This window comes from Genypterus blacodes, unplaced genomic scaffold, assembly GCF_046128005.1.
Source record: "Genypterus blacodes isolate CSIRO-AG114 ecotype Tasmania unplaced genomic scaffold, CSIRO-AGI_Gbla_v1 ptg000193l_1, whole genome shotgun sequence".
NCBI lineage: Eukaryota > Metazoa > Chordata > Actinopteri > Ophidiiformes > Ophidiidae > Genypterus > Genypterus blacodes.
In genome coordinates this window covers 62,501-165,000 of record NW_027466993.1, presented here as the reverse complement: position 1 = coordinate 165,000, position 102,500 = coordinate 62,501, and the positions used below count along the sequence as shown (strand labels likewise).

The 102,500-nt window shown below is 47.3% G+C and overlaps 4 protein-coding genes and 1 long non-coding RNA gene across 7 annotated transcripts in view; 4 read left to right on the top strand and 1 right to left on the bottom strand.

Moving 5' to 3' along the window:
- pdss2 (prenyl (decaprenyl) diphosphate synthase, subunit 2) overlaps nt 1–3,532 on the bottom strand; it is a 19,388-nt gene extending 15,856 nt beyond the window's left edge. The window contains exon 1 of the mRNA XM_076169185.1: nt 3,044–3,532. Within this exon, the coding sequence (XP_076025300.1) occupies nt 3,044–3,291 (248 nt within the window). The 5' untranslated portion in view covers nt 3,292–3,532. The remainder of the gene's footprint in view (nt 1–3,043) is intronic.
- A 4,503-nt stretch (nt 3,533–8,035) lies between these two features.
- Nucleotides 8,036–41,271, top strand: sobpa (sine oculis binding protein homolog (Drosophila) a). The gene is made up of 7 exons (XM_076169188.1): nt 8,036–8,131; nt 18,418–18,538; nt 18,822–19,031; nt 23,132–23,283; nt 24,511–24,534; nt 32,629–32,724; nt 39,172–41,271. The coding sequence occupies exons 1-7, from the start codon at nt 8,036–8,038 to the stop codon at nt 41,269–41,271; spliced, it is 2,799 nt and encodes a 932-aa protein (XP_076025303.1).
- Nucleotides 41,272–49,123: 7,852 nt separating this feature from the next.
- rock2a (rho-associated, coiled-coil containing protein kinase 2a) lies at nt 49,124–76,880 on the top strand. 2 transcript variants are annotated; one of them, XM_076169187.1, is made up of 32 exons: nt 49,124–50,010; nt 61,656–61,737; nt 61,838–61,938; nt 62,138–62,275; nt 62,396–62,656; nt 63,661–63,805; nt 63,896–64,034; nt 64,334–64,425; nt 64,586–64,745; nt 64,866–64,920; nt 65,581–65,669; nt 65,767–65,815; nt 66,195–66,330; nt 67,025–67,116; nt 67,327–67,573; nt 68,116–68,222; nt 68,445–68,604; nt 68,730–68,890; nt 68,987–69,171; nt 69,309–69,378; nt 69,502–69,605; nt 69,705–69,891; nt 69,963–70,056; nt 70,188–70,282; nt 70,396–70,587; nt 70,703–70,871; nt 71,398–71,468; nt 71,566–71,654; nt 71,764–71,842; nt 71,937–72,204; nt 72,438–72,651; nt 75,050–76,880. In XM_076169187.1, the coding sequence occupies exons 1-32, from the start codon at nt 49,912–49,914 to the stop codon at nt 75,051–75,053; spliced, it is 4,134 nt and encodes a 1,377-aa protein (XP_076025302.1). In that variant the 5' UTR covers nt 49,124–49,911; the 3' UTR covers nt 75,054–76,880. The 2 variants fall into 2 exon arrangements, with proteins under 2 accessions (XP_076025302.1, XP_076025301.1); XM_076169186.1 differs by having other exon boundaries at nt 74,145–76,880.
- Nucleotides 76,881–82,178: 5,298 nt separating this feature from the next.
- On the top strand, nt 82,179–84,813 carry LOC143015263 (uncharacterized). The gene is made up of 4 exons (XR_012965412.1): nt 82,179–82,370; nt 82,456–82,578; nt 83,136–83,204; nt 84,690–84,813. It is a non-coding gene; the product is annotated as an uncharacterized LOC143015263 (long non-coding RNA).
- A 1,186-nt stretch (nt 84,814–85,999) lies between these two features.
- Nucleotides 86,000–92,816, top strand: nrde2 (NRDE-2, necessary for RNA interference, domain containing). 2 transcript variants are annotated; one of them, XM_076169189.1, is made up of 19 exons: nt 86,000–86,085; nt 86,585–86,690; nt 86,818–87,009; nt 87,119–87,259; nt 87,374–87,636; nt 87,767–87,993; nt 88,109–88,333; nt 88,417–88,606; nt 88,713–88,846; nt 89,045–89,165; nt 89,328–89,500; nt 89,596–89,767; nt 89,868–90,088; nt 90,303–90,795; nt 90,876–91,207; nt 91,287–91,426; nt 91,520–91,661; nt 91,861–91,932; nt 92,134–92,813. In XM_076169189.1, exons 1-19 carry the CDS (start codon nt 86,010–86,012, stop codon nt 92,257–92,259), a joined length of 3,546 nt encoding a protein of 1,181 aa, XP_076025304.1. In that variant the 5' UTR covers nt 86,000–86,009; the 3' UTR covers nt 92,260–92,813. The 2 variants fall into 2 exon arrangements, with proteins under 2 accessions (XP_076025304.1, XP_076025305.1); XM_076169190.1 differs by lacking the exon at nt 87,119–87,259 and having other exon boundaries at nt 92,134–92,816.
- The last annotated feature ends 9,684 nt before the right edge of the window (nt 92,817–102,500 follow it).

Genomic DNA, 102,500 nt, shown 5'->3' with positions numbered 1-102,500 from the left:
GTATTGATCACGGCTGTAAGATCGGAGATGAGCAGAAATCGGTAGGAAGGATTCTAGTGAAGAGTGGAACTGTGTGGAGCTCTGCCCTTAGTGCAAGTAAAGTTTCTTCTCCTCCTCCTCCTCCTCCTCCTGGGCTGCAGTTCCTTCCCTGTAACTCCAGACTTTGGGGCAAAGTTAGCTGAGCTGCAGTTTTTGAGAATGAAAGGAAAGGAAAAACCGAAACTCAACTCCACGAGGGTCTGCCTGTCTGCTATTGTGGATATTTTTATCTGCCGCGCGTCTAAGGCGGAGACACAGAGGGAAATATGAACCAGCCAACCCAAGCTGACAGAGAGGAGTCAGACTGTCAAGAGGTCTGCTCCCCCCTCCCCTCCCCTCGCCCCTCTCCTCCCCTCTCCACACCCCAGCCTCTTGCTACAACACCCAAATGGATTGTCATATCAGATTTAGGTGTATAGGTTATTACACCCTTGGGCTCCTGTTTCCAACACACCCGTCTGCATGGCGGGGATTGAGTTCGAGGACTCTCTCTTCTCTCGTTCCCTTTCCTCGGTTTCCCAAGTTTCTTTTTAGCAAAACATGAAACAGCTCAGGCAACTCCTCTGATAACGCCCGCGATCATAATTTGGGAGGAGCTCGGCTGGGATCGGCGAGGAGAATCTTACATCCTTCATATTACAAACAGGGAGGGAAAGTGAGATGTGTGAGTGTATTGATGCAGCCTGACTGTGGCCCCATTCAGCACAGGAGTTAAAGTGAGTGTGTGTGTGTGTTTGTGTGTGGGAGGGATCATCAAACGTACTGTCTGTTAATAAAACATAAGGATTTACAGATTAAAGTGGCCGATAACGCCTCTTCAGTCAAACGCTCCAGGAACTCCTCACCTATCTAAATCCATCCATTATTGCCTATTTTCTGCTCCCAAAAGCGGTGAAAACATAAATGCTCTTCAACATTCCGACATTCCCGTGAAGCAGCCCGGAGGCTTCCTCCTTTACATCCCAGTCCCGTCTGAATCCAGACCTGGGTGGTCAATGCTGTTGGGGGAAAGTCTGGATGTGGCTCTGCCTCTTTTCCTATAAGAGTCAGCAGACAGAGACCCAACACAGTAACAGGATCCAGTCCACTGTGGCCCCGCCAGCCGGCGTTACGGAAAGCGATAGCACTTCCATTTATTACTGAAAAATTATTTTTAGTGCAAACCTAAAAAAAAATTGTTTACACCAATGTGACACGTCTCCACTCGCTGTGTTCCCAAACAACCAGCGCAGGAACACAACACAAGCTTTTAAACAACAAGCCACTGAGGTCACTGTCAGCCAATCACAGGGCCTGAGAGCATCCATCCATCGCTCCATCATCTATATGTCATTCATCCATCCCTCCCTCCATCATCCTTCCCCTCCTCTATCATCCATCCCTCCCTCATCCCTCCATCATCCATCCATCCCTCCATCATCTATATCTCATCCACCCCTCCCTCCATCATCCTTCCCTCCCTCTATCATCCATCCCTCCCCATCCATCCATCCATCATCTATGTCATCCCTCCATCTCCCATTCATCCCTCCCTCTATCCATCCACCACTCCCTCCATCATCCATCCCTCATCCATCAATACCTTCATCATCCCTCCCTCCCTCATCCATCCCTCTCTCCCTCACACATCCCTCCCGCCATCATCTATCCCTCATCCATCAATCCCTCCATCATCCATCCCTCCATCAATCCCTCCATCCATCCCCTCTCTGCTCTAGGTGCAGCTACTTCAGCACTTCTTCTTCTTCTGCTGTTGTGATTGAACACACTTTATGAGCCTGTTTCAGCAGGAGCCTGGAGCCTGGAGCCTTAAAAACCCTGGCATGCTTCCTGTTATTACCTCCAGATTTAATGTCACACACTGAAACATCACTGCCGATCCCAGTGAGTTCTGATGTTCACAGCTGGCACCACAATACGATTACAAAACAAACAGCAACAACAAAAGCGGCCGTCTTTAGGCATTAAGTGCAGCCGGGTTGTTTTGGTGTCGGTATCGTCTGACAGGCTCTCTTTGTGGGGTTTTAACTTTCCCATCCAGGAGAGTCGAGGCCTCCAAAGCCCCGTTACCTCGGACAGACATAAGTGTGTGTGTATCTGCTTACACGTCTGTCAAGTCAACCTGCTGCCATCTACGTTTGAGGCAACGCAAATCAAAACCTGTGAGGCAACACTGTGGGCTTCATTGAATAATAGTGTTTGTCAGCTGCCCTTCTCGTCCTTGGCGGAGGCACTTATGGGCTCAAATCCGACCACAGAGTTGAACCAGCACCTCTCTGACACATGACCAGGTTCAGAAACGTAGAGTTTATTGCTGTTTTGTTGCATTGGGTTGCATCATTCTCACAGGTGTGTGTGTGTGTGTGTGTGTGTGTGTGTGTGTTTGTGTGTGTGAGAGTCAGTTTAAAACAACTTTATGAAGCTTTTACAGGCTGTAGAGGAAGGTTCAACCCCGTGAATCCAGCTACACACAACCAGGAGCTGCCACGGGTTCAGACTCCATGCTGAGTGAGTCAGACACAGGGAATCAAACCTGTGACCTTTACAGGCACAACCTTGTTTCACACGTCCATACAGGCGTCTGACAACGCACACACACACACACACACACACACACACACACACACACACACACACCTTGAATGTTCCTCCACAGTTCTAACCACACTTAATGAATCAGTCATTCATTATAAGATCTATATGTTATTAACCCTTTACAGTGAGAGTGAGACAGTGAGGGTGACAGTCGGACAGTGAGAGGGAGACAGTGAGAGGGAGACACAGTGAGACAGTGAGAGTGAGACAGTGAGAGGGAGACACAGTGAGAGGGAGACACAGTGAGACAGTGAGAGGGAGACACAGTGAGACAGTGAGAGTGAGACAGTGTGAGTGGGACAGGTCTTCTGTGTCTGTGTCCTCTGCTGTCGTGAGGGTCGTGTTGTGTGTCGCCTCTCTGGCCCTGAGGCCTTGTGAAGCCTCGGGCTCGGGTGGTGGTTGGTCTCACCTGGCCGTGTTGAGCAGCGGGTGTCTGGTCCCCGCCAGCTTCCTCACGTGCATGGCGACGTTGCTGAGTTCGTCGCTGAGCAAACAGCGCAAACTCATGAAGGATGTTGGATAACCGACTATCTTCTCGGCGTCGGACACCACCTTGGTCCAGTTTGGTGTGGAGGAGCCGGAGAAGAGGCTCAGGTTCCGCCTCCCTCGGCCCGTCAGCGCGGCACCGCAGAGCCGCAGCCGCGTAGCCGCGAACATAGTGTCTGAAGTCTGAAGTCTGTGTTAGTGTCTCTGCACCGACAACATCGCGTCTCTCACCGGCTCCACAGCGCTAACGACGCGGCGTATTCAGCTCTAATCCCACGGAAGCCTACCGGGTCAAAAACATGATCTATTTGCTATCGCGACGACGTCAAACTCCGTTCACAGCGACATTAATCACATATGTTCCATAACACACCAACTGACATTGGAAGTCGCCATACTTTGCAGCGTAATACGTTACGTCGCAAACCTACGTCGCAACAACTGCCGTAAAGTCCCGTCGCGACCTGTGCTACAGAGCGCCTGTGGCCACATTCCATTACAAACACGCGCAGATTTGTCTGGATTTAGTTGTAGGAAAATGAAATAAATGACTAAAATACAACTTCAGACTTGTTTCTAATCTATAACGTCCAGTGACCAATTCGGCTTCAAATTTTCCACCAAGCAGCATTTTTAGCGAGAGAAATTTAACTTTTATCACGGTTCATTGACGCCTCTACCTGTGACTTTGAACCTTTCAACAAATGTCGCTGTTTGATCAGGTTTCCTCACAATTGGAGCTGAAGTTTTTGAGTGATCTTGATCGAACATAACCTTTGCTCTCCAGCGGTTGGTTCTGCAGAGAAACAATCAACCAAGCAGCACTGTAAGTAAATGAAATGTACATTCCTATCTTAGTTGTCCTCTGCTGAGGGATAAAAGCGTCTGCTAAATGACCGTAATGTAATGTAATGTAATGTGAGGGGACAGCATGCCAACATATAAGGTTATTGTTTCCTCTGTATGTCTATTAACACTTTTACACATTCACCAACTACTGCTACTATACACTGTATTGTAATTTCAGTCATTGAATCATTTGTATAATATTATATATATGAAGTCTTAAGTATATTCTATAGCACCTGCTGTACCTATGTTACATTGCAGGAAACCCCATAGTGTTTTCTTATTTATTTAATATTTAATGCAGCTGTTCCACCAAGTTTCATCAGAGCAGGTGCAAACATGATGACTTCATTAATCCTGTGACAAACTAACTGGTAATGTGGTTCAGAACAGGTGAACACCTAAGCTCCTGAAAATGACTTTTTACATCATCGAGTTATAAAGATAATAAGAAATTAATTGGCTTCATTGACAATAATGGCTGTTTCTCTCATGAGGGCCAAAATCAAACATCACTGACCAGCTTTTATGACACAGAGCCTGGCAGGTCTGTGAGCGAGACGTCTTTATACCATTCAGACATCAACAGACATCCCAGGAGTGAGGAGTGAGTTTCTCTCAATGAGTTGATGTGTTACTGAGCCTCTACGCCTCTGTGATATCAACGTCCAGCTGCTTCACATTTGCACTTTTATTTTAGCATTCTCAAAGCCCCAGAGTAAGAGCAGCGCTGAAATGTGCTCTGTTGTGATGTTTGATCATTAATTTTAAGAACGGTGGTTAGGGTTTTATTCCATGGTTAATGAATTGCCAGTGACACTCTGACAGCTATTTGGCAGGAAATCACAGCTTTCCTACAAAGTGAGCTTCCTGTAAATCAAAACTATGCACAGTGAGGATTTACTGAGCTGTGCAGCAAACGTCCCTTAGCTGCCCTGAATAAACATCACGCTTTTATTGCAAATTATTTGAATTCCATCTAATTCATAGACTTGTAATTGCATCGTAAAGATGCATAAGCAGATTCAGACTGACAGTAAAGGAAAAAACAGTATTGGACAAGAAAAAGAGTATAGAGATATTAATCTAATCCAAAATGTGGCACATATAAGGCAGAATGAGAAACCAGAGACTGGAAACCAAGTTGCATGCTAAGAGACAGATGACAGAAGACAGAAGAAGGGACAGACAAAGGTCCATACCAACAGACAGACAGGCAGGCAGGGAAGCCAGAGGAGAGGAACAGGTGAGGGACACTCAGGGCTGACAGCTGCTGGACAGGTGGAGAATCACAGGGTCTGCAACCAATATAAGATGGGTTTTTGTGTGTACTTTAACGTCACCAATGTCCCCGGTTACTCTGTTCACATTAAGAGCAACTTCATGTTTAACTTTCACCAGCGTTACAGATCAATTTACCATCACAAGCTGTTCAATCATTAGATAACTACAGCAAAAACAATCCAGCAAACGTGGAGGAACAGATGAAAGGCCCATCCTAGTGTGTGTGTGTGTGTGTGTGTGTGTGTGTGTGTGTGTGTGTGTGTGTGTGTGTGTGTGTGTGTGTGTGTGTGTGTGTGTGTGTGTGTGTGTGTGCGCGTGTGTGCGTGTGCGTGTGCTGTTTGTAAGTGCTGTTCCACTGCAGTCATCTCCCCCTGACCCTGCATCACGGTTCACAGCTCCTTTCCCTGATTTTTCCAGCTGAAATGGGTGTCACTATGTGGACGCTCTCTCCAGCTTTCCACCTGCCAACTCATTGTAATTCCACAGAAAGTAAGAGGGCAGCTTGCTCATGCAGGTGAAATCATCCCCAAAGCACCAAAACCCATCTGTTAAGGCCTTTAGCTCTGTATCATACATCAGCTGAGACACCGTTTAGAATTTCATGAATGTAGATAAATATATAAATAATTTAACATGATATCTGCATATATATGTCAAAACATTATTATAAGCAATGTGAAGATACAGTAAGTCCATGTTCATAAATATTGTCCTGTCCGATATTATGGGAAAGAGCAGTTTGAGGATTGATTTTCCTATGAGCTGGTGGACTGCAGGCTCCCAGGCTTTAAAAGTGTGAAAAAGTGAAACTGCAGATAATCAGTCTTGGCGGTGGAATGGACAGAATGCATAAATACGGCAGCATGCTGCTCCGACTGCAGCTCTTTCTGTCCTATCAGTTTTTCCGGGAGTCTTGGAACGCACGGCTCACGTTCCTGTGATCCTGGGATGGAATCTAGCTCGCAATGGGACTTTGTTTTTGTTTTGTTTCTCCGGTCAATATTCCATGTGCAATAATTGCAAAATTGCATTGTGGGATCCCAGCAATCAATGGGATACAGAACAGATAATGATGCAATAGTCTGCAGTAGTTGTAAAAAACAAATTAAGTAAAGAACCAGAAGGAAAAGTGAGATGTTTGTCTGGCTGCTCTGTGCATGTTGGTAACTGCACTGTTTTGAAACATCTAGATGAGAATATCAGGTCAATAATGTTTACATAAAGGTTTCTCAGCACTCTGTCATCGTTTATTATGAGGCAAAGCCACATTTTATTCAGCAGGAATACAGGTGAGGCTCTCTCTCTGATGTCTCGGTGTGGGTCTGTACATGCTGTCTCTGTCGTGAGAGAGTCTCACCTCTTTTCTTCTGGCTGCACTTTGAAGTTTCTCAGCTGTCTGATTTATGCACCTGCTCAAGGTCCTCCATTTGGTTTCTTCTTTCAAGAAAAATGCTTTTCATCACAGAGGGTGTTTCTTCATAATGAAGCAATGGGTTTGTCATTGACCTTCTCCAAGTGTGTGTGAGCGGAGCTGCCAGACGTGTGCACTCTGACTCTGGAGTGAGCCGAGGGAGTCTGTAACATGTCTTAATGCTATCCAGTAGCAGGTTCAACCCAGGCCATCAAACTGCTCCATGGACTTCACCTGTCACCACGGTAACACAGCCCACCCAGACCGCAGAACATCATCTCACCACAACAAACAACAAACAACCCCATAGAAGTCACTTTCCTGCATTCTACTATGTTCTGTTGGGTTAACTGTGGGAAATCTCATCGTTCATTATCCTTCCGTGTTAACTTGAATTTGTCGTCAGCCTAACTCCATGTTTACTGTACATGCTACATAGAGGCACTTCTTCATATAGACCAAGCTCACATGTGACGTCTCAAAGGGCTTCACAGGCCCACACAAGGTTCCAGGTCTGTGAAAGAGAAGAAAAGCTCCCAAAAGTACCTTAATGTGTAAGGAGGGAAATGGAGAAAACTATGGAGAGAAGATTCAGACTAACATTCGGTCTCCCTGAACAGCCAGTTGAGCAGAAGGAGCCGTAGGTGGGAACAGAAACAAATTACAAAGAGACAGAAGAGATGCAGTAATACAGGAGTACATAAATAAATACAACACGATATAAACAGTAAACACAGCAGCTCAGGTCCAGTGAGGGGGAGAGAGGGGGAGGGGGGGGCTATGGGGGGATCTATGGCTTCTATCTATCTATTGTGTTTATTTTGCATTGAAAAGCTTGCTGTAATTTGCCCTCCTGTCAGACGCTGCGTGTTCGTGCATTAGTCAGAGATGAAACGAGGACAGACTTTCTGACCGGACCGGACCGAACCGGACCGGACCAGCAGCACCAGCAGGTCCACGCACAGACCGCGGGCACCTGTTTGCTGCTCGCTAAGTGGATGCGCCCGCCGCTGTGATTGCGCTCCGCGGGGAAGCATAAGGAGCCCACCAGCACCTCTGATCACCGGCGCGTCATATCATGTTTCTGCGGACGCCCCTCCCCCTGTCTCGTTTTTTCCCCTCACTCAACCTCTCCTTTGACTCACAGAGGCGGCTCACCACTGGCACACGCACCGTGGAGGATCCGGGCAGGAGATGGCTCCCTCGGCCGTGCACCGCAAGCCCTCGGCGGCGTCGCCAGCAGCGTCACACGGGCCGCTGAGAAGCTGCAAGACCCCCGCCGCCGTCTGGCGACTGTAAACAGCTGCTCCTGCCTCTCACCCCCGCTCCCCTCCGCACCGCAAATATTGACAGAAGTATCAGAGAGAAAACATGGCAGAGATGGAAAAAGAGGGCAGACCTCCGGAAAATAAAAGAAGCAGAAAACCAGCGCACCCGGTGAAAAGGGAAATAAATGAAGAGATGAAGGTAAAGCGGCTCTGAGCCCAGCTGCATGTGATTACGCGTGGTTGGGTTGTGGAAGCATGCGTGTGTGTTTAAGCACGAACCAGCGGACCTAAAGGAAACACTCACCAGATATCGGCTGCGTGATTGGCAAACTTTGATTTATTATTGCGATCGTTTCGTTCGATTTTCATTCGATTTTCTTTTTTCCCACCCAAGTTCTATTGTCACATTCCAGCTGAACGCTCCGGTCTCTGTGCCAGTCTCGCTCCCTGCCAGTGCCGCCTTGCACAATGGCTGCGGCAGCCATTCATCGCCGTACTATTGTACTAGTAAGTTTTAATCAATGAAAAAATAAAGTGCGCGTTCGCGTGGGGCAGTTATGATTTAGTCGTGCGTGTGCGCGCTCACCGGGAGTTAATGGAAAATCCGGTGCGTCCGTGAAGGCGTCAACAGCGCCTCTACTATTACTATTAATACTGTTACACGCACCGCGGCCAGTGTGCATAATGAGTGCAAATCAATGGGGAAACACTCGCCTATCCGCGCTTTCGCTGCGCTTTGCGGCTCCCTGTGGACTGCGTGGGTTTATCTGAGGCGTGTGTGTGCGTGTGTGTGTGCGTGTGTGTGTTTATCTGTGTGTTGCCCAGCTGCCCAGAGGCGTGTGATCCAGATGTGCGTCTGTGAGCTTTTTTTACGCACTCGACAAGAGCACATTGTCTCCCGCGGGTCGCCTGCACGATTCCACAATATTCCAGCACACGTTGTTTCTATCCGTGGTTTTGCTCGGTGCACATTGTGATATATGAGCCTTGAGCTCCGTGGAGAAAGAAAAGTGTCCCTGGTATATGTGTGTGTGTGTGTGTGCGCGTGTGTGTGTGTGTTCGCTTTGTCTGCATGTCTTCATTGTTTGTACACATTTGGCCGGATGGACCGGAGCGTCTCTCTGGATGTGCAGGTGATCCCGCAGAGCATCGCGGTGTGTAAACGCTCATTAGGAGCTCAGACGAGGATTCCGGGTTTGGAGCTCGAGTCCTGAAACAACCCTGGAATAAAAAAAAAAAAAAGCTTTTTGTGTTCAGAGCCCCGCAAAATCCCAGCTGCGTTTATTTGTCATCGCTCTGCTGTGGGACTGTAAAAGTCCACAAATATTCATGAGCTCTTTATTGATACAGTCGAGACGCTTTGCTGCTGGATTCAGCTTTTATTATCTCCATAAAGCAATAATAATAAAAAACAAGGGAACACATTTGCGCGGTAATCCACGTAGAGACATTTTCAATCATATTTGATTAAAAAACAATTTATCTGAAGTCTTTTCATTTGATTGTTCCACACAGACAGACGGAGGAGATTTAGATGAATTCATTCTTAGGTGTGCTTGCTTGGGAACAAATCCCTCTGGAGGAAGGGAAGCCGGTTCAGCCAGGTGCCAGGGCAGAAAATACAAATGAAATATACAATTAAAGGATATATATTTATCTCTTTCTCTCTGTCAGCTCGGTGTAAGCTGTTAGCTGTGAGTCCTGTCGACAGAGAGACGGCTGACAGGGATGCAGGGGGGTGGGAGCAGCAGAGTGGGAGGTGGGGGTCTCATCCCTCCACTGGCTCGGCTGCTGCTGCTGCTGCTGCTGCTGCTGCTGCTCAGACACTGGGATTGTGTTTGGAGGAAATCTGTGATTCCTCCTGAGGTTACTAATTGATTTATTTTCAGTTTGATTGTTAAAACTGGTTGGTTGAAGCCTCATTTGGAGACGGCACGGGAACGGCACGCAGACATTTAACACGAGGAGAGATTTGATTTAGATTTATTATTTTTAACAATGTCTTAAATAGAAAAATTCACCACTTTGACCCCAATTTTTTTATTCCATTAGATCACAAAGTGTGCTTTGATTTTGTCACACTGATTGAATAATTCGGTCATGCCAGGCATCATTTAGAATTGAATAGAAGTTGTTTGGATGTTTAGGTCAGAAATAATCATTTAGTTTGACAGTGACGCGTTGATGAAGATGGAAAACAGAGACTTCAGTCAAACGGCTCTAAATCTGCCCGAGCTGTGTTTGTAACTACACCAGTGCAGCTGTGTGTCGCTCTGATTTAGCTCCTATGTGCTGGATATTTGGCATATTTAGAAATGGAAATCCAAAACTGTATAAACATAAAAACAGTTCAGCTCCTGTGCCTCCGTCCATGTGGTAACAGTGACAGAAGACCTTAAAAGGCAACACAATTTTATTATTATGTCATTACACAACAGCAAATTCCATCTCCCGCACACTGGCACACACACGCACGCACACACACACACACACACACCCCCCGAGTCACTCTCACACTGTCAGAAAGCTGTCAGAACATCTATAGATTTAGTTTGATAGAGATCCTGCTGAAAGAAGGAGCACAGAAAGCAGCAAAGCTTCTCTCTCTCCTTACCTCCATTTCTAATCTGAACATGAAAGTGAGTTATTAGCTGGAATCACTTCTTCAAAAAATACGGATGAATGTTTTTGATATGGCATAAAATCCAAAAAGTGAATAGAAATGCAAAGGAAAATCTGATCCTAATATTATGATCTGTACAACTGTGGTGCAGTTAATGAACATTGTGCCATGGCTGCATGGTGGTAACCATGGTGGTAACCTCCCCCAGAGCAATAAGTGCACTATGGGATGTTTAATGGAGCCATTCTCTGAAGAAATCCCTCAGAAATTCCTATTCCAGGTGTTTAGAACAAGAGGCGACAGAGACAGTTTGTTCTTTAAAATGTCTCTCTGCTCCACTTCTTTGGATCCTGTCATCTCACTCAGACCAGTGCTGGAGGAAAACACACACACACACACACACACACACACACACACACACACACACACACACACACACACACACACACACACACACACACACAGACACAGACACACAATGTGCCCTTGTGAGGGATCATACGCCTCTGAAAAACCAAACAGTCTGACAGTGTTTCCTTCATCTGGCTGCTTAATGTGTGCCACGGTAAAATAAGCCCCGGTGAGTAATCAAGGAGAAGGAGGAGTGGGCACAGGAGAGGCTGGAAAGCAGGGTAAGAAACAGGGGAGAAAGGAATGTATACAGCAATAGGCCGGCTAAGCTCTAAAAACTGTAACCCGAGTGTCTCTGCTGGATCAGATATCAAGGAAAGTAGAGGGAAATGAAAGCAGAGGAGAGGGAGAGACGGGAGAGGGAGAGGAGGAGAGGGAGCAGGCGGGTGAGCGAGCAAGGGAGTGGAAAAGTGGAGAAGGAGCAGGAGGAGGGATTGGCGAAAGGAAACTTGGCGCGTGGATTCGGGAATTTTATCACGGTGTACTGTGACCTGCTCTGGTTTCTGCCCACAAGGTCTCCAGTTCCCAGCATCATCATTACCACAAAACCCTACTGGCCGTGTCTGGGTCTCACTGGAGGGAAACAAGGACGGGGACTGTGTGTGAATCCATCAGTGAACCAGGGTGTCTCCATGTCTTTGCCTTATCTGCTGGGTTATGCTGAAAATATGGGCAGAAAGTGTCACTGAAGGCATCACGGGGTCCATCCCGCTCAGCTTAGTCCACTAGCAGAGGCTCCGCAAAGCCACCATCTCACTTTACAGCTGGTCTGACTGTTGCTTAACAGGTCCAGTATCTCTGCTTGTTACTACAGTGGTCTGTATCTCCACTAATCTGAGGGTCCCGGGTTCATGTGTGTGCCCGATGCCTTTCAGCGGCATGATTGTCTCATAGAAAGAAGGTCGGGGGCCTCAGGTCTTTCTTTCTTGGTTTGCATGTCCTCCTCTTGTTTCTGAGCGTCCTCCGGGTGCTCAGGTTTCAATCCTGGCACCAACAAAAACACATGTTAGAGGTTAATTACTCCTGCCATTGCCCCTGACCAAGGCACCAGGCTGTAAACCTGCAGGTGGGACGCAGACGCTGCAGTGTGGCTGCATGCGGCTCCTCGTCGTCAGGAGGAGTGAAATGCAGAGACGGACACCTTTCTTTGTAATTGTACAGTGACATACAGAGCTTCTTCTTCTTCTTCTATGGTGTATCACCTGGCCCAAGCGGGGCGGTGTCAGAGCTGAAGGGAGGATTAACCTTGATTGTAAATAAGAGCGATGAAGGGCAGCTCGCTCTACATGGAGCCTGTTTGCTCTTCACCACATGCAGCATCTGCTTTGACAGGCTAAATTGTTATTCAAATGAGACGGCATCAGATGTCTTCAGCAGAGGAGACGTCTGGTGCTTTCACAGGGGCCGGAGACGGTTCAAAGACTGGGACGGGACGCATGTCACACAACCGGCAATGTGGCTCCATGCTGGGATTTTTGACGGATCAGAAAAGTGAGTAGATGGAAAGCCAGAGCTAAAATTGTCACGAACCAAACGTCATTTTGTTGTTGTGATTGTGTTGCTAGAGGAAAGGTCAGAAGGTCACCAGGGAACACGACGCACAGTATTTCATTTAAATCGGTCCATTTGTTTGCTGAGGGTTTGTTAAGGGGAGAGATTTTGCCTTAGTGGTGCTGCTGGAATAAAGGCCAGAGATCCGAATCTTCCTCTGGGGACGGAGGGGAAACAGAACACAGAGGAGGAGATTTTTGTATTTTTGTTTTGCTGTGTAGCTTCAGCCTGACAGTGTTCAGCTGACATCTATGCTGCGGGACGAATAAAGACGACAGTAGATCATCCAAACAGCTATACGTCCTGCGTCCCATATATAGTGGCGACATCTGTAGCTGTCACTGTTGCTCCAACGCGTCTCCCTCCAAGCTCACCCGCAGCCAAGTCGGTGCGGCGGCTTTGATGAGCCGCCAGCCGGGATTAGATTCCGCTCTTAATAACACTCCCACTTTCTCAAAGTAGTAGGGTGACACAGAGGACAGGATGGTAGGAAGGAAAGGAGAGGAGAGAGACACAGAGATGCTTCTTTACCTCCGCCATGTGCTTGTTTTACAGCCACTTCCGCTGCGTGACGGTCCAACATTTTGGTTGAAAAGGAGGATTTTCTCAGCTGTGATTGTTTTTTTTCCAGCCCTGTGATTGAGCTGATTGCTGCAGTTGTACTTGCCAGTGGCAGCTCTTTGATTCTGACAGTTTATTGTTCTGAATTATTGTCGCTCATAAAAGACCGACTAAACTGTTTGTAGCTTCTCAGCTTAGACATCCTTTCTGTCAGGTTCTTTTCAGGACGGTGTGGGGGAAGGAGCTCATCTCTGCATGCAGACAGGTCACTGTGACACGCAGAGGCTCCTCTTTACATGACCTGCATCTGAAAGGAGAGGATCAGGGGGGGAAACAGGGAGTTCAGACAGATTCCACACAGAAAGGAAAGGAATCAAACCTGGGACCTCCTTACTGTGGATGCAAGCTTGTGCCGTTTCCATAGGCGACCACACTGAAACCACTTCCTTCATTATCTAGAGGAGGATGAGAGGACATTTGTCTCACTGTGAATAGAATGAAGGCTTCACTGAGCTGCAAATAAGGTTCAGAAACACTCTTGCACCTTCTGATAAAAGGAAACTCCGCCCCCCTACTGGCCTGGGGTTAATATTACACTTGCTTATACTGTGGTGTCACACACAGGGACACACACAGTGGCCGTTTGGAACCTGGAACCCTCAGCCCTGAGTGTATCTTAGAATTTGTTGCCAAAATTGCGAAGCGCTACTGTGCATCATGGGTCTCAAACTGTGCGCCATGGAAGATTCAGAGTCAATTGTTTTCGGTCCAGTGGAAGCCTTCATCAGGCGAATCCACTGTCAGTCACTGGAAACCAGCAGACGGTGTTGACGGTGCTTTGACTTCACCTGTCAGCGGCTTGAATCCTGAATACCTTTGTGCCACTTTTGCCCATTGTCAACACAGCCAGTGATATTTCATAGCACGGATCAATATCTCCTGTCATTCTTGATTAATAATGCCTTCGCAGCATTTAGAGGAAGCCCTTCCACTAAGTGTAGCAATTTCCCTTCTGCACAGAATAGCAGAAACTGTATGAACCAAGCAAAACTGAGACAAAACCGATGGCGGAGCAGCACTACGACTCCGAGATACAAATACAACACATCATGAATTTCTCTCTGAAACGCTTGAGAATTGCGCAAATGTGCTGATGAAGCAAGACAAAATCTGCCTCTGTCACGCCTATACCGTGCCATAGTGTCTCAAATATGCAAAGAGATACTTCTGCCTCAGTCTAAAGTGGAGGAGTGTTTCTGCGTGCGTGGGTTCACTTCTTCTTGTGTTTCTTTTACTATAAAACGACTGTAAGCAATATCCAAACTGTGCATTGTGTTGATGTTCCGTTAATTAAAAGTGGTACCAAGTAATTAAATCGGTGGACCAACCTGTTCTACGCTAGGCTGCGAAAACGTTTGAGGCTCATTGCCAAATGACAACGAGGCCTCATTGTGTGTATGATGAGCTTAGCAAGGCCAGACGCTTGTATCAATGACAGCCATTGAATCCATTCATGCTTCGCGATAGGAATGCTGGAGTAGCTTTTAGAGGCTTCTCCCCGTGTGAAGCACAGGGATCCAACAGGGATCCAACAGGGTCCGTTCAGAGGCCCGACGGAGCGGCTGAGTGACAGGTGTCAGCCGCTAAAGGGAACGTGATGTCGGTGACCTCGTCTGGATGTGAATGACCTGAGAATCCTGATGTTTCTGTGTCATATTAAACGTTCCAGAGGTGTAAGATGGAAAAGCATTAGAGTGTAAACACATCAGGCGTTACCATGGCTGCGCTCTGTTTAAACCTGCTCACCTAACTTGACCCTCTCAGTTTTCATCTCTTTCCAAATATGAACCAAAAAAAAAGTAGCGTCAGCCAAAACCTGTCTGTCCTTTGATGATGACATCATGTGTGGTGTAGTGGAGTGTTTCTGACAGCGAAGGAAAGAGCAATAGAAAGAGCGTACAGTGCTACCAGCGGCTCTATTCTACTCACTTCTATATCTGCACACACTCCACAGAACTACAACACAGAAGCTTATCGCATTTCCTCTAACTTTAAAAGTCTCTGATCCCTTTTGTTGGTGTGATGCATCAGCGGCTGGCCTAGTTGATAAACGTGTGGTGTGTGCGTGTGCGTGTGTGTGTGTGTGTGTGTGTGTGTGGTGTAAAATGTCTAATGAACTGTGACATGCTCTTAGTGTGTTTGCATCAATGATCCGTTTCCTTCATTGATGGGTTGTTGTGTTTAGTAGTGTAGAGTAGTGAAGGAGATAAGAGGATGTGACGTGGCTCAGGTTAGATGAGGTCATCAGCTGAGCCGCGAGCTTCCACACTTTCCCCTCAGCGTCTGTTACTCAGTATGTTTACATCCACTCAGTATTCACAGCATTTGTTCTTACTGCCATTAAAGGCTGAAGCTGCATACATGCATGCAATCAATAATATTCTACTGAGTCCTCTTGATACACACTCGGATTCATGTTTACATGCTGATTTCAATCAAATTCATATGTATGCATTCATTGCCTTAAGCGCGGTATAACAGAACATCTAAAGTGCATGTAAACACGCCGGCTGCGTGCGTGTGAAATGTGTGTTAACGTTTAGCAGTTGAGTCTGCATCTGCCCCGGGGTGTGTATGTGTGTATGTGTGTATGTGCTCGGTGGCTCGGTATCTCTCCAGCACCATCGCGACTCCAACACATCAACAGGAAATCTTTGTAATTGACATTTAACTGCTTGGAGAGCGACTGGCAGCTGCTGCTGCAGTATGATAATGAATTGAATAAAGTGGGGACAGTCAACTGGATGCTGAGCGAAACCCACCAATGGCAAGACAAGGTGGGTGATCACCGTGGCAACTTACAGTACACTGCTCCGTGGCGTGTTTGTCCTTGCGAGGCTGTAATAGGATTGTACAAGCTGCTGTTGTGCTGTAATTGACAGGCTCGGCCCTTACCTAATGCTAGATTAGTCCAAATTTAGTTTTGCAGGGTGAGCCTCATTTTTCACACAGGGCCTCTGTAATTGCTCCAGTGTGAGCCGGTCAAATTGGTTAAAACTGTAATTCATTGTAATCTTTTAGCTTTAAAGGCAACTAAATGTCAAAGCATTTAGCATAGTTTAGGGTTCAGTGACGAGACGCGGCTGCAGAGGAGAGGTGTGTCTGTGATGGAGGCCGTGTGCGTTCAGGAGGAGGGTTTTGTGTTACAGAGGCGCAGAAGGAAAATACGTATATGTTTCATTTAGACATAGACAGCCACTTCAAGTGCAGAACTTCAGGCTTTTGCTGCCTTGCTCTAAGGCACGTTGGCAGTATAGCTAGTGTAATAGCATCGAGCCACCTGGTTTCCACTCTGTTACCCGGGAGGTGGAGTCCCATTACTGAGCTGGATGGTTTGTCGGAGCACAGCGACCCCGTCACCTCGTCTGGGTGTGTTGGTACACTGCAGACCCACCGCCATGTTTACATTGAATTTGGGGCCATTTGGGGCACAGATGTGTTCACTGAGGGGCGACTTTGAGACTTTTGCTTCTGCCAAAGGACAGAAAAGCATCAAGACTGAAAAAACTACATGAATGCATTTTGGGTGTTCCTTCTGTTTGACCGCAAAAATACAGGAGGAGGAAAAAGAGATCACGAGGTCACGACGAATCAGAGTGAACAGAACCGCAGCAGTATTAAAATGAAATGAAACAACTTTAGCTTTGCGCTCATTCATTAGTTTTGCACGTATTTCAGAGTTCAATGAGATCCTGCATCGCACGATTATGGATTATAGGAGGACCTCGTAACCCAACAGCACATTGCTCATAGGCACTGGGATAAAGGCTCTCTCTCTTTCTCTCTCTCTCTCTCTCTCTCCCTCTCCCTCTCCCTCTCCCTCTCGCTCTCCCTCTCCCGTGTCTTTACTGCATTGCCGTAATTAGGCCTGTGACTGGGGTCTGGGCTCATTCATATCTTGAACAATAACTAGTAAAGATTAATTTCAGGCCCCTTGACGACAGCTGTGACACAATAAATAACTATAACCTTGGCACATTCTCGGGCGCCCGTCCAGCTCCGACTCCCCCCCTCTAAACACACACACACACACGCACTTTCTCCCCTCTAAGTTTTGCTCCCTGTGTGATTTTGGACCAGACATGCAGTAAAAACATCAATAGTGGCATCAGTCAGATCCTTGTCTGTGCTGTTATGGCATCTTTACTGTATTGTGTTAACTTCCCCATGCTGCATGTGCTGAGATAGAGGTTCCTGCTGGCTTTGTTACCCTGAGATAAGATCCTCCTCTTTATTGTGCTGTGATAAGGGCTGCGAGTTGGGCTGGATGCACTGGAGCTTTCTGACAGGATTTAGCCCCAATTAGATTGTTCTGAACTTTTGAAGAGGACCTGGGAGAGAAACACACATCCTACTGTGTGTGTGTGTGTGTGTGTCTGTGTGAATGAACGTCCATGGGGCAGCGAGTGGAGTTCTCTGCAGATCACAAAGCAAATGTTACTTTCTTTAGCTACATTTAGATGTAATACCTGTCAGTTAAACCCATGTTAACTTATTGATGACCTCACTTAGGAGGGGGATTTGATCTCAGAGTTTCTCCCTTTGTCATTTTCCACTGCAGTATTTGGGATAGAGAGACTCACAACCTCAACCTGTGGATGTTACTGTGTGTGTGTGTGTGTGTGTGTGTAGTTCAAGACAAGTAGTTCACACTTGGCCTAGAGTGTGAACGTCTGCACAACCCTAAAGGCCTCAAAAAGCTTCTTCAGACGGGTGGAGACCCTTTCCCCCAGGCAAGGAGGTGATTGGCTGCCTGTGGCGAGGTGTGAACTGTGTGAAGGGCTGATGTGAGACGTGAGCTGAACTGAAGATGTGTACTTTGAGATCCATTCCAACAGTTTGTGGTTGTGTAGCGATTACAAAAATCACACAGAGGACACATGAGTAAACATGTGATGAAGAGCACGGCGTTCTTAAGCAGAAGGTCCAGCTGCCCTGAAGGACGACGGCTCCATTTGTCCTTGGTTGGATTCGTTTGGACAGATTTGAATGATTCCCAACAATCAGCAATTGCACTTGGATGCAGACCAAAACCAATTCTGAACCAACACCTGTGTAATCTGTCACGCTGAAGGGTTAACAGGAAGTCGCCTGCACCCTCAATTACCCAGAACAAATCAGACTCATGCTGTTTGTAATATATGGAGCGTATCAAATGCATTCACAGGGGGAGGTTCAGCCTCTTCCTCATGACTGTGACCTGTGACCTGTTGTTTAGGACTGAATGAGTTGTTTGTATCGTTTCCTGTTTTCCTGAGCAGTCGTTGTTTGTGTTTCAGAGTTTTGCAGAGAACACCATGAACGAGCTGCTGGGCTGGTACGGCTACGACAAGGTGGAGCTCAGAGACTCGGACAACCTGGAGATCGGGGAGACGCCGCAGCACATCTCTGTTCTCAAAGGTACGGAGCTGTAACATGACCTGTCACCTGCAGCTAATTCACAGTGCAGCATGTGAGAGACAGACAGGCTCAGTGCATGACTGTGTGTGCTGGAGTCACTCGGACGAGGTCGTTGAACTTTTTACACTGCTGGTGATCAGTCAGATACTTTTCTCTCGTCTTTATGACATCTTGTGTTTCTGCAGGAATCCACCGCCGCCGCCGCCGCCGCCGCCGCCGCCGCCGCCGCCGCAGCCTATCAGCTGCTCAGTAACACTTTCTCACTCCGTTTCTTCCCATCTAGAAAACTCGTTGCCAAAAATCCCAGCATCAACAGAAAGCATGGAAGGCTCCCCGGATCGAGCCAACAGCTCCCAGTCCATGCCAGCCTCCAGGAACGGCCTCGCCGAGCCGTCCACCACGCCCTCCACATCCACCCCCGGCAACAAGGAACACGGCAACCTGCCCATCATCGTCCCCATGATCCCCCCGCCGCTGATCAAGCCTCCTGCAGGTGAGCGCTGGAAGGAGCATTTACAGATTCAAAACATCCAAAGATGTCCTTGACAAAACCAAACAAAACCCCGACTCACCGCTCTGCCAAACCTCAGCTGTTGTGAGCTCATTGGTTTGTGTGTTTTGCATATGGCTGCAGTTTAAATTGCCAAAATGATGAAGGTCATTTTCAGCAGTGATTTATTCAGTCCAGCGCTGATTGCTCATGTTTGTGCTGAAATATTCGAGCACACAGACACACATTTTGTAATTTGGTCAATCAGGATAAGCGGCTCAAATACATTTAGACCGTTCTTGAGGCTGAAACTTTATAAGAAATGCAGAACTTAAGCCTGAAATAAAAGATGCAATGCAGAAACTTAGTGAGAGCCTTCAGATCAGGTGGCTAATGAGCAGATACCTGCTGTACACCTTGTGTCCCTCCACCTGCCCGAGTGTCAGCGGAGCCCCGCCGTCTCTCTGAGGAGACGTCCACGTGTCCCTGCCCAGACACGGGGCTTCATTATCCCCTGCGTCTGCTGCGGCACAGGAGGTCGGTGCGCTCCGGCGGAGGGAGCGAGCAGGCGAGCGAGCTGCCTTGGCATCGCCCGAGAGGAGTCCCCACTGGCCCTGCCTAGGCGGGGAAACAGATGGTGTGGTCCCACTACAAGCCCCACGCCAACCCACCACCCGGCTGACACCCCCCCCTCCTCCCCCCGCCGGCTCGCATCCCCCTCTCTCCCGCTGAATTATTCATGCACGCCGCAAAATCCGACAAAGGACCTTTTGAGGTGCAGGTACGGCAGATGATGGCGGCGTTTAGCATGGAAGCTGCATAATTACGGGAGTGTTTTCCTCTCATGCAGATGTGAGTGTTTTGAGTTTGGAGCGCGTAATGAGGTGCCAGGATGTGGCAGAGCAACAACAACTCTGCAGGAGAATGTGTGGTGATATTGTGAAAGATGTCATGATTCCCGTGTTGGCCCGCGATCCCTATTGGTTACACTGATGTTACATACAAGCAGCGAGCCGAGCGGAGCGGAGCGGCGGGCCTGGCTAAACATTTACTCTGGGTTATTAAAAAACACTCCAGACGGTGAGACACAAAAACAGGAGGAGAGACTACAGGAATGAGAGCGAGCGGCAGAGAGATAAAATATGCATGTTGGCTGGGCCGTGCTGCCTTTAGGCCCCCGGAGAGTTCTTCTTTTAATTGTGATTTAATCTTTACTTAAATCTGATGGCCCCCGGATCCATTAAGCTTAACAAGAGGTGAAAAGCCTGGCCGCCACGCGATAAGGAGGTGAGCGGGGGTGAAAGACTAATGGGCCTGCGTTTTCTCACCCTCACACCCCCGTCGTCATAATGTGATAATTGGGAGATACTGGGGGGGGAAACCGGGAAGGATCTCGCTCACGGTGAACCGGAGCTGCACTAAAAGCCAGACAGTCGCACTTCAGCACGGCGGCGATGTTTGAAAGTCGCCCAAGGTCCCGTCAAATCAGTCGCTGCCAATAAATTACCGGCCGTGCAGTAACTCTGCCGCCGGTCGCTTGTTAAGTCAAGATTTCATTATTAATAGGACTAAATTATCTCTCTTCTTCTAAGCAAAACTTATTAAAAATGTTTGATTCACAGGATGCACTGACACACACACACACACACACATTCATTAATAACCTGGTGAACTCTTCCTCTTCATATTTAAGACACAAACCTCCACCTGTTTGTAACTTTGCCTTTTTTTTCACGTTAACACTTAATTCATTAATAACTCAGATCCATCTGTGATCATGTGATCTGCCTGCAGCATGAGTTTGAGTTTTGAGATTTGAAGCATTCAGGCGTCATTGTTTATAAAATTACAGGGTCAAAAAAACATTATTTAAAAAACTCCTTCCAGTCAGACATTAATAAAGCACACAGAATAATAATAATAATAATAATTGTTATTATTATTATATTATGTGAGCAATGTTGTTTAGCCAAAAACTTTGTATATTATTAAATTTATATATATTTTTTTCTTAATTGAATTATGTAAATATATATACATTTCTTCCAAGCAAGAGCTACCACTGTCATTAGTTTCTAGTTGGTTTCCAACTTACCTAACAAATCCATGTTGTTTCCTCCCACATTTAACAAACAACTTCATTTTTCAAAGCTGTCAAAATCCTCTAATGCTGGTTTGACCTCAGATCTTGTGTTTTACATATTTAAGAATATACTGCAAAGCTCCACACTGCACTGTAACACACACAGGAAACTACACACAAAAAATGAAATATTTGTCCCCAAACAGCCACAGGAGGATCAAACTGTGGCTCCACAGGTTTTGTTTCCTCCTCCACATTAGATAAGTTATGCAGCTTGTCAAAAGTAGATATATATAGCTTAGAAATGTCTTCCCAACATGTCACTCAGCAAACACACTGACAATTTGTTTCACTTTCTTTGTGCCTCTGCTGCAGTGAACACACACACACACACACACACACACACACACACACACACACACACACACACACACACACACACACACACACACACACACAGTCACACACACACAGTCACACACGCACACACACACACTCACACACACACACACACTCACACACACACACACACACAGTCACAGCTGGACATCAGCCTGTCTCCCATAGCATCCACAGCATGAACACTCTCTCAGTGCATCCTGGTGTCCAGGTTGGGATCTGACACGGAATCTTTCACATCCGCGGCTCACCTCTTCCTCCTGCTCTCACTCCAGGCGGGACTTCATGGTGAAGCCGGTGGCGGCGGTGGCGGCGGCGGTTTCTGTGGCTTGAGTTGTAGCGGCACAGCGGCTGGGCTGAATCACTGGAGTTAATGCCTCCGGGCCCTTTCCTTCTAGTTGTTGCGTGCTTATTTATGTACTTTCCAAAGGACTTGCACTTATAATTGAATAGGTATCGGTTGTCGTCCCTAAGCATATTTAGTCAGTAATCTGAATCTGAAACACTTTAATTCTGTGTACAAGGACCGCACATGTACTTGAATCAGTCTGGGTGGCACCGGCTTACAAAGCAAAACCACATTTGGGCCGAAAAATGGGCCAAGATACACAATATACACACATACACACACATGATACACACATACATACACACACATGATACACACATACACACACATGATACACACATACACACACATGATACACCCATACATACACACACATGATACACACATACATACACACACATGATACACACATACACACACATGATACACACATACATACACACACATGATACACACATACATACACACACGATACACACATACACACACATGATACACACATACACACACATGATACACCCATACAGTACACACACATGATGCACAAATACACACACATGATACACACACATACACACATGATACACACATACACACACATGATACACACATACAGTACACACACATGATACACACATACACACACATGATACACACATGATACACACATATAGACACATACACACACATGATACACACATACACACACATGATACACACATGATACACACATATACACACATACACACATGATACACGCATACACACACATGATACACACAACCATACACATGATGCACACATACACACACGATACACACATACACACACAAACATATACACATACACACACATGATACACACATATACACACATGATACACACATACACACACACAATACACACACTCACACACAAACATATACACATACACACACACGATACAGAGATACACACATTAGGATTTCTGTGGCTTTAATAAAGAGTCAGTGACCTGAAGCTGCCTGTTTTCACCCAGTGTGCACATCAGTTTGCATGTTAAATCATTGTGGAGGTCTTAAAATGAAAATGTGTATGAAACTTCAAACTTATAATGCATGAAACTTGAAACGTACTAAGAAAACAAGTCTTGATCCACAACGGAGCCATAAACACAAACATGAATAATCCTTTACGCCCTTTCAGATGTTAGTCTTTGACATTTTCATGGCACTAAATTACAAACGGAGCCGTCTTGTAAATGTCAGCGTCTCTGGCTCTTTCCCCCTCCAGATGAAGACTCATCCAACGTGCAGATCATGTGCGCCTGGTGCCAGAAGGTCGGAGTCAAGCGCTACTCCCTGAGCATGGGGAGCGAGCTGAAGAGCTTCTGCAGCGAGAAGTGCTTCGCCGCCTGCCGCAGAGCCTATTTCAAGAGAAACAAGGTAAAGATCCTCTCAGCAACGCAGGCCCGGCGTCGCACTTGCATGATGAATCGCCTGACAAACAAATGTGGCACCATTTTGGAGGTCCAGAAGAAAACTAGAGTTTGCCATCAGTCTCTGTCAGCCAAAATGTAAATTGAAATTAAAGTTTCATCGGCTAAATTCAAGTGCATTCAAGCTCTGAACCCCTGGTAGGATAGAGACTGACTGGGACCCCTAAACCTGAACATCCACCACACTGACAACAAAACCTCTTCATCTACTGTGAAATCTCCCTAACAAATCTATTTCCTGTTTCCAGTTCTTCACGGGATCCTCTGAGGTGATGACACATGACACATACTTGATTTTTCATACATTTGAATTAGCTGAACGTTAAGAAGCCCTTTCAGACTCAGCACAGGTTTAGGAAAGGTGTCGCTGCTTTGTGACCTTTTTGTTTCTGCCGGGTAACGAGCAGAAACACTTAACGTTACACTTCACTAACCCTGAGCTCCCATCCTGCACTGGGTAGAAGGCAAGATACCAACAAAACAAATGAGGGCAGCGGTGTCAGCTCTCATTGATCACGTATATAAAAGAGAGATACCACCGCAATTTCCCCAATAACTTCACGTCCTGTTGTTGCCATGGCGCCGTTTGTTCCTCCCTTTTGAATAGGTCAGATGCTGATCCTGACTCTGGGCATTCTTGTTTACGTTATGAAGGCAAAATCCAACATAATTCTCCAAATCCCTTTGTGATATTCTAAAAGAGCGCTCAACACCAGACGAGAGCCGCTCAGGGGGGTCAAACCTCAGGCTGAGGTCGTCTGCAAAGGAACACTTTTGTTCATACAGAAAACAAATTCAAACCTCCAGCATGGCTGCCACCAACACTGCCCCCGTCACCCTGCTCCTCCTATCATCACATCCTAACAGCCTCTCCGCTGTGAGCACACACACACGCGCACACACACGCACACACACACTCTCCTGCTTTGTTACACTAAATTCTGTCTCAGGACTTCAAACAACTTAAACTCCTTTCTCAGGTTTTGCCCTGAATATAAATTGCATAATAACTCCATCTAGAAGCCATTAGCAGTAAATCAGGGCTTTTAGCAGCCAAACACCTTTATGCAATCACCTTGTGTCACCATGATCAATAAGAGGGAAGGCTGCTGTTATTAAAGTTGTCATTATGTTCTCATTAGTTAAACAGTTTCCTTTTCCTTTCGTACCCAAGCTTGGATATGTAAGGAATTACGCTGTGAGTATGGTTATGTTTTACTCTCCTGTTCGTCTGTCCCAACATAATCACTCCTTAGCCAGAATGACAAAGCGGTGCACATGCAGTTTGTCTGTTAGTGATATGATCCACTTTCCTTTGTTTACTGACACTGTTATTGACCCCACAGCATGAATCTGAACCCCCTGTCTCCTTTACTGTCCTGTTGCTCATAGTATGTTTTTCATTCTCTACTTTAACATTGTAGATGCTTCTTCTTCTTCTTCTTCTTCTTCTACTTCTTCTTCTGCTCGTGTGCTCGCTGTGCTTAATAATGAAACGGTGACGTGTGGCGTTGCAGCGATGACAGGGAGTCTCTGACATGTCCAAACCTCGCGGGAGAAGCAGTTTCAAGGGGATGCTGAGCGTCATATCCACTTTTGATCTGATCTCATTTTGATCTCCAGGCGCCACAGGGGAGTCAGAAAAGTAGAAAAAAAGGGTGTGTGACATTTCTCTCAGGCCTCATCTGCGCCCGTGTCCACCCGGCCGCTACAATACGATCTCCAGAGAAGTCTGAACGCGTTTAAACAGAGCGTGTAAATGGAGAAAGACACCGTGATTCTTATTTCAAAGCATTTTCATCGCCCGCAGTGAAGCAAAAGCCTGAACGTCTTCATGACGGCTTCCATCAAATCACCTTATAAAAGCAAAATACATCACATATAACCGTTTAATCTCTTCAATCAACCTATTAATGATCAATGTAGACAACTGAAATGATCATTGTGTTCCTGGGCGATGACTTTATTCAGCCACAAGTAATCTGTAGCTGGATTGCAGAGTAAGTCACGAAAACACATTGAGTCGCTCTCTTTATAAACTTTAGCTGCTGTGTGAAAATAAAAGACCCCGTAAGTCCCGTCTGACATTTACACAGGCAGGTAAAGATGGAGGTATTCTCCTCCTGTTCTGTCTAAACGAATGAGAGCACGTTCATGGTGGCTGCTGGACTCTGAGTGTTCTTAACAACGCTTGTGTTCGTCTGAAAACTAAGAATATATTTTCATAAATCCTGTTACTTTGAAGCATCTTTGCTGCCCCGTATTCAAACTTTTGCTCTTTGGCTTTATTAAAGATGAATGAGTTGGGAGTGAATGCAGCAGCTTGGCTCCATCTGCACCCCGGCTGAAAGCTTCTGTTTGGAAACGCAGCTCCTCCTCCTATTTTAAGCTGTAATGAGGACACATCGGGTTATGCTTTTCCTTATTTTGCATCGTTTTTTAGAGGGTAAAATATAGTTCAGTGTGTGAGTCAAAGTTGCCAAATTTGAGGTTGACGCCAAGAGAAAGTCATTCAGGAAACAAACATCAGGCCTGAGAGCTTCAGTTTGATTGGTCCTGTACTTTGTGTTTGACTCACCCAGGCATGTAGACTAATATATATATACATATAGAGAGAGGGAGAGAGAGAGAGAGAGAGAGAGAGAGCTGATAGATGTGTCTGTTTTGGTGGCTCATAGTTTAAAGTTGAGTGTGGATGCTGTCAATCTTTCCTGTTCCATTTGTATCCTAATGAAGGTTTGGGATTAATGGGCATTTAAAGCATGTAGAACTTTAAAGTGAGACTCAGTGATTTTTTGGAAAACATTTACATCCAAACGATGATATTTAAGAGCTATTTGGCGTTCACACCGCAGGTCCGTAGGCCTTTGAATGTGCAAAGATAGACGTTATGAACGCCTCAACAAAAGCTAAATGTATCTTCTGAATTCCCAAATAGAACTTTGTTATACTATAATGATGTTAACACATTGTAAAATCAATTTTCTTTGGGTACTATTGTTCCTTACAACGCCCTGCTCGTCTCCACAACGTCCTGGCAGCTGCTTCAGTTTTATCACTTGAAGGTTTCAGCACCCTAATCCAATCTAAGAATGAGTTTAGATGGCAGCCGCCACAATCTGCAGACGGGCGCGATGTCACGTAAGAAAGCATATATTTTACATGCATCATCCCGTTAAGCCATCGCACGCTCCACGCTCCCCTTCGCCTATCAGCAGAATGATGAAACATCACAAAGCTCTGTAAGCTGAACACAGGAAAGGCCTGCCGCTGTGCCAGGGCGGCTCAGATTCTATATTTTGTCTGGCTCTTGCACATTCATGCAGACCATTTGTGTAAGCGATACCCACATGTTTCTTTTCTCATGCACCCACAAGGTTGGCCACAACAACGCCGCCCCGGGCCCTCGTTTCTCTCCATGTCGAAAAAAAAAAAAATATTGTCATGGCTGAAAAAGTATCTTGTGTCTGTGTGTGCGTCTGTGTGTGTGTGTGTGTGTGTATGCGTGCTGGATAGGGGGCCGGTGGGGGGTGCAGGGGTGGGCAAAGGCTCGGGCATTATGTTGCATGAAATATCTTCAGCTGCCTCATCCAGGAAACCTGATCCCCTCCTAGGGTGACTGTGGCTTTGAGTTTGGGTGGGAGGGGAGAGGGGGAGGGGGTCTGAGTAGTTTCTCACATCTCTGCATAACTTTGCATTATGTAGTGTGTGTGTGTGTGTGTGTGTGTGTGTGTGTGTGTGCGTGCGCAAAGATAATTGATAGTTTTCCTGGGCCTAATGACTTCTTTGCCTGTTTACTGTACGGCTGAGGCTTGTGGTGGATTAGTTTGTATGGAAGGTGTCGCTTCCTCGCTTCCTCGCTTCCTTCTCTGCTCCCCGCTACTCAATTATTCTGTCTGTCACCTCGCTGTGCTGCTCTGCACGCTCTCGTCCGTCTGACCGTCCGCTATTGATTCGCACACGCTGCTTTGCTTTTTGTTTTTGCAACGCACCTCATCTCGCTGCCTCTCCTGACACACACACACACACACACACGCAGGATTCACACACACTCACTGCAGCTTCCATGAGACCTGGGGCCAGTTCCTCTGGGGATTAAAGGAATTTGCATGGGAATAAATGGAGTGAGTGTGATTTTGGGTTAAGCTACAGGCTGATCAAGCTGCTCCAGTGTCATACCTCTACACACACACATACACACACTCTCTTATTGGACGTAGTGTTGAGATGAACTTGGGCAATTAGCAGTGATGAATGACTCTGTGTGGTCGTGAAAGATGAAGAGGGAAATGTTTGAGGAAAGATTCCACACAGCAGTCAGGGTTCATTTCCCCTCTTCAGTCGCACACTCTAACAATATTGATGACAGGTTGTTTGGTCCAAAATGCTGCATGCAGGCGTATTTGCTGCAGCATCAGTCGCGGTGAGCTGCTGTTGGCTGTTGCAGCAGCAGAAGGAATCTGCTTGATCCTGTGGTTTCATTTGAGTTTAGGACTTCTTGAAGTCGATTTAGTCAGAGAATACAGAGGATTTGCAGATCAAACGCAGCCAGTAAGAGAACTTAATGCTGAGGGAGAAGCTGGTAACTCCTGTTCATTGAGTTCTCTGTTATCCACAAATTCACCCGACAGAAGGAGGAAGACAAGGATCGACTTATTTCGAGAAAGTTTGAGAGTGTAGAATGTCTAAAATACGTCTTTAAGATCGTCACAAAAATCTAATTTGGCTAATTCCAGAAGGTTCTTGTTGAATAGAATATTTAGAGAATTATCTGATGAAAATTATTACAAAAACTGGGGGAAAGAGAAAATGAAAAAAAAAAAATTCAAATCAAAATTGGAAAAAAAGAAATAAAAGTCCAAAAAGAAAAGCTTAATTGAGTGCAAATGAGAATGGCACATTGCCTTTATTCTCCAGAGAGCAGCAGAGCAGCAGAGCAGCAGAGCTCCATCATGAGCTGCAGGGATGAAGCTCTCCAAAATCTGCAACAAAATACATCAAATTGCACAATTCTCTTTTATTGATGATAAATAAATATCTTCATAACACTCCAAATCTAAATTTCACACTTATGGACTATGAATCTCTCGCCGCCCTGCACAGTAGAGCCCTCAGTGTGCAGCGTAAAGATGGCAGCAGGAGGCTCCGGCGTGTTTTACAGGTTGTTCCTGCTGCAGTGTGGAGCTTTTTGTTCACTTCCCTCTGGAGACCCTCGCTCCTCCATCAGCGTCTTTCCCCGGGAGCTCCCTCCAGGCGCGAGGGGGCAGAGTGCCGCTTCATGTCAGCCCAGAAATGTCACATCACCTCAAACACACACACACACACACACAGCCCTGTGGTTGCCTTCCTGCTCCTGACACACTCCTCAATTCACTTTGCATCTACGCTGGCTGCCAAGGAAAGCGCACGTGCAAGATGAATACGAGCGAAGTGTGTGTGTGTGTGTGTGTGTGTGTGTGTGTGTGTGTGTGCGTGCGTGTGTGTGTGTGTGCGTGTGTGTGTCTGCGTGTGTGTGTGTGTCTGCGTGTGTGTGTAGGCTGCTGCCCGTGGAAGTTGTGTGTGCACGGTGTGTAACGTTGGTACATCTTGCGTCTGGGGCTGAGCGCTGGTTGGAGCCTTGAGGTTCTGCCTGACACGGCTCCGGGGCACAGAGAGGAAGGTGATTATCTCATAGCTGCCAGCCATTGCAGCTGAAATAAAGACAAAAGTAACCCGCACCAACTGGTTGTTACAACCCTGAAGTGGAGCCATGCACGGCAGCACACTCGCTGCCTTTGTGTCATTTTTAAAAATTGTTGTTGCGATCAACGACACTGGCAGGAAGACGAGCAGTAAAGAATGCGTTTGGCTGATTTAACAGATTGGAGGTCAGCTGATGAACCCCCAGAGCCCGACAGCCTGAAATATACAGGAAAAGTAGATACACGTGATTAAGGGGACTGCCAGGTTGCCAGGCTGTCCACTGGGTGGCGCTGTCACGGTGGTGTAACACACAGAGCTTCACTGCAGGCTGGAAGGCCGGTGAGCAGCACAGCGCTGCTATAACTTTACAAATAAAGGCTGGATTTGCACAGAAATGGACATTAAATCACAAAACACCTAAAGGAAACATTCTGACAAATTTGAGGCGTCTCAAATGCCTCAAATTGAGGTTTTTCTAGATCCTGAACCAAACGATGTATTACATCTAATTGGGACTGCCAGAATGAGCTCAGTAGAACAAGAAATACTGTGTGTGTGGACGGTGTAAAAGTAATACTGTTCCAAAGTATCTGTAACCTTTCCTGTCTGTAACATTTGCCAAGTGCTACAGCGCCACACAGTGGACAGTCTGGGCTAGGAATGTGATTTCAGAGCATGGATGCCTGGAAGTCCCATTTATCAGTGATGTTTTTCTGTTTATAGTGATCATGTTATGTTTGCGACCCATCAGGCTAAAGTGGTTAATGACATTCCATAACATGAAAGACGGAGAGCATCTTGTCTCTGTACGATTGTCTTCCTGTGTCTTCATCTGAGGATCTGGCACTGAGCGCAGACGTGCTAGCTTGTGTTTGCGTTTAGATCTTGAGAAGCCCGTCGATCAGCATCTTTCTTTGGGACGTGGCAGCTCTGTTGGCAGGTGATGGGCACACACACCTGGGCGTGTATCCGTGCCCAGATGGAGCAGCAGCACAGTGGCAGCTGGTGTGCTTTTCCCTCAGGATAGTGGAGTCACTAGTGGGGCGACCAACAACCTATGCTGCTATTCCATCTATCCATCCATCTATCCATCCATCTATCTATCTATCTATCTATCTATCTATCTATCTATCTATCTATCTATCTATCTATCTATCTATCTATCTATCTATCTATCTATCTATCTATCTATCTATCTATCTATCTATCTTTACTCTGTCTGCTGTCTGTCTGTCTGTCTGCCTGTCTGTCTGTGGTTGCCCGTGTCCCTCACGCCTCGTTCACAGTGCCAACACCTCATTAGTACAATATGTAAATGAACTGGCGCAGGGCCAGAGGGTCAGAACACAAACTGGAGACAGAATAATGGCACTTCTTTGTGTGTGTGTGTGTGTGTGTGTGTGTGTGTGTGTGTGTGTGTGTGTGTGTGTGTGTGTGCGTGTTTGCGCTTGTGTGTGTGTGTGTGTTGACATGCCTGCCACAAATCCATGTGTGGGTTTATGTGTGTGTGCTTGCCTGTCTTAGACTGTGTCCTTGTCTGTCTTCATGTTGAGAAGTGCTGGCGTGTGTGTGTGTGTGTGTGTGTGTGTGTATGTGTGTGAGAGAGATTGAAGGAAGATTACAGCAATGAATCAGCCTGCACCGACTCCTTCAGTTGGTGCATTGACACCCAGAGAGTCCAGCTTCTAAATAACCGTGACCCCATTTTGCTTCCTCCCAATGTTTTGTGACAAAGTAAAAAATCTGCAGTATTTCATTTCTAGTTTGACATTCATGGAAGAAAGGAAGGAAACTAAAACTAACACACAATGTAAAAATACACATAACTGTCATCATCATTAGAAGCTCTAAAGATTCAATCTGAGGGAGATCGGCTGAGTCTGACCTGCAGCTGCAGCCTGAAGACCATCAGCAATCAAAGCACAGCACTACCCTCAATCACAAACTGAAATTGGGAATGTTGCTGGTAAAATGAAATTCCAATCTGACTTATAACAATGATCCAGAATGAGATCTGAGGCATCATCACACACTAACACACACTTCATGTTCTTAGTGTTGTGTTTAGAGCAGAGAGTTCTTCTTGCTACACCTCCTGGTTTGGAGGTGAAACCATATGATCACACTGAAGTACTGGGCCTTATGTCACCAGGATACAAAACTAAAAAACTCCACTCTGTTACAGGAAAATATGTATTAAATAATCAGATTTAAAAAGAATGCTGAGCTCCGTTCTCTTGGCTGACTGAGCTCCTGTGCCGTATCCATCCGCCTACCCGGTGTGTAAAGTTACCCAGGCACTCGTTTCACCTCGGGGCAGATGAACTTGGCACTGGAGTGCAGCTCTGCCACTGAGGGAGCCAGAGGGCTGTAAACACTCTGACAGACGTGTGTTCTTCTTCTTCATCCTTCAACACATTTGTTTAATTCTGCGACGCCACTCAAAATCCTGTTCTTTGGACGAACCTTTCCACTTGTATTGGCTCCCAGTCTGTTCATGGGTCAAACTTGGAGGAACCCAAAAGCCTTAAATACAGATGACATAACAGGTAGTGAATGTAGCAGAATCTCCTGTTTAGCATAGAACTTGATCCTTGCGTTGCTTCGTCCCTCGTAGTCTTGATGTTTCCTCCTTGTTTGGCTCCCATTTTGCGTCCCTCTATCATTAACGTGTGCGTCACCTTGGATAGAAGCACTGCCAGATGAAGAGATGTAAATATAATGATCTGCTGTTGGCTGCAGTGGCGAGGAGCCTTTCTGATAGATCAACCATTTTCTACTCCAGTGGCTTTTCACCACAGTTTTTGCAGGAATTGTTCTTGTTTCTGCAAGTGTTTCCTGCCAACAGGTAAATTGCTCCCCCATGTGTTAAAGAACAGCAAGAGAGGAATAATACACACCACACACTGTCGGAACGTTCTGGACTGGAAACATTTTTTATCTGCAGTTAATCAGCAATCAATTTTAGGGGGGATGTCAGGTTCTAAAGCTGAGAGCTGCAGTCTGCTTTGTGTGCAGCGACGACAATGAGCACAACCAACAGACACATAAGCCTCAAAACAATAAGAACAGAGACTAAACCTACATTTCCTTTTCATGCAGCATGGATGTTCCCTCTAGCTGATTCATGTTCATTCAAAATGAACAAACACTGTAGAGTAAGACCTAATATGAACAGAGACCAGGGTTGTATCTGACTGGGTAACATATTCCTCATGTTCTGTCCTCTATACACTGATGTACTAATACAAAATAATAAGAATGTACTTGTGTTAGTTTAGTTTGATATTAATTTAAATCTGTTTTCTCTCCAATCTGCGGCTCACTGAATGAACACACTGCTATTGTACTTGGCAGCACTTTGAATCTTTGTGCTAAACACCATGCAGACTCTTTGGCAACACACACCTGCATGCATACACACACACACACACACACACTGGTGCTGTGGCAGATCTCTGCTGATTGGATGCATGTTCACCCACTCCACCGTCACCTTTTTCTTTTCATCATTCTCAATGTTGTTTTCATTCCTGAGTTTCCTTGTTGCCTCTGTTTACTTGTTTATTTTGTCCATTCGTAAAAAGAAGCCATTATTTCTCCCCCCCAGGCGAGAGACGACGATGGCCTCGGTGGGAAATTACCCCAGCACAGCTTTACTCAGGACACGCCCAGGCTTGTCTTCAAGACAAACAGCGATGTGCTTGTAAGGACCATAACCATTTAACACCAGATAGAGTTTAAGCTTGATGGCTGCTGCACAAATATGTTTTGATGTTGTTGTTCACTGTTAACAATGTATCATTTTCTAGTCATTTCTTTTTTTAAGTGTCCCTGGAAGGTTCATTATTGGGCATTAATGTCCACATCAAACATGAGACATCAGCCCAGAAATAATGAGAACGTAATAATAAGACCAAACAGCTCTCATTGTCTACTTGTTTTTAAGACGCTTCTACACAAAGTTTGTTTACTGTTAAGTTTCATGTATAATAATTTGTTTTGTCATTGTTATTCTGCATCATAGTCACTGGTTTGGGCTCCAGTCACTTACAGACACATGCAAACTAATCCAGTATATAGGTGAGTGTGTGTAGAGTATGGCACATTCAGAAGGGTGTGTGTCAGGTTTACATAGTGTTCAGATTATTGATTTATGAATCAAATTAATTCCCTGTAGTGTTTTTTTATCTCTCATGTCTCCATAATCTCACACACTTTGTTTACATGCACACAATAATCAGTAGTCATAACTATTCATTATTTATTAGAACTATTTTAATTATCTTTGTGGACACCAGATTATAATCTTACAGCCATAATTTATTTTTAAACCATGGCCACGTTTAAAGTGATGTATTTTAAGTATTCAGTCATTTCTGCTCTCCTGTGGAGTTGATGGTTGAAATTTACATCCATGTGCACTTCACACAGACGTGTCTCTGACATTTACCTGCCGGAGTAATTCAATGTATTATTGCATAATCTAAGCCTAGATATAAAATGAAGCCAATTGTGCTCTAATAATTATTATTATGGTGTAAGAATGCCAGGGAGAATGTTGTTCTGACACATTAAATAGGCTTCAATTTATTTGACATTAGAGTTTAGTGTCAATGTAAAGGACAGATGCTGTTTTTAAAGAGACATGAATAGTTAAATTCCTTAAAATGTGTAATCCTGCCGTGTGTGTGGGCTTCAAACAGATGCCACAGCAAATTAGTTTTGTCAGTGTGTTAATATTGAAACCAGAGCGAGGAATAGGTCTTAATATAACTCCCACACATCATGAGAGCCTTTATTATTTACTCATTTTCATGCAAATCTTATTTTTCCTCATTTCATGTTGTCATTATTTCATTGTTTTAATTAGGAGTCGGGTTGAAAATGACTCCACAGTGCCCCCTACAGGCACACTGACACTCTTATGGCTCAGGGCTCCACAAGAGAACCCCCCCACCCCCCCCATAGGCACCAGGATGTTCTCCCATGGTGGATCTGAGCGTAAATCTCCGTCTCTGTCATCATTCTCACAGCTCAGTGTGTGTGTTAGTGTGTGTGTGTGTGTGTGGAGTTGAACTGGCCGAGTCTGAATGGCCCCTGAGTGACACGTCTGTGATGACTGATGGTGATGGTGAATGTGAGAGAGAAGCCTCAGAGTGAGCCAAGTTCTCTTCTTCTTTGACATTTATCTCCGCTGCAAACTCCTAACATTCAGATTACATTGAATCATTTTGCAAGCAGGTGCAGACGTGTGCCAGTAAGAAACAGTGGAGAGAATAAAGGAGAGACATTAGGTGCTTCTGGGGAGCTACTCTACCTATGTGCTTTCTCCAATGTTCCCTCAAAGTTCCCTGCCTGCTTCCCCGCTGCACTTCCAGCACCATGAAGCTTGTGTAAATCAGATGAAGTGATTGTTGAGCACCAGTGAAGAATATGAATAAGGCCCCCATGTGCCAGGTTCCCCGCTGTGAAATTAAGGAAAGATTGAAAAAAAAAGCTCCTGCATGTTTTCCTTTTTACCAAGCCAGTTAATTACAACCATCACAAAAATGAGGCCACTGTAACCTGATCCCCTGGTGAATCATAGTAATGCAGTGTACACGCTTACAGATGGGCTGTTAGGCATTGCCAAAGTTTAATTTTCTAGTCTAAACTCTAAGCTTTTATTTTCTCATTGGAGGGGAAGAGGCGTTGGCAGCGTCTTGCTTGTATATCAACCACAGTGTATCTGCTTGCTGTTTGGGATGTGTTTCCACGTTAGGGGTGGAGTGTGGGTGGTGAATTATGAAGAAAGTATATTTTCTCTGCGGATTGTTGTGAGTGTGAGACCACTTGGAACAAAAATGGCCAGAAACCAAAAACCAAAAGAGCGTCTTTCTTCAAAACACCTGGTCGATTTTCCCCGGCTTTAATCTCCATGTTTTGCACGGTGTGATTATGTCAGCAATCTGAGAAGTGTCTAAAGAATCCCGTATCTGCCTTAACAGTGAGGATATACAAGAGTGTCTGTCCCTTTATGCACTATCGCTGCTTAAACCTCTTCATTCTTAAACACCTCTTCAGCCACTGCAGCCTCTGGAGAAGCCGCTCAGTCTCCGCAGCGTCTTAACCTCTCCAGCTTCTTAACCCTCTGAAGCCTCTTCCTCTTCACCGTCTAAATCCCCCTCATCCTCTGTTGTCTCTTCAGCATCTGCAACCTCTTCACGCATTCTGGTTGACGGTCCAACCCCTCCTCAGCTTCGCCTTCCTCTTTTTGTCTGACCTATAAACTTCTGCAAGAATTGATTGCAATGCTCCAATTTCTTCTCACCTAATGTTAATTTTAAGGCAATTATGTCCCAAAAATAAGAATGTTATCTTGGGATTAAAGTGACACTCCAGCGATTTTACTAAATATAATGAATTCAGGGAAATTACACCCAAACTAGGTCACTGACATTGGTTGAAGCATTTTTGTAGATGTTTGGCGTTCACTCATCAGGTCCCTAATAGACCTGTAGTCTGTAGAATGGACCCGTATGGAGCCATAGAGCACGACACAGGGAACATCTCAGCAGACAGTGGAGATCAAGCAGTGAGAAGGACAGCAGGGCCAACTGGAGACTTTTTAAAAACAGAGTGACTTGTTTCTCTGTTTAGTTGTCAGTCTCAGTTAAATGAAGACATACCAAACAATCCTCAGCTTGAAGGTTCCAGATTTATCCCTGTGGGTCCTCTGACAACAATATGATGTATTCTATTTGATGGTGACTGCCAGTAGGAGCTTTGGTGAACAAAAAACATGTGAACATAAAAGCTGTGTTTTCCCCCTCTGGGCTTAAGTGGATTTAAAGTGTAAAGATGTAAAGTGAGTCACACAAAGGGTTAAACTGCACCACCAATGTCAGTGTGTTGACCACAATGAGAAAAAATGAGCGTAATTACCTTCAACTGCAAACATCTGTGTGCAGCGGAGGGAGAGAGAGAGGGGGAGGGAGAGGGAGGGAGAGAGAGAGGCGGGGTGGAGGGAGGGAGGGAGAGAGAGAGAGGGAGGGAGGGGGAGGGAGAGAGAGAGGGAGGGAGAGAGAGAGAGCGAGAGATGGAGAGAAAGAGGGAGGGAGAGATTGAAAGAAGGAGAGAAAGAGGGAGGGAGAGAGCAAGAGGGAGTGAGAGAGAGAGAGATGGAGAGAAAGAGGGAGGGAGAGATTGAAAGAAGGAGAGAAAGAGGGAGTGAGAGAGAGTTAGAGGGAGTGAGAGATGGAGAGAAAGAGAGAGGGAGTAAGAGATGGAGAGAAAGAGGGAGGGAGAGAGAGAGAGAGAGAGAGAGAGAGAGGAAGAACAACTCCATTAGCGTAATGTGCAGTAGAATTTCACTCACAGTGCAGAAAGTCGTTAAGTGCTCTCATCTGTCTTTCTGAGTTGGGGAAATTTTCAGCACATTTATTATTTAAAATATCCTGGACGGCCATTATCCAGCAGGCCAGCGCTCCCACTCTGACTCAGTCATGCTTCATTGGATTAGCCACGACTAAATGGGCAGTTAAAAAGCGAAGAATCCAAGTCTCTGACATCCTGGCGTACGCCTGCACAACGCCGTTTAACCCCGCAGCCGCTGAGCCACACACACACACACACACACACACACACACACACACACACACTCAGAGGAGGAGATGTGTGTCGGCTGCTGCTGGAGTCTCTCACCGTCTCCGGCTGCAGGGACAGATTGTCTCCATGTTATTTTCAGACGTTTCTCATGAGTTGTCCTGTTCATGATTCTGACTGAGTTAAATGCAGAAATACATCTTCTGAATCTAAATCAGTTTGACTTTGTGTGTTTGTAGAAATCGATGGTAACTGGAGAATTTATTTGCATGATAAACTTGTAGTTCAAATGTAAATAACATTCCTGATCCAGTGCACAACTTATCTACAGTTAAGCTTCGGTATAAACCTCCTTCAGTCTGCAGGCGGCCTTGATGTGGTTTAGATCCACAGATTTCTCTTGGATGATGACAGGATGATCCTCGTCTCCTCTGAAGTCTGAGTCCCATATGGAGCACAGGTCCTCTCTGCTGTCAGCCTGTTGCATGTAAAAGACTACAGAAGCTGAGAGAGGACATGACATCATTCTCTTATTGTGTTCTCAAGGAAACCAAGACAATCAAAAGATAAAGATCAGCAGATATAATTACAATTAGTTAGAATGATGAAGAACAGCAGATTAGCACCAGCAGGAGAGCAGGAGGACAGAATCGTATTGATTAGGGTGTCACATTTCTCCTCAATCAAGGCCTGACGCAGGCTGAAACAGCTTTATGCCTCGCTACAGAAAATAAATGCGTTGGTGTGCGTCACCTAAGAAGGAGTCTCCTCCAGACCTCAGGACAAACCTTCACCTATCTAGAGAACAATTTCAAATGTATCCAAAATGAATCCTCCTCCTCCTCAGACCATGAGGTGTAAATCACAGCGTTGGCAGAGGACTGGATGTTCTCCACCTGTGTGTTCTGCATTCATTCAGAACCTGAAGTGACCGAACAGCAAAGGCAAGTCTACTGTCTGTGACGCTGCCAGACATGATCGGGCCAAATGACCCTGTGTTGCTATGCAGTGTGTGTAAGAGTTTATCTACCTTCCGGTTGCATCCCTCAACTTATTAACATTCAGCAGGGGGGCTTAAGGGTCTGTGTGATGGATGGATGTCGTTGAGGGGTCTGACACCTGATTAATGCCTTAATTATCTCCAGCGAGGACCTGCCACTCCTCCCAGAGCTGACAGAGTGAGCTGTGTGTGGCCTGACGAGTAACGTTGTGTTCAGGGCTCGCCCACTGCTATCTGCTCCACCAGGGTCACATTCATTTTCTTACCAAAGAAAAATCTGCACTTTGTGCCGAGAAGGTGTAGAACTTTGATGGATTTGTCCAGGAGGACGTTTTGGGTTCTCTGCTTCTGCAGTGAGCAGGAAAAAGCTGAGCCTCCCTGCATAGTGCACACACACACACACACACACACACACACACACACACACACACACACACACACACACACACGTACGTGATTCCATAGCTTGACTGAGCTCAAAGCACAACAAAGTAAAAGGTAATATGGTATTAAATGATTGTCTCTGACCACACAATCCAAATCAGATTGAGTTAAACACATTGTTACTGATATCTGGTGTCAAACATGAGTGGGTGTTAAAATTAAAAGAGCATTTTCGAAATGCTCCAAAAATCAAATTAACTCTTAACAAACACTAAATGATTGTTTTATGTTCAAGCATCTGTGAACATTCAGAATAGAAATGAAGAATGGGAATGGATGTGTGCATGATGTGGTGACACTCAGACATATGCATATACATAGGTTCATACAATCATGTAGCACACAGCAGGTTAGAGCTCTCAGGTGTTACTAGGCGTTACTGTTTGGCTCTTATTTGAACAAAGTGACCCAGTTTGTGTTGCTGCTGCTCTGTGTGACACTGCAGAGGACGGCCCGACCCGTGTGCAAACACTTAAAGGTGAAGAGCTGCTTTTGAAATTAATCAACAATTGCAGCAGGGATTTTCATAAGCACTTCATAACCCGTGATCACTATTTGGGTTGTGGACAAACATGCAAAATTCTTGAATTTTAAACTTTTTGCACGACGTGATTCTTTGCCTACGAGCATCACACACACACATTCTGACTCACACATTAAGTGACTTTATTGTCAGAAGTGTCACACAAGCTGTGAGAGTCCATTAGAGCACAAACCTCTTTGTCTCCTCTCCTGTTTGGATATATGTTGGTCTGTTAAAGATCTGATCTAGCAGCTCTGTGTTGGTGACAGAAAGTTAAGAGAAGTTGTTGGACAAAGCCACTTAGCAGCACGGAGCCTTCATGTGCACAATCAATTTAGAAACACTCACGTTCAATACATTCATCAAACACTCAGTGTGTGCATTTCTACTGAATTCAAAGTGAAGTGTCTTTCTCTTGATAGAAACAGTGAAGATGAGGTTATGAGCTCTGATTACTCCAGCTGGTTTGGAAGATGACCTTCTGCTTGCCTGACTACTTTAAAGGAGATTGTGTTCATCTCATTAAGATCAAATTAGACGTCTTTTGTATGCGGTGTGAGAGGTGCTGATGTGCTGTGTTTGTGTGTTCTTTGTTGCAGGTGTGTGACTGGTGCAAACACATTCGCCACACTAAGGAGTACCTGGACTTTGGTGCTGGTGAGAGGAGGCTGCAGTTCTGCAGTGCCAAATGTTTGAACCAATATAAGATGGACATTTTCTATAAGGAGACGCAGGCTGCCCTGCCTGGAGGACTGTGTAACCCAGGACACGGAGCTGCTGGGGAGGGGAAGCTGGAGTGCGGTGGAGGGGTCCAGCTGCTCACTCCTGAATCCTGGGGAACACCATTGACAGACCTCCGGCGTAAAGCTCCCTCACCTGGTGGACCGGCTATGGCTCCTTCCACCTCCTCTGCCACATCTCCCTCAGAAGCTGCTGCGGTGTGCTCCCCGTCCTCTTCCTCCTCAGCTAAAATTCCTACACCCAGACCCCACGAGAGCCCCACGCTCCCCCCTCCGCCTATGTCCTCCATGCATCCACCTCTGGGGGTCCCACCCGGCAGCCCTCCCATGGTAATGACACCCCGGGGACCCATGCCTCTTCCCCTCTTCATGGAGCATCAAATGATGCATCAAATGCGGCCACCATTTCTCCGCCCCTCTGCCCACGCACCGGGGCCCAATAGCCCCCTGTCAAACCCCATGATCCCTGGCATCGGTCCACCACCGCCCCCAAGAACCCACGGTCCAGCTTCCGGTCCCATGCACAGGCCCATGATGTCTCCACATGTCCACCCCTCGTCTAATCCCAACCCTGGCATGATGCCCCCCCACCATGGCATTCCCATGCCAGGCCTGCCCCCTTTTCCACCAGTCAATATGATGCACAATGGACCCATGCCCATGCCCTCAATGATGAACTTTGGCATGCCATCCTTGGCCCCCCTGGTCCCCCCTCCAACTCTCTTGGTCCCTTACCCTGTAATTGTTCCACTCCCAGTTCCCATTCCTATCCCGATACCGATTCCCTTCAGCCCCAAGACTTTCCGGGACCGGCCAGAGAGCAGCGGTCCTGTCCCCAGTACTCCTGAGTCCTCAGAGGCATCAGTTTCTGGGACCCACTCTCCAGGCTCCTCTAGAGGAGATGGAGGGGAACACAAATTAGGGCCTGGTGGCTCGGGTTCTCTCTCTCCTGCACACTCTGGACACTCTGGACACTCTGGACATTCTGGACACTCTGGATCAGAGAGAAGCAGAGCAGCAGTAGTGGACTTAACTGTGAAGACAGAAGACACTTCAGGGAGTCTGTGTCTCTCCAGTGGCACAGGACTGATGGAAGGGGTGATTGATCTGACCGTGGGCCAGCGCTCATGCCAACAGCAGGTCATTCACCGCATGTTCCCTGCGGTCCAGGTCAAAGTAGAGGCCGAGGCTGACTCAAGATCTCCACCAGCTGCAGGGCTGGGGAGGGAAGGGAAAGACAGCTGGGACGGGAGGGAAGGGGTCTTCTCACAGAGCCACAGTGCCAAGGAGCTGGAGGGACACACACACCCACACACACTGGAATCACCTGGCCCACAATCCAGCAAGGACAGCTTGTCTTGCAGTGTCGATCCTCCACCAATCCAGCCAAATTCTTGTATCTCCACCCTCCCCAATCTTCCCTTCCAACCCCAGCCCACACCCAGCACGGCACGGACCCAGGCGCACTGTCTGCCCCCGCTCCAAACCGGCCCCGCCGCCCCGTGTAATGTCATAGTCAACGGCACGGGATGGCCCTCACTTCTCCCTCCCGCCTTTGAGTCTTGCAGCGACCGAAGAGGAGACGGCATCGCAGGAGAAAGAGAAGGAGAAGACCAACAGCCAGCCAATGGCGAGCTGGAGCAGGAGGCGTTGAAGGAGAACAGCTGCTCCGTGGGAGAATGGGAAGCGGGGAATCGGGGATCAGCACAAGAAATAGTGGATGAATTGGACGGTAAGACAGATCCAGACTCCAGCTTAGAGGAGGGCGAGCATGCCTATGCTCTGCCCATCCTGTCTACTGGAGGCTGTGTGGTCATCCAGCCTGTGCCAAAGCCCGGCGCTGAGAAGACGGCCATCCTGTCCTGCTCCATCAGCGCACCTCTGTCAGCTGCCGGGAGCCCCGAGCTGGAGCCGCCGCTGAAGAGGAGGTGCCTGCGTATCCGCAATCAAAACAAATGAGGTGGGTTCCTCCTACTACTGTAGTGAATGCACTGATTCATTCAGGGATGTTTGGTAATTCTTGGTTCCATTTTGATGTTTCAAATATCTCTGTGCTCAGCATGTTGACAGACACTGGAGGTATCAAAATGTCACGCAGGGAACAACTGAAAGGAAACGATGAGCAGAGAGGGAGGACAGTGGAATAAGAGTTAGTGTGATATCCAAGTTAGAGAGCTGATCTCCACGGTAACGGGACAAAGTTTAAGTGTTCCCGCAGTCAGAATGACGAAGAATGTTTCCTTAACATTCCCGCTGTGGTAATGTTAAAGAAATGCACGTCACCTCCGCAGCAATGGAGGCGAAGCATTATCACAGTGGGGGTGAGACAGCCTGTCTGACACATCCCTAACACGCTTGTTTCTCACATCAGATAGAGGGATTTGTGTCATATTAACCACAAATTTGAGTTTTAAATATTGAAGTTCAGCTCTCTGATCCTCACAGCAGGATGTATGAGGCGCTTCATCCTAATGGCTCAGCTGGCAGACAAACAAAAGTGTGAGTGTGTGTTTGGTTTAAGGGGCACAGCGTTACTGCAGCTCTGAGATGGAGAGATCACCTAAGGACCCTCGCTCCAGCTTCCAGTCCCCCCCTGTAGCCGCATGTCCACCCCTGGCACCATGCCTCTTACCCTGGCCTCCTCATGCCAGACCCGCCCCCTTTGGCCACCGGTCAATATGATGTCCAATGGACTCCCCAGTGAGGAAACATGGCACGCTCATCCTGGAGCCTGCTGGTACCAAGTCCAACTCTCCTGCTCCCGTATCCTGTCAACACCAAATCCCTTCAGCATCCAGGGTCCAGCAGATACCTGTCCCCACTGATCCAGAGTCAAACCCTGTCACTCCAGTCCACCAGCCCCCCCTAAAGACCCCACAAGCAAACATGCAAACTCCACAGAGCCGCCGTGACGTCACCGGGAGAGGCGTGTTTACACAGATGAACACAGCTTTGATGCTCTGTCACACACATGCATTCATTTGTTTCCGCACTTCTTGTCTGATGTTGTGTTTGTCTTTGTTCTGTGTGTAGCTGGAGCAGGTTTACAGTCACACACACACCTATTTCTCCACAGTAACACACCAGTTTACCCATTTTATAACAAACTGGAGTGTGTTTCTCTCCTCACCATTTTTTTAACTTCTCATAATGAAATGATGTAATTGTTAATGAATTTAAATCGTATTCAAGAGTATCAATTGAAGACCAATTCAAATGGTGGTAATATGAGGTGAGTGGTCTTAAATTGGAGTAATAAATAAAGAGGCGGGATGTAAATGAGGCCAGAGGCAGCGTTAGACCAGCCAGCAGCTCAATGGAATCCAAAACATCCCTGTGTGTCACAAGTTACATTTTATATTGTGAATTAAATTCGGCGGACAAAGCTGTGGGCATTTTTCCGGCTGAAAATTGGGAACTACTTTTCTCAAACTACCCAAATTACAAAGACAATGCAGATGACAGCAGGTGACGTCTACGAGGCAGCAGCTGCATCATTTCCACATTTCAACACTCACTTTGTCTTGCGGTGATAATTCCTCCTGCTGAAGGAGCGTGCTGTTGCGTAATGTCTCCTACACACACGTTTCCACCTCTCACACAGTGTGTCGGTGTCTCACAACAGCGTTCATTGTGTCTTCCTGCTTTGATTGTTCTGATTGGTGATATTTCTGTAGTCTTGTTTTAGGGGGTGAGTGAATTTGTTTTCCTTTAAAAACCCAAACTGCAACACCAGGCTGCCTCCCTGTTTGGTTGCTCTCAGTCTGACTCCTCTCCGGCTTTCTTTCACAGATGGATGCTCTGAGGACGCCGTGCCATCACCGACTCTCACTCGTCCACCCCCCCCTCCCCCTCCCCCCTCTCTCCCTACAGCGCCCCTCGCACACGTGCACACTGTTCTCGTCCTCACCCATCGTCCAGTCTACCAGCACCACAAACCGCCTTTGACGACTGATGAGAGTCCAGCTGAACGTGTGGACCTGTAAGATAAGCGAGCGGACAGGACTCCTTTTATCTGTGTGACAGACGCTCGTGGAGTGAATTCCTTCAGGCTCCATGTCGAGGCCCGCAGGATGGCTTCACCTCTTGAACTGCAGATGTACCTGGAACAGTTGGACTTCACCCCCGCTGCTTTTCTCCTCATTTACACACTCTCAGCCCACACTGCCCCCTTGTACCTTATCCCCCCCCCCCCTCCCTATGAAAGAAAGTGCTCTCTGTTTTGTCTGTTGCTTTGGAATGCACTGTATCGAGTCCAATATTCAAAGCTGCTGCTGGGAGATTGGCGATGGAGCCCCAGAGAGGGACACCCATCCCTCAAAATGCTCCTGATCCCATCTAACCCAGGGCCACACACACAACTTCAGTCCAGAGTCCAGGTAGCTTTGACCGCAGACACACAGGTGGCGGCACAGACCAATCTCTAATCTCGGCCTTTGCTGGTGGATGGCGGATAAAAAGAGGCCTAACCCAAATGAATCCAGTTATAGGATGAATACTTAATGGGATGAGAGTGGTAGTAGCTGCAGATCAGTCCTGGGACATAAAGTTCACTTCAGTTGTGGTTAGAATTTCCTCCTGCAGAATCATAATTCAGAAATTAGGACAAAATGTTTGAGCATCACCAGCAAACGACGCTGTGTGTGTGTGTGTGTGTGTGTGTGTGGGTGGAATCACACACAATCTCTGGATTTTCTACCGCATCACATTCAGTTTGCCCCTAAATTTCACCCAATAGAGATACACAGATATATTGTTACAGCCGTGCGTGTCAGAGTTGTTATGATAATCACTTCTACTATTGACATTCTCCACACCCAAGGGAACGCCATCTGTGAATTTAAACAACGAGCCCTGCTAACAACAATACCGCGTCTAATACATTCTGATCCCCTGCTGTTTGAGGGCTTTTCAGGGCTTATTGCACCTCCGAAAAGAACCGCCACCACACGGCAGCGGGGAAACTCTGCCAGCCTGCAATGGGTACTGACTACCGCCGGCTAGTATTTAATCTTTTTGTAGAATGCATTAGCAGCGAAGCTCCTGTTAAGGGGTAGGTTGAAGTGTCAGCGGTGAATGTAGAGAGGGCAGAGGGAAGCCGACCCCGTTATAAATGACTGTTAAGAGACCTGGGGGAAGTCAAGAAAACAATTAAGCTACAGAAGAACCCAAGCTAAAGGGATTTGAGGGGAAATATTAGGATCTTTGTCATTGTTTTCCTAATTTTTTACAGTGTAACATAGTAGTTAGAGAAGCAGGACGCTGTGAAACATGAGGTTGACACCGCAGAGATTCATCCAATTAGTCAAACTCACCGGTGCTGAAGTGGCTTTGTTCCCTGATTGGTCCTTTGCTTCTGTGGTGTGTTGACATCAGCATGTAACACAGAGTGAGAGAGCTCAGGCCTGACTCTGCTGGCCAATCAGAGCAGAGCAGGCGCCTGTTTTCACTCAGTGTGGAGGACCTTTTATGTGCAAGATGTTTTAACGTTCAACCAAAACGTTTCTTCACTTCTGATAATGTGAGTGTTGATTCTGCTCATTCTTTGATCTAATAATCTATTGCGATTGGACTTCTTATACATATTGCTACTCCAGTGTGCACAGCGGTGCTGCAGAAAGGGACTCTAGAATTGAAATCAAAGTATTCTGTCCCCTTTAAGACATTTGATTGAGCTTATCTCTAAACCCCGCTATGGCTTCTCTTGAGTATTTGCCAGGTTGGTATTTATTTTGATCCGATGGTTTTCCAGTGTTGTCATTGATTCTACGCCGTGCTCCACATACACACAGTCCACTTTGACTTGATCCAGTATCTAAGGCTTTAAGCCACCAAACAGAGCCAGCATTTACTTTACACCCCTATGGAGGAGGAAGAAGATTTTTACCCACACGAGACAAGGTATGAATCATATGCCAAAGGTTTATGGTGCGTCACAAAACAAAACATGTGGCCCGCTTCTCTGTGCAGACGGGATTTTAAAGTGGAGATCTGAGCGATTAATTCCTAGCTGCCAAAATAACGAGCACTTACTTGATGTGAGGAAGGGAAGAAGGCCAGAGAGGAAGCCGTGTTCCTCCTCTGTTGTCCCTCCTGTTTCATTCCAGCGCGGTTACACTGCTCACAAGCTGAAACACTAGTCTGCATCCAAAGGTCAATTCGGGACATTTCAATTCAGCGACTCTCAATCAAAAGGTTAAATTCCCCCCCTCTCTCCCTCCCCGAGTCACTGTTCTTGGTGTAACCTTTGTTTCATGTTATTTATCATTTTTCCTTAGTGAGTCATGGTAATGTTCATGCCACACACACACACACACACACACGTTTCTACCTTTTGTCTGCACGTGTGTGTGTGTGTGAGTGTGTGTTAGGCAGGTGCAAGCAGAGAGCCCAGTGGAGATTAAACAGCGTTGAGTTGGAAGAAGCAGGGTGCAACCCTATCTGTGGCCTGTTAGTCAGGCATTTAGGCTTTAGCTTGCCACTTGCCAAGGCTCAGCTTTGGTGTCACTTTAAGCATTTCCTCCCCCCCCTTCTTTGCTGTCCAAGCAAACACGGTGAAAACCTTCTTTCAAATCAAGTCTTTTCCCCTCTTACCTGCCGCATACATGAATATCATACACACAAGGCTTCTAAATGTATTTTTAGACGTGGAAATGGAGATTGAGCGATGGAAGTGTCGCTGTAAATCTGACGGGACACCACAGAATGTTCCGGGATTTCCTGTCCAGCCGTGAACCTTGCTAGTGAAAGCACAGACACCGGGACGGACACTGGACACTGCGGTTGTGTCTGTGCCGTCCATCAGAGAAGGATGTGCTCCGTCCTTCATGGTTTCCTGTTCATCTGAGTTTGTGCCTCCCTGACATCCATGGCTGTACACTTTACAGTTAGAGGAACGTGGGAAACAAAGAGATGAGAGGATTCACACCCAAGTCATCCATGTGTCCCTGTGAGCGTCTTGACCCTGAGCTCCACACCAGTACGAACACTGTAACTCATGCGCTGACACTGATTTTGAAGTGAGACTGACTACATGTCAATCATCTGTGTATTGCTGTACAGCATGTAGACCACATTGTTGCCCTGCTGTCTGTTGGTCCGTCCATAAGTGGAGATAATGTGGATAGAAAAGCCTGTTTAATAATCCACATACACACCAGGAGAGAAAATCCACCTGCACCCTTCATTTCCTCAAGCGCCACCATCACTTTCTTATTTTATTTGGAGTAATGCTGAGGCTTTAACCATTTAAACACAGCAAGAAAAAGGACTTTATTCATGTTTCTTGTCCAAGAACATAGAGACCCTGCAGTGTGCATGTACAGGTCCTGGTCCCTGCTCATGCCTCACATCATTGAACAGGCTGTCAGGCTCAAAGGACACATGGATGTATACGGTGTGTGTGTGTGTGTGTTGTCATCCCTTTGCAGTTAAACTGACCAACGAGTCAAACTCCCCGAAGACTCCTTTTCTTTTAGTAGGTCATGAAATGTAATACAGACGTAGCAGGTAGAGGGGGGGGCGGCTTTTGATTAGGAGCTCACACACGTGTGTGTGTATGTGTGTGTGTGATTGTCTGCACTGTTTGTGGGGAAAGATTTGGATATAGAGGATGTGAAAGCCTCCGACATCACCTAGTTTTCCTGGACCACTGAGTCACTGACAGACTCGTGACGAATCTCCAGCATTCCTACAGGCCTGGTCAACAGCCTGAATTATGCAATGACAACAATATCAAACCTTCAGTCCAGATGAGTGATCCACAGACAAAGCAAAGCAGGACATGGACTCGTGTCTCGTTTCAAAAACAACAGAGAAGTTGCCTTAACTCTTGCTTGTATAATCTCTCCAGTTAAGACAATGATGCTCGCTTGTAAAGAAGACTCTCCCCTCCTCCTACTTTGTACAAAATGAAATATACAAGAAACAACAACTTTGTTCTCTTGCTAGTGTCAATGTATAGATGATCAGCTTTTTCTGTAACTTGTATGGACTGTCACATTTTTGCTAAGAAAAGAACCCTCCTCCCAAATTCGTGTTCCCGAACATACGATCTGTTCAACGTTTTAACTCGTGGTGGACTTTTGATCTTTTTGTGTACATTTTATAGTATTATTTATTGTTGACAAGTTTTGCATTTGCAAACAATAAAAAAAGTGAAGGTGGTTTGACCTGAGCGTTCTATCCCGATGCAAATGCCTGGTGAAAACAGTGAAATGCTTTTTTTTATATTTAAAATGGAGAAAACAATGATTTGAGGAGACGAGCTTTGTCTTTTTATTCTGACATTGTAACATGTACATAACATGTGGCCAAACTTGCTTTGGAAAATAATCATTTTTTGTGTTGTAACAGTATTTGTTTTATCCAGTGAATTGCCCATGAAGACAAATAAATAAGAGGCACACACAACTCTGTTTGACACGAGTCAGATCTCTTCAAATGCACGATAAGAGTCAAACCAGGAATGTTCAGCATCTTTAGCTTTCACACACACACACATATATACATATATACATATATATAATGTAATTACCAGATATTTTGAGCTATTTCAGAAATATTAAAGCTTATTTCCCGATCCAATTTACAAAAATGGTAAGAAGCGATGCTCTGGATTCCTCTACATATCTCTGCAGAGGAGAAGTGTGGCCTCTAGTGCCATCTACTGGCGTCTGGAGGTACTGGTCCAAAAACTCCAAATCATTAGGAATTCCCTCCAACAATAATCATGATGATGATGATAACAATAATAATGATGACGATGATGTGACCACGTGTGCTTTGTTTTGTACTAATATCATTTATTTAATTATGTATTATTGTTTCAATATATTAATCATTGAGTAGCATCGTCACAATGTTGCACCTCCTCTGGGATTCTGAAGTAGTGAAGTAATTAGTAAGTAATCTCCATACTTTAAAATGGAAATGTTAGGTTTATCACCCAAAATTGATTTTGTGAATTTCTTCTTTTGTGAATTTCTCTGTTTTCGTGACAGGTAGTACATTTTGGCTGTAGGACTGGACAGTATAGCGTGCAAGGTACAATACTTACATAATACGTATATGGACTTACTGTCCCCTATCAGAGGTCACATATGTTAGTTTAGTAAAAAAACAAACACCACACGTCCGTGTTTGGTGAGAGGAGCTCATGTAGAGGGCAGCAAACAGCTTTTAGAATGTTACAGATCATCCGATTTACGGTCCAACTGCTCCCCCTGCCGTGTGGAAACGGTACTACATCCACATCATTTCAGACAAATACACATTATGAGGACAAACACTAACACACACACACACACACACACACACACACACAATAACTCACCATCAATGAGTCATTCTTACTAAACTGTAACTGCATTCTATTCTTGGTCATTTCTAGTGAAAATAAAGTACCGAAATATGTCTCGTTTTATAATTAGATGAGATGATAATGTGTTGGTACGTGTGTGTGTGTCTGTCTATACAACAGACATTCAAGGATGTTATCGGAGTGCAGGGACAAAAACAAAACCTAACACACCATTTGCAGTCGGAAGGAGAACGTGTAACAATAAAATAGTTTATTGTAAATATTTCAAACCAAACACAACTTTTTAGACAGAGAGAGAGAATGTGTGTGTGTGTCCGTGATAATGAGAATGACAACAAACCCCGTGTACGTGGGAGTGTGTGTGTGAGGGCGAGGAGAACCCAACTGACCAATGAAGAGAGGAGGAGATGCAGGGGGGCTGTCCCGGTGGATTGTGGGTAATGTAGTCACTGCTGTGTTGGCGTCAGGGGGAGGAGAGACTGACTCACACACACTTACTCAGTGTGTCGGTGTGTAGATGTGAGTGTGCGGGGAGGAATTTGGAGGCTGGAGGAGTTTTCTGCTCGGATTTAACAACTTATTCTGACAAACTGCGCCTGGAGAATAGAAGCAGACGAGGCGGACGAATGCGACGATGCGAGCAGCGGTGCAGGAAGAGAGTGCGCACTTCTTAGACACTCTGCGCGGGAGAACAGACGCTGTGCGCCGCCCGGAGGAGCCGCGGAGCCGCTGAGGGGACACAACTTCACCGACGAGCTCCGGGCGCCGCTGAATGGGGCGAAGCGAGGCGGAATTCCCTCTGAAAACCGAAACCGACGCCGTTTCCAAGCGGAGGGAAGGGAAGGGAAGGGGAGGAGAGGGGCGAGGAAAACGCCCCGCTGCCGCCGCTGCTCTCCGCTAATTCAAACTTTATCGGCATGTTGGAAAAATGCTTCTTTGACTGAGCGGGAGGCGAAGAACCGGAGAGAAACACGGACCTCCATTAGCCTCCGAGCCCCGGCAGACAGCTAGCAAGTTTGGGAAACCGTGGAAGTTGTTTTTGCTTTTTGGGAATATTCTTCTTCTACTTCTTCTTCTTCTTCTCCTTCTTCTTCTTCATTGTGCACCGTTGTGTTCCTGTTGGAGGCGCTCTGGGTGGGCTGCCAGTCCAGCTAGGCCCACGGCCATTAGCCACGAACAAAAGGGTTCACATGTAAACTCCCGACACTGTGAGGAAACAACAACAACAACAACAACCTTCACCGCTTTCCTCCACTTTGTCCGAGCCGCAGACCAACATGTCGCAGGGCGCCGAGAGGAGGATGGAATCCCGGCTGAAGAAGCTGGAGGACATGATCCGGGACCCGCGGTGTGCCATCAACCTGGAAAGTTTGCTGGTAAGTCCGGTGGGATCCTCATAGATTATTAATGATGACGCCATGCTGTTTATGACACACACTTACTCACACACACACACAGGTTTGCTCATGTGTTCCGTTATTATGCTTTATTCTTCGCTGTTTCTATCAAATTTTGCTTGTTTTGAACCTTTTTGCGTCTGTCTGCGGGTTGTGCCGATGGCCGCTGTGTCATTTCCATCATTTAATCAAACGGACCGTGACGCACGATTTGCATCACCACCGTGCCACAGTAATGCAAACGAACCAACAAAAACAAAACAGGCCCGAACAAAAGCACATGTAGCCTGTTTAGGAGTTGTGAGTCAGCGGCGCATGCGCAGTTTGGGGGAGGAGGGAGGGGAGTGAGGATGAGAGGTGAGGGAGACTAAAACTACAGACACACACACACACACATACTTATCCAATATCAAACGGGCCCTTAATTCTGTTGTTTACTTCCTGAATGTCGTCTAGAAACCTTTTTATTCAACTTCAAATCCAGTTAGAATCATCAGCAACTAGATATGATTGACAGCCGGTTATTAACTTTATCATTTAATGGACAACTCCCGTGTCAGAGGTCATCAGGCTCCATTGTTTGTGTGTTAGTCACGTACTTGGATCACGTTTGAATTCAATGTTCTGACCCATTTTTCAGGTGTTGCGTCAATGCAGAGTGTGACTCCTGTTTGTGTTCAGGGTGTGTGTCCGTGTGTGTGTGTGTAGATTCCTCTGAAAAGCGTTTGCCGGGGGAAATGAGCTCCGGCGCGTTTCCATCCCTGGTTTCCTGGATGTTTCAGTGCTCAGCTTTAAGTCGTCGTGTGTTGAATCGTTCTCTGTGTCTCTCTCATGTCGGTCACTTCCTCTAAGCGTGAGATGATGGAGCAGCGTTCTTACTGGACGTCTGGGCTGCACGGAGCTAAAACAACATCACAATCAGACGTTTAGCTGTGCTGCTGCAGGCTCACACACACACACACACACACACACACACACAAACACACACACACACACACACACACACACACACACACACACACACACACACACAAACACAACACTCCTGTAGGGCCACAGGCTGCTTGTTGTTCTTGGTCTTTGGACAAACAGTGGAGAAGTTAAAGCTGTGTAGTTTAGACAAATGACATCAGGATTGCATCAGAACTTTTTTACTCTGAACTGGGCTGAATGCAAACACCCCCCACCCCCCACACACACACACCCCACCCCTCCATGATCAGACAACAAGGCGGGAAGTCTTTAGTAAAGTCAGATTACAGAATTGTATGAATCCTCCTTGTTGCACATCTTTAGGGTTAAGAGTACGACTGCACAGCCAAACCCAGAGAGAAGTATGACGCTCTGGTGTCACGTGACAGCCGCTGACCAATGGTAGCACAGCTTCCCTGGTATGTTCCCAGTGCAGGAGCACATGGGGTCTCTCCCCTTCTGATGAGTGTGGATTTGCTTTAAAGCTGTCAGGCAGAATTCTATGGAAAACTTTTTCCATTCCCTGGGCAGGAACAGTAAAGTGGAGAGGAGAGGAGAGGAGGTCCCATCAAACTCCTCCTGGACTCGTCTTTATAGGATCTCACTGATCTGAGCTGTTGCTTGGTATCTAATGGAAGTTAGGTTTTGATCTGATGCCTCAAACCTGCATTCAGCTGCCAGCGTGCAAAAATGTGTAGAATGACATCTGCTCCTCGCATGCTGCTTGGATTTGTGGGCCCCCTAACTGGAACTGACACGGAGCAAACACACAGATGCATCTGTCTTAAAAAGTATCACCTCACCCCTTTGATGGGCCCCATCCAGCCCCCCCCCCCCCGTACGCACGCCGCCACGCCACTGTACTTCTCCGCTCTCCTTCTCTTTGGAACCCTTGAAGCAGAAGACCCCGCTGGTGTTTACGTCCTGCACACAAGCAGTGAGAGAGCCGGAGGTGTTGAGTGTTCTAGACAACAGTGAAGCGGGAAGCATGCGTAGGAGAGAACAAGCTGCAGGCGTCCATTTTTAGCAACCTCGGTGCTGTCGCTGGGATCGAGACGTTTTGCTGCTCGGAGTGGAATTCTAAAGAACACACGCACACACGCACACACACAGAGAGTTGCAATGCTTCCCTCTGTGCCGGCGGCGTAAAATCATGCAAAGCTTCCAGTGCCGTAATAATAGTAATACTGATAACGTTTCACAGGCAGAGTTCAGTGCAGAATGAATCACAAACCTCCTGCCTGCCATTGTGCCGTGGCAACAGCAACGTTTCAGGAGAGGCAGAGTGGAAGTGAAGCTGCGTTTCATTGTTAGAGGAGCGGTTCCAGGGCAGCGATGATATCCTTCAGGTCACAAAGTTTGATGCATTTCTGGGCTAAAGGAGAGGAATCTGCTGCGTCACTCCTCTGGACTGAGTGACCTCCCTGTGAGAGAGCTTTATCTTCTCTGTCTTATCTTTCATTTGGACCATATTGTGCTGCATCACGCTGCATCAGCAACACAACACAACACAACACGTGACTTCACCTGCTGTGGGTTTTCACTCTCGTGTGGTTACGTCTCTCCTCTCTAATCTCCGCCTCCTGTTTGCCCTCAGAAACCCTTCAGATCAAGCAATCAGGGAAATATGACTTTGTTATGCCTCGGTGTGAATGTGAGATTTTAGGTGTGTGTGTGTGTGTGTGCGTGTGCGTGTGTGTGTGCGTGTGTGTGTGTGTGTGTGTGCGTGCGTGCGTGCTGGAGTTCACCTGCCCGTCAAAACAGATTAAGGTAATTGAGTCGGTTGTAAAAGCGCCATAATCGCAAACATTAGTCGTTGCTGTCCTGAGTCGTCTGAGTGAGGTCCCTGAACGCCTCACCAGCCTCAACACTCTGCAGCAGACAGTCTGAATCTCTTAAGGATGAAACCATTATTCCTTCCATCATGTGTACAGTTTACTTTAATAAAAGCACAGACAAGAATCCATACAATGCGCCTGTTACCGTGCCGACTGAGTATCTGAGTCTGGTCTGATGTCATCTCTCTGTATTGAACCGCTTCAGTTTAGTGCTGCAGGATGAATCTAATTAACAACACAATCACACTGTGGGGATAGAGATCAGTAACACGCTGCAGGCAGGCTCCAGTGTGGGGATGCAGTGATGCAGTGATGCAGTGATGCAGTGATGCAGCTCATGTTTGGATGCGACTGAACCGACAACACTGACCTCTGACCCCTGAACCAGCAGCATTGAGTTCACTGAACCCAAACTCTGAGACGGTTCGGAGTCCTGCGGGAACGTTTCACAAAGTACGGGAGTCAGTGGAGTCCAGGTCCAGGTCCAGGTCTAGGTCTAGGTCCATGTCCAGGTCTAGATGCTGGATCAGGATTGATTCGACACTAGTTTGAGTTTTCCCTTCATAGAGACGCAGCTGAACACAAAGTGGCTTCCTTCTGCCCCTGTGAGTCGTCCCCTCCACTGCCTGTGTGACCTTTGGACAGGTCAACTGGACTATCAGCTGGACTATCAGCTCCAACTTCGCCTTGTGCAAACTGCAGAGGTCTGAATGTGTGTATGTGAGTGAAGGGGAGTGAGCTGGCAGCTGGAGTGTACAGAGAGTGATAGGGGAGGAAAGGGCACTTTAGATCAGAAAGTATGGACACTTGATTACAGTCACATAAGTCCTGGAGGAAATGACCTCACTGAGTAAATAGTTGGCAGCTATATATGGAGCTCAAAGTCTCCCCTTTAGTGTGGAGCCTTATCTCCCTCTCTCTCCCTCTCTCTGTCTCTCTCTCTCTCTCTCTCCCCCCCCCTCTCTCTGTCTCTCCCTCCCGTTGGCACGTTTAACACGCCGCAGGTATTTCAGCTGAGTTGCAGCTCCGGTTCTGGGCATCTTTGCAGAAACGGCACGGCCCGATACCCGGTTCTGTAGCGGCGTCTTTGTTCGGGTCGACTCTCTCCCTGGTGCACTAAAGCGCAGCCATCTGTCACATCATCATCATCATCATCATCATCATCATCATCATCACTCTGTTCCATCTCACTCTTCCTCTTCATCCTTTACTAATTCTCCTCTTTCACCCTATTTGTACATTCACCTCCCACGTCATGTTTATCATTCTTCCTTTCATACAGCATCTCTCCTCTCTCCTCTAACTCCTTGGTTCTGTTCCGTTCTGCTCTTATGCCCCCTCCTCCCTCCCCTCCTCCCCCCCACAGGGCATTCCTCCCCTGCATGTGTTCAGGGAGGAGGTGGGATCGCCCCTCTCTCTGTGTCGTTACCCTGAATGTTGGGTTCATGTGGGGAGTGTATTGGAGTTGCTCTGAGGCGAGCAGCAGCAGCAGCAGCAGCAGCAGGAGCAGCAGCAGCAGCGGCGTGCTCGCTGGGTAGAAACGCTGCCTTATAAGGCACTGGGGACGGTGGCCCCAGCCAATTTTTTTTTTTTTTGCAAAACAAGCCAGTCTGTGCTGGTCCACACCTCCTCCTCCTCCTCCTCCTCTGTGAGGCAGACGGAGTCCTCTGCCTTTTGCTTGGTCTCTGCTCCATTCCAGTGAAGAAGACTCTGCATCTTCGTCGCTCAACCGTGTTAAACTGTCACGCGTCACCGGGGTCACGTAGCTTTCATTGGTCAGAACCAGGACACTGGGCCTGGGTTGTCCATGTCTGGGCTTCCCCGTGTGTGTGTGTGTGTGTGTGTGTGTGTGTGTGTGTGTGTGTGTGTGTGTGTGTGTGTGTGTGTGTGTGTGTGTGTGTGTGTGTGTGTGTGTGTGTGTGTGTGTGTGTGTGTGTGTGTGTGTGTGTGTGTGTGTGTGTGTGTGTGTGACGTGTTTAAGATGTTTGACTGTTTGGACTTCTTAGATTGTTATTTCTTGTGGGTTTGTTGTTAAACCTATTCTTTATTGCCTCTGACAGGTCGATCAGAACCTTCTGTTCCTAACCGGCCCGCTCTGTGAGTTTTATTCTATTTGCAGTTAGTTAGTTAATAATAGATTTGTCTGATTTGTGTTGACAGATCTCCTCGCGTTGCTTCACCCTTTTATTCTTCTGTGCTGTTGGTTTGGAAAGTTTGACTTGGGGGACAAACTGCTTCTTTCCACTGTCTGCACGTCTGTCTGCACGTCTGTCTGCACGTCTGTCTGCACGTCTGTCTGCACGTCCGTCTGTGTGCTGCTGTGCATCATACAGCTGTTTAAACCGAGCTGCAGGTTACCAGCTTACACCTGAATATGAAGGCATCTGGACGCCCTTCATCCTTCATCACACAGCGTTGTGTTTCCGTTTCCATCAGATTTCAGCTCTTCAGTCCTGAGTGCTTGATCTCCAGTCTCCTTCCTCTGCAGCTTCAGTGTCTCGGCTCTACAGTTTGTATTTGCCGTGACAGATTATTCCTGATTCTTTATCGTTTTTATGCTGTTGCGCAATATGCTATTATGCAAGGGAGGTTGAAGACTAAACTAGGTCACTGACTTTGTGTTTTTTCCGTAAGTTGGAACATTTAGTAGATATTTAATTTGGCACATGTGTGAGTCTGGTTGATCCAGCACGTAGGCGGCGCCAAACCCAGTCATTCTTCATCAGCAGTGCCAAGATTGGAAGTTTTGCACGCCACAATATAAACTCAACCTGTCTCATAGAATGTAATCAAGTTTCTCCTGGTTTTTAAAGTCCAGCTACTCACCGCCAAGATGCAGAATGATGAGTGAGAAGAAGAGGAGCACCAGGTCATGACTGGAGGATGTCAGAGGAGTGTTGAGGGTCTATGAAGCAGATTGCTGGCAGGTTAACAGCAAATATCTCTAAAATAATCCAAATTGCCAAAGATACCGATCCCAGTGTCCTCCTGTGGTTGAAATCAGGGAGAGTGTCGCTTAGTAACGCTGGGGAAGAGGATTCCCCTGTCTGCTGCACAATTCATTAATTTCAAAGTAAGCAAAGTTCTCAGTCTCTTACACACACGCATGCACGCACGCACACACGCACACGCACACACACACACACACACACACACACACACACACACACACACACACACACACGTACCTCACAGCACCTTGATGACCCGCCTGCGTCAGGCCCAGCGTGTGGCGCCGCACAGGGATGAGGGGAGGAATGCTAAACATCAGGCAGGAGTCAGGTGAATGGGAGTTGCGTGTCTGGAGGAAGGCGTATGTCAGAATGTCTCTCTGTCTGTCTGTCTGTCTGTCTGTCTATCTGTTCATGGCCGTGTTACGCTGCAACCTCATTTCCCATCTGGGTTTATAATAAAAGCTTAGATAAACTTGACTGAGTCTCCTCCTCCTCCTCCTCCTCCGTGAGGTCTGGATCTGGAGCAGAGCTGCAGAGGGTCGAGGGGATGATGTCATCACAGCCCAATGAGCTTCTCATGTGCTAGAACACGTATGTGCACCCTGAGATGCCTCCTAAGCTGCAGGATCTGCCCGTCTAGACTAAAGACCCAGAGAGTGGAAGAGCACGCTGGAGAGCAATGCACCATGGGTAAAGGCGTTAGAAACTCTGTGTGTGTGTGTGTGTGCGCGTGTGTGTGTGTGTGTGTCCCTCGCCCTCACCTGAGAGTGTTTTCAGTGTGAAAGGAGGGCGTGAGCGAGCCGAGCGGAGAACGGGAAGCTCCCACGCAGAACGCTGAATCCATCTGGCCTCGCGAGATCATTCCACCACAACCTGCTGGCCAAACACAGCCTCCCACACACACACGCACACGCACAGGCACACACGCACAGGCACACACACACACACACACACACACACACACACACACACACACACACACACACACACACACACACACACACACACACACACACACACACACACACACACACACACACACTCGATCAAACAGCAGTGTGATAGACACCCAGCATTGATTCCTCTTCACACCAAAGACATGCTTTATTCAATCATCTTCATTAAATCTTCATCTTCTTCCCTCTTGAAGCTCTGTGGAGCCAAACAAAGCCCTGGATCCTTCAGGGTCTGGTTAAGGGCAGAAGAGTCTTGATGGATCTGAATCAAGATCTGATCTTTATAGAATGAAGTGAATGAATCTGCTGATTGGAACGATCCTGTACATGAGAAGCCCTGCTCCATGGAGCCCCAGGTCACAGGTCACATGACCACAGGTCACGCTCCTCTGCTGTCAGTCAGGCCTTTTCTTCTGGGTCTTCCTCACTTGGTAACTTCTCTCTAAACCAGAATTTAAACAGGGTGTGTTTAAGTCCTGAAGTACATCATCATCATCCTCATCATCATCATCATCAGCAGCAGCAGCATCTGCCTCCTTGCCTGCCTGCCTTCCCGCCTGCTTGCCCGCCCGCCCGCCTCCCTGCCTGGCACGGTCCCCTCACTCTGCCCGACCCACCGTTTATCCTCTTGACTATTTTTAAACGGCTGGAATTTGATCAAAACATTGACTTAGTGCTCGATCCTTTTAAAGCTCAGGGCGCTGCTGCTTGTTTTCTGTTCCACATGCCTGCAGATCGGGGGGGAGGTCGGCTGGTTTGGGGGTGAAAAGGGGAGAGAAAGAGTCGTGGCGTGGAGCGTTTCCCTCTATAGCTGCGTCCGAGTGTATGTGTGTGTGTTTCTCCTGCTCCAGGTTAGCGTCGTCACATTCCTGCCTGCTGGAGCCACGTGGCTTTTTATAGAGTGATGAAGAGTGGAAGCAGAGTGACGGCCCGCTAACGTCAACAGCAGGTCGGGTAAATAAAAAGGCAGAGAACGGAGGCGTCTGCTGCGGCCGCGTATTAAACTCCGGCCCGCTGCTTCCACTGGGGTTTTCGACTCTCTTTGTATTTTGCAGGAGTTGCCAGGCAACCGAGCACAACACGCTGGCTGGATTACAGTACGGCGGAGATAAACTGTGGGAGTGCTATCTAATAGATACAAAAGAAGTCTGAGCGATAAGCCGAGGCACGCCGTGTTGTTGTTGAAGACGTTCGGTCTGTTGTAGTAACGGGAATCGTACAGATCTGTCACCGCGGCGACTTTTACAACAATCTGTGTTGGAAGAAGCCAGCGCACGCTTTTGTTATTATGAAGATTGATTGGTCTTAAACAGGACTCTTCAGCTCAGCAGCAGCATCACGTGCATTAAAGCTTCAGCTCTTATGGCGGTGTCACTCTTCATCACTTTGTTTCCTGTATAAATAGCAGCTTGACATGGCCTCCAGGGGCTTGTGGGCATTCTCTTGGTAATGGAGGCAGACTGGAGCGTCTGCAGGCCGGAGCTCTCAGCAGCCTCAGGGGTCGTCCGGGCCCTGAACGCCCCATAGAGACCCGGCTCCTTCAGAGTCTGGATTGTAGTTAAATGTCTCATCTGAGAGGGAAACGCTGTGTTCTCTCTCTAAAACACGCCTTTCTTTATTTTCTTCTTCTTCTCTCATCTGGTGGAAAGAAGTGTCTGAATGTTTTCCAGCTCTGATCCCCTGCTCGCTTACCCAGCATGCACTCTGGCTGCCTCCCGCTCGCTGCCATCCAGCGCCTCAGCACAGCTTTGGGATTTGAGTCGGCAGCTCTTCTCCTCAGCCTCCTCGTCTTCGTCCGAATCACCCAGAGAGCTTCAGAAGATGGGTTTGCTCTATAATCTCCTCTGCCGTTACACCCAACGTGCCGCCGCATCTCTCCTGTCACCAAGGCAACTGTTATTTATTTATTTATTTATTTATGGCGCCTTCCTCCACACTCCTGACTCATCCTGAATAAGGCTGCCGTACATGAATACAGAGGGAAGCGTGTGTCGCTCTGTGTGTCGCTCTGTGTGTCGCTCTGTGTCGCTCTGTGTCTGTCTGTCAGGTCCCGTTGTGCAAAATGTCAACCCGCCACTTTAGTCGTCTCTATTATCTCCCACTCTTTGATGTCTGCGGCGCCGGCTCACTCTTCTTCTTCTTCTTCTTCCTCCTCTTCTTCTTCCTCTTCCTCTGTCGGGGGTTGGGCTCTTGCCAGTTTCCACCCACAGATCCTCTATGTACAGAAACACAGATAAATGCTGGATCTCATACTCTTCATCTCCGTTTGCTCTCTGATCTAATCTAATCAGTCTGTGTGCCGTGTGTGTGCCTGAACACACGGCTCACCTGAGGTCAGAGGTCAACACGCCACATCATCGAGCTTTGATAGCGTCCTTTAGACAAGCGTGGGAGGATTGGAGAGACATTTTTTCTATTCCGTCCTTCCTCAGATGTGAACGATCCTCAGCCTCCAAATCTGCTGCGTCAGAGTGAAGAGCACAAGCTGGAGGCGTGATAGTCATCATCATCATCATCGTCGTTGTCTTCACGCCGTGTTTAGAGCTGTCAGCAGAGGAATAAATTTCATAAAAGGTCACAGGAAGTTGTGAGTCAGGGCCGGGCTTTGTGTCTAAGGTTATACACTCTCTCTGTACAGGTTGTGTGTCCTCAGTGATGCGTTTGAGGGCTGTGCGTTCCTCCGGCCTGCAGAGCGACGCAGAGCTGTAGTAGCAGAGGAAATGACTTTGCACTCGGGGACTCGCTTCATGACACAGTGAGATTATCTGCGGCCCTGGGGGTGGGGTGGATCGCTTCCTGTATCGCTGCTCTCGAAAGGGAGATCCTCATGCGTGTGTGTGTGTGTGAGTGTGTACATATACTCATGTACTCAACAACCCCCTTCCACTTCCACTGTGTGTGTATTTTTTCCCTTAAATAGTAGTTTTGTGTGAGGTCAGTCCTTTAATGGGGAAGTGAAGTTTGGATGATGAAACGGAGCCGCTCTCTCTCTCTCTCTCTCTCTCTCTCGCTCGCTCTCTCTCTCTCTGGCTCGCTCGCTGCAGCCCGACTGGAGCAGAGAGATGGAGAGCAGGAGGAGAGGCAGATAAGATGGAGGGCAAGCCAGCGGCAGGAAAGGGCAAGAAGGAAGAGAAGAGGAAGGAGGAATGGAGCAAAGGCAGACGGAGACGAGAGTGAGACAGCAGCTCACAGAGTGTGTGTTGGTGTGTGTTGGTGCAGTGCAGGAATGCAGAGCTGACCAACATTACACTGAAGCCTTCCTCATTCTGTGTGATCAGTTATATGTAGGAGCTTGCAGAGGTTAAAGGTCGTTTTATAGTCAGTTGATATTCAGTTGAATACTATTTTAACAATGTGAAGTGTAAACTCATGACAGAGTTTAAAGACCAGAACCAGGAAAGTGATGACATCATCTCTGAGCTGATGAGTCATCAGATGTGATCTGGTCTTCATCTTCATCACAGTAACAGAGTTTTGATTGGACACACGCTTTAACCCTTCACACTCCAGCTGGGTAACAGTGAGTTGACCTTTTGTTAATAAGTGATCAGTCTAAAGTGACAACAACAAGAGCCTCCCTGCAGATCAGAGGCTGATTCCCTCTGGCCTGCTCAGCTTCAGCTCCTCTTCCTCTTCCTCTCAGCTGCTTTGTTTCCATCAGGTCACAAAGACGATCAGAGTCCCCCCCCCACACACACACACACACACACACACACACACACACACACAGTCTCATCTCATTAGACCTCCTGATTCCAGTCATATTTTGTGAAGTGGAGAGAGGTCACATAGTTTTAAAGCCAGAGACTGTGACTGTGCAAGCTAAGAAGACATTCCACAGGCTTTACTAACACGTGTGTGTGTGTGTGTGTGTGTGTGTGTGTGTGTGTGTGTGTGTGTGTGTGTGTGTGTGTGTGTGTGTGTGTGTGTGTGTGTGTGTGTGTGTGTGTGTGTGTGTGTGTGTGTGTGTGTGTGTGTGTGTGTGTGTGTGTGTGTGTGTGTGTGTGTGTGTGTGTGTGTGCGCGCACCTTTACTGTTTAGTGGAACACGTCGTTGGCAGACGGAGTCGCCGTGTGGTCGTGTTTCTGTTCTGTGTGACGGCGAAAGACGGCACAGCGAGTAAACCCTCAGCTCTCAGTCTGAACGTGGAGCTGCTGCTCAAAGCTCAGACTGTGGATGAGCTCAGAGGTCATCTGAATACGTTTGCTCACAGTCGTCACGGTGATCATCCGTCTGTAATCTGATTCAGCCTCATTCAGGTCCATCAGTCAGAGTTTAGATCTGAATCTCATTATGATTTGACTTTATTGGAGATTCTATTTATTATTGATACTTTTTCTGAACATGTTTCTCATAATAAATAATAGGGAAAAGCTTGAAATAAAGTCATACGATGCTTTGACGTGGAAAATAAATCTAATTCTATTAAAGAGAATGACATCAGAGCTTCTCGGCCCTAGTTTCACTCTCAGATGAACGTTCATGTCTCTACATCCTGTTCGTATTTCCTCAGATGATACAAACATCATTGTCTCTGATGACGTCATGCAAAGGGGCGAGTTAGATTCTGAGTCGGTGTGAGAATGTGGAATTAAATCTGAACGATCGACGCCTCAGCTGTGAAGTTTGGGCCGAGTCGATCCAAATAAATATGGATGAAGCCGGAGCAGATAAAGCAGAAAACGGACAGAATCTGGAGCAGGAGAGTCCCGATCCTGGTTCCCAGAGTGAATCCTGGGGTGTCACAGCAGCACATGTGCCTGATGGAGGAGTGACCAACAGGCACAGTGTGTTCTCTTCGTGTTCACGTCTGAACACCGCAGCAGGAGGCGGAGCCGTGGTCGGTCTTCTCTGTTTCCTGTCGGTCAGTCTGGATGATGGATTGTTTGTCTCTGTCGTTGCAGGACTCCATGAACGCCCTGGTCTTAGACCTGGACTACCCCGCGCTACGCAAAAACAAAAACATTGAAACCTTCTTAAACAGATGTAAGTCACGTTTCCTTTTGTGTTCATATTCCTTCACTTAGCTAAACGTTTATCTTCTGATTTGAATGTTGATGTGTTTGTTTGTGTTGTTTGACTTCAGATGAGAAAGTCATGAGACACTCCAGGGACCTCCAGATGAAGTCTGATGACTTTGACAGAGTCAAGGTCATCGGTCGAGGGGCGTTCGGCGAAGTTCAACTTGTGAGTTTTGTCATCACCTAGAAAGTGACCTCCTTACCTTACTGGGTCTCTGAAGGCTCTAAATGTTGTTAAACTCTGTGTGTGTGTGTGTGTGTGTGTGTGTGTGTGTGTGTGTGTGTGTGTGTGTGTGTGTGTGTGTGTGTGTGTGTGTGTGTGTGTGTGTGTGTGTGTGTGTGTGTGTGTGTGTGTGTGTGAGCAGGTGAGGCACAAAGCCTCTCAGAAGGTCTACGCCATGAAGCTGCTCAGCAAGTTTGAGATGATCAAGCGCTCTGACTCGGCCTTCTTCTGGGAGGAGAGAGACATCATGGCCTTCTCTAACAGCCCCTGGGTGGTTCAGGTGAGACGCCTCTGGGTCCTAGTGCCGCTGGCTACTTTACTGGTCCGTTTCACCAGAATCCAATAGAAGAAGCTGAGCGCGGTTATTTAACGGGAGCTTGTCGTCCCTCGTGTCGCACAGTTGTGCTGTGCCTTCCAAGACGAGCACTTCCTCTACATGGTGATGGAGTACATGCCAGGAGGCGACCTGGTCAACCTCACCGGCACCTACGACGTCCCTGAGAAGTGGGCCAAGTTCTACACGGCGGAGGTGGTGATGGCCCTGGACGCCATTCACTCCATGGGCTTCATCCACAGAGACGTCAAGCCGGACAACATGCTGCTGGACCGACACGGACACCTCAAGCTGGCCGACTTCGGCACTTGCATGAAGATGGACACGGTGAGTGTGTTTGTTTATCACGTCAGAGTGCTGCATGTGGTTTACTGTGAGCCAGGAGGAGGAGGAGGAGGAGGAGGAGGAGGAGGATGCTCTAAAGCTGCTTCCTGTGTCGGTTCCCTTGGTTCCTCTTCCTCCAAGGCCAAAGTCCATACAAGTACAAGTGCTGCTGTGGTCAAGCAGAGTCCAAAGACACTCAACACGAAGCAGACACGCATCTGTTAATCGTCTGTGTTACTGAGTATGAGACCAACAAAATCACATCGCTATGGCAACAAGCAGTGCATCATGCAACCCTTGTTTTGTATTCAATTAGCACAGAGTAGATAAAGCAGAGCTCAGATCAGCAGCTAACACTCTAACTCTCCTCTGGTTGCTCTCACTCTGCTGCTGCTGCTGTAAACATGTCAGTGTGTTTACATGCGTGTTCACACTCTGATCATACAGCCATTAAGGCAATCAATCCTCACACATCATGTAAACACCATAACGTGATTGAAATCGGCAGAAATTGGACGTTGCTCCCTCAGCGTAAGCACACTTCACACACGTAAACCTCTGATTACACAACGTGTCCCAACATCTCCGCCTCATCTGGAGGCACTGGAGCTGGAATACTCACAGTAAGGAGCAGCATTAGTTAGCGGCTGCTCTCGGTTAGTATTCAGTCGCACCTTTGAGATCTGAGGCTGCAGTTCTGCTCAGACGTGTCGGCCACGCTTCACTTCCTGCTGACGTACAGGAGAAACTCTGGTGTTTGCTAATGTTTAACGAATAAAGAGAAAACTGTAAAGGACAACGAGTTTGACCACAGAATGTCTGAATATCTGAAGCCTCTGTTTACGTGTGTGTGTGTGTGTGTGTCTTCCTCTTATTTCCTCTCTCTCTCTGTGTGTGTGTTTTCCTCATCTCCCCTCTGTGTGTGTGTGTTTGTGTGTGTGTGTGTGTGTGTGTGTGTCTTTCTCTCTCTCTCTCTCTCTCTCCTCTCTCGCTCTGTGTGTGTGCAGACGGGGATGGTGCACTGTGACACAGCAGTAGGAACTCCAGACTACATCTCTCCTGAGGTGCTGAAGTCCCAGGGAGGCGACGGTTATTATGGGAGGGAGTGTGACTGGTGGTCCGTGGGAGTCTTCATCTTCGAGATGTTTGTCGGTCAGTCCATGTTGTTGTTGTTGTTGTTGTTTGTACCTCACTGACCCCGATCCTCCGCTCGGCTCACCTGACCGCTGTGGTCTCTGTCAGGCGACACGCCGTTCTACGCCGACTCTCTGGTGGGGACCTACAGTAAGATCATGGACCACAAGAACTCCCTCAACTTCCCCGATGACGTGGAGATCTCCAGAGACGCCAAGAACATCATCTGTGCTTTCCTGACTGACAGGTAGGAGGAGCTGCCAGGAGGCCTCCGCTTTGACCCCGCACACCTGCCCGTATCCATGGAGACGGACAGAACCCAGGAGCGTTTTCAGTCCTGCAGCCAATGTTGTCTTGGTTTAGTTTAGTGCAGGAAAAAACAACACAAGAGTTTGAGTGATATTATCTGGAATGCACAAGGAAAAAATTACATTTATTCAAAGCTCATCTGAGAGAATAGCAGCAGCTCGACAGTAAACACATATAGGATCTATGCATTGAGGGGTCCCAGTGCTCCAGTGTCTGATTGGCTGTCTGTGTTTGGAGGGAGGTGCGTTTGGGCAGGAGCGGCGTGGAGGAAATCAAGCGCCACCCTTTCTTCAAGAATGACCAGTGGACCTTCGACACCATCAGAGAGAGTGTGTATCTCCCAATAACACACACACACACACACACACACACACACACACACACACACACACACACACACACACACACACACACACACACACACACACACACACACACACACCAGAGTCCAGGATGAAGCTGCGTCTCACTCTTCTCTCTGTCGCTCAGCCGTCGCCCCCGTCGTCCCGGAGCTGAGCAGCGACATCGACACCAGCAACTTCGACGAGATCGAGGACGACAAAGGCGACGTGGAAACTTTCCCCACGCCCAAGGCCTATGTGGGAAACCAGTTACCCTTCGTCGGCTTCACCTACTTCAAAGAAGACCAGTATGTCCTCCTTTCTCTCATCTCCTCTCCTCATCTCTCATCTCCTCTCCTCTCCTCTCTTGGATTTGTTCTTGTCTCTGGATTTCCCTTCCCTTTGATGACCTCCTTCTCTTCTTCCAGGTTATTAAGCTCTTCCAACAACTCCTCAGTGGCCCAGGAGAACTCAAAGGGAGAGGTGGGTATTTACGCCCCTTAACCACAGAGTGTGACAGGTGTGTTTCCATCCTGTGCAGGTTGAGCCTCTGCAGTCAGGTGTCAGTAAGGAGGGGACCTGATGTGAGCCGAGCCGCCTGTTGCCTTTGTCTTGGTTCCAGCTTAATAACACTCTGAGGCTCATGGTGGCTTTTCTTCTTTTCTTCTCTGATCCTGTGATTTATTTGTGCTTTGGTGGGATTTCTGTGTCCTCAGCTGCACAGATAGACTTAAGCTGCTAAAGGCTAATCTAGGGAAAGTATTAATGAGTCCTGAGTCCTGAGCAAAGGAATGAAGCCTCATCGGCGTCCACTTCAACCGTGGAGGAAGAGGAGGGTCAGCGGCTGTATTTGCATGAATGCACTGTCACTGCACAGCTGTGAGCTCAGCTGCACGCAAGCAACGGCCACATGTGAGGCCCAGACGCTCTGGAAACCATCGGAGAGAAAGATGTGTTCGGTTTAGCAAGAATACTTTGCTCACAATAAAAGATGTTCACTCTGCTTTGAGGCTTCAGGAGTTCATAGAAGTGTCAGCTGTAGATTTAGACGTAGTTACGCTTCGCACACAGAATGGAGGTTAAGGCTACAGTTTTACAATTTAAACTTCAGTCAATCACTGGTTAATGCTTTACTGTTCCCAGTCGGTGGCGCTGCAGAAGAAGCTTCACCAGGTGGAGGTGCAGCTGAACAACGAGAAGCAGGTGAAAGATGAGCTGGAGCACAAGTACAGGTACGGGAGCTGCAGGATCACCGGGGCGCTGAGGGTCTGGGACCAGGTGATGAGTCGGCACAGGGAAAGATCTCAACTTTCTGCTTTCTCTCTGCAGAGCTGCTGCTGCTCGTCTGGACAAAATCTCCAAAGAGCTGGAGGAGGAGGTGAGAGGAGAGGACGAGTCCATGGCACACAGCTGTGCACTTTGAGATCACTTCCTTCTTTTGTTCTCTTCCTTGGTGTCTCTACTTCTCATATCTGCTGGTGCAGTGACCCAGTTTCCCCACAGGGATCGTTTGTGTTCCACCCAGACTTACTTCACCGTTTTCACAGCCTCTCCCTCTAATTGCACTTAAGTCAGTATAATGATTTGTCTTTATCCACACTTGATGCTGTCTTGGTTGAAGGCCAGTCACACTTGCTGAATTCTAACAACTCCAGATTTAGATTTGTATAAGGAACCTCTGTACAGAAAAGTTTTATGTCATCATAAATCTGTGGCCACAGGAACACGCTGACCTGAGTATTAATGATTGATCTTAGGTGAGCGGCAGGAAGAACCTGGAGTCAAATCTGCGGCAGCTTGAGCGAGAGAAGGCGCTGCTGCAGCACAAGAGCCTGGAGAGCCACCGCAAGGCCGAGAGCGAGGCCGACAGGAAGCGCTGCCTGGAAAATGAAGGTTAGACGGCTGCCGTCACTTTGAGATGCTGTGTCATCAAGACCCACTCAAAGGTTCTCAAACTGAGATCAGACACGTAGGAACATTCGTGTTCTTCACTGAACGGGAGTTTGAGAGAGGCCGATGGTATGAGCGTGTTTAGAGGAGCAGATGACATCAACCAAGGTTACACAAGGAGTTAATCATCCTTTCACAATAACTTAAGAAATGTCTTACTCAAAGAATGCCAGTAAACCTGATTCATCATAAATACGTCCTGGATGAGGTCACATTTTAATACAGTGTAGTTAGAAGTTAGAAGAAAAGGACATTGTGTTGTTTGTTAGGAACTTGCTTTGATGTTCTCTCTCTTAATGAAGACAGAAGTGTGAGGATGCTTCACTGGAATACTGTGGGCAATACTGCCATCTACTGGACAAGACCTATGTCCAAACTATCAAAGTGATTAAGGGGCACATTTCAGTTCACACACTCATGTTGTGTAATCTGCACATTATATAATGTGCATGATGTCATTTATTACAAACTGATGTTGCCGGAATCCTGTTTTAATATTTGTTTTGTGTTTTATCAAGATTATAAGGAGTTTAAATACACAAAGTACAAGAACTGTGGTGCAGTTAACATTGGTTAGAGTCCAATTTTAAAAAGCCAAAATGAATCCTAAAGTATTTCCTCTCTCTCTGTTCCTCAGTCAACGGCCTCAGAGACCAGCTGGATGACATGAAGAGGAGAAATCAGAACTCACACATTTCCAACGAGAAGAACATCCACTTGCAGAAGCAGGTCAGTCAGCTTCTGTTCTGCTCTACTAATCAATCAATCAATAAATCGATCGATCGATCCAGAACTCTGCTGCTCCAGGTTTCACAATATGAAAGATTGTTTTTGATCTTTTATCAGTTTAGTGGCCCGAAGGCTCGTTCACCTAAAATGTATGTGAACAAACTCAATCCAAGCCTGTTCAGGTTCATAGAATGTTTTTCCCTCCGTCAGCTGGAAGAAGCCAACACGCTGCTGCGGGCCGAGGCTGAGGCGGCCACCAGGCTCCGCAAAGCCCAGACGGAGAACAGCAAACAGCTGCAGCAGCTGGAGGCCAACGTGCGCGAGCTGCAGGACAAATCCTGCCTGCTGGAGCGCAGCAAGCTGAGCCTGGAGAAGGAATGCATCAGCCTGCAGGCAGCGCTGGAGACGGAGCGGCGGGAGCAGAGCCAGGGCTCGGAGACCATCAGCGACCTGTCAGGTGGGCTGAGCACACACAGGCTCTGATGTCCTCTTCCTTGGTGCTGACAGATTCACTCAGCAGCTCAGCAGTGCAGTGTGTCATGTATGGAACGCCTGTGTGTATTCATTTAGAGCTTTTATCAGAGCGTGTTTGTGTTAAACTGCTTTACAAACTCACACAGGACGTGAGCCAGAATGTAAACAAGAGATACCAAATCCATCTGAGTTGTAAATACACACAAGACGCAACGGGGAATGAATCTGATTTAGGAGAGAGAAGAGGAAATACTGTGGCTCCTCCTCTAACCTCTGCTGAGGCTGTAGGCGCCGGTTGCACTAGATTTCCCATCATGCACCTCTGTAAATAACTCGACCTTCTATCTGATGGAGCGGTCGCATCAAACCCTTGGTCCGATGTAACGTCTGGGTCTGATTTAACGTGGCTGTGTGTGGGTTTTTGTTGGGGTGTGTGAACGTCTTCTTTAATGTCTTCTTCCTGTCCTCCTTCACGTTCCTCCTCCTCCTCCTCTCTCTCAAACCTCTCTGGGTCGTGGTTGGCAGGTCGTATCTCCGGCCTGGAGGAGGAGGTGCGTCAGCAGAGGCAGGCTCTGTCCAAAGGTGAGATGGAGAAGAGGCAGCTGCAGGAGAAGCTGGCAGATCTGGAGAAGGTAAGATGGAAGTGATGTTAGAGGTTGTGACTGATTCCTTGTTTGTATTTGGGTTTGTTTGTCTTCCCTGCAGCTCTGTGGTGAGTTCACTAACGTCCGTCATCATTCTGTCCTTGTCAAGTAAAGGTCAGCAGGTTGTCCACTCATGAAACCTCCTCTGGCTCCTCCACTCTCACATCCTCTCAGTTCATCAGCTCAGATCTGCCCTTTGTCTCTGTGCAGGAGAAGAGCAACAAGGAGATCGATCTGACCTATAAGATGAAGGTGCTGCAGCAGAGCCTGGAGCAGGAGGAGGCCTCCCACAAGGCCACCAGGGCCCTGCTGGCAGACAAGAGCCGGATCAGGGAGTCCATCAAGGGGCCCAAGTCAGAGTCCACCAAAGGTAAGTGTGTGTGTGTGTGTGTGTGTGTGTGTGTGTGTGTTGGAGACAAAGATGAGCGGAGCGGGGAAAATGTTATTTACTCTCTCTCTTTCTACCCCTCTCTCTCGTCCTCGCCGCTCACCCAGAGGTGGAGCAGAAGCTGGCAGAGGAGCGAGCGGCCAAACTGCAGCTGGAGAACCGAATCCTGGAGCTGGAGAAGCACAGCTGCATGATGGACTGTGACTACAAGCAGGCCCTGCAGAAACTGGACGAGTTGCGGAGACACAACGACCGCCTCAACGAGGAGGTGTGTGTGTGTGTGTGTGTGTGTGGGTGTGTGTGTTTGTGGGTGTGTGTGGATGAATCTACTGCACATCTGTCATACCATCTTCCCTCATTCCAGGTGAAGAACTTGACCCTTAAGAACGAGCAGGAGATCCAAAAGCGTAACCTGACTCAGAATGACCTGAAGGTTCAGAACCAGCAGCTGAACGCCATGAGGACGTCAGAGAAGCAGCTGAAACAGGAGAACAATCACCTGCTGGACATCAAACGCAGCATAGAGAAACAGAACCAGGAGCTGCGCAAGTTGGTTTGCTTTGTTTACTCTCTCTCTCTCTCTCTCTCTGCTCGCGCATCAAAGCTGTGAAACGTGGAGATCTGCCTCTTTCTCTGCTCAGTGTCAGGGTTTGTGAGTTGTGGTGACTTTTGATTTTGGCCCACAGAGAAAGACAAGACACAGACGGACAAATGAAGGAACTACAAGACCAGTTAGAGGCTGAGCAATATTTCTCTGTGAGTCAATATTTCCTGCCCACTTCCAAGTTCCTCTTCATCATGGCAGCACAGTTTGTATTTCCCGGCGCTGTGTAGGTTTGTTCTGGTGTGTGAGTGAGCGTGTGTCTGCTGTGTTCTCAGACACTGTATAAGACGCAGGTCCGGGAGCTGAAGGAGGAGTGTGAGGAGAGGAACAAGCTCTCCAAAGACCTGCAGCAGTCTCTGCAGGAGCAGCAGGAGGAGAGGTGAGGAGCACCTTCATCACACTCAACCTCAGGATCTGTGTCTCCGTACACGTTGAGTATCAGATGTCAAACGGGCCGTCTCTCCCTCTGCGTCCTCAGGGACTCCTTGGCGGCCCAGCTGGAGATCACGCTGACCAAGGCCGACTCTGAGCAGCTGGCTCGCTCCATCGCAGAGGAGCAGTACTCGGACCTGGAGAAGGAGAAGATCATGAAGGAGCTGGAGCTGAAGGAGATGATGGCTCGCCACCGGCAGGAGCTGTCAGAGAAGGACATCACCATCAACTCAGTGAGTCGCTTTGACCTTCTGCTTTTAACGCTTGCCAGTTCCGAGCTCACGGTCTTTCTCGTCTCGTGCAGCTGGAGGAAGCCAATCGCACGCTGACCAACGACGTCGCCAACCTGGCCAATGAGAAGGAGGAGCTGAACAACAAGCTGAAGGAGGCGATGGAAGGTAGGATGATCTCACACACTCAGACTTCATGTGACCACCAGGAGGGACGTGTGTTTCTCATGGAGGGACGTGTGTTTCTCATGGAGGGACGTGTGTTTCTCATGTTCTTGTTTTGTTTGTTGCGTTTTCAGAGACTGAGCTGTCGATGAACTGGGAGCAGCAGATCGGCCGGATGAAGCAGGCGTTTGAGAAGCAGCTGCAGTCGGAGAGGACGCTGAAGACACAGGTAGACTAAACATCTCAGCAACATCTCTGTTTCTACCCCACATCTGGGCGGGGTTCCTCGGGAGGAAACGCAGCTCAGATAGGAACTTGACTGTGGTTGTTTGTGTCTTCAAGGCCGTCAATAAGCTGGCAGAGATCATGAACAGGAAAGAAGTGCGCGGCGGAGGAAGTCGGCGTGGTAACGACACAGACATGCGGCGGAAGGAGAAAGAGAACAGGAAGCTGCAGCTGGAGCTGAGGTCAGAGAAGGAGAAGCTCAACAGCACCATCATCAAGTACCAGAGGGAGATCAATGAGATCCAGGCGGTCAGTGGGTTTGATCTTCTTTCCTCTCTGATCAGTCTGCAGGGACAAATCTAACTTTAAATCAGCTTTGGATTGATCTTCTGTCTCCTGTCTGCTGATGCTTTTCTCTCTGCAGCAATTACTGGATGAGAGTCAGATGCGCACGGAGCTGCAGATGGCGCTGGACAGCCGGGACAGCGACATCGAGCAGCTGAGGAACCTGCTGCAGTCCATCAACGTGCAGTCCATGGACTCGGCCAGCGTCTGCAGCGGGCCAGACTTTGACACGGACGACCAGTACACGGGTAAAGAGCCGCTCGGTGTGGGATGAAGGCCGGTGACCGAGTTCTGCATGATCTGAAGATGCCAGTAGAAAAATGGATGGAAACATAAAACACGCAAATAATTCATGTGGCGAAAAGGAGAGATTTACTGGAACTGAATATCTGTTCAACCAGACAGGAAGGCTGAAGGTCGAGGAGGCGTTTAGTTACTGCCTCAAATACACACTGACCTGAGGTGATGATGATGTCATCGCTCATCATCATCATCACCTCATCTACGAAAATGTAACAACTCTCTTGTAATCTCTCTCCCTCTCTCTCTCTCTCTCTCTGTCTCTCTCTCTGCCTCTCCTTCTCTCTCGCCCCTTCTCTCTCTCCCTCTGTCACTCTCTCTCTCTCTCTCTCTCTCTCTCTCCCTCTCCCTCCCTCTCTCTCTCTCTCTCTCTCTGTCTCTCCCGATGTCTCTCTCTCTGCCTCTCCTCCTCTCTCTCTCCCTCTGTCTCTCTCTCTCTCTCCCTCTCTCTCTCTCTCTCTCTCTCTCTCTCAGAAACGAGGTTGGAGGGATGGCTCTCTCTTCCCGTCAGAAACAACACCAAGAAGTTTGGATGGCAGAAGAGGGTAAAGAGAGAATGTATCGGCCTTGTTTTCGTTCTCCTGGCGTCTCCCGCGGCGTTGCTCACCCTCTCTTCCTCTGCTGTTGTTGTTACTATTGTAGTACGTGGTTGTGAGCAGCAAGAAGATCCTGTTCTACAACAGCGAGCAGGACAAAGAGCAGTCCATTCCCAACATGGTGCTGGATATAGAGTGAGTGGAACGCCTGGAAACACGCTGCTCATGTTAGGGTTAGAGTTACAGGAGTGTGTGTGAGTGTGTGTGTGTGTGGCACATAACAAGTCTCACTCTCCTCTTGTAGCAAACTCTTCCACGTGAGGCCCGTGACCCAGACAGACGTGTACCGGGCCGACTCCAAGGAGATTCCCAGGATATTCCAGGTCCGAGTCGTTCCTCTGCAAGTCCTTTCAAGTTCTCATTCCATTCTTTTCCACATAAATATTAGAAATCAAAATTCTCCCGCTTCCTCCCCAGATCCTTTACGCCAACGAGGGCGAGTGCAAGAAGGAGCCCGAGTTCCCGGTGGAGCCGCTGCCACTGGGAGAGAAGTCCAGCTACATCTGCCACAAGGGCCACGAGTTCATCCCCACGCTCTACCACTTCCCCACCAACTGTGAGGCCTGCACCAAGCCGCTGTGGAACATGTTCAAGCCGCCGCCCGCGCTGGAGTGCCGCCGCTGCCACATCAAGTGCCACAAGGACCACATGGACAAGAAGGAGGAGATCATCGCTCCCTGCAGAGGTAACCGTGGAAACCTTCCTCCGACGGGTCGCTTACATGTTAACTAGGTCACCGTGAGGGCAACAGACCTGCAAGGCGACACCGAGGGACAAACAAACGATGTCAGGGACCTCTTTCAGATGCAAACGGCCGAGTGTCTCTTTCACATCTGAAGTCACTGCTGGTCTCATATCTCTGCTCATGTAAACACACTGACCACAACAAACCCTAACCCGTTTTTCCTCCGCCTCCAGTGAACTACGACGTCTCCACGGCCAAGAACATGCTGCTGCTGGCCGTGTCCCAGGAGGAGCAGCAGAAGTGGGTGAGCCGGCTGGTGAAGAAGATCCCCAAGAAGCCTCCGGCCCCCGAGCTGTTCGCCCGCTCCTCGCCGCGCGCCTCCATGAAGGTCCAGGCCAGCCAGTCCATGAGGAGGCCCAGTCGACAGCTTCCCACCAGCAAGAGCAGGTGAGACGGACACACACAGACACACACACAGGTGCCATCAGACTGGGGCTCGTTTAAGGAGCCATTAAAGCGTTCAATCTATCTAATGGAGACATAAAGATTGAAATATGAGACCCATGAAAACCCCAAAGATAATGACCTAAGGTCCTTCATCAGCTTTCGCCGTTCCCATTCCAACCCTCAGTAAAGAGTAGAGATGCACTCACAGATAATGGAGTTAGATCACAGAATTCAAGCCTTTAAAGTCCTGCAGGAAATGAACTTCATGAATATTCATGAGATGATGTCAGGATGGGAGAAAAACTAAAGAGTGAAATTAATCCAGCGATCATCTGCTGTGAATATTCCTGAGCTAAACGTTGACCCTGTAATCTGAATGCTAATGTCAGCCACTATCACACACACACACACACACACACACACACACACACACACACACACACACCAATCTAAATATGATCGGGAGAAGTCATGTGATGTTTGTGTCACATCCCTCTGCTCCTCAGTCATCAGCTCTGAGCTCAGACGCTGACCTGACCTTGACCTCTGTAGCACCTTTCATTTAACCAATGCAGCTCAAAGAGATTAGAAACAGAAAGGTCACGACCCTGAGTGTCATCTTGACCCCACACAGGCTGAGCAGCTCCTCACTCACTCACACACACGTCCGTCTGTCTGTCACTCAAAGTCACTCTTCCCTCTCAGATTACAGGACTGTGGCCTTCAGGACTGGCTCTGGGCTCTGGATGATATTGATGACGACTGTTCATCCATCCATTTCTGACTGGTAACACTGTGTGCAGTGTGCAGTGAACACTGTGTGCAGTGAACACTGTGTGCAGTGTGCAGTGTGTGCAGTGGCCTCCATTCAGACTCATTCACAAACTATTTGCAGGGGATTTTTGTATTTCAGATTAAGTTTAACAGCGAATGACGAGACCCCGACCCCGACTTGGCCCAGACATTCTACATGTGAGATTTAGGGACAATTAACCCCTAATGTTAGCAGGCCACGCCTCAATTTCAGCCTAATGGCATCGACTCCAGGCCTGTGTGTGTGTGTGTGTGTGTGTGTGTGTGTGTGTGTGTGTGTGTGTGTGTGTGTGTGTGTGTGTGTGTGTGTGTGTGTGTGTGTGTGTGTGTGTGTGTGTGTGTGTGTGTGTGTGTGTGTGTGTGTGTGTGTGTGTCTTCTCTTTATGAGCTCCTGTCTGGATCGGGTCCAAGCGGCCCACCAAGGTTAATAAAAATCTGTCCAGAAGTCTTGGAGTGATGCTGCTGATAGGCAGAGGGACGAAGCAGACAAACCTCCTGTGCAGATCTGAATGTTGATGAGAGAGAATGAGGCTGGGGTCATCCTGGGGGCTAAACGGATCAGATCCCTGTCTGGGTCCATTAGGATGTAAACCTGTGAGCCCACAGGTCCCGGCTCTCGTATTCCTCTGATGGTTCTCCTAAACGTTTGCCTGTTGTGACCTTAAACCCTCTGACTTCAGCCCTCGCAGGTCAGACGGCTTCCTGATGAAGCGACATCCAGCATGGGATCCAAGCTCAAATGATGAAACTCCAGCTTCCTTTTACTCAAACAAGTGAATGATCTGAACTCCTGTATGTTTGCTTGCAGACCTGTGTTCTGGTGGTGAGGTCACGGTGGGGTCACGGTGGGTTCATGTGTAGCAGAGGTCCTTCAGGGCAGCTGGACCGTCTCTCTCTCTCTCTCTTTTTCTGTCCTCATCTGTTCTGAGGCAGCAAAGCGGAGTTTCTGCTCTCAGAGTCGTCCATCACTCACACTCACACTCACACTCTCTGCCCTGGTGTGTGTGTGTTCATATCCCAAAGTGTCCCCCTCCATTTATGTGATGGACGACCCTGAGGGCTCTCACACGGCTGCCAGCTGACCCGTGGAACGATCGGCTCTCTGTCTCTCAGGTTAAATGCCACTTAAGGCCACAGTGAGGGATCGGAGAGTCCAGTTGCCTTGAACGACTTCTGTTCAGTACCGCACAGATTGAGAACCTCCAGCCGAGGTCACGTCACTGCAGGGTGGAACCGAGCGTGTGGATCAGGGTCTTCAGGGCCGAGGCAGGACTTCTCCATCACTGTGAAACCATCAGAGAGCTTTGAAAGTCTCTCCCTGCTGGATTCTATCTGTGAAATATAACAGGTTCAGGTTCATGAAGGTTACTGTTGTGCTCCCTCGGCTGTGATTGGTCCGTCTGTCACTGCTGTGTTCACCGACACAACCGGCCGGGTGCCAAGTACAAGCACAGGAAGTAGATGTAGTGGCTGCTTCCTGTCTTATCAAGCTGACACACACACACACACACACAGCCGGTCTGAGGTGAAGACATGATCCAGGCTTCATCATCTGACCTCTGTTCTTTCTCTCCCCTCCCTCTAGTTAACCTCGCTCGGCCGTGTGGTGCGGCTTCAAGGTGGCGGCGGTGCTGAAGGTGGTGGGGAGGAGGAAGAGGAAGAGGAGGCTGCATTTCCTCCTAAAATCAAAGACTGATACAAGAGCTCCATTAGCAGAAGGCCACACTGATCCTGACTTCGTTCCCCCCCCCCCAAACCCCCCCCCCCCCTTCTGTCTGAGTCTGATTTCCGTTTGTTGAAGTGCTTCTCCTCACCGCTGTCACTACAAACTCAAACTCAACAAGCCAGATGGATTGTAACCCGACTAAAGGAAGCCTCCCTCTGGCAGGCGTTTCGCCGGAGCACTTATGTCTGTGGGGGGCTGCAGTAGCTGGTTCAGACCCCCAGAGGGCAGCAGAGAGCTCTTCTAAGCCTCACCTGGGGCCGATAGATACACTTACCTCAGCAGGACACACTGTCGACCCAAGGACCCGACAAGAACACTCTGAACTCTTCCTCGCTACCTTTGGATTCTTGTGGCCAAATAAAAAGAAACCAGACTTTCTTTGTGTTTACTGATGGATATGAAGGGTTAACGGGGAACACTACACTCAGAAGATAGGACAGGATCCACATCCAACACCTTTAATATCATGATTCAACCATCTATACCATTATGATGCTTTCAGGTGTGTGTGTGTGTCCGCCTCAGATAAGGTACTAAAGTCAATGAGCCGTGAGCTGAGGGCGAGGCAGGAGCGTGGGGCCCGGCTCCTCCAGGAGTCTCTGGTTCCTCCAGGAGCCTCTGGTTCCTCCAGGACTCCGGCCCGCTGCCTCATCTTTACTCGCAGACCCATGAGTTTGTTGTGATTGTTACTGATTAGTGAACACATCCCTCCTCTGAGCGGCCTCAAGGCCCAGCTCCTCCCCTTTCTGTCCTCTCCCCACCCCTCTCCTGCACTGTTGGTCCTGAGGTTTCATGTTTACTGAACAGGAGAGGTGCAGCCTCCGTGCTGATGTGATCCCAGCTCGGCTCCTTTGTTGTTTGAATGTACATCGACACACAGGCATTGTATGACTTGTATCCAAATATACTTGACTGAAGCCCCTCTTCATCACCAAACACACACACACTGCGTGACTGCATGTATTTGCCTTTTCGGGCCTCACACACACACTCACACACTCACACACTCACACACACACACACACACACACGCACTAAGTGCTGTCACCTACATGCCTCCACCTCTTCATACGTGTAGTTCTGGTCCGTTCTGGTACCAAGAAGCTGTTTCTGCAGAAAAGTATGCAACCAATCAGGATCCATCAATCTAAAGACTGCAGCACCGTTATGTTTCAAGTTTTTTCTAAAAGTGTTTGTTCTGATATTTTTGTATTAAAAGTAACCAAACTCTGAGTTTGGGCACATCGTTGTGTGTGTGTGTGTGTGTGTGTGTGTGTGTGTGTGTGTGTGTGTGTGTGTGTGTGTGTGTGTGTGTGTGTGTGTGTGTGTGTGTGTGTGTGTGTGTGTGTGTGTGTGTGTGTGTGTGTGTGTGTGTGTGTGTGTGTGTGTGTGTGTGTGTGTGTGTGTGTGTGTGTGTGTGTGTGTGTCTCAGTCTTATACAGCACCTGGAGAGTCACTGGGTATGTGTGTATGAGCGTGTGTGTGTGTGTACCAAGTGCTCTCCTTTAACCAAGAAGCATGTTTTATACATATAAATATACACAGTATCTATTTTCCATGCCATACAGTGCACATATTATTTATACAACCTAATCCACTTTGTATTTAAGGGCGCTACATTCAGATTGCATGTTTGCTACCAAACTGCTCTATAATAATAACCACTTCATCAATAAAGACATGGATGTGCCGTTTGGGTTTGGATTGTTTCTGTTACGGTGAAGCTTTCATGCGTTTTGTAAGAATCTGTGATGTTTTGTGTTCACGGCCTTCAAAAAGCCACAATGTGAGAAACTGAGACCTTTGGCTTTATTAAAACAGTTCAGAAAAGAACTTTACATTATCAAATCTTTTCAAAATACTGTACATGTCTTATCCTGAGCAGAGATTTAGGTCAGCATCTCTGATACTCAAAACCTGTTGGTCACTGCAGCTCATTACAAAGATGTAACACTTGATAAAGACTTTAGGAATGTAGCAGAGGAGCGGCTGTAATACTGAGGTCAAACTCAGGCTGTGGTCCAAATACCCCTGAGATACTTTGATCTTATGACTGCCAGATACTGGAATGTACTGAGCGAGAGAGAGAGAGAGAGAGAGAGAGAGAGAGATGTAGCTACATGTTCAGACTTGGTTCAGAGGAGGGATTTGGTGTGTGTGTTTGTGTGTTTGTGTGTGATATGGAGGATGGACACTTTAGTCGTGGTTTGTTTTCAGATTTGATATCAAACATGAAACCACTTCAAGACAAACAGCTGACATGACCTCATCCAAACTTTGTTTTTGTTCCAAAACTCCCTGAAAGTGACAAAGATCAAAGACAGAATTCAGTCCATTAACTTTTTTTGCTATTTGTTTTTATTGAAGCAAACATTTTACATGACATTGCTCATACAATTATAAGACATTTTGGAGATCATTTTTTATCAGAGAGAGAGAGAGAGGGAAGGTCATATTATTATTACTGTTGTTGTTGTTGTTAAACTTTATACGTAGACCCTGAGGTAAAATAGGCAATATGAGGTACAAGTAGATCGATCAATCAATCATTAGAGTATTAAGAACAACAGTGTTTTTGGTGAACTGAGAGATCTTGGTTGAGAGAGGAGTGAATTAGGTCAATTAATTGGAGGTCTCTCTCTCTCTCTCTCTCCCTGTCTCTCTCTCTCTCTCAATAAAAGGGTCTTGACTGAATTCAGTCTCTCTTAGCTCTGAGGTCATCAAGCTGTGAGGACCTCATGATGACATCATAGAGTCAAATATGACATCATGCATACAGGCTGTTGTGTTGTTTGTGTCTTGAATGTACATTACATTACGATCATTTGGCAGACGCTTTTATCCAAAGTGACTTACATTACATTATATTACCACCCTTCGCAGAGGGGGGAGCAATTGAGGGTCCGGTGCCTTGCTCAGGGGCACCTCGGCAGGGACTCGAACCGGCAACCCCCCGGTTCTTAAGCGGAAGCTCTACCCACTCGACTACTGCCTCCCGTTATGTAATCCCGAATGTAATCAGATGTTGATCACTGAGGAGCTTTAAAGCTGCTGCTGTGGTTCCAGACTCTTAGTTCTGTTAGACTCTCAGTGATCGTGTCGTTCCAGAGTTGTTGTCCCTCATTGTCTCCTTTGTTCTCAGCAGACATGTCTGCTGCCAGCCGTCTGCAGTCAGATGATCCGTTCCTGTGCTCCATCTGCCTGGAGGTCTTCACTGATCCAAAGGTTCAGTGATACGTCTTCACTGGAACCAAACTAAAACCTCTGGAGCTCTTCTGCAGGACCGACCAGACCTGCGTGTGCCTCATCCGTCCTGTTTTAGACCACAAGAACCATGAGTTTGTTCCTCTGGAAGAGGAATATGAAGGAAAGAAGTCTGAGCTGGAGAAGGTGCTGGCTGAACTTCAGCAGAAGATCAAGCTGACGCTACTGAAGATCCAGGAGATGAAACAATCAGCAAAGGTCAGCATGGAAGCTGCAGACAGAGAGAGATCAGATGAACATCAGGTCTTCACCACTCTGAAGCAGCTTGTGGAGAAAAGCCAGGCCGACTTCATGGAGACTCTGAAGGAGGAGCAGAGGAGCTGGAGGTGCTGAAGGTGGAGCTGAGGAGGATCCAGCAGTTTGCAGTGGACGTGACTCTGGATCCTGATACAGCTCATATTCGACTCACCGTGTCTGATGATGAGAAACAAGTTCATTTTGGTGATGTGTGGAAGAATCTCCCAGACAACCCACAGAGATTTTATCCATGTGTTAATGTTTTAGGAAAGCAGAGTTTCTACTCAGGAAAGTTTTACTTTGAGGTTCAGGTCAAAGGAAAGACTGAGTGGGAGTTAGGAGTGACCAGAGAGACGAGCCAGAGGAAGGGAGTCATCACACTGAGCCCTCAGGATGGTTTCTGGACTATTTGGTTGGGGAGTAATGAGTACTTTGTTGGTGATGACTCCCTTGTCCCTCTGAGTGTGAAGTCAAAGCCAGAGAAAGTGGGCGTGTTTGTGGACTATGAGGAGGGTCTGGTCTCCTTCTATGACGTGGATGCTGCAGCGCTGATCTTCTCCTTCACTGGCTGCTCCTTCACTCATAAGCTCCACCCATTCTTCAGTCCCTGTCATAATGATGGCGGCAGAAACTCCGCCCCTCTGATCATCTCAGCTGTCAGTCACCCTGAGTAACCTGCTGGAGTTGATGTGTAATGATTCTCTGTCATTTAAGGTCCAGATGATCTGATCTGCCGTCTTTACTTTGACTTCTTCTTCTTCACATTCTGCTTTTTCATTGATGACATCATATTTGTCTGTGATGTTTCTCGTTGCTTCTTCCTGCTGTAACACAACAATCCACCCACACTGATCTGATCTAATAACTGTTGATCAATAAATCAATACATACATGCTGCCAACTCATCACTGACTGATGTCAATCAAACGTTCTAATGTTAACAAATGTTGGGTTGTGGTACGACAAAATCCTCTGAGTCTGAGAAGTGACTGATTCATAGAGCGACTGTGAGCGACTGTGAGCCACGCAAAGTAATGTTAGTAATGTAATGTGAAAGTAATGTTAGTACACACACGCACACACACGCACACGCACACACACACACAGCCCTTTCCCAGATGCAGCCTTTTACAGTTTCCTGCAGCTCCTCCTGCTCCTTTCTGTAAATATTTGTTATCCACTGAATGAAATTAAATGTTTCGGTGAAATTTTGTGTGAAATATGTGGATTAAAAATTGGAGAACACATCCTGTGTGTGTGTATGTGTGTGTTTCTTGAACAGTTTGCATTACCATATATTAGTCAGGAGAGTAAAATGAGTCTTTCACTTGTCTTTTAGAGATTTGATACAAACACACTTTGTATCAAAATCCCGACGAGCTCTAATTTATTCCCTCTAACAAGTTCATACACTGAAGCTGGAGCAGCAATAATATACAGAACATTGATGAATGTCCAACTGAATCAGCTGTGACCTTTGACCCAGTAGCACACAGGCGTTTCCAGTTCTACTGGTTTGAGCTCAGCTGAGTTTGAACTTGAACTCTAAACGCCCCAACAGGTGGAACAAAGTCTGATCACAGAGTGAAGGAAGGGACTGAGTCGCTCTCTCTTCTCTGTGTTGGGCTTTGATCTGCAGCAGTAGAAGCTTTAGTCCAGTCCCTGAGGAGACAGGTCTTCATGTTTCTTGACTCGCCCCCACAGTCCCTGGAGGTCTCATTCAGGGTGAAACACAGAGAGGGAGACCACATGGTGTTTGCGAGCTCCGGCTCTATGAAATGTTTTGAGTGTTGAGATGTGGAACAGTCAGCGGGGGCTGGAGCTGCTGGTGGCTGGTTCTTCCACAGCGTTTTCTGCTCAATGTTTTTGCTCAATGTCTTTGTGTTTTTAGTTTTAAGCAAATGATGGAGCCTCGGAACTGGCATGTCTTAGTTTAAGTGTTAGGTTTATAAATACCTGTAAATAAAAGTTGTTTTAAAACTCAACTCCCTCTCTCCATCTCTCTGTCCTTCTCCCTCTCTCTGTCCTTCTCCCTCTCTGTCTCTCTCTGTCCTTCTCCCTCTCTCTCTCTCTGTCCTTCTCCCTCTCTGTCTCTCTCTGTCATTCTCCCGCTGCGCCCCCCCCCCCCCCCGGAAATGGACTGGCCCCCTCTATGGCCGCTTGCCCTTCCATCACTCAAACTCTGGAGTGTCAGAGTCGCCGTGGTCCTGCTGCGCAGAACAGTGTGCGCAGAAGCGCGCAGTGACGTGAGGGGGGAGGGGCGCATTTGCCGATGAATCTCACACTGACTCAGCAAGAAGCAGCTTCTCAACTTTTACCCGAGGCTCGCTTGTAAAACTGTTGAAAGGTATATATTCTTGTATATTCAACAGCTTAACGAAGACTTTTGGTGTAACTTGAAATTGTTAAATTATGCTCAATGTTATAAATACAATGTATAAATGTAATTTTATACTTTAAAGCTCGGAATTTTCGAGCAGTCTCTTCTCGAAAATAGCTCATAGTCGCTAATAGCTCATTAGCTATGATTGGTTGTCATTGTGCGGCGTTTTATCAAATTGCAGACAATGAAGAGAAAGTTAACACGTAACCTCTCAGCGCTGATACGTTCCTGTCTCATGCTGTTGCTGTCCGTCACTGTGTCACTGTACAATTCTCTTCTTGGCTCCAAACAAATCACACTGCGCTTCCAGTCCGCATGTTCTATGCAATTTTGCATTAGGGACACAAAATGGCTGCTGTTGGGTCACATTAGAGAAAAGACACGTTAGTGTTGAGACTTCCTGGAATAAAAGAAGGAAAAAGGAAAAGTTTCATCATGCCACAGTATTTTACGTTAATTTCCAAAAACCTTTCCGGACGATTCCAGATAAATCTGCAAACAAGTATCTCCAACTAAACTGCATTTTGTAAGTGCTATCGTTCCAGCACATCAGCAACATCGGTCCCAAAGTACCAGTGGTGATGCCATAAACACAACATATTCTGTTATTATTTAAAACATTCACATAGTGAGAAGAAAATGGACGAGGAAAGAAACACTAAAAGCTTCTCAGTATTCGGCAATTTCGGCAAAAACTGGAAAAGTCTGACACTGATCCTAGGTCCTTTCTCAGGGCGATTGTACAAGGTCATGCTGTAGACAGTACACCTGCAGGGCAATTCCCTCTACCTGGAGACGATGGGCTGTCATGTCTCGCCATGTTGCCTAATAGTGAATAATCCACAGCCACACACAGCATTACAGCACATGTAGTAGACATAGTAGGCACTTCAAATGTGTTCCTGACACGTGTCAGTTGGGTGCCAGAGTCGTTTTATTATCATTTTAGTTTTAGCTGAATCATTGGACAGCCAGAAGACTCCAAAACAGGAATTGATTTAGGGTTGACACACTGGTGATGATATCACATGGAGATCAGCATAACATCTACCCCCTTATTTTTTGGGAAGAAAAAAAATAGAAGAAAAACAACTTTTTGGGGGTCCTGAGGCTCTGAAGAGCATTTTTGAAATACATACTTCATGATTATCCAACAGGGCGCGGAGGAAAAAGGGCTCGGTTTGGAGGCTCGGTCTGCAGAAGCTGTGGGATTGGTGTTAAGGACTATGATGACATCGGTCCCCTGGCCGGTGGGGATTGGACGACTAGGCAGGATAGGACACGGGGAGTTAAATGGTGAGGGAAGGTCATCATGCCAAAATGCTTTTTACAAGACAAAAAAAGAGCTTTGTTATTCTCATACTTTGTGGTCTCCTTCCAGACTGGAGTTCACTGCTTAGCAGGAGAAACCGGAGTCGCCGTCTGAAGGAGATGTGTTGCATGTGTGGCATATCTGCCTCAGATACTCCCAGTATCCTCAGTGTTTGCTTGGTCGCCATGGCAGGTACAGTGTTTGTGCATGTACTGTGTGTGAGGGCAATCGTAAATTTACAGTTAAACTATGTTTTAAAATCACTTCTCGTCAGCGCTAAGAGAGACAGCCGGGACGCGTCTTCACGTCCATTTGTCTGATGATGATCATCATGATTGATGACAGGGGAGATCATGTACCTGAGGCTCATAAAGCACTGCCTCTCAGATAACCATTGATCTCAGAGGCAGTGATGGAGAGCTAGATCAATTTTATTATAAGTTTATAAGTTTATTTTGGGAAAGGAGCAGGGGATTGTCAGTGCATCAACCAGGGAATGAAATCAATTTAATAGTGTTGAATATTTCAAAAGTTCATTTGATTTATTTAGTGTGTTGGTGGAAAATATTATTTATCACTTCACGTTACATTGCTTTAATTTAATCTTTAAGTTGAAAAGCTGTCTCATAGTGCCAAGTTGAATATTTTACAGATTATTGCCGTGTCTTGCTTATTAATAATGATAAAAAAATATTTGTCCTCTGGTCGATAGAAATTTAATTATTTTAAAACTTCTTTCAAACTTAAAGGAGATACACCAAAGTCATAGAGATGTGTGTCCAGAAGGATAGACGAATGGACTTCATTTACAAGTCAAGGTAAGACATGCATACACTCACTGCTGTACAGTCCATGATACAAATAAAAGACCTGCCCCTTTTTAATAAAAACAAAACAAAACAAAACAAAAAACACACAAAAAAAAAAAAATATATATAAATACAAGATCAGAAACAAATGAAGTTGTTGCTGGTGAAATTTCAAACCAAAACGTATATACGTTTTCAACCTGGTGACAGACACAAGGTTTCATTTATTTTCTCTGCGCTAAAATAAAACATCAAGCTACATTTAAACTAAAACACAAAAACATGAACGAGTAATTTCTTAAAAATACACAAAAACATTACATCTCCATTGGTAAATTTACAAAACAGAAAACAATTGAGAAGCACTGCTTTAGGATGACCCTTTTGGGCCCATGTAAATATGATTGGCATGTACAGGAAGCCATTTGAATGATATAGTATGCATTATGTAAACGTGTCAAACTAGTTTAGCACAACCTTTTTGCCTACATGAGGTTTGAATACTTTTTTTGCTCAGACTTTGCAAGCTGTCAACATTTATTCTGAATATTTGAAACTCATAGAAAAAAAGTCAAACGGCTGCTAGAAGGTAATCATATTAACTATTCACATATTAACTGAACCCCTTACTAAAGACTAACTCATCTATATGAACGTGTCGGTGTGGGAGTTAAAGAGTCAGCTCGAGTTTTGTTGATTTGTTTAGTGCGGGGAGCGTAGCAACCGTAACTAGGAGGGCCAGACAAAGGCCCGCTGACAACCAGGTTGACTTGTAGGGGTTTCTGGCGCCCCCTGATGGGTCACTACGGTACCAACACCCTCCTCAGGGGAAACGTTAACGCGCCTCCATCAGAAATAACGATCAACTCACTTGAACCATGAAGCAGACGGGACGTCACCTGACGCTTCGTTGTAATACACGATGATCCGTTAGCTGCAGTTCGCCGTCTCCGTGGTAGGTTCCAGACGAGAGGATGACACAGGAGTGGATTTTCACTCCTGCCCTGTCCCACAGAAAAAAGATCTCGTCTCCTGTTCCAATCCCGGGCCAGAGTAAAAAAAAAATTCCTGTCTCTGGAAACCAAAAAAAACAGAGAGATAGGCGATGCAGCAATGCCCCAACATGTGTAAACATGTGTAAACATGGGTGGCAGCTCTGAACAAAATGTAATGACATCATTTATTTTGTACTCCACTGTGCGTCTGCTGTCGATTCATTTAATTTTCTGTTCTGTTTAATCCCATTGTAATCATAAAATGAGAGATAATAATGCCCCTGTGAGCCTGTAATGATGATGTAATACATCAGGGCCAGGTGGTCTATGTTCCTCCATCCTCTGCCTGGGCGGGTGAGAGTGTGTGGAATGACATACACCTGGAATCTTCTCCATTATTATCTGTGTTAGAGCTGAAGATAAACTAGATGACTCGTATTTCATGAGGCCCATACTATTCTAAAGTGAATAATTCAGTAATGTACAAATGTGTCCCTAGGAAAGTACAGCTGTACAGGGGAGTTGGGGGCCAGAGGCTGGAAAGCTTGGATGCACCAACAGGAGCGAGGAGGGTGGCTACAGCCCAGTGCAGGTACACACACACACACACACACACACACACACACACACACACACACACACACACACACACACACACACACACACACAACCACAGACACTGAGCTCTGTGTTTATGTTGGTGCATGTTTTTGTGTGCTCAGAGGATGAAGAGGAGGAGGAGGAGGTGAAGGATCGGGACCAGCCCAGGTGGAGGATCTGGCTGGATGTGGTGTCGTCCCGTGAAGCAGCTCACTGGTTGCCATGGAGGCCCGACAAAGCCAAGGGCCAGTCAGAGGAGGACTGTGAAGACCCGGACAGACAGGTACCAGCTGCTGGAGGGACGGAGGGACGAATGAAGAGAGGGACGGATGAGTGGAGCCTTTCTTTGACCTCTTTCTCTCTCTTCTTTATCTCTGGGTGCTGTTTGATGACATCGGTCCATCACTGCTTTGTCTGTCTTCAGCAGACCTCAGGCTCCGTCTTCTTCTGCGTTTCCTGTCCTTCCTGGGCTTGCCTGTGGACTCTGTGCTCTCTGCTGCCCCCCATCAGTCAGGCCTGTTACTGGATGATCTTTCTCTGCTCACTCAGGGTAAACAGGAACATCAGAATCAAACTAAATCTACCAAACACACTGAAAGCAGAAACTAATCCAAACTCATATGAACCCTGTGTATAAAAACGTTCCTCAGGTAACAACCTCCAGCGACCTCTGACCTCCATTGATCTGCCTAACTTGTTGATTAGCAACACTAACATTGGAAGCAACCGTTTTTTAACTGCACATAGTACCTTAGAAAGTACAGCTGAATGTTCTAATGGACTTTGTAATTTTATGATTTTGCATTAAACATTTAAAGGAAGTCTCCTGGTCTATTTGTGTGACACATCAAGGCAAGATACGCCACAACAATACAGATTAGTTTCATGAAAGGAGATGAACGCAATCTGATCTTTAGTTGCCAAAGAGTTTGTTAGGGTTTTTGGTGGCTTTGTCATGTTGATGTACCTGCTCTTCATCCTGATGACTCACCTGCAAGTATGAGTCTCTTTTTCTTATTCAGGGAATCTAAATTCTCAAAACCTGTTTTCTCTTAAAAGTGAATTGAATGTATAAACAGTATATTGATGCTGTCTCTGACCCATGTAACACGGATGCTAATAAAACGTGATTTATGTTCTAAATACATGTTTTAGTTTGTAGCTCCCCTGCATTAGTATGGCTGAGATCACGTGACGTCACATTCCTGCGACTGTTTACATGCGACATAAAAACATGGCGCTGTTTCCAGCCTTTGCAGGGGAATCAACTAACAAATGTGATGATTCGCCCAAAGGTAATTGGAACCGGACACTGCATCGTCTTGATATGTTATTCCAGTCCTGTGATGTTTCGTTTCTGTGACTTTTCGCGTGTGTCCTTGTCTGTAGTAGCACTCCAGCTAGCTGATCTGAGCTAACTCGACGTGCGCGCGGCGTTGACACTTAATGAGACGTTCACTTGACTGTCTGGCTCGGATATGCGTTTATTGAAGTTATTTAATGAATGTACCTTATATCATTCTCGCTAGAGTTAAAATAAAGATTACGGTAAAATTCTGCGCTATTATGTAAGACTTTTGATTTTGCCACTTTTACCACCAGTTGAACCTGACTATGCATGAAGATCAAATCACATTTTATGAGCGATTAAAGCAAGAATTCACCAGGCATTGCATTCTGTGTACAAAGTGTTTGCCTTCAGTCATAACTGATTCATATATAATGGATCACAACATGAGACACTTAAATGAATCTCTTCTCTCTCTCATCTCTCTTCTTGTCTCCTCTCTGTAGAATTAGACTGGCTGACCAATAAGAGCTTTCAGACTGGGGAGGCTCTCTCTCTTCACACTCGTTTTTTAGATAAAGCCAGCGAGAGGCCGAATGAAAAGGAGTCAAGGTACAACTACTGAGTAACTACAAAAACTATACAATCAATCATTTTCTAATACATGTTTCTGGTAAAGGTTGTTAACTGTGTGCTGCTTGACTACCATCAGCCCTCACTTAAGCCCCATAATCCTCAGTGTCGACAGGGTTCCGAGTTCTGAGGAGGAGGGAAATGTGCCACCCAAGAAGAAGAAAAAGAAGAGTGAGAAGAAGAGGAAGAAGAAGAAGAAAAAACACAAAAGGAGGAGTGGGAAGTATTCAGATAGCACTGGGTCCGACTCCGACACCGTCTACCCCAGTGACCTTAGAAAGGAGCAGGAGGCACAAAGGTAGAAGCACACAACATGCTTACATCACACATAGTTTGACTGTCTGCAGCACTGTCTGCAGCTCTTGTTCTTCATGCCTTTGTGTGTGTGTGTCCATTCCTGCCTGTAGGCTTCAGGCTGCTCCTATAGCGAGTCACTTCTGCTGGTTGGATGAGCTCCAGGCGCCCACAGAGAGGCCGTTTTGTGTCGATCGTAAACCCGATGCAGCCAACTGGACGTACAAGTCGCTGTACAGAGGAGATGTAGCTAGGTAACACACACACACACTATTTCTTAGTGGATATCTCACCCAAGGGTTGTTTATTGACAAGAATGTGTCACTGTTAATGACTTTGATAAAGACAATCCTGAGTCTTTGTTGCAGATACAGGAGGAAAGGCAGCTCCTCTTTGGGTCTCAATCATCGCACACAGGAAATCAGCTGGGAGGAGTCAAATAAGAAGCAGAAAGGTGGGGACAAGAAGAGAGCGGCGGACAGATACTTCTCCACAGCCAGTCGCCAGCTGCTGAGGTCCCAGCCAACCCTGCCTACATTACCAACAGTTCCTGAAAGCACTGAGGTCGTCAGTTCCATTTCCTTCCTCCCCCTGGGTTGTGATGAGAGGGAGGGCAAGAGAGGAGAAACAGGTAAGGGATCGATCTGGAATTTAGAGAAAAGAAAGCCGATGTTTGCCTAGAATTGAACATTTCTGACCCACAACCTCACCTTTACTAGTTACATCTAATCTTAAACCTTTGATTGAACCCTTGATTTCAGGTGACAGAGTGCCGACATCAACAGTAAATCCACTCGGCGTCTACGACTCCTCTACTGCCCTCTGGCTGCAGGGGAAAGGATTGCAGGAGCAGCCAGAGCAGCAGAAGCAGGAGCTCCAGACGGGGCAGAGCGGCGTTCTCTTGACTGGAAGGACAGAGGAGTTCAACAGGCGCCTCAGAGAACAGCCAGCAGACACTCAGCTGTGGATCGATTACATTAGATTCCAGGTAAAGAGGCTCAACTGTGTTTGTTGCGTATATGGAGTGTGTGTATTGATGCTGCAGTGATCAAAGTTCTTCTTGCACACAAGCTTTAGAATGATGATTAATTGTCGCCCTGCAGGACGAGCAGAGTGCGGCCGCGTTCGGAGGTGAGGAGGAGCGGCAGGGCGGCGACTCAGCCGAGCGGCACAAGTCTTCCTACCGAGCGGTCCTGGAGAAGAAGCTGAGCATCGCCGAGCGCGCGGTGGCCACCAACCCCACCTGTATCGCTCTGCAGCTGGAGAGGCTCCGGATCTGCCAAGAACTGTGGGAGCCCTCGGCTCTGGCTAAAGAATGGAAGAAACTGGTACGCTTGTCGTCACTCAGTGTGATCCACGCTGATAGTTATGAACATTATGCTATAGTCAGTGTTTATCTGTCGTACCACAGGTGTTCCTCCACCCAAACAGTGCCCCCTTGTGGAGGGAATACCTGCTGTTCACCCAGAGTTACTTCAGCAACTTCACTGTGTCAAAGGTCAACGCTGCCTATGGGAAATGTCTGAGCACGCTCAGTGTTGTGCGGGACGGCAGCATGGCCTCTCATCCGGCCCTGCCATGGACCGAGGAGGACATGCTGGGTAGGCAAACAACCAACAACTCTATCCACTCTGCTGCCCATGGGCTCCATGGCAGCAGCTTGAACAGCACATAGAGGTGTTCAGTGTTCCCGTGTTTTCCCTCCAGATATTTTCACCCTGCAGTGTCACTTCCTGCGTCAGTCCGGTCAGTCAGAGAAGGCCGTGTCTCTGTTCCAGGCTATGATGGACTTCACCTTCTACAAACCTGACAGTGTGCAACAACTGTCCACCAAGAAGCAGGTACACACACACACACACACACACACACACACACACACACACACACACACACACCTAAACTGATTATTGATAATAGATTATTTGATATAGAAGATATTATTTGATTGTTTGAGACCTCACTGATTTGTGTGTGTGTGTGTGTGTGTGTGTGTGTGTGTCTGTGTGTCTGTGTGTGTGTGTGTGTGTGTGTGTGCGCAGATGGAGTTCTTTGAGCCGTTCTGGGACAGTGGAGAGGCGAGGATTGGTGAGTTGGGGGCCAGAGGCTGGAAAGCTTGGATGCACCAACAGGAGCGAGGAGGGTGGCTACAGCCCAGTGCAGGTACACACACACACACACACACACACACACACACACACACACACACACACACACACACACACACACACACACACACACACACACACACACACACACACAACCACAACCACAGCAAGACACTGAGCTCTGTGTTTATGTTGGTGCATGTTTTTGTGCGCACAGAGGATGAAGAAGATGAGGAAGAGGAGGAGGAGGAGGTGAAAGATCGGGACCAGCCCAGGTGGAGGATCTGGCTGGATGTGGAGTCGTCCCGTGAAGCAGCTCACTGGTTGCCATGGAGGCCCGACAAAGCCAAGGGCCAGTCAGAGGAGGACTGTGAAGACCCGGACAGACAGGTACCAGCTGCTGGAGGGACGGAGGGACGAATGAAGAGAGGGACGGATGAGTGGAGCCTTTCTTTGACCTCTTTCTCTCTCTTCTTCATCTCTAGGTGCTGTTTGATGACATCGGTCCATCACTGCTTTGTCTGTCTTCAGCAGACCTCAGGCTCCGTCTTCTTCTGCGTTTCCTGTCCTTCCTGGGCTTGCCTGTGGACTCTGTGCTCTCTGCTGCCCCCCATCAGTCAGGCCTGTTACTGGATGATCTTTCTCTGCTCACTCAGGGTAAACAGGAACATCAGAATCAAACTAACTCTACCAAACAAACTGAAAGCAGAAACTAATCCAAACTCATATGAACCCTGTGTATAAAAACGTTCCCCAGGTAACAACCTCCAGCGACCTCTGACCTCCATTGATCTGCCTGACTTGGGGATTCACTCTGTGGGTCACATGACCACGCTGCAGGGCTCACGGAAGTGGGTGGGGCTTGGGAAGCAGGGGGAGGGGTTTGTCACCAATGTGTTAAACATGGTGCAGCCCGTCCTGCCCCCCCGCCACAGAGCAGCCCTGTCGCTCTGCTGGATGCAGTACGAGAAGCTCAAGGTGCGACTCGCTCTGCCTGTTCGGTTCAACTTTGACTGATTTTGATTCCATAAAAGAGATTAACTGTGTGTGTGTGTGTGTGTGTGTGTGTGTGTGTGTGTGTGTGTGTGTGTGTGTGTGTGTGTGTGTGTGTGTGTGTGTGTGTGTGTGTGTGTGTGTGTGTGTGTGTGTGTGTGTGTGTGTGTGTGTGTGTGTGTGTGTGTTGGTGTGTCAGGTCCTGCGCTGCCTGCACGGCGCTGCCAAAAAGCGTCTCCGCTCTCAGAGTAAGAGCAGCAAGAGGGTTGCCAAGCGACTGCTTAAGGAACCGGACAACCGCTCGTCGTTGGGCCTGTGGCGGGAATATGGCCACCTGGAGTGGCTGCTGGGTAATCTGGACGAGGCTCGCAAAGTGTTCTCTACAGCGGCGGGGATGGGAGGAGCCAAGGGGCTGAGTAACTCCGCCCTCTGTGAGCTCTGCCTGCTGTGGGCCCAGCTGGAGGTGGAGGACGGAGGAGGAGGAGGAGGAGGAGGACTGACTGATGTGACGGCGTCCCCTGCTGTGTGCGTGCTCACCAGGCTGGCAGAAGGAGCCTCTTTGTCCTCTTCGTTCTCCTCATCCTCACAGCCCCTCTCTCCAGTCTCCATCCTGAAAGCCAGGCGGAGCTATGAGCAGGCGCTGACGTCCAGCTTGTCCCTCCTGGACCGAGACACCGAGACCAAAAGAAAAGGTACAAACGTGTCATGGAACCACAACAGCTGCTGTAGAAGTGAGGAGGATTATTCATTCTATGATCTCCTTCTTCCTCAGACGGAGACGAGGCTCTGAGGCTGAGCGGCCTGGTGGGCTGCTACGCTCTGTTCCAGTACCTCACGGTGGGCGTCCAGGCTGCTGTGGTGCTCTACAGCCAGGCCAGGGAGAAGATGGAGGCTCGCCATCGCACCGACACGGCAGACAAGAAGCCTGACTCCAGCTGTGGCAGGCTGGCCGCTGAGTGTGAGGCTTTGGCTGTGCAGCAGGTGGCGCTCCTGAGGTATCACAGCAGCGTCGGCGTGTTTCCGCTGGCGAGACTGAGGGAGACGCTGACCTCTTTGCTCTCTGCGTGGCCCAGCAGCGCCCCCCTGTGGAGCGCCTATGTGCAGGTGTGTGTGTGTCCTCTGTTCTTCTTCTACTTCTTCTTGGATTCTGGGTTCGACAGCTCTGACCCCATCTGTGTCTCAGGTGGAGAACCGTTACCATAGCGCTGGCCGGGCACGTCGCTTTTTCCACTCTGTTGCCAGGGGCAGCGTCAGTGTGGTGCCGCGTCTGTTTTCCGTGGTTGCCGAGCAACAGAGGAAGCAGCTGGTGGATGCCGCAGTGAGGTAAAGAGCAGAGAGGATCATGGGTAGGTGCACCTTTGTGTCACGTGGCAATAATGAAGCTTCTCTGTTTTCCACCCCGTTGGCCCTTTGCAGGTCTTGTTGCCATGGCGCCGCCTTGCCCGTCCTGCCAGAGAACGGCCTCAGCAACCGTATCCGTAGCCTGTTTGAGAGCACCATCGCCACGGAGACAGGCGCTCACTGTCCTCTACTCTGGAGGATGTACATGCACTTCCTGGTGAGACAGGGAAACACCCACACACACACACACACACACACACACACACACACACTCATCAAGCTCTGGTTTGACATTGCGGCCGTATCAGACTGTTATTTGTCATTAGCAACATATTGTGTTATTAAAGCAGAAGTATCAGCCTCAGTCTAATATAATGAACTAGTGTGTGTGTGTGTGTGTGTGTGTGTGTGTGTAGGTGTCTGATGGGCATGTGGACAAAGCCAGAGGGATCTTCTATAAAGCTTTGCAGCACGTCCCCTGGGACAAGGTGAGACTCTCAGCCCTCAATTCCTCTGTGTGTGTGTGTGTGTGTGTGTGTGTTTGTGTGTGTGTGTGTGTGTGTGTGTGTGTATGTGTGTGTGTGTGTGTGTGTGTGTGTGTGTGTGTGTGTGTGTGTGTGTGTGTGTGTGTGTGTGTGTCTCTTCTCTAACCTGTGTACATATTTTCCCTCACGTGTGTATGTGATCAGGGTTTGTACATGGATGCGGTGCAGCTGTTCCCCGAGCATCTGCAGGAGTTTGTAGATCTGATGACGGAGAAAGAGCTACGACTCAGGTTACCTTTAGAGGAGCTGGACATACTCCTGGAGGACTGACACACACACACACAAGCACACTGGAGGGTAAGAACACACCACCCAGTGCACACACTGACTCACACGCAGCTGCAGTATTGATCAGTTGAGTTGCAGTGAGCTTGGAGGAACCAGGAGCCAACGTTTGTACAAACCTCACGCTGTGATCATGTTTTTAGTACCTGACGGGGTTAATAAACTGTGATTTGTAGATGGTTGTGCTGTAGTTTTATTAAATTAAAACAATCTATATTCTACCAAACTGGATCTGCTGTTTGTACGATCAAACACTCGGCTAAACAGCGTTCAAGTGTCAACACGTCCAATATTTCACTGGAATTGAGAGTCGCTGTAATGCAACACAGCTGGGAGGAACCACAGTCTGCCACCAGATGGCAGTGTTGTATAGCACATAATGGACAGAAGGAAAAGCGTCTCAGCCCTGGAAGAGCTGAGTCACACCTGATACACCTGACGACCTCTGATGTTAGAGACTGACACGGTCAAACGAGAACGCTTCAATCCGTTCGTTCCTGAGCTTTAGTAGCTCGTATAGAAGGTGATGTGTATCTGTGATGTTTCAGTCTCTTCACATTCACAATGAAAAGCAGAGGATTCCATAATGGAATCTAAGAGCAGGTTAAGAAAGAAAGAGACTGAAAAATGAATGGACAAGCTAGAGTGACAGTGTTCATATACTGTCTGTCTGTCTGTCTGTCTGGATATATATATATATATATACGTTGTCTCCCATTCTGTTTGCTTGTTGCTCAGATATCTGTGATGGATTTCTCTCTCTAGCCTTCTGTGCGTCTCTCTCACTCTTTCTCACACCGAGTCGCGGGAACACAACGTTTACATTTCCTTTCATAAATGTGACAGACTGAATGTAGCGATGCTATAATGCTGAGAAAGACTGCACCTATAGCAGAAATAGAGATGGAGTGAAAGGGTTAATACCTTTACTCTCTCTGTTTCTCTCTTCCTCCCACTCTCTCTTTCTCTTTCTGTCTCTTTTTGTCCCTCTCTCTCCTTCTCTCTCTCTCGCTCTCTGTCTGTCTTTCCCTCTCTCTCTCTCTCTCCCCTCTTTCTCTCTTCTCTCTCTTTTTTTCTCTTTCTGTCTCTCTCTCTTTCTCTCTCGCTCTCTGTCTCTGTCTCTCATCTCTCTGTCTCGCTTTCTCTCTCTTTCTTCTCTCTCTTTCTCTCCCCCCCTCTCTTTCTCTCCCCCCTCTCTTTCTCTCTCTGTCTCTCTCTCTGTCTCTGTCTGTCTCTCTCTCTCTCTCTCCCCCCCCCCCCCCTCCCATACTGTACAGGGTGTTCCATATTATAATTCTAACCTGGTGTGTGTGTGTGTGACAGGCAGCCTCATCACGGCTCCGCCCCTTGAATGACCCCCCTCCCTCTGGGGCTCTCATCCACTCTACGCTGCCGTGTCTCTGGGTGATCCTGGTCTCACGTTAGGACCCCTCTTCTCCCTCATAATAACCCCTCTGGATATTAAAGCATCCTCCTTCAGGCAGCTTGTAGGACGGACAGCCTCTGGTTAACCTCCTCGGATATTAATGTTATGGCTTCTAATTACAGTCGGGCGAGTCCCAAGCTGTGGCCCCTTGGAATGACCACTGCGGATGCTAAAGTAATTCTAATCAGGCACGTCCCAGGTCAGTCTTTATGACGGTGTCAGGATACGGCCGGCCAGCGCGCCACCAATCTTATTCATGGCCCCTGGAACTGTGTGAAGACCCCTGGTGCTACCAAAGGCAGAGGATATCACATTAATTAAATACAGGCATGTCCCAGGGCAGCCTCCTTTAAGTATTAATAACAGGCCACTAACTTGTCATCGAATTTGTAGAATATTATGAATTTCTGCACGGAGACGGGGAACGCCAGGAATCTGTACCACGCGACATCTAGGAATGGTAGAAAGGAAATCTAGGGAATACGACTTGACACTGTTCTGCTGAGCTCATTGTGCCACTCAGCATCGCATAGAATACATGGTTTTAGAGCCATCCAAGATTTTGGTGCAAATCTGACTTGTATTGGTGAACTTGTATCCAGTTTGTGGCTCCTCCTCTCTGTTCACTGTGATGTCATGATGGGTGAGGGGTTCTTCCCACCCTGCTGGTGCATAAGGAGACACATGTCTGTCCACCTGTCTCCACCACCTTCTCCTCCTAGCCCTGTTGGATCATTTTGTGTATTGTGCGTCATTTTGTTCTTTGCTTGATTGTGTTTTTTGGGTTGTGGCCTGAGCCCTGTGTGTGTATGTGTGTCTGTTTCTGCCTGCCTGTCTGTCTGCCTTGGTGGATGTATGTTTTGAGTGAACCTGCTCCTGTTCTGTACCTCCGGCCTGATTTGAAAGCCCGGGTAAAGCAGACATTTTGATTTTAGGCTCTTTTTGGAATCCGAGTTGTGCTCTTGGTTCCTCTGGTTCACAGCTGTCACGCCCTCTCTCTCTCTCTCTGCTCTCTCAGTTTGGCCCTGTTTATTTAGCTGGAGACCATCAGCTGGAGCTCAGAGGTGGATGAATGTGTGTGGTGGACTGGTCCATATTGTACTCGTCTCAGTGTTTCGCTCACATTTGTTAAAAAAGAATCCAGTGAAAACAAAGACTGAGAGAAAGTAAACAGCATGAATCTGCACTCACACACTCCAGCAGCCACCAAGTCTGAGCTGCAGCACGACCTCATACACACAATAAATGGATTTGATGGATTTTTTGGGGGAGTAAAGCTTTTCTATATATTGTGTGTGTGTGTGTAAGTGTTTTCCTAGAGAAACTCAAACTCAATCTACAGAGTGGGAGAGGAGTCAGACACATATTACAGAGCAGGACCCCACCTGGACTAACCACCTGGGATGGAAAGTGAAGAATGTGGCATTGGGCCTTTTACTCATCACACACTCCTCTCAGTCCATCAACCAACCCCCCCCGCCCTCCTCCCCTCCGTCATCACTCCGTCTCGCCTCTGTCCTCTCCGTCTGTTCCTCTGTGAAACCCTTGAGTCGGATAGACGGACTGAGCCGCCTTTCTTTCCTTCTCCCCCCCCCGTCTCACCTTCTCTCCACCACTCCATCCCTCTGTCTGTCTCTCTCTCTTTGTCTGTCTGAGCGAGATAAGTCCATTGACAGATGTCGTGCTCAACAGAAATGACACGCTGTCACCACGTCTGTGATAACGCTTCTCTCTCAGTCGCAAACCGAACACACTCTGACCCCTCAGAGTCTGATACCTCATACTTCCTCAGCTCTCTCTCTCTCTCTCTCTCTCTCATATATTGTATTTTTAATGAACAAAAGTGTGTGTGTGTCTGTGTGTGCGCACGTACGGCCGTGGCCTGAAGCTTTGTTGCCTGAGGGACTATTTGATGAAGAGCCACATTACAGCCGTCGCTGTTTATAAATACGAAGCTGTGTAACAGCCAAGGGCCCTGACAGCTACACACACCTACAGCGGGCTGATGATGATGATGATGATGATGATGATGATGATGATGATGATGATGTTGGCTGTGTGTTGGTATATGAATATGGTTTAAATATTTAAGGAGAGTAAAAATACAGGTTCTACTAACAGCTCAATAAAATGAATCCACTTGACATCGTATGGTTTAAACTTTAATGGCAGAGAGAGAGAGAGAGAGAGAGAGAGAGAGAATCTGTTGGACAACCAGTGTATTAAACTTTCATGGTCCCTTGGTTTAAGCCGGTTCTCCCTCTCAGCATGTGAATGAGCGCTGTGTGTGTGTGTGTGTGTGTGTGTGTGTGTGTGTGTGTGTGTGTGTGTGTGTGCTTCAGAGTACAGAAGACGGGAGTGAGTGTGTGTTGCTTTGTATGTGTGCATCCCTGTGCAGGAGCGAGTGTGAGTTGTGTGATGTGATATGAATATTTGATGTCCTGCTCAGCATTCATGGGCGAGAGAGAGAGAGGAAGAGAGAGAGAGGCAGAGGAAACGGGAATGATGGGAGATTTAAATCTACAACTTATTGTTCCTATAGTCAAAAAACTGTAGACCTTTATACGACACCTCTGCTTACAACGAGGAACAGACAACAACAACATACAAGTGTGTGTGTGTGTGTGTGTGTGTGAGAGAGAGAGAGACAGTTTACTGTATTTACTATTCTAAACAGTCAAATTAGACTCTCTATAATGGAATGTCTCATTGTATGAAGCACTTCTCCAGCCTCCTGCATATTAAATCAAATATTCTCTATATTGTGTAACATTTGAGATAAAAGCCCCCACAGTTTGCTGCTCTCAGCTCTCTCTGGTTGTACTTGGTAAAAATAGAATCCAGGGAAAGTAAAGGAACAACAGAGAAGCGGAACCAAGCAGAACTAATGCAGCAGATTCAGGTTCCTATGGATCGAACACAAAGCACAAGAAACAAGCGGTAAATAACAGTAAAAGGTCCCAGTGGGGCTGATTGAGTTGTTATACCATCCAGAAATAAAGAGTTTCCAGCAAAGAAAAGCAATAGAATATAAATAAGGACAGAGCAAATTGGACGTAGCAAACAGAAGATGTGCTATTAAGTCAAACACAAGTATTCATCAAGTTTACACCAGCAGAACACGAACCAATACAACCCAAACAATTGGATGATGACAGATGGAGAATCCAGTGGTCGAGCAAGACTGCGATTATCACAAATCCAATCAGTCGAGCAGCTGTTGCGCAACTTAACCGGCTGAAGACGTTCATCAATCAGCAAAAGCATATCCCAATAATTTCATTAGCAGCTTTACAAGCTTTCAGCAGCTAATCTAAGCACTTAGCGCTTGTAGCTACACGGCTTTAATACGCAGACTGATGTTTGTGATCAGGGCACTTCTGCTGCGGCGGCGGCGGCAGGAAGAGTTTGAAATGTGCCAGACCATGTGACACCGTGAAGCGCTTCGTCCACTAAGTGACGAGGAGAGAGCGGCTAATTTGATAGAACGCAAAGTTAGGTAACGAGTACGAGTAGACGACGATTGTGCTTCAATTTTGTTGTCAGGCTAAAAGGATGTATTATATGTGATGCTGACTGCCAGGATGAGATTTTCCCCTCAGAGCTGAAGCAGTTAACCTGGTCTGAATCGATCAATAGATCAACAGATTTCCCTGTAGTTGGATGGGGTGCAGTTTATGAACTCAGGTCCTGGACTGAACCGGGCCGGGCCTCCTCATTACCGTCTGTTTAGAGTCCAGCTCTGTAGGGCGCAGCGTGAAAAAGCCTCATGTTCCGCTTGGTGGGTGTGTGTGTGTGTGCGTGTGTGCGCGTGTGCGTGTGTGTGTGTGTTGTTGAACAGCTCTACCTTGTGTCAGTGTCCAGGATAAACACACAATGAGAGTCTGGAACTTGGCACCCTGATGTGTGTGCTTGAGAGCCTAACAACACCATTCAACACACTGCAACTTAGAGCACACACACACACACACACACACACACACACACACACACACACACACACACACCGTTAACCAACTGCTCCAGTGAAGTTGCCAACCTTTTCTATGAAGGCAAAGAAAATGGACATTTAATTGTAGAGCAATCAACGCTGAGAGCTTAATGGGACTTTTATAGCTTTCTATCGCTCAACCACTCTCACTCACTTTCTCTCTCTCACACACACACACACACACACGTTTCTCCCTTTTCTCGACTTCCCTTTTCATTCTTTCCTCCAGCCTCAGTAGAAGCGAAGGCACCAATCGCTCATGTTCTCTCTTCTTGAGGCTCAAACTTTCTCTGCTGTTCAAATCAAATCAAATCAAATCAAATCCGCACATCAAAGTTAATCTAAGCGGTTAATAGTGGAAACTTACAAAAAAGGCAAAGGAACAGACGGGGGACGTGCTGGTTTGTGGTTTCTGGCTGATGAATGGAGCTGAAAGTCAGGGAGGCAGAGAATAGAGCTGCAGAATAGAGCTGCAGAATAGAGCTGCAGCCTGGGGTTTGGGTGGAAGAACGCTCACACGATCAAGCATCTCAGAGGTCTCAACACTGTGGAACTGGACAACACTGTATACACACACACACACACACACACACACACACACACACACACACACACACACACACAATGGTGGCCACGTTACACCGCTGCTGCGCCTCAAACAGAGACTGACAGCCAGTAAGTGTGATAAACGATTCCACATGTCGGCCCAAAATGAACTTTAGTGTGGAATTCTCCCTGATAAGCTTCTTTCATTTTAGATACCACTTCTAAATTGATATCTGCCGACTTTTACATGTTCTGTACTCTTTGTTATAGAGATAAGAACCATGCCATACACACACACACACACACGCACGCACACACACACACACACACACACACGCACACGCACACACACACACACACACTCGCGCTACATTTTAATGAACCACAAAAACTGCAACAGTCAGCAAACTTAGGGGATCAGAGACACCAAGTAACACTGATAAGAGCTGTGTTACCATGGTGAACTAAGGAGTGTGTGTGTGTGTGTGAGAGAGACAGAGTGTGCGGTGTGTGTGTAGTATGTTTGATGCTCTAGGCCTAGGGACAGGAACTTTTTTCCTGTGTGTGTGTGTGTGTGTGTGTGTCTCTGTGTGTGTGTGTGTGTGTGTGTGTGTGTGTGTGTGTGTGTGTGTGTGTGTGTGTGTGTGGGGGGGGGGGGGGGGGGGGCATACACTCTCTCTGCATTGCTAATGGAAGCCTTATGAGCTAAAATGAATTAATTAACTGAGTCCAAATAAGAATGTTCTGCTATTAAACAAAGTGTCTGACTTTTTAATTGGTTAATCCACAATCCACAAAACCAATTATTCTTTCTCTCTGTCTCCCCCAGAGAAAGAGAGAGAGAGAGAGAGAGAAAGAGAGAGAGAGAGATGTAAAGGACCTATACACACTTCCTGTCCTCCTGTTACTTATTTCTCCCTCTCTCTCTCTCTCTCTCTCTCCCTCTCTCTCCCTCACTCTCTCTCTCTCTCTCCACCCCCCTATCTCTCTCTCTCTCTCTCTCTCTCTCTCTCTCTCTCTCTCTGTCTTCATCTCTGTCTCTCCTGTTCGACGACTGTATGAAGAATCAGGAGATAAATTAATAGATTCTGTTTAATTAGGATCCTGTTGTGTTACTAGTTTGCTTAATTCGCCCTAAATATAATTACAGTATATCCAGCATCAAATCACACACAGACACACAAACGCACACACACGCACACACACACACAAGCGCACACACACACACACACACCCCTTTATAATTGCATGCCATCTCTGTGACATTTTCTGTGATGACTGAACATGTTGGTCTCATTGTTCCTGTTGCCTCTGTGTGCACGTGTGTGTGCTCTGTGACAGCATGACAAATGTGCGTGTGTGTGTGTGTGTGTGCAGGGGTGTACCGTAATGACATTGACACAAGGACACAGCGAGCACGGTAGATGATGTAACAGACGACTTATTTGTCTGCTTAAATGTTAATTTCACTGCAAATGTCTCAATGAAGACGAGAAAATATTCCTAGAAGGAGTCCCCCTTTGATGTGTAAGACCAAAGCAGGGAGACGTCTCCGCTCGCTCGCTGTCTCCCTCCAGAGGACCACGGTCCCCTTAGAGACCAGCGTCCGTCCATATATATGAAGACATATGAGGTTGGTCTCTCTCTGGGGACGGTAACTGTGCTGTCTCTGAATATAAGACGTGGCCGATAAATCAGGTCCCCCCTGTCTCTATGTGTCACACGGCCCATCCAGAGTATGTCGCCGTGGTTACTGATGCTGCACCTCCTGGGCTTAGATAACAAAGACGCGTCCGGCCTGGACGGTGACGAATGGCTCGGACACGCCGACGCTCCATGCAAATCCAAAGTGACCTCATGGGAATGACGCCTCAGAGGGAAGGACATCCGACTGGGTGTGTGTGTGTGTGTGTGTGTGTGTGTGTTTGGATGTCTTTTCAAATTTCTCCACACAGTATATATGTATATTTATGCCATAATAAGGAGCTACAAAGTGCGGCTGGTTTTTAACTATACATCACTGTCAAACTCCTTTAGCTTCCCTGGTATCATCAGTTTAGTGTCGGTGGTGATTGATGTCACAGCGACATCATCATTACGGCTGCGGAGGTTCTGCTGTTTTCCTCCGCCAGCGTTCAAAGTGACAGCGCAGGATTTAAATCCCATCAACAAAAACCACATCGGTTTAACTTCTGCTTGGTGTTGAAACAGGCAGGAGCTTTTAGACGCTGAGCTTTTGTTTCATCTTCATTCAAGTTGGATTAATGCAACTTAGTGCTGCTGAGTTTCAAAGACTTCAGACTTCAAAAGTGCAGCCAGATCATTAAATAGATCTAGGATAGAACTTATTACTCTTGAATAAGCTTCCACGCGCTTTCTCGCTTTAGAATCGATTTCAAAATGTGCAGCTAATGGAACCAGGAGATCTACGTCCAGACGAGGCCACCGGCTTTGGGGATTGTGATTTGTATTTGATGTTCAGCGACCAGCAGCTGCAGGATGTCAGGGCTCAAGATCTCACCCGTAGGAGGGGTGAGGAGCTCAGACACCAGGAAGACAGCTGAGATGTTTGGATGTCACATCAAATCAAGTCTCTCTATCAAAGTCTATTCTCAGGTCCACAGGTCCACACAACAGAGCCAAAGATCTCCAGCAGGACAAAGACAATCTCCCACAGCACCTTAACTCAAAGTGAGATCTTTCTATTCTGGTCATTTCCCTGTGGAGGAGTTCCAGGCACGTTCCAGCTGGGAATGACCTCGGGGCCAAACTGGAATATTCTAAAAGCCCAGCTGACCCGTGAACGCTCTGTGATTCCCTGAGGAGGAGCCGGAGAACGTGACCAGGCAGAGGAGATGCCGGACCTGCTGGGCCGCAGCGTCCTCCACCCGCTGGATGGACGTCCTGTGATGATGGGATCCACTCTGACACACCTTCTGTGTATGATGGATGATCGCACACACATCCATGGGGACTCACGTTATCTTAAAGAGCAAACACGAGGTGCGTGATTGATGTTGCGTCTAATGCAAACAATGGCGCGATAAGGCTTCGGCGTGCCTGGCGCGGCGTGATCGATGTTACAGGGGAATGTGTGCCATCATAATAAAGACGCGGCCCGTCTTAACAAACCTGGAAGTCGCTGTGATTAAGACACGTTACTGTACGCGGCCGTGTGTGACTGATGTGCTGCCGTCTATCTCGTTTGCTATGACCGATGGGAGAATCTTTGCAGGGTAATGAGGAAGACGAGGAACATGGGAAGCGTTCCCGCGCCTGAGCCACGGCGCCGCTGCATAAAGACACAGCAGATAAATACACAGACGCAGACGTATCCTGGAGTCTGAGAGTTCATTAATCACAGAGAACACAGTCTCCTCTGCCTCACCTTCCTCTCTTGAAGCTCAACATATACAGAAACATCACGCTGGAAATAGTTGCATCTTCTCATTTTGTCAAGTTGAAGTTTTTCCTCAGGTTCTGCTGTTCTACATGCAAATGTGTGAGGAAACTTTGCCAAAGATTTGAAAGGCATTTCCTGGCGTCTGTGAGTCCTCTGGGAATCTGTGTGTAAGGCGCCGGCTTCCTCTTCCTGTGAAAGAGACATTTCACACACGAGTGACTGAGAGGAGATGAGCAGTAACCAGGCTGCTGCTCTGATTCCAATAAATTCTATATTGTTATTTATCTAGCATCACACATATAGATCTCACAGTATGAGTGTGTGTGTGTGTGTGTGTGTGTCAGCATCATGAGTCCAGAAACAGCAATAAGACCAAATGAACCCTGAAGACAGAGAGTGGAAAGGAAAATAATATAGGAAGATGTGTGAAGAAAAATAGTGAGGCGATCGGCCAATATGAGCATGAAAGGCTGGGAAAACAATACGGAGTGGAGGACAGACGGAGACGGAGACAAAGACAAACACAAGGACAAACGCACACAAAGTGAAACCAAAGAGTTGACCAAAGGTTTTCACTTCCTTCTAGGATTCGCTCAGGACTTCTGGGACTAAACCTGTTCAACTAAACTTGACTTATATACTTATAATGATGTCTGGGAGGAAGAGGAGGAAGAGGAGGAGTCGATAAAGAGTAGTGGAAGCTGACAGAAGGTCAATAAAGGAACGTAACAAAACATGGGCAAATTGTGACTCAGTTGAGGATTTGTTAATGAGCAGTGATGCACACAATATTTATGAGAGAGGAGGGAGAGAGAGGGAGAGGGAGAGAGAGAGAGAGAGAGAGAGAGGCAGAGAGAGAG

Bases quoted from the DNA above. Each gene is read 5' to 3' on its own strand.
- rock2a (XM_076169186.1), top strand. From the start codon at position 49,912: ATGTCGCAGGGCGCCGAGAGGAGGATGGAATCCCGGCTGAAGAAGCTG. The intron at 62,657-63,660 runs GTGAGTGTGTTT...GTGTGTGTGCAG, and splicing joins CTTGCATGAAGATGGACACG to ACGGGGATGGTGCACTGTGA. The intron at 69,379-69,501 runs GTGAGTCAATAT...CTGTGTTCTCAG, and splicing joins AGGCTGAGCAATATTTCTCT to ACACTGTATAAGACGCAGGT.
- nrde2 (XM_076169189.1), top strand. From the start codon at position 86,010: ATGCGACATAAAAACATGGCGCTGTTTCCAGCCTTTGCAGGGGAATCA. The intron at 86,086-86,584 runs GTAATTGGAACC...TCCTCTCTGTAG, and splicing joins ATGTGATGATTCGCCCAAAG to AATTAGACTGGCTGACCAAT. The intron at 87,637-87,766 runs GTAAGGGATCGA...CCTTGATTTCAG, and splicing joins GGGCAAGAGAGGAGAAACAG to GTGACAGAGTGCCGACATCA.
- sobpa (XM_076169188.1), top strand. From the start codon at position 8,036: ATGGCAGAGATGGAAAAAGAGGGCAGACCTCCGGAAAATAAAAGAAGC. The intron at 23,284-24,510 runs GTAAAGATCCTC...TTCGTACCCAAG, and splicing joins CCTATTTCAAGAGAAACAAG to CTTGGATATGTAAGGAATTA. The intron at 24,535-32,628 runs GTGAGTATGGTT...TCTCCCCCCCAG, and splicing joins GATATGTAAGGAATTACGCT to GCGAGAGACGACGATGGCCT.